Source organism: Mauremys mutica, chromosome 1 (genome assembly GCF_020497125.1).
Source record: "Mauremys mutica isolate MM-2020 ecotype Southern chromosome 1, ASM2049712v1, whole genome shotgun sequence".
Taxonomy (NCBI): Eukaryota; Metazoa; Chordata; order Testudines; family Geoemydidae; genus Mauremys; species Mauremys mutica.
The window spans coordinates 114,913,025-115,056,215 of NC_059072.1; the positions used below are offsets into that span (position 1 = coordinate 114,913,025).

A 143,191-nucleotide genomic window follows, 5' to 3' on the forward strand; every position below is an offset into this window, starting at 1 on the left:
AAGCCAGATATGTCTTTTGCCCCCACTACTCCCCTTGGAAGGCTGTTCCAGAATTTCACTCCTCTAATGGTTAGAAACCTTCGTCTAATTTCGAGTCTAAACTTCCTAGTGTCCAGTTTATATCCATTTGTTCTTGTGTCCACATTGCTACTAAGCTTAAATACCGTAATTCCTCTCCCTCCCTGATATTTATCCCTTTGAAATATTTATAGAGAGCAATCATATCTCCCCTCAGTCTTCTTTTGGTTAGGCTAAACAAGCCAAGCTCATTGAGTCTCCTTTCATAAGATAGGTTTTCCATTCTTCGGATCATCCTAGTAGCCCTTCTCTGTACCTGTTCCAGTTTGAATTCATCCTTCTTAAACATGGGAGACCAGAACTGCACACAGTATTCCAGATGAGGTTTCACCAGTGCCTTGCATAACGGTACTAACACCTCCTTATCTTTGCTGGAAATACCTCGTGAGGGATGCTGTGTGGAAAACCCTACAATGCATTCTCTTAAACAACATTTGCTGATCAACTTTCAGGTAATGATTAGTGAACAGCAAAAGGTTCAGAGCTCAGGCTGAGTTTAGATAAGTACACAGAAATGTGGGTACTTGTCTGCATGACCATCTCGGAGCTGTTTTTTTTTTTTTAAAGGCGGGGAGGGGGGATTGGAAATCTCATGAAAACTTCCTTTCTTGAACAAGTATTATGAGATTTCTGCTTCCATTAAGGAAGCACATAGTCAGTACTAAATGTGCTGGGTTTTCATTAATTTGTTTAAAAATATGTATATGAACCTCAAAAGAGACTGGAATTCAGTTCATGTTTGGGGTTGAAATTTGAGTGAAAGGCACTTGTTCGTTTGGGCCTGAACTTGCAAACCCTTATTTAGTTGTTGGGTTTAGTATGCAAGTGTCTGGGTTGCACTGGTGGCCTGTAATATACAGGACACCAGACACGGTGATTTGGGTGATCCCTTCTGGTTGTCCCCTTGATGTCAAAGGTGAGTAAAGGTTTGAGGGATCAGGCCTGTTATCTGAACTGGCTCATTCAGCCCTAGAAAAAAAACTAAACTGAAGATGAACCAAAGGTGCATGCTCTTTAATGTTTGGTGTGTTTGGTGTAATTGCTGAATTGGAGCTGTATCAGCATAAAGGTAAATAACCCAGTATGAACTGCATATAGGAAAATTGATATTGGTGGTGTAAGTACTAGCCAGCGGATGACTGTGGAAATTGTAGCTTTTTTCCATTCTGAATTCCATTACCTTTAACGACAGCTGATGTAAGTAGACTAAGGGTATGTCTACACAGCAACTAGACACCCGCAGCTAGCTCATGCCAGCCAACTTGGGCTCATGGGGCTTGGGCTGCGGGGCTGTTTCACTGTGTGTAGACTTATGGGCTTAGGTGGAGCCTGGGCTCTGGGACCCTGCAAGGTGGGAGGGTCCCAGAGCTTGGGGTCCAGCCTGAGTCTGGAAGTCTACACAGCAACGAAAGAACCACACTGCCTGAGCCCTGTGATCCCGAATTGGTTGGCGCGCGCCAGCCGTGGGTGTCTAGTTGCTGTGTAGACATACACCAAATGGCTCAGATGAATGTTCTGAGATGGAGAGCTTTTCACCACTACAATAGCTCATTGATTCAAATGCATTTGCAGATGAGTAGTGAACAAAAGCCATTACTATCTGAAGTCACTCTGGCCTATGTGAAGTAAGTTAGTAGTCTCTTAGTCAAGTTCCTGCTGGTCAAGTTTCCAGATTACAAAACCATTGGCACTACGCTAACAGAAATTCCAATAAGACTCCATTAGAACCTTTCAGCTTGCTTGAGTAGCCTCAAGAAAAAATAGCCCAACAGAGCTATTGCTCGGTCCCTTACTGGAAACAGTAGGACCCAGATGAAAAATTTTCCCCCAGAGTAATTACCATCTTAATTGGCAAAAGGTATTTTGCCCTGGAATGTAACAAAGAAAACAACATTCCTGTAAACAGTGGGCAAGGAGAGGCAAAATATTACACATCTGAGCCAGATTTTTCACCTGCTGTGAATCATTTGCAGCAGGCTGGGGATCTGGCCCAAACATCTCTTGCTAACTTACATAAGGTATCATTACAGGTAATGATTACTGAAGAATCAAAGCTTCCAGATATCCTTGGGAAGTACCAGGGGAACTGGTGGATTACAGATATCCTGCTGCCTCTTAGCAACACAGAACACTATAGAACTGACACTTGTTTAAAAAAAACCCCAAAGCTCTAATGGATCTTATTAGGTGTATGCTTCCTCATGTTTTCATTGAGGTACAGAAAGAACAGAGAGCATTCAGTTCCTCACACTTTGAAAATTTATGTATTAGGATTGGATTTAGAACAAATATTGATTGAGCTGACACAACAACAGGCAAGAGAGTCAGATTTTATATATATATATATATATATATATATATATATATATAATCTATATAGAGATATATATATATATATATATATATATATATATATATATATAGTTTAAATTCTTACTGGATTTTTAAAGAATATAAACACAAAAACGAATGGAACAAGAGAAAGTTTCAAGTGCAAGACTGAGATTCTAGAAGGTTGCATGATCTAAAAGAGAAGTCTCTGGACTGAAATTCAAGAGATCTAGGGTGAGACCCTTAGCTCCATTCCTGCAGCTTTATTCCAGTTAGAGGGCTAATGCAGTGCAAAGGGGCCTCAAAAGCCCTATATCACTGTATCCTACCAGGAAAAGATTATTCTGGTTCAGGGAAAAATTATCCTGGTGGATGACCGCCATAAGGCCTCCCTCTGAGGAGTCCCTCACAAGTCCTGCTGTGGAGAGCAGTTCAAGGTGGGGTTAAGGGTGGGAGGGGCACTTTGGGGTGGAGCCCAAATATGTGTTGTTGCTGAGTTTACAGGAAATGCTGAGGCCCATGGTATCCATAGGAGAGCCCTGAGTGACACCCCTCCTCCCCCCCGCGCCAGGGATGTGTAAGTTAGGCCTGGGGCCTGCAGACCACAAAGTAGCCTAGGTTTGGGTGGGCACAATGGTGGTTTAACCCCCCTCCCCAGCCATCTTCCCCTGGACTGAGAGTTCTGTGCTGCGCAATATCTCACCCTTGATTCTATTCCTGGTTCCAACACTGACCTGCTGTGTGACCTTGGGCGAGTCACTTCACCCATCATGCCTCTGTTCCACTTCCATCCCTTCTCTATCTAGTAGAGCTGGTCAAGAAATTTCAGATAAAAATAGCCTGTTTGCAAAAGTGAAAATCTTTTTTCAAAGTTTCCTGTTTCTTCTCCCTCCCCTTCTCTCTCCCCTGAAAACAAAATAGTTTTCAGGTTTCACCTCTTCTGATTCATCCCCTGTTTTTTAGTGGCAAAAAATTAAAGCAAAAAAAAGAGAGGACAAAAAAGGAAAGAAATGGAAGGGGAGGAGGAGAAATGCCTGAATATTTCAAATTAACAAAAACATTAAAAAAAATCCTTTTCCAGATCTGTGGAATGAAAGTTACTTCAACATTTCTGAATTTTTTGGTGAAAATCTGTAAAGCTCTGTTGCTTTGTCTGTTTAGACTGAAAGCTCTACAGAGCAAGGACTATCCTGTGTTTGTCCAGTGCCTAGCACTATGCAGCCCTGATCTGTGTGGGGGCCTCTAGATGTTAAGTTGAGGGTAATATAAATACATACCCTCTTTATCAACTGTCATTATAATAAGTGTGTTCGATAGCCTCTGTATAAAACATATACATGTATGCACATTATGGGCTGCATTATAACCCACTAACACTGTTGTAAATCTGGAGTAACTCTACTAAAGACAATGGAGTTCACCTTTAAGGAAACGATTGCCACTGTCACCAGTCTTGTCCATTTCTGTCAGGTGCTGAGTGCCTCATCCAAGATGCAGAGTGCCATCAGCTTCCAAGTTCAATGCAGCACTTTGCATACGGTCCTTAGTGTTTTGCACAGTCAAACCATATAGTGCAAGTTTTGAGTGTTTGACTAACCTCTGCCCAGTGACAGGAGGAATAGAGAAGGTTTCTTGAATGCTATTCCTGCAAACCTGAAAAAGAGCTAGTCACTAATGTGCATTTCCATACCTGTGCATGTAGTAGTAGTCATGCTTATAAGTGTGTGAGAATTAATGTTGGCATGGGACTTGATAATTTTAAAGTTATGACTTTAAATTTATTGAACAGATTTTCTTAAAGTGCTCTGACATCTAGCTCTGCAAAAAAATCTTGAATAAAATTGCTTCTTTAGTCTTGGGGTCTGAGCCCTTAAAGTGCAATACAATTTCAGAAAGTGTGTGCTTACCTAGCTGTTCACTTATATAGAATTATAATTTTAGACAGCATACTCCATATATAATTTTCAAATGAACTAACCTTTTCTGAGCAGGTGCTTCTTTAAACTACGCATGAGGTATCGTCCAAACTGAACTCCTGTTTAGGGTTTAACTTTGTTGCTAACTAAATAGCACCCCCAGTCCAAGCTTTTCTCCTGGCTGTTTTCAGAGTTGTCTTTGCAGGTCACCTTTCTGTCCCTGCCTCTGTTTCCCCCTTGCCTACAGCGACACTCTAGTCCCTCCTGATATCCTGGGTTGGAGCTGATAGGACTCATCTGCTAGAATGATTCGGTAGAAATAGCTGCATCTTTATGTAATGTTCTATCCCCTGGCATTGGGACGACAGCAGATGTGTCCCGCTTTCCTGTGTAGAGTCCTAGTAACTCCTACCATTGTACACATTGGTAAATCAAAACAATTTTTTGGTACTAGTCCTCACTTAGGAATATTTGTATGTCAAATTTCAAACTTCAGCCATTTTGGTCATAAAGTGCCGTTATAATTTTTTTAATATAAAAAGAAACAAAAATAAAAAGCATATTTTATAGACCATAAGGAAAGTTAAAATGGCTGATGGGATTTTACTCAAGTATACGGTAAAGTATAGGAACGAAGCAGTATGTCTTCAAAAAGTTTGGGAGCCCTCTAGTGGCTTCTGTAGAAGCAGCAAAGAATCCTGTGGCACCTTATAGACGAACAGACGTTTTGCAGCATGAGCTTTCGTGGGTGAATACCCACTTCTTCGGATGCAAGAAGTGGGTATTCTTGCATCCGAATAAGTGGGTATTCACCCACGAAAGCTCATGCTGCAAAACGTCTGTTCGTCTATAAGGTGCCACAGGATTCTTTGCTGCTTCTACAGAACCAGACTAACACGGCTACCCCTCTGATACTTGACACTAGTGGCTTCTGTTTCAGAAGCCACCCAAACTTTGCCAGAGCAGCAGTGTATATATGTACCTTCCATGTTCATAGATTCTAGGACTGGAAGGGACCTTGAGAGGTCATTGAGTCCAGTCCCCTGCCCTCATGGCAGGACCAAATACTGTCTAGACCAGGGGTCCCCAACCTTTTTAGGTCCAGGGACCGGTTTCGTTTGCCGGACCCTCCGCAGGCGTGCCTGCGGGAGGTCCAGCTGAGCTGCGGGACGAGCGCTCCCTCCGCAGTCGTGCCTGCGGGAGGTCCGCTGCTCCCGGGGCTCAGCTGGAGCTTCCGGGAGCAGCGGACCTCCCGCAGGCACGACTGCGGAGGGAGCGCTCGTCCCGCGGCTCAGCTGGACCTCCCGCAGGCATGCCTGCGGAAGCTCCACTGGGTCGGTTCGCGGCCCGGTTTCTAAGAGGCCGCGGACCGGTACCGGGCCGCGGACCGGGGGTTAGGGACCCCTGGTCTAGACCATCCCTGATAGACATTTATCTAACCTACTCTTAAATATCTCCAGAGATGGAGATTCCACAACCTCCTTAGGCAATTTATTCCAGTGTTTAACCACCCTGACAGTTAGGAACTTTTTCCTAATGTCCAACCTAAACCTCCCTTGCTGCAGTATAAGCCCATTGCTTCTTGTTCTATCCTTAGAGGCTAAGATGTGTAACGAGTTAATAAACACTATTATTTGAACCCAGCTGAGCCTGTGTTGTTCATTCATATCACACTTGTTCAACACATGTGGGTGAAGAATTTCAGTCCATGCACCTACAATGCTTAAGAAATGGGATCCCAGTCTCAGGCCTCTAGATGCTACCATAATACAAATAATTGATAACACTAACAATAAAAAGTGAACATTTCAGAAGTAATGAGCAAGTCAATGGAAATAGTCTGGCAATCATTAACACCACTTACACTGACAGATGCATACTATAACTTACGCTTTCCAGGTTTTGTTCATGTGTTCAACAGTTTGCACTGACTACTGAGTGTACGCATACTTTTCCCCACCCTCCCACATTGAAACTGCAGGGGAAATTTCATCAGGGAGAATATCCAAGTTGGAATTTGGTTAGAACAGCATGACAAACCTCTCTCTACTGTTGCAAAAAGTACATGATATTTAAATATCAAAAGGGATCAGGTGTTTTATTCTGAGTCTCATGCATAAATTGAAACATGAAGAAATGTGAAAAGTGTTTGAGGGCTCGTCAAAACATTCCTTTTATTGGACCTTCAAGAGTTATACACGGCAATGAAGTTATTTGGGAACTCAATTGAATACCTGTTTGACTATCGGCATAGGATAACTCCTCTTCTTTATGATGTGAGACAAGACCTTTTTCTCTTAGATGTTTGCTGTTGTATATTCTGTACATACCAAAAGCTAGATAGAGTAGTTCCATGCAAAAGGATGATAAAGGCACTACTACAGGATGTCAAGTATTCCTTTCACTAAATTCGAGTCAATATTTTTTCAAGTATCAGAAGGGTAGCCGTGTTAGTCTGTATCCACAATAAACAATGAGGAGTCCGGTGGCACCTTAAAGTCTAACAGATATATTTGGGCATAAACTTTTGTGGGCCATGCAGCTGAAGAAGTGGTTTTTTACCCAGGAAAGCTTATGCCCAAATAAATCTGTTAGTTTTTAAGGTGCCACTGGACTCCTCGTTGTTAATATTTGTTCAGAATTCTTATGCACTAGCATGGTGCTATTGCAGTTTGATCCTCAAATCTCTAGGGGGATGTTTACATTTCTTTCCCTTCCTCATTCCCTTTCTCTCCCCTCACACCTTTAAAAACCTCAGTCCCTTTTAAAATTTAAATACATTTCTGTTCACACTAGATTTTGTCCTTCTGAATACACAATTAAAATATAACTCTTCTGCTTTAAACTATGTCAGTATCACTTAACCACACAAGACAAGTTGAAGGTTAAGTTTAAATATTTTCATTCCTCTACGCTTGATGGAAATGATGAAATAATTGGATAGATACAAAAGTATTTCCATCACCCATGTTAAAATGTCAGCTTGATTTTTTTTAACATAAGGTTTATATGGCTAGTCAGATTTCATCTAGACCATAAAGTCTCTTTCTAAGGAATTATCATTTGGATAGATTTTTGAACCTCAAGATTCTGGCTGTGAATAGACAATAGCAATTCAGGTCTGGTGCTCAGAGATATGACTGCTGCTGCCACCCCTTCATTCTATTGGATCTTCAGATTTAAAATCCTATCTGTATTAACAGTTTCCTTTGTACCATAGCACAGTGAAGTATACACGTTGATTCCTTCCAAAGAAATCACATTCCCCATCAGTTATTTTAGTTAAAGCTCTATGAAATCTATTGCCTTTTAAAGGCAAAAAGTCATCGAGTGCTAGATGGGTTGGCGTCAACCCACTTTACCTTTTGAAAGCTAAAATACACAGCACTCAATTTTAAGCAGCCCTTTTAGATGCGGAGGGAAAAGGAGGCTTAAAGAACGTATTCTAGTCTCCCTGTGGATAGGAAATTCAGTTGGGAAAATTACACACAGGGGTTCCAACCAAAATTAGTTGTGATCCTCCGTTGACCCAAAGACTGGACCCAGCATTTGCACCAGCTTCAGGATGAATGTATTGTCATTGAAAGGTTCCCAACCACTTAGGACAGTGTTGATTCTGTTATTGATGAAGATCACTATTGTCTTCCTTTGAGACGGCAGGATGCCAGCTTTCTTCTACAAGTTATAGTTTCATACCTCTCTCAAGAAACCATCCCCGATTAAACAAACTTACCAGAATTACCATCTGTTTTAATTTAACATTATATTGCGGTGGCACCTAGAGGCTGACCAGGTTGAGGCCCTGTTGTGCTAGGCACTGTACAAACATTCACAACATTGTACAACACTAGGCACTGTACAAAGAAAAGTTCTTACAATCAATGATCTAGCCCCCATGGGGGGAAGTGGGTAAAAATTGAAGATGTGGTATTGGAGCAACTACAGTTCATCTCCATTCCATAGATTTCCTTGCTTCCTATCAAACTGTTTTCAGTTTAGACCTGGGATCAAGTTCACTGCTGGTGTAATTGAGCATAGCTCTATTGCAGACAATGGTCTTGTGTCTGTTTAGGCTAATGCTGAATTTTGCCCTTGCTGTATAATTTACAATGTAAAAGAAACCTGCAAAAAGGAAAGGATTGCACCCACACACCCCAAGCATGGAAGCCAGTCAGAACGTGTAATATTATCTTCCTGTAATATCTGTTCATGACAAATTTTCAATAAAATTCATACAGAAGAGAAAATAGATTATGTTGGATACCACAGTACATAGATATGACTCATTTGTGCTCATAGTACAAGCAGCCAAAGATAAGGGTAATGTTCAACTTTTTGTCTGAACTGTAGGCTTGTACGGAATTCAGCACAGTGAAACCCCAATTGTGGTTGTAGCCTCTGGGCACTGAGGAAATAACCACAACTCTTACTATTCTTCACTATTCAGATTGAAGCTTATGTTGGTGACTTTGGAGTAGATAGCAAAACCTTCCTTACTCCCGGATAGAATTACACACAAACTCAACAGAAAAAAATGTTTTTCAGTTTTCTGGCAGATTTAATCATTTGCTTGACCCAAAATAAACATCATGGCCCACAATGACATATAGAAGGGAAGAAAAGTGAGATATGCATCACAAAAGTGATAAAGAAGAACAATTAATGAAAAAGGAATTTAATTTCTGAAATACTTTGAGTTAAATAGACTAGAACAAGACATTCCTACCTTTGTATTTGCAAGTATACATACCCATACATACATCAAGAATATATACATACCCATACATATATCAAGAATATAGACACTTGTTCTGAGGACCACAGGGAGGTGAGAGAGAGACCAATTACAAGTCTCCAGGCGCAGATAAAAGGGATAAAAATAAGCGTGTTATCATGATAGGGTTCTATAATACACCAGCAAATGAAGAAGAGGAAGTGGATGAGGCATTTCTGGAACAAATAAAAGAACTATCTAAACCATAAGACTAGGTAATAATGGGTAGTAACTACTCAGACATCTATTGGAAAAATAATAAGGCAAAACAAAAAATGCCCAATAAATTCTTGGAATGTGCTGGGAGCAACTTTTTGTTTCAGAAAGTGGAGGAAGTAACCAGGAGGACAGCCATTTTGCACTTGGTTCTGACCCACAGGGAGAAATTGGTAGTGAATATGAAGGTGAAAGAAAATTTGGATGGAAATGGTCATGAAATGACAGATGACATGATTCTGAGGAAAGGAAGGACTAAGGGCAGCAAAGGACAATGGACTTCAGAAACGCAGACTTCAATAAACTTGGAGAACTAGTAGGTGAGGTACCATGGGAACAAAATCTAAGGGAAAAAGGAGTTGAGAAGAGCTGGCAGTTTCTTAAGGAGACAATATTGAAGGCACAACAGCAAACTGTCCCAATGCAAAGGGAAGATAGGCCAATATGGTTCCACCAGGAGCTCTTTAATTACATTAAAATCAAAAGGGAATTCAAGTGAAAACATGGATGAATTGCTAAGGAGGAGTGCAAAAGAATAGCATCAGCATGTAGGGACAAAATCAGAAAAGCTAAGGCACAAAATGAGTTACATCTATCCAGGGACATAAAATGTAGTAAGAAGAAGTACTTTAAATACATCAGGAGCAAGAGAAAGATGAAGGAAAAAGTAGGCCCTCTACTTAGCACTACCTGCCGATCTATCAATCTATCGGGGATCAATTTATCAATTTATCGCATCTAGTGTAGACACAATAAAATCGATCCCTGATTGCTCTGCCGTCGACTCCAGAACTCTATCGCGGCGAGAGGCGGAAGCGGAGTCGATGGGGGAGTGGCAGCGGTCAACTCACTGCCATCCTCATGGCCAGGTAAATCAATGTAAGGTACGCCGACTTCAGCTAAGGTACGCCCCCCACCCCCAGTGTAGATCTAGCCCAAGAAGGCTGAGGTGTTTAAAGCCTATTTTGCTTCAGCCTTCACTAAAAAGATTAGTGGGTTTAAGATACTCGACACACTGTTAACAACAAGGGGAAAGGTATGCAAGCCAAAATGGGGAAAGAACGGGTTAAAAATATTTAACTTGCAAGATGTATTAAGTCAACAGAGCTGGATGAAATTAATCCTAGGGTACTTAAGAAACTAGCGGAAGCAATCTCGGAATCATTAGCAATTATCTTTGAGAACGCCTGGTGGATGGGTGAGGTCCCAGAGGACTGGAGAAGGGAAAACAGAGGACTATCTTTAAAAAGGGGAACAAAGCAGACCTGGGAAATTATAGACCTGACAGCCTAATTTTGATACCTGGAAAGACACTGGAACAAATTATTAAACAATCAGTTTGTAAGCATCTAGAGGATAGTAGGATTATAAGGAATGGCCAGCATGGATTTGCCAGGAACAAATGTTAAGCCAACCTACTTTCTTTCTTTGACAGGGTTACTTGCCTGGTGGATAGAGGGGAAGCAGACATGATATATCATGAATTTAGCAAGGCTTTTGACCTAGTTCCATATAACATTCTCCTAAGCAAACTAGTGAAGTATGGTCTAAATGAAATTACTGTAAGATGGGTCGAACTCAAAGAGTATTTACAAATAATTTGCTGTCAGACTGGAAGTGCATATCAAGTGGAGTCCTGCAGAGGTCTGTCCTGGGGCTGGTACTATTCAATATTTTCATTAATGACTTGGATGTTGGAGTGGGGAGTATGTTTATGAAATACGAAGATGACACAAAGCTAGAAGGGGTTACTAGCACTTTGGAGGACAGGTTTAGAATTCAAACTTACCTTGAAAAATTGGAGAATTGGTCTGAAATCCTCACGCTGAAATTCAATAAAGATAAGTGCAAAGTACTTCACTTAGGAAGCAAAAATCAAATGCACAGCTACAAACTGGGGAATAACAGGGTAGGTGGTAGTAATGTTGAAAAGCATCTGGGGGTTATAGCAGATCATAAACTGAATGAGAGTCATCAATGTGATGCAGTTGCAAAAAATACTAATATCATTCTGGGGTGTGTGAACAGTAGTGTTGTATGTAAGATATAGAAGGTAATTCTCCTGCTCTACTTGGCACTGGTGAGGCCTCAATTGGAGTACAGTGTCCAGTTCTGGGTACCATGCTTCAGGAAAGATGTGGACAAATTGGAAAAAGTTAAAAGAAGAGCAACAAAAATGATATAAGAATTAGAAAACCTGACCTATGAGGAAAGGTTAGAAAACCTGGACATGTTTAGTCTTGAGAAAAGAAGTTAGGGGAACCTTAAGGGTTATCATAAAGAAAATGGTGATCAATTGTTCTCCGTGTCCACTGAAGGTAGGGCAAGAAAAATTGGGCTTAATCTGCCACAAGAGAGATTTAGGTTAGCTATTAGGAAAAACTTTCTAACTATAAAGGTTAGACATTTTTCACAGCCCTGAGCGATGTAGCTAGGTCAACCCAAGTTTTAGCTGAAGACCAGGTTCTAGGCAGGAAGACCTGCTTATTGTTTTACAGAGCTTGAAAGCACTGCTCTGGTAATTCAATCGTATTACACTATCATTGTGTCACTAGCACTGTTGCACTGCAGCTAAGGATCTGTTTGCACTTCATTAGGAAAGCCCATTTTCAGATATTTTACAACTGTTCGGGGCTGAAACTGGTCATTGTGTCCTTTATGAATCACAACATCTGGAGTCTTTGAGAGATGCTTAAAAACAAGATAATGACTATTTGTCATGACTATTAATCACAAAAGAGCAACACAATAATGAAAAATGGATTAAAGACTTAACCAGCATCTTTCACAATGTGCTGAGGAGCCCATGAAGTTCTTCCTCCGTCTATTAGAGTTATTCTTATTTTTCTTCCCCTTATGTCAGTTATATGAAATCTCTGCCAGCTGGCTCTTTCCCAGCTATGCTGTATGGGAATTCAAAGTCCCTCCCCTATCCCGCAGCATACATACAATTCCTTATTCATGGGCCATCAGTTAGATTAGTTTGTCTTCCAGCTATAGTCATGAGCGAGGAACCAATAGGGAAATTTTCTGTGCACATAATTATCACTAGAGGCCATCACAAGCCTCACTAAATAGCGAGGCAGGGATATGTGTAGTAATGCAATATATGAATTAACAAAGAGAAACCAGACGTAAGAGTGCAATCTGTGTCTGACACGAGCATACCGTTGATGCCTGTTGTAACGAAAGAAAATTTTCTTGAGTCTACATCAAATTCATGTCTCCAATAGCCTTTTAACTTTTTTAAAAAAATAAATATGCACTGGTATTTTAAAAAGTCTATTAAAATATTAAATCAAATATAATACATGGATGAGGATTAAGAAGTGGCATGAAATGTCCCTGCTTTTGGCTATTTAGGTTAGCGTAATAATATTGTATGAAAGCATTTTACATTTAATTACAAAATTGTGTTTATTGGCAAAGTTTGGACTCAGAATCACATCGGCACTTTCCCTAAATGGTACAGCAGAGGATGGAAAGTGGGGGAAATGTTCTGGTTCACATCCATCTGTAATAATCACACATTGAAGAAAATGATGTATGGGTTACAGTGAAGTTGGTGTTGGTGAAAGGTGCCAGACTGATAGGCTAGAGACTGAACTCCATGTATATCCTTAGCCATGAGTAGCAGAAGGGAATACTTCCCCCACACCACAATGTCTCAAACTTATATGGAGCTAGGATTTTTGAGAGACATTCATTATTCTAGGGTCACAGCACTCCCTGTGAGGGGATTATGCATTATACCTATTTTCTAGGGGGTGAAACTGAGGAACTGAAAGGTTGTGACTTGGCCAACCTATAAGTGTTATAATGTTTGCCCAATGTTCATACTCTGAATGTACACAGAATAAACTGGCTCTGCACCATAGCTACTTCATAATGTTCTTCATCCCCTACATACTGATGTCAGATGTATCCTAATAAATGAGGCTAGACAACATTGTCTTAAAATGGTAGTTCTTTAATACAGATAGAGCCCTTACACTGCAGTGCTGGTCTCTCCTAGTGTTGGCTTCTGGCAACACCCCTAAAAATACTTCTGCTTTCACTTTCACATTCTCCCTGAGTCTCCCCGAAACCACAACCACCCACAACCCAGTTAGTTCAGGAGCAGAAACAATTATTACAGTATCATCACTATTATTTGCTACCCCTCCTGAACACAAGAGTTAGGCTCAGCCAATATCAGGAGTGTGAAGAAACACTGTGTGAACTTGAACGGTAGTATGTGAAGAAACTGCACGCACACCATCTCATGTAATGTGCCCAAGTGCACCACAGGCAGTTGCATTGAAATTTCCACTGATAATCCAGATATTGGAAAATCTGAGCATCTTCCACTGATGTGAAAAAATTCACAGAGAACATTATACGTCACAGCAGAACTGCAAGCCGGACGAGGGGAAATGGAGGGGTTTTAACCTCTGTGACACATTATTTCACCGAGCTAACTTTTGCTGTAAGAAGCAAATCAGCAAAACCAACCAAGCCACCACTTTTCAGTCGCTTTCTGGTGGGTCTGGGCCAGATTTGCTTTCCCAAGCTTGTGCTGCTATGCTGATTTCCCCAATGGCACTCTACAATACATTCTGGGGCACAATATCCACTGGAGTTCCTGAATGAAGCCACATATGAGAAGAGGACACAAAGTCAGGTTCACATTAGGGACCAGAAATTTGCTGGGTGGCCCACAGTTCTTTCATCAAAAGTAGGGTGACCAGCCATGTGTGAGATTAAAAATACACACCACAGCAGCATATTCTAGCATGTATAATTTTTCAGCTCCAGTGCAGGTTATTTTAGTATTTACTGGAACACAGATCAGTGGGGTAACATTTTAAGTCTACTAATAACTAGAGATGGGCCTGAATCAGCACTCCTGACACATCCACATTTTTTTTTTCTGCAGTTGAGGTAGCTATCTAGCTATCTAGACAGGTGCCCGTCTATCTCCCTTTCTTAGGTTTTTATATTGTGTCTATCGTCATTTTGGTTTCTGAGTGCTGATACTATCTCTAATACCATTTATATGTGCATAGGTTAAGAAAAGGAAAAGGAAAATCAAATCTCATGCTTCAGACTTAAGCAGATCATCTCAGAAGTGTGGAAGAATTGGCCACCATCTTCCCAGACACAGCAACGCATAATTGGTTAGGTACATTATAAATAAATTTTATTTTCCTCTGAAGCATCAGCTAGTGGCACCTGGTAAAGGTAGGCTGCTGGACTTGAGCTAATCTAGTATGGTAAATCCTACATTACTCGGAAATATTATGGGTTGAATAAAACCAACCAGTTTCCTGTGTGTTTCTGCTGCTTTATTCCTTTGATTTGTTCTTTGTTTTCATAGTGTTTGCAGGGTACATAGCCAATCCTTATTGCCAAAACAAGGCTATATTTGCTTTGTGTCAAATAAAAGCAGCTAGAATGCTTCTAAAGATATATATAGACTCATAGACTCATAGACTTTAAGGTCAGAAGGGACCATTATGATCTTCTAGTCTGATCTGCACAACGCAGGCTACAGAATCTCATCCACCCACTCCTGTAACAAACCCCTGACCTATGTCTGAGCTATTGAAGTCCTCAACTTGTGGTTTAAAGACTTCAAGGTGCATAGAATCCTCTAGCAAGTGACCTGTGCCCTATGCTGCAGAGGAAGGTGAAAACCCCCCAGGGTCTCTGCCAATCTGCCCTGGAGGTAAATTCCTTCCCAACCCCAAATATGGCGATCAGCGAAACCCTGAGCATATATATATATATATTTAAAGATTTAGTTTTCTAAATACATCTATTGGAAGTGGACTAATCTAAGTGTCTTTTATCAATGAGGTATGCTGTACAATTAACTCCAGCTTTGCTTTACGCTCATCCTTTGTTCAAAAATAAAACCAATGTTGACACCTGCTATAGCACATGATCCACTGCATTTCATTCATAAACCACATTAATCATATAAGCTAACTGAGCTCTCAGGGAGTCTCAGAATTATTAGAAGTCCCAAAGAGCTGACAGGAAACACTTTCTCTCATTATTTCTCCCTCCTCCACATGGTGTCTCCTTTTCAACAAGTAACTATCTGTTGCAATTAGATATTAAGTTGCTTTATTTGCTGTGCAACCACAAAAATGGGGAAGAGATGTTTTGTAACATTTGGAAACTTGCCTAAGGGCCAGATTTTTAAAGGTATTTAGGACTCTAACTCCCCTTGGGAGTCAATGGGACTCAGGCTCCTAACCAAGTCACTTTTGAAAAATGGGACCTAGGCTCCTAAGTCACTTAAGGCCAGATTTTTAAAGGTATTAAGGTGCCTAACTCCCATGATTACCTTTAAAAATTTAGCCCTAAATGACATAGGAGCCTAAGTCCCATTTTCAGAAGTGACTTGGGCACTTGGGAGCCTTAGTCACATTGACTTCCAGTTTGGTTTAGGCTCTTAAGTGCCTAGATCAATTTGAAAATGGGACTTTGAAAATTTTACCTGTTATCTGCAAATATAAACATTTCTGACAGGAATTTCACTGGAGCATGTTAAAATAGTCTAGACCCTCCCCATATCAGAGACACAGGGCCCCCAGAATATGACACTGTCAGACCGTGACTAATAAAATAAATAGAACGTGGCATGCCTTACTATAGGTGTCCAGTAAGCAAGCAAATCACTTGACACAGAGAGAAGAGAATGTCTTTGGGAAGGTCGGGATGCATGCTCAGAGGTCTTAGGGCTGGGCAGGATCCCAAGCTGGGAAGTTTTCTGTTTGTTTATATTATCTTATTTTGCTTTCTTGTTGCAAACATTATCCCTGCAGAAAGGATCTTACTGACTGCAACTGTATTTTTTGGTGAGTCATTGCAACAGATTGCAGAGTCCATGTTACACAGGACGAACTTGCCAATCAAAGAGTCAAGGATATGTCTGATTCATGTCACAAAACAGTGCCCCCAGACTGATTGCTAAATGTACTTATATAATACTTAATATATATATATTGAAAGTAAACTGAGTTATTTAATTAGTTATTACTATAACCATGGCAAAATACCCACAGAATCAAAAGAGAATGTATGATGAACTCTTTTAGCACACCCCCAGAAGTTCTCTGCTCTATCAGACCACCTTGCAGATCAAACACCAACGGCTCATTATCAGACACCGCTAAACTAAAGGATTTTCTTCAGGGAGTAGGTTGGTAGATAGTAAGAACTGCTGGTAGTTGGTAGAACTAAGAACAGGCAAACATGAATACTTTGGCTTATTGCTAGATTATTTATTTTTTTACTGGCTGCAAGCTGCTGCATTCCCAGGCCATTAATCTATGTTCAAGAGTTAGAAATTAACACAATAATTTACTTACTAATTGGAGACAGCCTGTCTCTATATAGACAAACATTTGCTTTAGCTGGTGAGTCTCATTAAAAGTAGATCATGCACACCCACTAGTATTATAGCTCTTAAAGACTGTGTCTGGTTCGATGTAAACTTCTCTTGAACTCAGTTAGTGGAATGGACATTTAGAGACATTTCAAAGAGCACAGCTATAAAAAAAAATTGTTTTCAGTTCATAAGAACACTTGAACAGAAGAACATGAAGCACAGTATCACAGAATCATAGGACTGGGAGGGACCTCAAGAGGTCATCTAGTCTAGTCCCTTGCACTCATGGCAGGACTAAGTATTATCTAGACCATTCCTGACAGGTGTTTGTCTAACCTCTTAAAAATCCCCAATGATGTAGATTCTACAACCTCCCTAGGCAATTTATTCCAGTGCTTAACCACCCTGATGGGAAGATTTTCCTAATATCCAACCTAAACCTCCCTTTCTGCAGTTTAAGCCCATTGCTTCTTGTCCTATCCTTAGAAGTTAAGAACAACAATTTTACTCCCTCCTCCTTGTAACAACCTTTTATATACAGTACTTAAAAACTGTTATCATGTCCCCTCTAAGTCATCTCTTCTCCAGATTAAACACATTCATTTTTTTTCAATCTTCCCTCATAGGCCATGTTTTCTAGACCAGTGGTTCTCAAAGCCAGTCTGCCGCTCATTCAGGGGAAGCCTCTGGCGGGCCAGGCTGGTTTGTTTACCTGCCGTGTCCACAGGTCCGGCCAATCGTGGCTCCCACTGGCCACGGTTCGCCACTCCAGGCCAATGGGTGCTGCGGAAAATGGTGCGGGCCGAGGGATGTGCTAGCCGCCCTTCCCGCAGCCCCCATTGGCCTAGAGCAGCGAACCGCAGCCAGTGGGAGCCACGATCGGCTGGACTTGTGGACGCGTCAGGTAAACAAACCAGCCCAGCCTGCCAGGGGCTTTCCCTGAACAAGCGGCAGACTGGCTTTGAGAACCACTGTTCTAGACCTTTACTCATTTTTGTTGCTCTTCTCTGTACTTTCTCCAATTTGTCCACATCTTTCCTGAAATGTGGCATCCAGAATGGGACACAATACTCCAGTTGAGGCCCAATCAGTGTGGAGTAAAGTGGAAGAATTACTTCTTGTGTCTTGCTTACAACACTCCTGCTAATACATCCCAGAATGATGTTCGCTTTTTTTGCAACACTGTTGACTCATATTTAGCTTGTGGTCCACTATGACCCGCAGATCCCTTTCTGCAATGTTCCTTCCTAGGCAGTCATTTCCCATTTTGTGTGTGTGCAACTGATTTTTCCTTCCTAAGTGTAGTACTTTGCATTTGTCCTTATTGAATTTCATCCTATTTACTTCAGACCATTTCTCCAGTTTGTCCAGATCATTTTGAATTTTAATCCTACCCTCTAAAGCACTTGCAACCCCTCCCAGCTTGGTATAGTCTGCAAACTTTATAAGTGTACTCTCTATATCATTATCTAAATAACTGATGAAGATATTGAAGAGAATGTGGACCCAGAACTGATCCCTGCGGAACCCCACTTGTTATGCCCTTCCAGCATGACTGTGAACCACTGATAATTACTCTCTGGGAATGGTTTTCCAACCAGTTATGCACAAACCTTCTGGTAGCTCCATCTTGGTTGCATTTCCCTAGTTTGTTTATGAGAAGGTCATGTGAGACAGTATCAGAAGCCTTACTAAAGTCAAGATATACCACATCTACAGCTTACCCTGTCAAAGAAAGATATCAGGTTGCTTTGACGTGATTTGTTCTTGACAAATCCATGCTGACTGTTACTTATCACTTTATTATCTTCTAGATGTTTCCCAACTGATTGCTTAATTATTTGCTCCATTATCTTTCCGGGTACAGAAGTTAAGCTGACTGGTCTGTAATTCCCCAGATTGTCCTTATTTCCCATTTTATAGTTTGGGCACTATACATGCAGCACTGTATGAATATGATGAATAAGGGTGGTTAAATTAACAGATGCAACATATCCCCCTACTTTGGAAGTTCAAGGATCAAGCTTGGCTCTCTCTCTCTCTCTCTCTAGTGCCAAGAGCCTTTTTTCATTGCATCCAACGAGAGCTAATTCAGAACCTTTTTGTTCTGCTAATGATGTGTTCCACCAAGCTAAAGCCAGAAGCATTTATGCCTACTCTCTGCAATCAGGCAGGGTGGATTTAATGCCATCGCACCAAATTCAACCCTGAAATGACTTTGCTGAAGTCAGTAGACTTCCACCAGAGGTGAATGTGGCCTATGGAATGCAAATATAAAAAGGAAGTATCAGAGGGGTAGCCGTGTTAGTCTGGATCTGTAAAAGCAGCAAAGAATCCTATGGCACCTTATAGACTAACAGACGTTTTGCAGCATGAGCTTTCGTGGGTGAATACCCACTTCGTCGGATGGAAGTAGTGGAAATTTCCAGGGGCAGGTATATATATGCAAGCAAGAAGCAAGCTAGAGATAACGAGGTTAGATCAATCAGGGAGGATGAGGCCCTGTTCTAGCAGTTGAGGTGTGAAAACCAAGGGAGGAGAAACTGGTTCTGTAGTTGGCAAGCCATTCACAGTCTTTGTTTAATCCTGAGCTGATGGTGTCAAATTTGCAGAAACTGCTGGGCTTCAGTTCATCTGCAAATTTGACACCATCAGCTCAGGACTAAACAAAGACTGTGAATGGCTTGCCAGCTACAGAACCAGTTTCTCCTCCCTTGGTTTTCACACCTCAACTGCTAGAACAGGGCCTCATCCTCCCTGATTGAACTAACCTCGTTATCTCTAGCTTGCTTCTTGCTTGCATATATATATATACCTGCCCCTGGAAATTTCCACTACTTCCATCCGACGAAGTGGGTATTCACCCACGAAAGCTCATGCTGCAAAACGTCTGTTAGTCTATAAGGTGCCACAGGATTCTTTGCTGCTTTTATAAAAAGGAAGTTTTATAACTGCTTCTGTTGGCCTGCAAATTTACTAAACTATCCAAAACTTCCTTCAACAACTCTAAATTCAAAGAGATCATCTCACATGGGCCCCAGTCCTGCAACTGAACCTGCACAAGCAGACTGTTACACTTGATTGGAACCCCATTAAGGTGAAAGAAGCGCTATGTTGGTGCAAGGGTCTGCCTGCGAGGATTTGTTGCAGGATTGGGGTCTTGGACTTTTATTAAAGGATGTGTAATTCTACCTTAAACTGAGGCATATAAGGTCAAATTCATCCCTCATGTAACTCCACTTATGTCACTGCTGTTACCTCAGGGGTGAGCACAAGAAAACCCATGGCACCCACTACTAAGACTTATTTTGCTAGTTGTGCCGACAACACATTGTTCAGAACAGTGATGCACGGTTTTATGCACAGAAAGATTATAACCGTCTGTGTGCTAGTGTATTCCCAATTAGTAGGAGAAGTGATGAGCTCATAAAATCCCAAGTTGTGAGGCCCCGAATCAGTATTTACTCAGTCTATTAAAGTAAATGGGAGTGTTGCCAGACTACAGAGAGAAGAAAATTGAGGAAAGGCCTTGGGATTTTGACTACTAGCAGGATTTTGAGCAGGGGAGGGGTGCCGGGTGAATGCATAGAAGCCATCTGGTACCATTGAAAGAGTTTGCAATTTGTAACAAACAATACTTTTTTTGGTGGGGGGAATGGAAGGAATGGGGAAATAGATAGTAGAGATGGAATGTATTGTATTTCAAGTGATAACTTGACCTGTTTTTTTTATAGAGGGAATTGAGGTTTTTAGACAAGGATCTCTATGGTAAGAAAGAGCAAAGGCTAAGATAGGCTGATCCCTGGGAAGTGAAAAGCTACACTGGAGTGGAGCTCACTCTTGCAATGGATCCTTGGAGCCAGGGATTCAGGGAAGCAGCTCTGTGGCTGCTGCTCCTCCAAACCAGGGCTACCCAGAGGATTCAGGGGGCCTGGGGCAAAGCACTTTCGGGGACCCCTTCCATAAAAAAAAGTTGCAATATTATAGAATACTATATCCTCTCGGTGCCCGGGCAAATTGCCCCACTTGCCCCCCACCCCCACCCCGGGCGGCCTTGCTCCAAACAGGTGAACAAAGTTGGCGAAGGCTAGGAAGCTGGAGTGCCAGAGACTCCTGGGAGGTGTGGCCTTAAAGCCTGGGGCCAAGGATGGAATTAGGACTGTGTTCTGTTTGTTAACCTCTGTTATGAAATAAACCTCCTTGGCTGAGACTGGGTGTGGCAGTGCACGTTTTGGAGCTGGGCAGAAGTGATGGCCCTGGTGACAGGTGGATACAGACTCAGTGTTCACCAGCAGCAGGTAGGGGGTTCACCTCATGATGCCTTTTAAAGTGAACACAAATAGCTATTTAGAACCAAACCCCACCACCTTTCCAGGATTAACATGTTCATGATGATTTGGATGGTGCAATTTAAACATATGTGGTGTTTTTCGGTTTAAAGGGTTCTTTAAAACTAGGAAGGTTGACAAATTGTTCAGAATCGCCAATGTGTTACCAGCTAAAAGAATGGATACATCATAGTGTTATTCAGTTGGGTATTGTTTTGAAGGAAGTCTGATTATATTAAGGAAAACAAACCCTGGGATTTTGTAGCATCTTTACATCTGTCAAGGCGCCCTGCTCAGATGTTAAAATGGAACTATTGTACAACTGCTTTTAAGGACAAATTGAATTTGGAATTCAAAATGCTCTGTTTCTGCAATTTTCAAACACATGTGCTGCTTAAATTGAAAAGATCTTTCAGTTCCCTGATATGATTTAATGCAAGAAAGATGAAATCTTCCATAGCACAGGCCATGAAAATACAATCTGGTATGTGAACCACTAAAATGTACTAAGCCTTAAGAAAATAAAGCCAATTTAAAATCAGTCTTGAATGAGGTTTAACATTTATTGTTCCTTATAAAAATGATTGACAATTCTTTTCCAACCATGTAATTTTTTAAAAGAGCCACAGGAATTGTTTAGTCCAACCTCATTTATATGTTGAAGAAAAGCTTTGTGTGCTTTTATTATCATGGCAAGCATAGGAAAATCATAATCACTTATCTGATCATGACTTTATGCAGCACAGCTCCAGTCAGCACAGTTTTACCTGCATGTCACTTGTAGGTCACTAGTTCAAATACTGAAAGTCGTTACCACTTCCTGGCTGTTTAGTGCCCTATGTAAAATGAGCTGGCGGGTTCAGTCCTGCTTCTAACAGGCATTGTCATCAGAGCTGGTATTAATTGGGTTGGACAGGCTGTGGTGGATGAAATAACAATCTCAAAATATGAACTGAACTAAAGCCCAAATGTAGGCTATGAGCAGAGCCAGCTCCAGGGTTTTTGCCGCCTCAAGCGGCGGGAAGGAAAAAAAAAAAGCTGCAATCGGCGGCAGCTCCACCGCACAACTTTCGTCTTTGGCAGCAATTCTGCGGCAGGTCCTTCCCTCCCAAGAGGGACCGAGGGACCTGACGCTGAAGAGCCCGACGTGCTGCCCCTTCCCCTGGGTCGCCCCAAACACCTGCTTGCTGAGCTGGTGCCTGGAGCCGGCCCTGGCTGTGAGCCAGCAATGAGCTCCATTGATATGAATGGGGCCCTGTGGAAAATACTGGAGTATGTTTCTATGGAGCTTGTTTACAGGTTCAGAGCCTTAGAGGTTTGAAAAGGTTCTCATGAGAGCTGAAGTGTTTCCTGTCTGGCTGGGAGAATTGTAAGAACAATCTCCTCACACTATTCTGGTGGGGCTGATGTTCTGGCACCTCTAGTTCTGGTCTCAGCACAGCTCAGAGTGGAGGGACAAACAAAACAAATATGGAAAAATTAACTGGCCTTTTTCTTTTTAAACCCCAAGGTTCAGGCTGACGTCAAGTTGTAGGTGAAAAAGCAGGGTGCTGATTGTTTTAATACCTCTAAACCAGAGATGGTCCCAAAATGACATTCTAGTTCAGAACACTCATAAACCTTGGGACCCTTTGATCTATGAAACCATAGCCAAATTTTGCAAGAGGCCTGCTAGCTTTGCAGTTGTCTGAACCCAAAACCTCACATTTGAACAGCCGTGACCTTTGGAGATTCTCAGCCATGTCACCTATTCCTAATTTACTGTCCAGAAGACAACACAGTGGGGGAAAGGCAGAAGAGAGACCTTGAAAGATTTGGTTAAGCATAAGAAATAGCCACACTGAATGGAACCTCCCAGTGGTATTGATTTAATTTTCTAGTTTTCTATGCAAAATTCTGCTTTGATTTACATTTGTGTATACCAGAGTAAGTCTTGGTTTACTCTGGATTTATAGTGCTGCAAAAGAGTAGAATTTGTCCCTGTGATACACAAAATATAGGTTAAATATATGTAAAACTATTTGTTTTATATTATATTACATTTACATTACAAAGATTATGCATTTTCATAAGTGGCTAATGAGCAACTTAAGACACCTTTAAAGGAGACTGATTTTCCAGAAAGTGCTGTTGGTGAACAAGAGTTTAATCATGTAAAGATTAGAATTCTTAACAGCATTTCTTGTACTTGTGTACAATGGGGCTATAAGATCATTCAAAATGCTATTCTCATTTCTCTGAAGAGGGGCTGCTAAGCAGTGAATGAGGTAAACTGCATTTTGAAAGATCACTAAATAATATTCTCTCGTTTCACATAGATGGTAAACAACTTTTAAACTGTGACTAATTCAGCAAGTACTCCTTAAAGAGCTTGCTCTTAAAATCCCTACATGGTATCTTCAGAGAAATAATACAACTTTGATATTTTGATAACAGATAAGTCTCCTTTTTGTGTTCAGTGTGGTTTGCACTGTAATTTACAAATTCATAAATTCTTTATAAGACGACTTGTAATAATTTGTGCCATCAAAGCAGCATTGTGCCTTGTCAATTAAATGTTATGTTTCTGAACAGTTGACAGCAGCAGTGAGCAAATCTGAGTACAGGCACTTATTAAAAGGAAAAAATAAATGGGATAAAGTCATTCCCGGCATAAATCCATTTCAGAAATGGATTTAATCTAGAGATTAATTTGACTCAAAGTGTTTTTTCAGTTAAAGAAGGGGAATTGAATGCAATCCATGGTTGCATTGGAAAGAAAGAAAAGTAACTTGGAGGGTCTGATCTGCAATACTCCAATTTTCCATAAAGTGTTGTCTCATTATAGTCTCTCTGGCTCACATCTACCCTATAGCTTTACAGCAGCCTTTGATTTCCCAGTTCCCCTATGCCTTGTTCCCAGTGGAGATCTCTGCAGCACTCCAGTAGTAGGTCCTTTGTTTTTTCTTCATAATCTCCATATCAAAAGGGCACAGGAGCCTAGGAAGTGTCTCTGCTTTCCCATCCGTCTGATCTCTCCCTCAGACTTGTCCTAGAGCATCATAGTAGTACTTTACAGTGCTCCCCAGGCACCATCTTTTCCCTGCACTTTATCCCATAGTTTATATCTCTAATACAGCCTTCCAGGTGCTCTGCGTTTGCATTTCCCCAAAGTGCTCTGCTCCCAATCTCCAGGCATGCCTCCAAATTTAGTAGAGATGGATCTAAACCTAAACCATAATATGAACATCCCTCAGCATTTGGGAGGCAATTTGGAATCGACTGTGGAGCAAAATTTTGTACCTCAGGCCATGTGTTCTCAATAGGACTACTCATGTTGGGCCCCAAATAACAGTGGAATCTGGGTCTATAGAAGAACCTCTTCTGCTTTACTTTTCCCCTCTTTGCTTTTGTCTTTGTCTCAAATCCTTCCTGCAGAATTACAAGGGCCACCAGACTCTTTACCCTCTTCTTTGGGGTGTGGACAAGTATATGTCATTAGAGAAATGGGAGAGTAAGTAATTAGAGATGATGGCTTAGGGGTGGTAAAAATTTGTCTTTGTGCTTCAAATGAGGTCCACAATATGCCTTAGGTATACATGAAACAGCAGTGGCATAAAAATGAGAACATTAGCATGTATAAATGACCTTAATAAGCAGTCAATTTGATAGAGGATTTTTGTTCATTCAGTTCAAAACCATTAATGCTGGAAATATACATATATTCAGTGGAAAAAAATGTAGAATTTGTTAAGAAGCACTTATTCAACCCTTATTTGCCATTTTTAAGGCTTGGTTTGAGACACTTCTGAAAACTGCATTATTTGTCTCATTTTCAGTATTTAGGCTGAATGCTTGATGTGATTTAGCTGCTTCTTCTGACACTCTCATATTAATTACAAATGTTTTGTGCTGCCCTGGAAAGACAGATAGTGTGTCCCTATAATTTCTGCCCTAGGGATATGTTGGTTTTATTCTGCAGGTGAGCCATGGACCTGAATTTTCCTTTCCTCCCTGGAATTTTGGGGACAATCAGATCCTACTCCAGCTCTGAAGATCTCCGCTCTGGCCCATCTCGATTTAAAATGGAATTTTTGTTTGTAGTTCAGAGTCAGTGACTTGTTCCCTATGTTTCAGTCAGGGGATGGTGAAAAGTGTGGATAAAATAAATACTGAGCCAAACATCGAAGGGAGGTGGGGTGATGAAGGGATTTCATGCACCACACAAGGAAACAGATTTGGTGGCTCTGTGACTCGAGAGACCCACTAACCAACACACCAGGGGGTTTACTGAAACTCTAAGCTGAAGCTATGGATCAATTCTGCTGCTGCACCATAGCATAAGTGAGAGGATTCCTTTCCTCCAGGCCTCCACAGAATGCCTCTGTTTACTCACTTGTGTGCAGGTCCAACATTTGGCAGTATCATAGGACTGGAAGGGACCTTGAGAGGTCACCTAGTCCAGTCCCCTGCATTCATGGCAGGCCTAAGTATTATCTAGAACACAATAGTCTCTATAACCTATCTTTTGGAATATCACAATGTTGGAAATTAAGTCTTGAGTACTGCTGATTTTCATCCCTGTTCATCAGCCTTTTATGTTCAAGAAGAGGATGATAATCTTTAGTTGCTCTAGAGCTCACAATTTCTCAACAATCACACTATTGAACAAGGATGGTTAATGAGCACAAGATTGAATGGGAAACACCCAGGAAGGCACTTAGCACACCAAATACACAGCAAGTAAGAACTTTGATTCAGTTCCTCACAAAACAGCAGAAGGAAAATTTTAAAAGGGATTGAATAGCTAAATATTTCATCCCAAAAGTGCCTGCCTCAATTTTTTTTTTGAAGATTCACAGAGTAAAGGAATTAGAAATGAATGCAAATTACATAATGCATCCCTCCACCAAAGTATATTTTTCATCTACAATATCTTTGCTAGTTCTTTGTCAAGTTCATTATTATGAACTAGGGCTTCCCATATTTCACTTAGGAGACTGTTCCACAATTTACTAAGTATCAGGAAGTTTTTCTTGATATTCATGTGTGGCTCGTCTTTGCTTCACTTTATTCCATTACTCTTACCCTTACACCACCCTTGAACTACCTGACCACTTCCACTCCCTCCCTCCACTCTTTAAATACTTCTACAGTTTATAACAGATACCAAAGTGACTGGTTTGCTGTAGATTAGGTTGAGATAGAAATCATCCTACACATCAAGCAGATTTTTTGATTAATAAGACCAGGCTATCTTGATTCCTTATGGTCCTAAAGCATTACACCTTTCCAAGACTGTACATATGACAGAGCACTGCTGTTTCATTTCAGATTGAGTTTGGAAGCTACTCCAGCATAAATGCATTTTTATTAATCTCACATGAAATATAAGGGCTCATTAATAGTACAACTGTCCAAAGGACAATTCCCAACTTAACATCCTACTGCTGTTTACAACCTGTAGGTCTCAAACCCAGGCCTGGGGGGGTTATGGGTGCAGCCATATTCCAACCCTCCACTTGGGAGTCTGCTGCCAATGGCTTACTTGGGACCCAAGAAGCCCATGGCCAGTGTGAGGCTGTGCCCCTGAGATTCCATTGGTAGAGTCCCAGTGCATCTGATTGGCCCACTAGCCCTACTTAAGCCAGAGGCAGGAATAGCAAATTGTTTAAACAGCTGGGATCTATGTTATTTTGGGCTGGGTGCCTTCTGCTCCTGTGACTTTGATTTACTGGCATCCTGACACAGCTTGACCCTGAGCAGCTGACTTGTGGCTCCTGATTTGGCCTGACGCATGGTTCTGATCTCCAGTTTGTCTCTTGCTTCTGACTCTGATTCCTGACTTGTGTTTTTTATCTTCAGTTTGTCTCTTGTTTCTGATTTCCTGGTATCCTGACTCAGTGGATTCTTGGCTCCTGTCTTGTGGCTGGACTCTGGCTCTGACCACTAGGTATGGCTACCTCTGACCTGGCTGTGACAACAGCATAACTAGAATAAAAAATCTTCTAGAGACAGCATGCTCATGCAGTTGCACTAAATATACTCTACGGAACATCTACTACTTTTGGACATAACTGGATATCAGTTTCTTGTCAGATAGTCTCTCAACAACAAATGTGAATTGTCCATTAATGACTGATAGAGGAGAGTGTTTGCTTAAAGTACCTGTTGAAATCAATCATGTTTAGTTGTGGACAAGAATTTTCTCCCCTGAGAACCATGCTACAAAGCCTTGGAGCTTAACAGCTCTGAACAGTGGGAAAGTTCAGACCCAAACTCTTTGGTGTAGGCTTTTCCCTAAAATTATTCTATAGACTACCCAGGGGAGGTCTGTTTATAGCATGATTCTCAGATATAGGCCCCTCTCCACATTAGCCAATGAAACAATATTAACTAAACTTGTGATCTAAACATAGTGGTTACTAGAATGATTTCAAGTATTGAACAGAGAGAACATTTGAAAGATGAAGCCAATGCTACTCTGTTCCAGGAACATAGTGAGTTACGATGACACCTGTTTTCAGAGACCAATCAAGTGACCAAAAATAATGGATAGTTTACCAAGACTTCTAGTAAAGGTTGAGCAGAATGGGACTCAGTACATTTGGGGGTACTTTGGGATGGTCTGTTAAAACAGATGTTTGCCTTGTAGAGGCTTCAGTGTACATGATCATGAGTGAATTAGTGATTTGTTTGTAGAAAGCATTTCATAAGGGAAAGCATCCAGATGCTGTAGATGACACATCTAACTGAATTTAAAAAATGCCAATAGTTATGATGAAGGGAGATACAGGTCATATCTAAATCAAGTAATTCATAGTGGAGGGTCTCATAATCTCTTTGGGAATATACTTTACAATATGGCTTTTCATTATTTAATATAATTCAGTATCCTAACTGGATGAATATTAACACCATTCCTCATGCCTGGATAGAGAAGGGAGCAAATCTTGGTGACTGATGCTCAGAGAGAACACCCATATCACAAGTGATTTGCAGCAGCAGTTTCATAATTTCCTTATCTCTCATTGTTAAGTGAAAACACTGCACCTGCTTGGTGTTCTGTTAATAGGCATGGCCACACTGAGGCTCCTTGGACTAACTACCAGTTTTTGCAGTCTATTTATGTCAATGGTCTGAAGTTGGCAAGCAGGATGTAGGAATGTGCTGAAATGAGGTGATCAAAACTTAGCTGCAGGTGCCAAATATCAGACAGGAAAAGAGATGAGTGTTTTTTTAAATAAATATTTGAAATTCAAGTTGTTGCTTCAGATTTAAATATGCTTCTTATGGAATTGTAAGGAGCTGACCAATATATGGGTACCATTGTCCTTTACTGAATGGAATCAGAACTGCTGAGGTCTTAGGCCTGATGCAGACCTCAGCCAAAGGAGGTTCCTCATGAGTTTAGGTGCTAGGAGCAGGTATTCAAGCAGCTTAAAACAAGCAAGGGAGCTCTCCTTGCAACAGCCAAGGAGAAGGAGGTGTTGGGGAGCTGTTTGTCCAGGCCAGGAATTGAAGAGAAAGCTATGTGAGTGAGAGAGAGCTGCTTATCCAGGTCTGGGAGTGGAGGGGGAGCTCTTCACTGCTTTTAGAAGGAGCTCTACTCCCTTCCATTTTAATCCCTGCATAAGGACTTGTGGATTTGGAGAAGAAGGATCTAGGTTCTATCTCCATCTCCACTAAATTCAGAAAGGCCATGGTCTGGAATGGTGACTACTATGACGTTCTTATGAGGCCACAGATTCACTTCTTCAGTCCTTTAACTTGTGGTGAGGGAATTCTGTTCACCCAATCCAGCTTCTCCTTATGTGTTGTTATATATTTTCATATTTTACTTCAACAAAAGAGAGCTGGATGCTTAAATATTTCTAAATGTACCAATTAATGAAAAGAACTGCACAACCACAATGGATTTTGTTATGGACCACAGCACTCCTAAAACTTGTGAATATAATCAGCTGGTTTTCCTTAGAGTGGCCAGAACACAGGACTAGAACCAATTAACTCTTGGATTCTAACCTTGGCCTGATCGTTTGTCTCTTTACTCTGGTGCCTGGGCCAAGTCACCATCTCTCCACCTGTAAAACATGGATAATACTTATCTGAGAAGAATGTTGTGAGGATAAATCAGAGTTGCCAACTCTCATGAGTTTTTGAGGCTTTTGCAATGTTTGATGGTTTTCTTCACACCAGAGCTTCTAGACTCAAGTGACTTCATGAAAATATGTAAGCCTCTATTCTTCATGGTTGTCTGGAAACATGACCTGTGTATACCATATAGCCTTAAACCCCAAAAGACAAAAAGTACCCAACATTTATTGTTTTTTAAAAATCCCATGATTAGGTCAATCTCATGACTTTTAAGCCTAACTCATGATTTCTGAATGTTTGGAATAGTGATACATTGCTAATAGGTCATGGTTGGAATGTGCTATAGGTTAGTGGGCTCCTCCTGCCAGCTCTGGTAAAAGTCCCAATTTACTTTTTGCTTTCTGCTACCAGAAAGAGAACTCTGTGGCTTGTGATTGGCTAATGAGAGGAGATGGTGCTGCCAGAAAGAAAAATAACAGATCACAGGACTTCTTTGATAGGAGTCTCGTGGATAAGGGAGAAGTGGTGGATGTGGTATATCTAGACTTTAGTAAGGCATTTGATACGGTCTCACATGATATTCTTATCAATAAACTAGGCAAATACAACTTAGATGGGGCTACTATAAAGTGGGTGCATAACTGGCTGCATAACTGTACTCAGAGAGTAGTTATTAATGGTTCCCAATCCTGCTGGAAAGGTATAGCAAGTGGGGTTTCTCAGGGGTCTGTTTTGGGACCAGCTCTTTTCAATATCTTCATCAACAACTTAGATATTGGCATAGAAAGTACGCTTATTAAGTTTGTAGATGATACCAAACTGGGAGGGATTGCAACTGCTTTGGAGGATAGGGTCATAATTCAAAATGATCTGGACAAATTGGAGAAATGGTCTGAGGTAAACAGGATGAAGTTTAATAAAGACAAATGCAAAGTGCTCCACTTAGGAAGGAACAATCAGTTTCACACATACAGAATGGGAAGAGACTGTCTAGGAATGAGTACGGCAGAAAGGGATCTAGGGGTTATAGTGGACCACAAGCTAAATATGAATCAACAGTGTGATGCTGTTGCAAAAAAAGCAAACATGATTCTGGGATGCATTAACAGGTGTGTCGTGAGCAAGACACGAGAAGTCATTCTTCCGCTCTACTCTGCGCTGGTTAGGCCTCAACTGGAGTATTGTGTCCAGTTCTGGGCACCGCATTTCAAGAAGGATGTGGAGAAATTGGAGAGGGTCCAGAGAAGAGCAACAAGAATGATTAAAGGTCTAGAGAACATGACCTACGAAGGAAGGCTGAAAGAATTGGGTTTGTTTAGTTTGGGAAAGAGAAGACTGAGAGGGGACATGACAGCAGTTTTCAGGTATCTAAAAGGGTGTCATAAGGAGGAGGGAGAAAATGTGTTCATCTTAGCCTCTAAGGATAGAACAAGAAGCAATGGGCTTAAACTGCAGCAAGGGAGGTTAGGTAAATGTCTATCAGGGATGGTCCAGACAGTATTTGGTCCTGCCACGAGGGCAGGGGACTGGACTCGATGACCTCTCGAGGTCCCTTCCAGACCTAGAATCTTTGAATCTATAGTATTGTGGTGCTGCATCTTGTGTACTGCAGTAACTAGCAAGTGGGCCTCAGGATAAATGGCTTGGCCTATCCAGAAGTTTGGATGCGTATTCTGGACCTTGTCATGGTTGCTCCATCACTAGTCATTATTGTTAAGTGCCAGATTCCAGGCAATGATCCAGAAGTCAAAGGTTCACTAACCCATTACCAATCACCTTGAGTCACCCAAATTTGTTCCAATGAATACATTATTCTTATGCTTTTTATTCTATGGTATTTGCCCACCACCTGATGAGATAACTTTTCTGTAGTAAGATAAACCATTTAAAATAACCAAAATGCTATGGAAATGATATTGTTGAGAATGTTCTAAATTAAAATGATTTGTTTTTGTGTTAAGGAAATCCAATTGCTTTTTGTCATATTTAGAAACTGAATAGGCAATTGGCTAGGGTTCCTCTTTGCAGGCATTCACATGGCTCTTGAAAGAATTCCACTGCAAGATGATGCCCAGTCAGAAGACTCTGGTGCACTGAGAACCAATCCCCAGAGTGCAGACTGTCTACACAGAAATGTGTGTGCTGGGACTCCACCCCTAGTAGTGCAGGTGGTGGGAGAAGACAAATTGTACTTGGCTGGGACAAATGCCCTGTTGTGGGGATCTGGGGATGAGAGAGAGACAGGGAGAAGCCATGGGAAGGAACACTAGATAAGTCCCCATGTATTCTGAATCAAGCTAAGACCTTTGGTTTCTATGGCTCTCCAGTGCAACAAAAATGGAGATTTGGTGACCGCTTCAGTTAAGTTTAAAACTGGAGATCTTTACTGCATTAACATGAAAATGAATAATAATATCAGTTCAGTATTCTTTTTCTAGGTTAGTCTGGTGTTATGTAATTTGCTTCATGCTGTCACCATATTTTCTGGTTTTTAATGTGCTGCAAAATCATTTAACACACAGCCATGTAGTAGAGGTTTCCAGGAAAGGAAGTTGGTGATTTTCACATTTGGGTAAGAGACAAGTGTGTGTTGGAACCTGGGAAGGTTTTGTTTTGTTTGTTTGGGTTTTTTGGGGGTGGGGGAGTTTGGGATTGTGGGATAAGTATACGATATGGAATCTCTGCTGAAAAGATGAGCAGTGAAAAAATTAAGGGTGTATTTAAATAATCATCATTAGGCTTCTAAGTTACCATTTGAGATGAATAAGGCATTTAACTCCTCTCAGAGTTATTGGTTCAGGCTATCTGCAAACTCAGGCATTCAGTACTTCTTCAGTTTTGATGGTTCATGTTTGGATGTTCTTCTTGAAACTATAAAGGTAAAACTCACCTTTATCAATGAAATCTAAAGTTGTGTGGCCAGAAGTGGATTCTATGGAAAATTCCCTGCCCATGAAATAGTGAGTACATTGGACTCTGACAATAGACAGTGGCAACCAAAGGAAGAGAAATAAATGGAGATCTAGTCTATTGATTTTGGGTGTTGAGATGTTAACAAAATTATTTGTATAGTTTATTAGTACAGGTAGAGGCACCCCTACTTACAGATGTTCACAGACATATTTTCATGTAAATTTTCAGTAAACTTTAAGCAGTCACCTCTTCCAAAATGGCATGCTTGTTAACAAACAATACTTTGCTTAAGGTTTCACATTACTATTACAAACACTTTTCAGGGCTCTGGAATTAAAAAGCACGAGTAACGGTTGACTATTTTTTTTCAAAGTAAGTCCATGGATGTCTCTTGTAGAGAGCCCTGGCCGCACTCCCAGTCCCATCCATCGTTAAAGAGAAAAGTGGTTATGAAGTCATTTTGCTGTCGTTACTGAAATGAACTGGCTAGGTTTTTGATGAGGGTAACAAAGCTGGTTCTACGTCCAGCAGTGGCCTATGTGTATCTGGTATTGTAATACACCATTGAGATTGACTGCTTCTGTGTAGCAAATGCTCCCTACAGCTTTTGAACTACTGGAACTTTCCCTGATAACGTTAAAAATAAATAACCCCCCCCCCAAACTAAACACACACAAAAAGCCAAAATCCTCCAGACGGGGGGCGGAGGGGGGGAGGGACAAGGAAAGAACTGAGGATAATGGCATCTGAAAGTTACATCAAAGCTGTAGTCACCAAAATTAAAGTAGCAGCAACAGTGTATGGTTTTGTGATAGTGGGTTTTTGGTATAAAGTTCCTTTATTCTTAAACACTGTTCCAATTATTTTTTTATTATTTTTTGCAGCTATTTGGTATGCAAAAAGTCTACCCCAAAGCAAAGAGGAAGGTCAGTTTTTTCAATGAAGTATTTTAAATTAAAAGGCCAATTCATTAAAATAACCTACCCCTTTTTAAGAGTTATACACAACTAATGCCCATCCTCTACAAAAAACTGTGGTATACATTTTCTAAGTAAATTAAGAATTATTGTTTACATCTTCCTTGGAGGCATCAAGTATTGGCTATTACTGGAAGCAAACTGACAGATTAGATGGACCTTGAAACGTGGCTATTTATTCAGGCATATAATTATTTACTCATCGTAGTAGTATCTGACTTCCACCATGACAAATCTTATTGTGTCCCTGGTTCAAGAGAAGAGTCTAGCAAGTATTGTCTAGAACCTAGATGATCTAGATATATCATGCTTTTTGTGGGGGTTGCATACCCTGAAATGTCCATGATAGTCTTACATGTAGTAATGATATTGGTGATACAAAAATAACACTTAGAACTTTACATGCTCAAAGTGCTGTACAATCGTCGGGCCAGACAATTTGCGGGCATAAGGTGGCACCATTCCTTTGATGTCAACAGTCATAGAACCCCTGGGAGTTTAATTGTATTATGTCCACTTTACATTTGGGGGAAAAATTCACAGAGATTTTCAAAATTTTGCTCAAAGTCACACAAGCCCAGCTGTAGAACAGAGACTAGAACTCAGGAGTTCCTGTCGCCAACACTCTGCTCTGTCTTACAGACCACACTGCCTTATACCTATCATGGAATGTGTCTGAGCTCTGTAATTTGTTTGCTTTTCAGAAACATTCGTAAACAGAAAGAAATGCCACTGGAACTCTAGAGCCTCAGAGAGGATGAATTGGACGTGCAGACAGCATAAAAATGTGAATTCACTTTTGTAAACCAGTGGCAAAATTCTCCTCTCAGTTCTGCATGGTGGATGTTCTCAGCTCTAATGTTTTGTCCTACAACTGGCATGAATCAGTGGCAATCAGTGATCTCAATGCAAAATCCACATGTGCAGAGACAGGTAGCATAATATTAGTCAAGACCAATTGTGTTGACTTAGGAAAATAATTTTGCCTGGATTGCTGTGCTTGATGTAAATTCAAATCTTAAGCAATAGCGCCTGTTGAGGGTGTTAACAGGGGGAATACCACCTCCTCCCAGGTTTTTGCTCTTGCTCAAAGTTCTAAAGGCAGCAAAGGTGAGTGAGAGTCATGGCCCAACAACTTTTAAGCAGTGGTCTCATATTAAACCTGTGTGGAGCCTGTTCCTGTATGATGGAGCACAGGGGAGTCAGCTAAGAACTCGATTCCTGGTGGCACTGGCCCATGCGTTATGTGGGTAAGAGAGAGTGGAGACTCCCCAGCAGAGGAAGACTTGGGGTCCCTTGAGGGACAAGGTGGAGGCAGATGAGCAGGGACCAGAACAGTGCTAGGGAGACACTGGAGTTTGCCCAAGAAATATCTGAATTGGTCCCACTGTTCCGAAGAAGAATATATGAATGGATATGCTCTGGGGTGATAAAAGGTTAAGACAAATGTTAACCATGCCTCAAAAGATAATCAGGCTTTTATCTCTTCTGTACCTAGAGCCAAGTTCATATAGGTATTTCAGATTCTTTAGCCCAAGCCCAAAAAAGTGACCAGTCCAAAATGCCTATATAATGGTGCTTATTTAACGGAACTGAATTTGTCTGGAGTGTGCTTATGTTGGCTTCAATTATTGTACTGCCATGGGACTGCCAACTAATACTAACATGGTTGCAGTTTAATTTTTTTCCTTGGAAAAGCAGTAGATAAATTAGATGAGTTTACAATATGATATTGCAGCAAATGACTTTGCCTGAAGTAACACTTATTATACTCCTGAGTCTTTACTTACTGTGAGCAGAACTGTCCAGTGCATGCACTTGCAAGGGTATAGCTGAGCATATAATTACATCTCCATTCTCATAACACTTTGCAGTAGCTTCTGATCATGCCATCAAATCTTTCTTAGGCAATCACCCTCTTGAAATTCTGAAGTTAACATCAGAGAACTTTTCCAACTGTTAAGAGTTTTCCTGGAATCAACTAGTTCCAGTTGGACATTTCTTATAATCCAGATTCCCAACTGTCAGTAGCTATGTTTAAATGAGTTGTTTCAAATAGTGACACAGTTCACTTCATTATTTTACATCGGATTAAGCAGGGGATAAAACAGTTATTTAAATGGCTGATATTTACATGAGCCAGAATAAAATGTAGTGCTGGGCCAGAACCCAGTCTCAGAACAGAACATCCTCAAACTGGGGAAGGTCAGACTCAGATGTAAACTGAGCAGTTCAGCCCATCTCTGATTAAATTTCATCACATCACTTTAGGTTCTGTCCTGGGCACCTCTTAATGTGTCATTCCACAGAAAGGCATCTGCAGAATTTTTCCTTTTCAATCATTTTATGATCTGAAATACATGTTATTAGCTCCATTATACCTTGTTTAATGAGAATGCAAATTTGCTATTGCATTTTGCTAAGGTGTCAGCAGATTGCTCTAAAGTTTTTAAGACTCAGTTTTCCTCTGGCATTCTGTCATTGGTATCCAAGGATTCTGGAATATTATTATTGTCTCCCAGAAGAGCAAACATAACTCAGTCCCTTCCTATTATGCTTAAATCTATAAAACCTCTGTCTTTTCTTCCCGGGGAAATTGCCTCAGTTTTATTTTCCTGGAGCCTATTGATCCAGATTCCTTCTATTTAACTTTATCTAAACTTTATTTGCTACTTTCCCTTTGGCTATCATCCGTTTAAACTGGTTTTAGCTACTTTAGTCCTTTCACTCTTACTCTAAAGAGAGTAACCGTTGTCTAGCAGTTAGAGCAGGCGAAAAGGTCTTGTTCTTCTCCTGGTGAGGTAACTGTTTTTTGCTGTGAATGTGGGCAAGTCCTGTTCTGTGACTTAGTTTCTTTATTTTTAGCATAGGAACAATATTACATCCCTGTCTCACAGGGGTTGAGAGGTTTAATTCATTAATTCTAAAAATTTGAGACAGAAACCCTCTCCGTGGTCATCCAGCCCATCTCTCTGCCCCCACAAGATTCCTTCGTCTGGTCTAGTTTAAAGTGTCCCAAGTAATATTCTTCACCAACTAACCTACATCCCAATAATTCTCAGAGTCAGGTTGTTTTTTCATTATATTTCCCCCTCCTTCAACTGTAAAATGAGGAGACTGATACCGATGACCATTGTAAACAGTTTGAAATCTACTAATGAAAAGCACCATATAAGAGTTAGGTATTATTATTCCAACCCATGGTTCCTGTGCTATATACATAGTGACATCCTTAACTCCATATTAGGCCACTGGTTCAGTACTGTCTCAGGCCCCAAACGTACAATGTGCTCTACATAGGTGGACCTCTGTGTGTGCCTGGATGTCTACTGAATTTAATGGGGCCGCGCCCACATAGGAATCACTGCAGTGTTGAGAAGCAAAAAGTGCTCACTAGTGAATCACCAATGTCACCAGTTCTTCTAAAATTTGGCAGCACTGTTTCATGAAGACATGCTGCTTTGCTGCCACAGGGAAGATTTTCTCCTAGTTGAACTCTTGTTACAGGTGGTCTCCAAAGAACGAGTTTAGACATTTTACTATATACAGTTCTGTACTGTTGCTTTTACAGTGTATTCTATCTTTGGGTCCCAGTCCTGCTCCCACTGTCTTCCCATGGGAGCTGGCCTTTGGAAAGAACATTTGGAAGTAACACTTTCTTTAAGCTTTGAGATTTAATAGAATGGACAGCCAATCAAATTCCGGAATACTTGAAGGTCACAACACAAGAATGCAGCTGGAGCACACCACTACATTTTGGAGAGAGAACATTGTAGGAACCACCCAAAATGCTAATTGCTCTGATTCTCTCAAAGAGTATTTGTAAACAAAGCAAAACTAAACCAAACTATGAGAAAAGGTGTCTTTTCTTGAGAAGCTGATTGGGGCAAAAATGTAAACTGATGAACACAGTTTTTTATCCCTGTCATTTAAAGTAATTGATCTTGTTTTCCCAATACCCTTCAAACAGATTTTGAGTAACATTTTGGCAGTCAGGATAACTGGAATAAATGATTTGCCTTGCCCTGTCCTAGCTTATTCTTCTCTGTTTCAAGCCATAGAAAATAAAAAACTCTAGTGCCTCAGTAAATTTCTGGAGAGAGCATTTTGACACACACAGAGTTGCAAACTTTGTATCTTTTGTAAGACTGAGCTTTCTTCTTAAAGATATTCAGAATGTTAAGCTATTTCAGAGCTAGTTTTGCAACCATGGCAAAAGATATCTGTTGTGTATTTGGTTGTCATGGTTTTGTTGCTATGGCAACTGAGTTAGATTATTATGGGTTAGCTCAACCGGTTTCAACCGGCTGAGGAGCTCTCTGTAGATATGTAAATAAAATGGAGGTTTTGGTTAGCTGCCTGCTCTCTGGCCTCAAGTGATTGTTTCCTACACCGGCTGCCCCAAGGATATAACAATATCAAGGGCATGGCCAATGTTAACTATACATAAAAGAAGCAAAGGAAAATCACTGTGGTACCCTTTGTGACAGACCCAGGCCAGTGGGGTACAGGAGTCTGGTCCTATTTGGCATCCAGGAAGTGGGCGGGCAAAGCCCGCCCACCGCTAAAGGACTCCCCCCAGCCTAAGGGGAGGATCCACAGGTCTGGGACACCAACTAATTACGGGGGACAACAAATGAAAAAACAGGACTGGGAGTGAGGTCAGAGGGCCAAATGAAGGGAACCTGATGGGGACACCGAGCAGAGAACCCCGGACAACGCCCACTGCTCCTCGAAGGCGTCAAGGGAGCCAGTGGACGCCGCCCAGAGGAACTCTGCCCGGACGCGTGAACGGACGGAGGAGCGGAAATAGGCCCCACAGTCGCAGGAAATCCCGTCGACCAACCTCCTCTCCCTGGTTTTATAGATGGCCAGTTTGGCCAGGGCTAAGAGGAGGTTGACAAGGAGAGCCCGCGACTTCGTGGGGCCACGGATGGGGAGTGCATAGATAAACAAGTGAGGGGAAAAGTGCAACCAAAAACGCAATAGGAGATCCAAGAGGAGCCGGAACAGGGGCTGCAACCTGGCGCACTCTAAATAAACATGCGCCAGGGTCTCCTTCATGCCGCAAAAGGGGCAGGTGTTGGGGACAGGGGTAAACCGCGCCAAGTACACGCCCGTGCTCACGGCCCTGTGAAGGAGCCGCCAACTGACATCCCCAGCGGGCCTCGGGACTAGGGCAGAATACAGGCTGGCCCACCGGGGCTCCTCACCCTCGAGAGGTGGTACAGGAGTCTGGTAGAGGGCAAATATACTGGTCACTGGATGACCAGAGCAGGGGCTGCACTAGAGTAATCAGGAACCTGCTAGAACCAATTAAGGCAGACAGGCTGATTAGAACACCTGCAGCCAATCAAGGCAGGCTTATCAGGACACCTGGGTTTAAAAAGGAGCTCACTCCAGTTAGGTGGGGGGAACCAGAGGAGAGGAAGTGTGTGTGGGGGGAGCTGGAAGCAAGATGTGCAAGGAGCTGAGAGGGAGAGGGTGAGGGTGTGGGTGTGCTGTGCTGTGCTGCTGGAGGACTAAGGAGTACAAGCATTATCAGACACCAGGAGGAAGGTCCTGGGTGAGGGGAAAGAAAGTGTTTGGAGGAGGCCATGGGGAAGTAGCCCAGGGAGTTGTAGCTGTTATGCAGCTGTTACAAGAGGCACTATAGACAGCTGCGATCCACAGGGCCCTGGGCTGGAACCCGGAGTAGAAGGCGGGCCTGGGTTCCCCCCAAACCTCCCAACTCCTGATCAGACACAGGAGGAGTTGACCCACACTGTGGGGAAGATCACTGAGGTGAGCAAATCGACCAATAAGTGCAGGACCCACCAAGGTAGAGGAGGAACTTTGTCACACCTTTTAGTGACATTTTAGGGGTTGAATGTCAAAATAAATACTACTAATTTTACACCTGATGCTCTGAATCCAAACATCCCCCAAACTAGTACCAGAGTCTTGCATTTAATTAAAAATTAAAGAACTGAATGTGGATGGAGAGGGAAGAAATCTCTTATTCCCAGAGGTAAGGGCATTGGTGGGGAAAATTACGCTACCACGTACCAATCTCTACCTGTTCTGTGGCTACACAGTGGATGTCCACCCCTATGGCTCTCAGGATGACATATTTAATCAGAATTAAACGACACTTTGCAATGTACAATTTACATTCTTCATACAATGCACAATTAGCCCAGGAAACTTGTTGCCACTAGAGCTGGTCAGAAATTTTCCAATGAAACTGCCAGTGAGCAGGGAAACCTGATGCCCTAGTCATGCTGGGTTCACATGAACAACACCCTTAGTTCCTAGGAGGTGGTAAAGAGGATGAGAGTTATTAGCGAGTCAGTAGTCCTTGGGAGACGTCTGAATGATTCTTCTTGTGTTAGTTCTTCACGAGGTGAGCAGTGGCAGATTAGCCACTGGGCAACTGGGGCCTGTGCCCAGGGGCCCTGGCCAATTGGGGTGCCCTGGAAAAATGGGCACCCTCACACCCTGACCCACTCAACCTGCCCAGCATTCCAGCCAGGGAGAGGGGCCGGTGGCTTGCCCTGCTCCGCCCGCCCAGCACACCAGCCTGGGAGCGGGGGTTGTGGGGACTTGCCTCACTTCACCTGCCTGCCTGGCATTCCAGATGGGTAGTGGGGTTGGGAGGTGGGCAGGCAGAGTGGGGAAAGCCCTGCCCCCTGCCCCCTGTCCCCGCTTGGAGCACTGGGCGGGCAGAGCAGGGCAAGCCCCGGTACCCTGATTCCATTTCCCTGGTTGGAGTGCTGGGAGGGATGCTGGGGCGGGGGGGCACTTCCTCTGGCCCAGGGGCCCTACAAAATCCTAATCTGCCCCTGAAGGTTAGAAACACCCCTTCCTTCTCTGGTCTTTGCTATATATCATAAACAGGCTACACATATATCAGTTCAAACTGGCTGTTAACATAGGATACCACGTATGATCAGATACAAAATGAAATTCACAAATTGACACAGACATAGTTCCCAAACTGTCACTATATATACCCTCATGCTTCAGGTCATAAAACAACCTCTAACTATTGGGGACTAGGAAGAAACTTTTCGTAGGGTCAGACTATGTCATAACTACCTACTACAGAGTTTCTTGCACCTTCCACTGAAGCATCTGGTGTTAACCACTGCTGGTGAGAGCACACTGGACATTACAGACCACTAGTCTGGTCCACTATGGCAACTTCTAGGTTCCTCTGTTTATTTCTTTCTAGAACTGTCACTCTGCTATTTTTCTAAAACACTGCATATGACTTAAAATGAGTAATAGTGCAGAACAACTACTGGATCTACAGAGCACACCCAAACATGCACACAAAAGACATGTTAGATGACTGTCCCTTTGAGATCCATAGAGAAGGAATGTTCCTGTTATCCAGCTCCTAAAGTTATTGACTGGAAAGGGGTAAAAGGCCACGGGGCCTTCTCCTCAAAGACCTCCTGTGAGAGGTGAGATAGGCAGCAAGGGAATGGTTGGATCTTTGGGAGAGGGAGATGGAGTGGGGAGATCCATATATTAATTTTCCCATAACAATAAAAGGTTAAGATTTGAGTTCTGCATGAAGGGTCAAGTAGGACTGGGTAATCTTTTGTTTGAACCAGTTTGCCCAGTATTGATCCCTGTGCATTTATTCTCACATCTGTTTGGATGTTCACAGATGTTCCCCAGAGAGTCATGCAATCTGCTTCATTTACCTGAAACCTTCATCTACCAGTGAACCACTTTATCAGCTAGAGCTTGGCATTGCCAGTAATGTCATGCCATTCGAAAGCACACAATAATGTTCAGTTATTTTTTTAAAGGAAGAGAAATTGTGTTCCACTTAGCATTTTCACTTAGCTTGAATTGCTTTTTATTAGTTTGCCTTGGATGGTTAACTTTTCATTTCTGCTGCCAAGTCTATCTTGGTGTATTTTAATATAAGGTTGTTGTGTTTTTCCCCTCTTTTTCCCAAAAGACAAAGTGGATGACTCAGAGCTAACTGTGGGCTGCGGATTGAGCCATGAAACATTATGATGCTCTGAATTACGTTGACGGGGACATGGATACCATTTGATCCTTTCAGGGTAATGAGCTGTGCCTATTGGGCTGATAACAAAACTTGGGAAGCTGACCTTGCTTAGGGGCTGTACTGCCACTGAGTTCTACAGTACTTGTTAAATTGCTTTATGAATAAAACAGTAGAGCTTTTGACAGCTGAAGGCTTAAAGACATACTGTATTCCTTGCCACAGAGCATTTACATGAGTCATTCACTGACCCTGCTGTTCACTTTGAAGTGGAATAAACCTTTTCAAAGAAAACAAAAAGGACATTGTAATCAGTGCTATTTAAACCCAGTAGTAGGTAGCTGTTTCATGCTGGTTTACCTGCCCATAGCCCCACATCGCCTCAGCATGGTACCGTTTCATTTGTACAGACAGGTGATATTTAACCTTTTCTACACCATAGACCTTTTAAAATGAACATTAGATGAGATTTAAAACTGGCCCTTTCCCTCAGAATAAGGGTGTTAACCCCAGTTTAGCTCCAAAGCCCACCATGCAGTTTAAATGGGATATAGCAGCTGTTTGCAAATTTCTCAGGAGCAAGACCCTCTTGTGAACATCTACCAGTTTCCCCTCACCCTTTCTTCAGCAATTATAGTGCTTGGTTACAACAAGGAAAAGATAACTCTGCTTAATGCAATGAGAACATGCTGCTTGATTATATCCCAGTTTGGTTGTGGATCTGAGCTGTTTGTTTCCTTTCACTACTCATTGGACTATATGTCCATTCTCCTCAGAGCCTACCACTCCCACTGCTGTAACATCACCAGGTCACTTCCCAGTTTGCATCAGACCTCCTGCTACCCGCTCCGGTTTTACTCTCATCAGCAACATTGATCCTAGTTGAATCTATACCAAAGCAACACATGCTGGCGCTTAATGTAGACTGAGGTTTTGCGCTAGGTTGGCTAACGTCTCTGGAAACACTCCAAGAGCTCGACATGGGGTTACAGGAGGAAGTGCCACTGCTCAAAGACTGAGAAGGTTTGAGCCGTGTGACAGAAGAAGCTCTGCAGACCTTGGAAGTTCTCTGTGAAGCACAATGACAGGACAGTGGGTTATGATATTCTTCACTGGGCTTAGTGTCCACATTCCAAAAATCTTGGCACTATTGGTCATCGCTGGCAGTCTACACTAGGAAACCAAGGGCTAAACTTTCATCCCACTGAAGACTCTAGAAGAGCAAGAAGAGGCCACCCTGAAGACTGCAGATCTGAAGGGGATTAATGACCTTGAGAATCCCAGCCAGGAAACTTTCAAGATAAGGGGACTCCTAGGATCTATTGGTGCTTGGAAACACAAGGGGAGGTGTGAGAACCTCCAAAACTCAGCCTCGTGAACCTTTGAATGAATCTGCTCAGGTTTGCAGAGTCAGTAAATAAAGCAGGTACAGTTTAATCTGGTGTGAGTATATTACAAAAGTTTTGTACAGCTCTGGGTCTGAGCTCACATGATGTATTAGTGAAAAGTATATAGAGTCAGTAAATCCAGATGTGTGATGCTAATCAGGAAATAGAAGCCAACAGCCATACTGGATCAGACCAAAGGTCCATCTAGCACAGTATCATGTCTACCGACAGTGGCCAATGCCAAGTGCTTCAGAGGGAATGAACAGAACAGGTAATCACTAAGGGTATGTCTACACTACAAGAGTACTTCGATTCAACTTAAGTCGAATTTGTGGAATCGACCTTACGAAGTCGAATTTGTGTATCCACACTAAGGACACTAATTCGACTTTGTGAGTCCACACTAACGGGGCAAGCGTCGACTTTGGAGGCGGTGCACTGTGGGCAGCTATCCCACAGTTCCCGCAGTCCCCACTGCCCATTGGAATGCTGGGTAGAGCCCCCAATGCCTGCTGGGGGAAAAATGTGTCGAGGGTGCTTTTGGGTAACTGTCATCATTGAACCGCCACTCCTGCCCTTCCTCCCTGAAAGCGCCTGCGGGCAATCTGTTCGCGCACTTTTCTGGTCAGTGACAGCGCGGACGCCACAGCACTGCGAGCATGGAGCCCGCGGCAGTTATGGCCATTGTCAACTCCTCGCACCTTATCATCCACCTCTTCCACAGTCAGCTGCTGAGAAATTGGGCTACTTTTCAATGGTGCTGCAAGCACTGGTGGACCATAGGGGACGTTTTACCAACATCAACGTCAGGTGGCCGGGCAAGGTTCATGACGCGTGTGTTTTCAGGAACTCTGGTCTGTTTAGACGCCTGCAGGAAGGTACTTTCTTCCCGGACCACAAAATAACTGTTGGGGATGTGCAGATGCCTATAGTGATCCTCGGGAACCCAGCCTACCCGCTAATGCCCTGGCTCATGAAGCCCTATACAGGCGCCTTGGACAGTGACAAGGAACTCTTCAACTACCGGCTGAGCAAGTGCAGAATGGTGGTGGAGTGTGCTTTCGGACATCTCAAGGGGAGATGGTGAAGCTTACTGACTCGCTCGGATCTCAGCGAAACCAATATCCCCATTGTTATTGCAGCTTGCTGTGTGCTCCACAATCTCTGTGAGAGCAAGGGGGAGACCTTTATGGTGGGATGGGAGGTTGAGGCAAATCGCCTGGCTGCTGATTACGCTCAGCCTGACAGCCGTGCGATTACAAGAGCCCAGCGGGAAGCGCTGTGCATCCGGGAGGCTTTGAAAGCTAGGTTCCTCAGCGAGCAGCGTGACCTGTGACTGTTCAGTTTCTTTACAGAGAAGCTGAACCTGCCCCTGTTTCTTTACCCAGTTACTGTTGACTATCCTCTGCAGTTACATACCCCGTTCACCCCATTTCCCCCCTTTCAACACACGTGTAAAAATAAAATACATGTTCCATTGTTACTTAACAAAGGTTTCTTTATTAATGACTTTGCGTTAAAGGGTTGAAACTGGGACGCAGACTGTGCTGGGTAGGGTGTGCGGTGATGTAAAGACCGCCTCTAAACTCGAGGAATGACAGGCTCCTGCTCCTAGAGCGGTCCGCAGTGCCGGACTGGTTGTTTCAACGGAGCCTGCCATCCCTCCTTTTTGGGACTCTGTGTGCGGGGGCTATGTGACCTTGTTGCAGAGGAGGACGGATACAGATTCCCCTGCTGCGTGGCTCTGTGGTCCAGGACAAGGACCGCTGCATAAGATCTGTAACCGCCCTCCCCCGCTACAAAGTCACGTACCCCCCAACCACACAGAACCTGGAACCCACCTCCCATACCGACCAGGGTGCCTACTGACTGCACTGTGTGTGTGACCTGCTGCTGATCCTGCCCCCGTGTCTGTACCCTGGTAAAGGTGACTGTCCTATGCAATTACCAACCCCCTTCCCCACCCCCCCCTTCAAACACAGTCTTCTGTAAAAAAACATGACGGAAACAGTAATTAACAGCAAAGGATTTTTAATAATTAACTAGACAGTTAGGGGATGAAACTGGGATTGGGGCTTGGGTGAGTCAGGAAGGGAAGGACTTCTCAAAATTTAGGGAATGAGAGCTTTTGGGTACTTGAGCACTCTGCTGGGGTGCAGTGACAGTTTTCACGGCCCCTGGCGCCCCTCCTTCTGGTTATTTTGGGTGACGGGGGGTATGGGACTTTGTGGCGGGAGAGGGCGGTTGCAGATACACTGCAGGGGGGCTCTGTCCTCCTGCCTGCGGTCCTGCAGAACATCCACAAGGCGCCAGAGCGTGTCCGTTTGCTCCCTCATTAGTCCAAGCAGCATTTGAGTCGCCTGCTTGTCTTCCTCACGCCACCTCTCCTCCCGTTCGCTGTGTGAGCGCTGATACAGAGAGAGGGTCTCCCTCCACTGGCTCTGCTGGGCCGCCTCGGCTCGGGAGCAGCCCATAAGTTCAGCGAACATCTCGTTCCCGTGTCTTTTTCTTTCGCCGCCTAATCTGCGCCAGCCTCTGTGAGGGGGATGCTGTGGCAGGTCTGGAGACAGTCGAAGCTGTGTGATGGGAAAAAGGGAGTGAATTCCTTGCAAAGATACATTTTTGCGAAGAATGAACACAGTCTAGTCTGTGTCTGTGAACAAGACCATGCACAGCACCTATCTCGTGTGCACTCCTGCTGCAGGCTATCCGGAAAGCATAAACTCTGCCCCTGTTGCACCCCCTCGCAGTCTCCCCCGACCCTTGGAATTCTGGGTTGAGATCCCAGTGCCTGATGGGGCAAAAATCATTGTAGCGGGTGGTTCTGGGTAAATGTCGTCAGTCATTCCTTCCTCCGGGAAAGCAACGGCAGACAATCATTTCATGCCCGTTTTCCCTGGATTACCCTGGCAGACGCCATAGTGTGGCAACCATGGAGCCTGTTTTGCCTTTTGTCACTGTCACCGTATGTGTACTAGATGCCGCGGACAGAGGCGATTCAGCAGCGCTAAACAACAGCATTCATTTGCTTTTGCATGACAGCAGAGATGGTTAGCGGCCGTTCTGTACCGTGTACCATGCCATTGTAAATTGGCAATGATATGACGGTTACCAGTCCTACTGCACTATACCTTCTGCTGCTGTCATAGGTGCCCCTGGCCGAGATCAGATGGGGGCGCAAAAGACAAAACTGGGAATTACTCCCCGAGTCAATGCCTCCTTTATGGTATCTAAAAATAGAATCAGTCCTGCCTAGAATATGGGGCAAGTGTACTAGGGTTCTGGTGTATCAGAGAACTAGAGAGTACAGCCGCTTCATGTCAGATCATGCAGGAATGATGAGCTGCATGCCATTCACAGGGGGTGCTCCTGCAACAACCTCACCTGTAGCTTCCCTCCTCCCCCAGCCTTCCTGGGCTACCGTTGCAGTGTCCCCACATTTGTGTGCTGAAGTAATAAAGAATGCAGGAATAAGAAACAGTGACTTGTTAGTGAAATGAAATGAGGGGAAGGCAGCCTCCAGCTGCTATGATAGTCCAGACAGGACATTAAGCTGTGTCGGGGAGAGGAGCCCAGCATCCTGCTGCTATGATAGTCCAGGCAGTACAGAATCTTTTCTTTACACATGAAGGGCGGGGGCTGATGGAGCTCAGCCCCCTGTTGCTATGATGAAGATGGTTAGCAGGCCGTCTACTTATGGGCTGATGACGAGGACGGATAACAGTCCTACTGCACTACACCATCTGCCACAAGGCTGATGATGAGGATAGGAGCGCAGTCCTACAGCACTACACCATCTGCCACAAGGCTGATGATGATGACGACGGCTATCAGTCGTATTGTACCGTCAGCCACCCATGAGGCGGGGGGGGGGAGAGGATGCTACAGTACAGTCCCACAGCATCGCGTCTACCAGCAGCATTCAGTACACATAGGGTGACATTTAAAAGAGTCAAGAGACGATTTTTTCCCCTTTTCCTTCTAGGGGTGGAGGGTGGGGGTACATTGATGAGCTATGCCCTGAACCACCGCGGACAATGTGTTTGACCCTACAGGTATTGGGAGCTCAGCCAAGAATACAAATGCTTTTCGGAGACTGCAGGAACTGTGGGATAGCTTGCGTGCTCAGTCCCCCCTCCCTCCCTCCATGAGCGTCCATTTGATTCTTTGGCTTTCCGTTACGCTTGTCACGCAGTAGCGTGCTGAGTCTCTGCTATGCCGTCTGTCTGGAGATTTTTTAAAAATACTTTGGACCAGGTGTAACATTACAGTAATTCCCCTAATTAGATGCAGGAGTCGCTGAGCGAGATCACCCTGAGGAGGGTCACTGAAGGAGATAGAGAGCGCATGCTGCGTGAAAGCCAGCACAAACCAGGGGCCTATGCTGCCATGCTCGTGGAGGCAATGCTCCCAGAATACCTCATGAAAGCCTGGCGCGGAAAAGTGTGCTACCATGGAGCACCCAATAAGGCAGCTCTCCCCAGGAACCTCCTGCGGAGGCTTTTCGATTTCCTCCAGGAGAGCTTCGTGGAGATCTTCCAGGAGGATTTCTGTTCTATCCCCATATATATAGTGTTATATCCTTGGGGCAGCCGGTGTAGGAAACAATCACTTGAGGCCAGAGAGCAGGCAGCTAACCAAAACCTCCATTTTATTTACATATCTACAGAGAGCTCCTCAGCCGGTTGAAACCGGTTGAGCTAACCCATAATAATCTAACTCAGTTGCCATAGCAACAAAACCATGACAACCAAATACACAACATATTCCTCCCCCCCTAATAAGAACATCCCCTAAATAAAACACACACTAGACTAGAGAAGGAGGGTAGACTGCCTCCATTCCCGGCTAAACCCTGGGGATTATTTTGCCCCATAACCATGGGTTCGCCCTAGCTAAAGATCCAGCCGATGAGGAGGCCTTCTGTCTCTAGGTGGATTACGGCGAACTACTGGTGTTATTGCACCCGAAAGCACTAGGGGCTCAGGGTCCGCAGCACGAACAGGTGAGGAGGTGGTATCAGGAAACAATCACTTGAGGCCAGAGAGCAGGCAGCTAACCAAAACCTCCATTTTATTTACATATCTACAGAGAGCTCCTCAGCCGGTTGAAACCGGTTGAGCTAACCCATAATAATCTAACTCAGTTGCCATAGCAACAAAACCATGACAACCAAATACACAACATATTCCTCCCCCCCTAATAAGAACATCCCCTAAATAAAACACACACTAGACTAGAGAAGGAGGGTAGACTGCCTCCATTCCCGGCTAAACCCTGGGGATTATTTTGCCCCATAACCATGGGTTCGCCCTAGCTAAAGATCCAGCCGATGAGGAGGCCTTCTGTCTCTAGGTGGATTACGGCGAACTACTGGTGTTATTGCACCCGAAAGCACTAGGGGCTCAGGGTCCGCAGCACGAACAGGTGAGGAGGTGGTATCAGCTCGTGCTGGGCAAAGGGGTATCTCAGCCGCCGGCAGTAATGGAGGAGAACAGTCAGAAACAGGTGACTCGTGATTCGATCCCTCACCAGAAGAGGTGAAGTCAGACCCCTCAACTGCAGATGGGTCCTGAGGACTGGCATGACCTGGCAACAGCTGATCTACATGTCGCCGCCAGGTAAGATTCTCTGCAGTCCGGACTGTGTAGGAAACAGGTCCTGTTTGAGTGATGACTGTGGCCGGAACCCATTTAGCTCTGGAAGTATAATTCCGAGCCAAAACTGGCTGTCCCGGGCTAAAGGTTCGGTCTTTTGCTCTGGGTGCCCGTCTGATGACTTGATATTGCTGCTGATGTTGCACAATTTGTCGGGGTTCAGAAGGTTTCAGCAGATCAAAGCAAGTGCGCAGCTGTCGTCCCATCATTAGAAAGGTCGGAGACGCGTGGGTCGTAGCATGAGGTGTGTTTCTGTAGGAAAGTAAAAAGGTATCCAGACGCTTTTGAATGGAGTGTTGTCCCCTTGCTGATTTCAAAGCGTTTTTCATTGTCTGCACAAATCTTTCAGCTAATCCGTTGGTGGACGGATGATATGGTGCTGACGTGATGTGGTGTATCCCATTTGCTTTCATAAAATTTTGAAACTCCTGAGAAACGAACTGCGGTCCGTTGTCGCTCACAAGTTGTTCTGGCAGACCAAAACGACTAAAGAGTCCTCGTAGTTTTTGGATAGTACTCTCTGCAGAAGTGGACTGCATTATAGAGACTTCTGGCCATTTAGAATGGGCATCTATTGCCACCAAGAACATGCTTCCTTCAAGGGGGCCAGCAAAGTCAACGTGAATACGTTGCCACGGGTTTTCAGGCCAGTCCCATGGGTGTAGGGGTGCCCACTGGGGTGCATTCCTCACACCCTGACATGACATACAAGCTTTTGCCTTCTCTTCAATAGCGCTGTCCAGTCCAGGCCACCAAAAATAGCTTCGTGCAATTTCCTTCATGCGCACTATTCCACAGTGACCGGAATGTAGCTGTTCTAACATCTGTGATCTCAGTGGTGGTGGAATAATGACACGTCTCCCCCACAACAAACAACCAGATTGGACCGATAACTCCGTCCGCTTGGACAGGTAGGGAACAAGGTCGGATGAGACCGGAGAGGTTTGTCGAGATGTTCCATGCATCACCAGGTCCATAACGTGGGACAATACTGGGTCAACGCGAGTTGCCTTCTTTATCTGAGTAGCAGTGATGGGTGTATTCTCTACCTGTTCAAAGTAGAAGATTTCCTTGTGGGCACTATCTTGGTGTTTGACCGGCAAAGGCAACCTTGAGAGGCCATCTGCATTGCCATGTAGAGTGGATTTCCGATATTTGATTTCATATGTGTGTGCTGAAAGTAACAATGCCCAACGTTGCATACGACTAGCAGCTAATGGGGGAATGCCTGTGTAGGGTCCAAAAATTGATGTCAGAGGTCGATGGTCTGTGAGAAGAGTAAATTTTCGCCCAAACAGGTACTGATGAAACTTCCGAATTCCAAAAACAATTCCTAATGCCTCACGTTCGATTTGGGCGTAGTTAGTTTCTGCTTTGCTTAGAGTGCGTGAAGCAAAAGCAATAGGTCTCTCTTCTCCTGAAGGCATAATATGTGACACGACTGCTCCCACTCCATAAGGGGAGGCATCGCAGGCCAATTGCAGTGGTAAGGATGGATCAAAGTGCGTTAGAACTTCAGAATTTAGCAATGCATCCTTAGCTTTGTTAAACGCAACATCACAGGCTTCAGTCCACTTCCAGGCCTTGTTCTGCCCAAGGAGCTCATGAAGTGGTTTTAGCAGTGTGGCTAACTGTGAGATGAACTTTCCATAATAGTTCAGGAGTCCTAGAAACGAGCGCAGCTGGCTTACATTTCGAGGTGGGGGAGCCTCCACAATAGCTTTAACTTTTGCAGGGGCCTTATGAAGACCTGCAGAATCAATGATGTGTCCCAAATATTCAACAGAGGGCTTGAAGAATTCACACTTGTCTTTGCGAACTCGTAGGCCATACTCTTCCAGTCTTTGTAGGGTAGCCTCTAAATTCTTTAAGTGATCCTCTTCATTTCTTCCAGTGACCAGGATATCATCCAGATAGCACTGAACTCCTGACAAGCCACACAAGATCTGGTCCATAGCCCTCTGGAACAGGGCGGGAGCAGATGTTATTCCGAAGGGTAGACGACAGTATCGATAAAGCCCCTTATGAGTCACAATAGTCAACAGCTCTTGGGACTTTTCATCGACGTGCATCTGTAAATATGCTTGACTCAGATCAATCTTACTGAACTTTTGTCCCCCAGCCAGGCCTGCGAAGAGGTCATCGATGCGGGGAAGCGGGTATTGCTCTGCACACAACACTGGGTTGACAGTGACTTTAAAATCACCGCAAATCCGGAGAGAGCCATCTTTCTTCACGATTGGAACGATAGGAGTGGCCCATGAGCTATGGGTAACTGGTATTAGGACTCCATTGGTGACCAGGCGCTCCAGGTCTGCTTCAACTTTTGGCCTGATGGCATATGGCACAGTTCGGGCTTTCAGATATTTTGGTGGACTGCCAGGTTTAATGTTCAATGTCACAGTGATTCCCTTCATACTTCCCAAATCATCTCCAAAAACAGCAGCATGTTTCCTTAGTATAGGGGTTAGACTGGTTTCTTCTTTAGTCATCCGGTGCACTTCTGCCCAGTTCAGTTGAATCTTCCCAAGCCAAGACCTACCCATTAAGGCTGGGTAGTTACCTCTCACCACAAACAGTGGCAATTTAGCCACCTGTCCATTGAGCTCCACCTTAACATCAATAGTGCCCAGCATAGGCACAGCTTCTCCCGTATACGTCTTCAGAACAGTTTTTGTTGCCTTAAGCGGAAGATGCTGTAGCTTTTCTTTATACACAGTCTCGGAGATCAGTGAGACGGCTGCACCGGTGTCCAGTTCCATGCGTATACGTTTGCCATCCAATAACGGGGTTACCCAGTATTCATGTGAGCCCATTGCCAAAGACAAAACATGCAGTGGCACTTCCTCTTGCGATGAGGTGTCACCTTGATCATCCTGGGTCTGCTCTAGGGTATGCAGGGTTCCTCTTTTTGTCGGCCAGACCACAGGCCTCTTTTTCTTTTGTTTACAGGCACACTCAATGTGTCCCTTTTTGCCACAGTGTCGACACACCAGGTCCTTACACCAGCATTCTGATGCCTGGTGACCCGGCTTACCACAGCGGTAACATTCTTGACTCTGCACAGTTTTGTGGGTCGGTTCTTGTGACACTTTTTGCACCCTAGAGGGTGCACCGATGTATTGTGCCTCCCTTGTAGCCAGTTCCATGGAGACAGCAATATCAACAGCCTTCTGTAAGGTAAGCTGAGCCTCTGTCAGTAGGCGCTTCCGTATAGCTTCACTGTACAGGCCACACACTAACCTGTCACGCAGGGCATCATGTAACATTTCTTTAAATTCACAGTGTTCTGCTAGCTTTTTTAAAATGGCTACAAATTGTACAACTGTTTCATCTTCCTTTTGGTCTCTTTTGTGGAACCTATATCTTTCAGCAATTACCAGTGGTTTTGGGGAGAAATGAGACCCCAGGATTTCCACAATGTCACTGTAAGATTTAGTCTCAGGCTTAACAGGGTGTAGTAAGCTGCGTAGCAGAGAGTAGGTTTTAGCCCCTACAACAGTTAAGAATATTGGCACCTTCTTCGCTTCTGTAATGTCATTTGCAATACCAAAAAGCTCAAAACGCTCAGTATACACATGCCACTGCTCTGTATTCTCATCAAAAGGCTCCAGGGGCCTGGTCAGAGTAGCCATGATTTTTAGTTTCACTTTCACAGTCAGTGCAAACAAGCAGCTTTTTTGTTTGTTTGTTCTTTACCTTAACTTCTACTTCCTTCTGTTACTGGAGCAGCACCGGAATCCCATCCTCATCGCCAGCATTGTATCCTTGGGGCAGCCGGTGTAGGAAACAATCACTTGAGGCCAGAGAGCAGGCAGCTAACCAAAACCTCCATTTTATTTACATATCTACAGAGAGCTCCTCAGCCGGTTGAAACCGGTTGAGCTAACCCATAATAATCTAACTCAGTTGCCATAGCAACAAAACCATGACAACCAAATACACAACATATAGACCTCCTTTTCACATAGTTCAGATTCCTGTTACATTAATAATAAAAGTTTACATGTTTAAAGCACTTACCAACTGATCCTTCCCCTGATTCAGGGTCCGGGGTAACTGCTGGGGAGGGTTGGTAGGGGATCTCCGTGAGGGTGATGAAGAGATCCTGGCTGTCGGGGAAACCAGCGTTGTAAGCGCTGTCGACTGCCTCATCCTCCTCATCTCCTTCCTCATCTTCCCCGTCCGTGAACATCACCGAGGAACTGGCCATCGACACTATCCCATCGTCGGAGTCCACGGTCACTGGTGGGGCAGTTGTGGCAGACCCACCGAGAATGGCATGCAGTGCCTCGTAGAAGCAGCATGTCTGGGGCTGGGCTCCGGAGCGTCCGTTTGCCGCTTTGGTCTTCTGGTAGCCTTGTCTCAGGACCTTGATTTTCACGTGGCACTGCGTTACATCCCAGCTGTATCCTCTGTCTCTCATGGCTTTGGAGACCTTCTCGTAGGTCTTTGAATTCCGTTTTTTGGAGCGCAGCTCCGAAAGCACAGACTCCTCGCCCCACACACCTATCAGATCCACGACTTCCCGGTCAGTCCATGCTGGGGCCCTCTTTCTATTCAGAGATTGCATGGACTCCTTTGCTGGAGAGCTCTGCATCGCTGCCAGTGCTGCTGAGCTCGCCCCGATGTCCAAACAGGAAATGAGATTCAAACTGGCCAGACAGGAAAAGGAATTCAAATTTTCCCGGGGCTTTTCATGTGTGGCTGGTCAGAACATCCAAGCTCGGACTGTTGTCCAGAGCGTCAACAGAGTGGTGTAATGTGGGATAGCTCCTGGAGCTACTAAGGTCGATTTCCGTCCACACCTAGCCTAATTCGACATAGCCATGTCGAATTTGGCGCTACTCCCCTCGTCGGGGAGGAGTACAGAATTCGAACTAAAGAGCCCTCTAGGTCGAACTAATTAGCTTCGTGGTGTGGACGGGTGCACGGTTAAGTCGAATTAATGCTGCTAAATTCGACATAAACTCCTAGTGTAGACCAGGCCTAAGTGATCATCTGTGAGCACAGCAGCTATGTTCTATGGACACAATAAAATAACCAACCAACAGTGAGAGACTTGTCATTGCGGGACACCAGGAGCTAGAGCTAGTCTACATAATTCACTTTCTCAAGAGATAACTATGACTATCAGCCTCCCCATATTCAGCAGTAAATGTAAAACTCATTCCTTTGACTTCTCTCTCCCTCTCTCACATAAACACAGACAAAACTATAAACTAATTAAGCAAATTCTCCAAGAGGCTTAGAGGGAAAAAGGAGAAAAGAGATATTGTTACTGTTGTTTGTGTGTGTGAAATGTTTGGGAGCTGCTCAGACTACTCCTGGAGGAATTCTGTGCCACTGCGGACGCACAAAATTCATGTGTCCTGCAGCATTTTTTCCCTGCAGAAAATACATTCTCCCCAAGTAGTGCTGCAGTTCTGCCTTTCGCCCACCAGAGGCTGCTGTGGCACCAGAACAGCCGGCAGCATGAACACAGCCGGCTGATCTAGCACCACAGCGGTCTCTGGTGGGAAAAAGGCGGAACTGCAGCACTTCTGGGCAGAATGTATTTTCTGTGGGTAAAAAAAAAATAATGGTGTGTGTGCACAGTGACACAGAATTCCCCCAGGAGAAGATCATCCCAGCACCCAGCTTATGGAGCCAGGTTAGGACAGAGTAGGGCACACAGGGCGTGTGTGTCACAGACTGGGGTTCAGAATGGCTAGTGGAGGGGATAGACTGGGGCACAGGCTCAGGAGCTGCTGGGGTAACAGTGTTTGAGCCAGGGGCTCAATGCAAGTGGGGGTGCAAGGCCACATGGGGATGGGAGGGTCCTGCAGGGACACATGGGGATGGGGGGAGAGTGGTAGATGTGCCTCATTGAATGGGAGAGGCTTGGGGTCAGCCAGGTAATATAAGGAGATATATCAATTTCCTAGAGCTGGAAGGGACCTTGAAAGGTCATATGAGCCCAGCCCCCTGCCTTCACTAGGCAGGACCAATTTTTGGCACAGATCCCTAAGTGGCCCCTCAAGGATTGAGCTTACAACCCTGGGTTTAGTAGGCCAATGCTCAAACCACTGAGCTATCCCTCCCCCTCTGCATAGGATGGTCCCCAACTCTCTAACAGTCTCCCCCCCTCCCCCCTCCCAAAAAAAACCTGTTCCATACTTCTCCCACCCACACATAACAACCTTCTAAGTTCCCTCCAGGCTCCTTCCCTCTCCCTCAGCTCCTCTGTTACTCCTGACTCCCCCAAGCTTTTGCACTGCTTCTGACAGGTGCAGGACATACAGTTCTGTATTGTAATTTAAATGAATTACTCTAAGTTCTGTATTAATATGCCTCATAAGGAATCTATTTGTAACCCCCCCCCCAAAAAAACAACAACCCCAGAATCTCTTTTTTGGTCTGTATTGTTACAGACATACTTAATGATAGATATTTTGAAATAAATTACCAACCTAATTGAAACTGGCATGATTATATTGTGTTATTTTGACAAATAAAAGATGCAGAATTTTAAAATATTGTGCACAGAATTTTTAATTTTTTGGCACAGAATTCCCCCAGGATTTGGCACAGAATTCCCCCAGGACAGGGCCGGCTCCAGAGCCCAGCGGGGCAAGCACCTGCCTGGGGCGGCCCTTTCCCGGGGGGGCGGCAGGCTGGGCCGGCGGACCTGCCGCAGTCATGCCTGCGGGAGGTCCACCGGAGCCCCGGGAGCAGCGGACCTGCCGCAGGCATGACTGCGGAGGGGACGCTCGGCCGGCGGCTCCAGTGGACCTCCCGCAGGCATGACTGCGGACGGTTCGCTGGTCCCGCGGCTTGGCTGGACCTCCCGCAGGCATGACTGCGGCAGCTCAACCGGAGCCGCCGGACCTGCGAACCGCCCGCAGCTGCGGGAGGTCCAGCCGAGCCGCGCGACCAGTGGACCCTCTGCAGTCATGCCCGTGGGAGGTCCGCTGCTCCCGCGGCTCGGGGGCGCCTCCCGGGCATGACTGCTTGGGGCGGCCAAAAACCTAGAGCCGCCCCTGCCCCAGGACCAGACACTACAGTATCAGACACTACAGCAACGGGGAATGTATAGAATAGATAGATAGAACTTCACTCTAGTGGAGTCAAACTAAGGATGAATTTGGCTATGAGCTTTTGTATTGGTTTTTGTTGTGTAGGAGAGTCTTCTTTTTTGAACTCGGAAGATAGAAGAACACTAGTGGAGGAAGCAGTCCTCTGTAAATCACAGACTGTTGCATAAAAAGGTCATTCAACAGACAGCATAGCAGAGGCTCTGCTTTGTTATTACCCAGAAAAGTCAGTAAGTGAAAATAAATACAGGCACATCTCCAAAGGCTAAGGCAATCATATATGATGTATACAGTGTAGTTACAAATAAACTGATTGTCATTGGATCTGAAATGAAGGCTAAACTTTGGCCCTTTTTACATTTCTAGTTGGATATTTTGATTTTGTAATTGGTGACTCATCTCACCCTTACTTCAATAATGCTACGTTTGTGCACAATGTGTTTATTGAAGCCATTGATTATAATCCTGGCATTTAAAAAGCCAGATTTAAATCAATCTGTCATAAGAATTAAGGCTGAATTACTTACCAGCATCATCTAGGGAATGTCAGACAACCAAATCAATTTCAAGTGCAGGATATTTCCACTGTCCGATAGATGTTACATTTTTGTAGTATCATGTGGAATTTTTTTTTAAAACCACATTGTTTTTGGAAAAAACAATTACATTTAAAAGTAACAAAGGATGTTGATGCCTTGTGGTTGAAACCTCCGCTCTGTGTTTGTCCTTTGCGAGGGATCTGGAAGTCTCAGGGGAACAAGATTTCCAAGATTTTCTAGTTTCAGCTGGGCCAGAAATACCATAAGATCTGCCTTTTATAATAATGTATATTGGTACTAAAGATCGACCTCAAATATGGGGGTTTAATTCAGACCCATCTCCCACTGATATTTTTGCTTCTAGTCAAAGGGTATGTCTACACTAAAGAGACTATAGTAGCATAGCTACTTCACCATAGCTATAACGACACAAACCTATAGTGTAGATGCAACCTACAGCAACAGAAGGGGTTTTTCCATCAGATTAGGAACACCACCTCCCCAAACGACAGCAGGTAGGTCGACGGAAGCAGTCTTTCATTGACAGAGCTGTGTCTACACTGGGGGTTATGTTGGCATAGCTACATCAGTCAGGGATGTGGATTTTTCACATCCCAGGACCGACATAGCAATATGGAACTAACTTTTAAGTGTAGATCAGTCCAAAATGATGAAGTGCAGGGGTAAAACCTCCCCATAGTTTTGGGTTCAGCTGCAATTTCACGCAAAAATTTATTTCTGTCTTTACCTTATCTGAACCTGTTCACCCAGACCTAGTTTCAGCCTCCAGGGACAAGATGGATTAAATGAATCTGTGGCTTTATACACAGTAAAAAATTAGGGTCCACTCTCTTAATAGGCCCAACCCTTACTGGCCTCATCCATTATGGCCCTGCCTACATCCACTCCTTGTTCAGGGCTGGGAGGCACAGCAGCCCCACATGGCCATTTGCTGTAGGAGATATGGGTCTCAGCAGCTCCAGAGGATGTAGGGGACACAGCAGCTTGGCAGGACCCTTGTCCCTGAGATAAGCAGATATACTTTTGTATGTGAGGTGTTAGATGTACAGGGCTCAGTTTAGCCCTCCTGGAATCAAGTGCAAAACCCACTGAACTCAATGGGAGTTATGTCCACTTTATTATGTATTAGTGTTAACTAGAGGTGCCAAGCTCACAATACAGCAGATGGCTATGCCACACAGATAGGGGAGCACAGGGAAACATGATCCTGGGACACTGAAAAACCCACAGAGGGAGCTTGATTTTCATCACAGAAGAGTTTTAAACCTCCCTTCCAGTGTCTCCCACTTAGTTTCCCACTGTCTTCATTAGGGTCAGGATGTCACCCTGGGTCTCCTCACTACTATTAACCTGATGTCCTTTAGAGTTTCTGCCACATTCCCCAGCTGCCTGTTAGTAGGGTGACCATATTTCCCAAAGAGAAAACAGGACAGCCCCAGCCGCTCACCTGATATGTATTCCCCACCCTCCGTGAGGCTGTTGCCTGTGGCTGGAGCCCTGCCGGGTCGGCCCCTCAGGAGGCTGTTGGTGGGTTGCTGGAATCCTGCCACCCCCCCATGCTGGAACGCTGCCAGTGCCTCACTTCCCCAGCTCTGTGTCTCCTGTTGCAGGGGGCTGGCATCTCTGCTCACGCCTCCCCCCCGCCACATTCCTCCGCACCCGCCTTTTTGACAGAAGTGGGGATTTGTCCCATTTGCTCTTGCTAACTGATCAAGCCACCCAGAGCAAATGGGACAAATGACTCCTTTTGGAAAAAAAAAAGTTGGAATGGCAGGGACAGGGCTTAAAAAAGGGACTGTCCTGGCCAAAATGGGACATATGGTCACCCTACTTAGGCCTGAAGTTTCTCACCCAAAACCTTTTCCTGCTCTGAGGAAGAAGAAGTCTCTCTCCAGCTCCTCCCAGCAAGTTAGGCAGGCTCAATGGAAACTGTGTAATAACACTTTCTAGCCATAGTAGATTACCCAGCAAGACTGGGCAGCTGACTTCATCCTGGAGATGTTGCTGGGGGTGACAACAGCCATGGTGTCTGTCAGGGGAATAGAGTGGAAAAATTCTCTCCCATTCACTCAGCAATGGGCCTTTCCCCTGCTGAAGCTTGCTAAAAAGAGATGAGCACAAATGCCCAGAGCCCTGGGTCTCTTATGGATTTCTTCTGCTTCCTCCAAAATCGCTCATTCGACTCTTCCCCAGTGTACCAGCTTCCCCAGTGTGATTCACCAGGGGATACTGCTATGGGTATCTGGTCTTGCCCAAAATGGTCACCACCAGGGGCAGCCCTCAATTAGGAGTACTATGTCCTCTCCGTACTGTCACTGCTGTGTGTTGTGGCTGATGTACCGTGGGATGCAATCCCACCTGTTGCTCATTGTTTTTTTTAAAATAGGTATAAAGGGGCGGGGCAGGGGTCCTCTGAGACTGATGGCAGTGGGTGTTAGGTAGGGAGAGGAAGAATTCTGAGCCTGGAGGGATGGGTGATGGTTATTCTGCATCTGGGAGTGTTGAATGGGAGAGATTTCAGAGCTGAAGGGGTGTTTTTGAGCTGTGGAGTGGTTAAGTTGAAGGAGGGGATAGATGGGGGGTGGGCTGAGGGTATTCTCAAGTAGCTGGGGATTGGGTTGTGGGGAGCTGAGGGACCTGGGGATTTTCTGAGTTTGGAGGACTGTTTGGACAAGGTTGAGTGCAGGAGAGAATGGAGTCAATTGGCAAGTGAGGGCATATGAGCCCTCAAACGATGTCTGAAAGAGATGGATCCAGTGAGTTTCGTTGTGTATCATTGAACTGTGCTGTTTTTCTTTGAGGTGCAAGGAGGAGCTGGTAAACAGGCTTTTAGTTAGCTTTCCTATGCAATGAAATTACACACTAGCTTCCAGCCTGCAGTTTAATGTTTGGCAGCTGGGCTATTAAAAGTTTTCAGAGCTGTAAGAATAGAGTATCAAGACTTATTTGCAACGTACATTGGAGGATTTGTAAGGTACTGGTTTAAATTATGAGTGTAGGGCTAACTTTTGAGGCCTCACTTGGCCTCTTTCCTTAGAGTTTGGAGCTGTGAGCTGTTGTTCTAGGATCCTGTAATTAATAGCAAATGTTTGCAAAGTGCTAAATGTTGTTGCTAAGGTGCTCCTTCAGGCTGAGCTGTGTGGGGAATGGCACGACGCTAATTTAGACCCATTTTTAAAATGTTTTCCTAAGCTACAAATATGGGTTGTTTGTAGCCAATGCAGCACACTCTGACTTTTTGAATTGACAGGAGGGATAAATACATTCCATCTGTATGACTCAACATGAGCAGGAGCTATGCTCCTACCCTTTGAAAGTGTTTTTCAGTCAATAAACCAAAAGATAGGAGACAGGATTCCGTGGTAGCACTTTCAATGGCATGTTAAGTGACTTACCCACAGTCACACAGCCTCAGATGCCTTAGTTTACTTCCCATTAAAATGGGAATAGCAGCTATATATATATTTCTTTTGACTTGAATATCAAAAGGCTCCTGATTTGACAGGTAACTATGGACTAAGGATCACTACAGTACAAAGCAAATGAATGTAGCATTATATACATGGGTGCTTTCATAAGACATATGAAGCTATAACAAAGAGATTACCAGATACTTCTGAAACTATACAATCATGGAGTTCCCCAAAAAACTGCAATAAAATTAAAGGCTGAGAAAAAACTATTCACTTCTGAGCCAATGGGGAAGCAGGGATTTGCATATAACAGCTGATTGGCGCAAAGGTGAGAGCCACCACCGAACTCAGCTGCAGACAATCATAATGTAGTCATTTGCATACATGATTTGATTGGGCAACATCGTTTCTTATGCCAGGATTTACATCTGTGAAGGTAAACAATAGAAATGCCATGTTTTGTCACATGACTATCTTTAGCCAATGATAAGGTGGAATTTTCTTGTCTATTACAAGGTGTAATTATCTTGTAGGTTTTGAGGGTCAGGTTTTGAAATAGTCAGATAACAGATGCTTGACTGGAGTTAAAGTATCCCTTGAATGGTGTTAAAGTATCCCTTGAATGAGAATGGTGTAAAATGCACAAAATGTTATCTTACATGACTTCAGAGGGTGAAGAATAAGACTAATGGAATAATTTGTACACCTGTAGACCATCCCGCCAATGATGAAAACAAACACAGTATCACCCACTGGCAGGTAATCAGAGCGGCTGCTGCTTCAGTGAAGCTGGGAAGTGGTTGTTATTGGAGGAAGCATTGAGTTATGGTTGGGACACTGGAATGGGACTCAGGAGACAGGCATTCATTTTCCAGTTCTACCAGAGATATCCGAGATGACGCTGGGCAAGTCGCTTTATCTCTTTGTGCCTCATTTGCTAGTTTTCTGCTTGAATGTTCTGTCCTTTTCTCCGTCTCTCTCGTCTGATCTAATTAGAATGTTAGGGAGTGCCTCTCACTAGGTGTTTGTGGAACACCTGGCACAATGGGGCCATGCTATTGGTTGGGGGCTGGTGGGGTACAAAGGACGGTGTAGTGCATAGGGCACTACACTGGGACTCAAGAGACTCTGGCTTAATTTCAAACTCAGCTACCGGCTTTCTGTGAGACTTTGGGTAGGTCATATAATCTACCTTGTGCCTCAGTTTCCGATCTGTAAAATGGGGGTAGTATTTCCCTATCTCATTGGGGTATTGTTACGTTAAAATCCATGAAAGATTGTGAGGTGATCAGCATATCTGCATTTCTAGATAGATAAGGGCTGTAATACAAATAATCATAAAAGTGAGGAGTATTTTAACTTCTTTGAATAGTTTTGTATCCCACATGGACTGATTATTGAATTAATCTTGCTGAGTGAGAAGACTAGAGACCACTACAAGGGGGTGGCAGTCTGTATCCAGTGTGAATCCCAAGCTGCCAATCACCTGGTTGTGGCATGAACCGTCGCATCAACTGGCTTCAAGTTTAAAAATTGCCTTGCGTGATGATCGTTCACTTAATTAGGAGTTAGTTAGGTGAGTCCAGGCATTAACTTTAATGGAGTTACTCCAGATTGTCAATGGGAATTTGGCCCTATACATAGTTTTTAGGAGGTAGTTAGGTGAATGGTCCTTGGCTAGTGGTGGTCATAATTTTTCATCCGCTTAGGCCTTGGATGATGTGCACCAGGACATGCAAGGCTGCTGTGCTCCATCTTGAATAGGAGCAGAGAGTACAGGAGGGTCTACGTCTGAAATTCCATGTGCACCTGCTACCTTCTTCTTGATTGCAGGGAGAAAAAAGGATGAGAAATAGGTGTGTGTGAGAAGAAACAGGCTTATGAGAGACTCCCAACATGTAAATGAAACATTATATACTCTCCTCTTTGAATTACTCCTACTTAGGAAGAGCAGAAAGTCAGTGGCTATGCAGCAGTGCTTTCATTAAGGCAGGATCAGATTCCCTTGCATTCCCTGTCCTTCTCATCATCTTGTAGCTTGTGCTCACATGCACAACATTCCCCCACATGCACTGGTCAGGATCAAGCACTTAATAGGTTCTTACAGTGCATAAGGGATTGGACTAAGAACTATCACAGAATTTTCTGCTCACTCAGTTAAATTGCATCCTCAGAAAACCAAGCAAAAGTAAAAGTATGTGTGCAACCCAATTTCATTAGGCAAGAAAGAGAGTATGGGTGCCATGCTGGAGGCTGTTCCATGCTTACAAACTGGGCTTCTATTTCTAATCATTTTACAAACAACCTGAAGTGCTGAACCTAACTATAGAAAATCCCAGTTGCACAGATCCCTCAGACTGATTCCTGGTACCAAGGCCCTCCCCTTGCCCTCCTCAGTGGAATTACATCAGACTTAAATTAGGATGTGAAATGGGAGGATGTCACACATTCCATCAGAGCAACTTACAGAGTAAAACTCTCTTTCATGTGTATGAGAGACAGAGAGACACATAGAGAGAGAACAAGGAGGGGCATTAACTTTAATGGAGTTACTCCAGATTGTCAATGGGAATTTGGCCCCATACATAGTTTTTAGGCTTTGATCAGTCTGTGAGATTCTCTATCCTTGTGTGTTATCTGAGGTTTCCATTAAAACCCTAACTTAACACTGTCATATCTTTCTGTTGACTTTCAGTTATAATTGACTGCACCATGTCCTCTAAGACGACCAAACTAGACGTTGCTTCCTCAGAGAACTGGGAACAGAAGAAGCAGGTGGGTACATCCTGTAGGAATATGAGGTTCAGCAGGTAGGATACTGGTTTGCATTACTAAGCACCAACCAACAGGTAATTCAGGCCACCCCTACACCGAAGTGTCAAGAAATGTGCTTAGTGACTGTTGAAATGAGTCCAGAACTGAATGAATGTGAATACTAAATTCTCCATTCTGTGCCAAGAAAGACAGTGGACCAGGTCCTAAGCTAGTGTAAATTGGCTTGTCTATCACTGGAGGAGTGCTGATTTATACCAGTTGAGGGTCTCACATTAGGTTTATAAGTAGCATCAGGACTGGTACTTTTCAGCCCTTCTCATCCATGCCTGTGTCATATGTCAAGGCCAAGACTGACATAGCAAAATTATCTGTATCTAACAATTGTTCAGCAAATTCAAAGGTGGTTTCTGGAAGTCCAGCTGACATAAGTCTATTCTAAATAGCCATTCCACTGTTCAGTGATTTCTTCTGTTCCATTTTTCCATACACAAAGACCAAAGCAATGTTTGTTTTTAGTCTGTCTGACTTTGATTTTTGATTAAGGAAAACAGCAAAGAACATGTATAAAAAGCCTGATTCTCCACACTTGTACACAAGTTTTATGTTACTGGTGTGAAGTAATATTGGCATAAAACTGCATCCTAACTGAAAAACAAAATAGCAGCTGTCTCAGAGCCCCCAAAGTGAGCAAGAAGGGGTGGATTTTGAAGGTGCAGTGCACAGCAAATAGAATGACATCTCCTGTTAGTTACTAAATTAGTCACACTAGATTAGATTAGAAACGGTCTAGACTAAGACTAGAAACAGTGATAACTAAAAACAATGAGGAGTCCTTGTGGCACCTTAGAGACTAACACATTTATTTAGGCATAAGCTTTCGTGGGCCAAAACCCACTTTATCGGATGGATGCAGTGGAAAATACAGGAGCAGGTATAAATACATGAAAGGATGGGAGTTGCCTTTCCAAGTCTCGTTAGACTGACCTTACACTTGGGAAGGCAACTCCTATTCTTTCATGTATTTATATCTGCTCCTGTATTTTCCACTCCATGCAGCTGAGGAAGTGGGTTCTAGCCCACGAAAGCTTATGCCCAAATAAATTTGTTAGTCTCTAAGGTGTCACAAGGACGCCTCGTTGTTTTTGCTGATACAGACTAACACAGCTGCTACTCTGAAACCTGTCATAACTAAGTATTCCACCCCCTCCTTAAAGGGCAAGGGGTAAAATAATCTTTTGATTTTGGTTCATCCTAATTTTCTGTTTAAAGATTTCAAAGACAGAACTAGTAGAAGTTGTACCTGGACTCAAATTGCTGTAAACCTCCCTCCTCCACCTCCAAACCCCAATGTCTTCTCAGTGTCTGCACCTACAGGACTTACTGCTCAGAAATGTGAAGTAGGACTAGATGTTTGATTTTATTAGACTTTTCAAATTACCTAGTTTAAAAAGACGTATTGATGCAGCCCATGGATTCTGATTTTCTTTGAGGAGATGATAGGATTTCATTTCCTCTACAACTCCAGATCCACAACCACTATACATGGTGTAGCTCCATTGACTTCAGTGAAGTGCTGCCATTTAAACTAGCTCTGGAGCTGGTCCTAAATCTTTGGAAAGCCAGATAGATCAATCAGAGTTTTGAGTTTGCTCCTTAACCTGCCAGTGAATCTTTGCTGATGTGACTTTTCCTGTTTTGCCTCAGTGTAACGTCTTGAAGAAACCGAGTGGCCTACCCTTTGTTAGCACTGTCTGTCACTTGGTTTCAACTAAATATACTTCCATCAAAAAGAGACATTTGTACAACAAATCTTTGTGTACTGGAGAAGAGAAAGGAGTGAAGACCATTAATGAAGTTGCGGTCAGCAGTGTACAGCCAGTTCTGAATACCCTGGAACCTCAACGTAAGTAACCCAGGATAGAGAAGCTTTTCTCAATGGGAAGGGAAAGTGTAACTCAAACTAAAATTCTGTGGGAAATTCTTCAGTCCTGACTGTCACACATAGGTAGTGTGCAATTTCACAGCAACTTCTGTGCCTAAAACCAGCTGGAAAATTGGCCTCCTGTCTCCACTTCTGATATGGCTGATCTGAGAACTAGGACACGTAAACATAAGCCAGTCTATTCCGACTCACACTGAAAGAGAGTTAAGAAACTAATTCAATTTACCTCTCTATAGCTGCAACAGTAAACTGCAAGGGTCTAGAGTCAGTGGAGGAGAAGCTGCCGATACTTTGTCAGACCGCTGATCAGGTAATTATCTTTTATTCAACTAGAGACTCCTTAAAGGGGAAGGCTATGATCTGATCTATTAGCAAGAGTGACTAGAGCTGTGGTGGCAGCTGAATGCCTTGCTGGAGAGGTGTGGATAGTTGTAGCCTATTTTGCAAGAATGTATCTGATCAAAAATGGGTATTTGTGGATTTCACTAGACAATAACAGGCAGTCTGTGCAGTTTCAATTCAAACACTGGAGGGAATTTTGGGGCAGTGGACAAACACACATTTTCTGATGGCTGCAAACTAGGAAAGGGGAGATAAAATTGGATGACACAAGCCCCGTTTCATAGATGTTCCAGGACAACATTATGTTGAAATGTCTCCTGTATGGAAGTTTAAGCTCACAACAAGTGGAAGGTGATGTCTCTTCATCAACTGATATTTACCCTATTTTGAGATGAGATCTTAGGTCAAAGCATTGAAAACTGGAGCTGCCGTTGTTCAGCAGCTTTGAAAATTACTCCCACCTTATTAGATACCCTCATTATGAATTTAGCAGCCTGGCTGTGGGCACCCGAGTCTGAAAACTTTGTCCAATATCTTTTTTTTTTAGTATAAAACCAACTTTCCTCTATTTTATCTTCAGCTTGCTTCAGATGTAAAGGACTTCATGAGGTTTCCCAAAGGGAAGGGGGAAAATGATGCAGTGATCATAGGAGCGGTCGGCCTGACCAAAGAAGCCATCCAGACCAATATGGAGACCCCCAAATCAGCAGTGATTAATGGTATGAGTACAGTCATGGGATGAAAAGTATGTAGGGCTGGCTGGGAAACAAGAATTCTGATTTACAACAGAATTGGAGGATTTGAAATTAGTTTTTGTCCCACAGTGGAATGAAAATGAGACCTTTAAAAATTTTTCATTAAAAAACATGAGCAAGTCCCATCCTAAAATAGCCTGGTAATTAGGGTACTAGTTGGGCATATGGGAGACCCAAGTTCAAGTCCCTGCTCTGCCTGATTTGGAGCAGGGAGCTATTGGCTGTTCTGGGTGGGGTTCTGTCAATTCCATCCTGGAGCTGAGAAACCTTCATGATGAAAGTTTCATCCAAATCACTACACTTCTGTGAATAGTTTTGGTTTTGATGAATCTGTGTTTTCCAATATAAAAACATTCTGCTGAAAAATTCCTGACCAGCTTTAGTCATATGGCCAAGAATGAAGTTTAAGCCGTGCTGGAGACAGCTGAAGAGCTAGCACATCCCTACCTCCCCACGGCTGGTGAAGTGGGTAAGAACTTGTGTGGGTCACACCCAGGTTGAGAATTTCAAAGGAGCCTAAGGGAGTTCAGTCTTCTGCTTCTACTGATTTCCAGTAAAAGTTGAGTACCTACATCTCATAGGTTCTTTTGAAAATTCCAGTCCTGGTGTCAATATTTTTGCCATAGCTCCAAAATAAAATGGGGGCATCCCAAAGTTCCACTCTTTTTATTACCTTGGACTTTCCTTCTATTTGGAGTTGGCTGATATAATAACAAGACAGTAAATGGATAAAGGGCCCCTTGCATTGATAAAACCAAATAATTAACAGGACTCCCACTTGAACTAGCTTTAAGCCATGAGCTACTCCTTCATTCTAGTCCTTGCTTTCATCCATTCACACACTGTGGTGTAAAAGGAAGACAAATATCAGACTGACAGAAGAGAGTGAGTTTAAAATATGTCCCAGGCATCCTGTGAAGTGAGACTAGGCCACCCTGCGATGACATATGTTAAGCTGTTATGTAACATTTGTTTTCCTGAAGATTGCTCAGTAAAATGCCCACATCTGGGAGAGCAAGATCCAAAGCCACAAAACTATGACTGGTGCTGAGTGTGTTTACATCCTGGAGCACATGCTGTCACTTGGGGGGTGTTAATGCTTCATGGATAGGGGAAATGTAAGTGTGTGGCCAATGGTTATGTTCCTTACCAAAGGGTAAATGCTATTAAATGGGGAGGAGATACTTTACGAACCACCGACCTTTCTAGAAAAGCACTGGCTAATTTCAGAGGAAAAGTGGTTACACACGCTGGATCTGGGTTTAATTCCCAGCTCTGCCACAAATTCCTGTAGGGCCTCAGACTAGTCATTTAAGTTCTTTGTGCTTCCGTTCTCCATTTGTAAAATAGGGATAATATTTTCTTCCACCCATTGTTTGTTTAGATTATAAATTCTTAGGGGAAGAGACCGTCTTCTGCTTCTGCCTAGCACAACAAGACCTGAGTCAGTTGGGGACTTCAGGCACTGCCATAATACAAATAACCCAATTTCTCATTAAAACAATTCCATCACTAGATTGGTGGCAAACAGTGGTAATAGTAGTGCTGTTGCCAAAGGGCCAGCCTTTTAAAGGTATTGAGGCACCTAAAGATGCAGATAGGGATCTAGTGAGATGTTCAAAATGCAAGGTGCCTATCTCTATCAATGGGAATTATGTGCCTAGGAACTTTTTGAAAATCCCACCAGGTGCCTATTTACCTTTCTGTGTTCCTAAATACTTTTGAAAATCTGACCCTTAGTATCTAAGATGCAGGTAGAACATGTGCTGCGAAGGTTTTCTAAAAGCTCTGCTCTAGGAATTATTATGGGGACAGGGCCGGCTCTACCATTTTTGCCATTTTTACCATTTTTGCTGCCCCAAGCAAAAAAAAAAAAGCCGCTTGGATTGCCGCCCCAAGAATGGATGGAATGCCGCTGCCCATAAACCTTTGCCGCCCCAGGAACGTGCTTACTCTGTTGGTGCCTGTGTGGGGAAGTTCTATAGCCTGCGTTATACAGGAGGTCAGACTAGATGACCACAGTGGGCCTTTCTGGCCTTATAATCTATGAATCTATGAGTCAGGCTTTCAAATTAAGATTTGGGGAAGCTGTGGTCCATTCTGACATTATCGCCTTTCATTTGGCAGAATAACCTTATTCTCTTGTTTCTTTCAGTTAAACCTACAGTTTTTGCAGAAAGGCATGGAATGGCTTCTGCCCAGCGGCAGCAAGATTATGACAGTTACTGGGTGTGTTTGGGCTCCATGATGACCAAATTCCAGCAATGTGCTTACCAGCATTCCCAGAGCAAGGTGAGGGATGCCGGCCAAAGGCTCTGGGAGGCTCTTCAAACTAGTTCCCTGGTAGGAACAAAGTTCTTCTTTCCCCTTCATCCTTATCCCAGGGATGTTCTGGGCAGAACCACAATATAACTAATCTTCTTTGAGTGGCCTCTGCATATTCCCACTCTTGAGATGTACCCAGTGCTGAATTTGTAATGAAAGTGGTGCTGGGGCTCAAGCAATTAAGTGCTGGTGATCAAGATTTTTTTTACTTTCATAACTGATACGGCAAGCCCAGAAGTGCCGGGGCTATGAATGGCCAAACCTAAAGGTGCCGGGGCTCAGCCCTGGCAAGCCCTGACACAAATTAAGCTCTGAATGTACCTGTGGCACAGCCAAGATCAATGGAACTTTTTAATGCCATTGGAACACTACCTTACACCCTTCTCTTGGGATTCCAAATGTTTGCGGGGCAGAGCAATAAAAGTGGTGTGGAGCACCAACTGTCACAGTTCCTTCCAGCCATGTTGGCAGACGGAACGGGAACCTCACCTGGTCCATGGACCCAGTTTTGTCAGAATGTATCATCCCGTGCCTTCTTCATTAGGATTAGTGTTAGTTAGCGTCTTCACTTAGACAGTTTTTACTTATCTTTTTCAGGTTTGGCGGTTTCATTGTTGTTCTTTGTCCCAGTAGCTTTTTTTTTCTTTAGCAATCCAGTCTTTATGAGAGTCAAAGATTACAAGACCTCTTATTTATCTAGGCCTATTCCAGACCGTATATAGCAGTGATACTCAGACTGAGGCTCGCAAGCCGCAAGTGTCTCTTTAATGTGTCTCTTGTGGCTCTTGGCAGCACGGGATATTAAAACACTGTGATTTAATTATTAACCAATCTAAGTTATTTACCAATCAGGATGCTTTTCCTATGTTATTAACCAATTAAGTTATCAACTTGCACTAAGTTATTAACTGATTTACTGTGTGAGTAATATATATATATATATATATATATATATATATATATATATATAAAACTAAATGTAATATAGTACTATAGTAAATGAAACAATGAATTCACATGACTGGGTAATGTTGATCTCTAATATGGCACTGAACGCTGAGTATCACTGGTATATAGCTTCAACAGAAGCTCCTCAATGATCAGGGGGAACCATACCAAACAGGGCTGGATTGGCATGGAAAACATCAAAGAGGGCGGGAACAATGGTTCTGTGTTGGGGAACAGTTTTAGGATCAAACAGTGTAGTTGTAGACATTTCCCATTTCAAGAGATATTTCTAAAAATTGTACCTTCACACTATTAATTTGCTTCTTGCAGTTGCTGAAATATTGCATCATTGCCTTGATTAATACAATCACCCAACCCCTGAAGACCATCTACCAGATCCTACTGGTTATTATTGAACACTTTCCCGTCAACTTTCAGGACAAGATGCAACAAGTTTCCCATACCACAGAAGTGCTCCATGCTTCAGTCTCCACTCTTGATTCCTTCCAAGATCTGTCTAGACAAATCCTCTCCCAAATATGGGAGAAAGTGACCAAGGAGGAGGAACATATGAATGAGCTGCTGGAGTATGTGGTGTACAGTACACCTCTCTGTTGGTTTGTGGGACCCTTCAATGCTTTAAGAGGTAGAACATAAGCAGACTCCACAGAAACTGCAGAATATGGATAAGAAGGCGCACATAACAAGTGACACTGCAGAAGTTTGGAAACTGTTACAGGACAGGACTTCTTGGTGGAGCTAATTTATTTGTAGAACTGTCAAGTTTGTCAAACGAAAGCTTTGATCTTTGTGAACTCAGCTCTGAGATTAGAGCTGAGTCTCAGAATAGCCTGGAAGTAAGTAAATAAATCGGGTTCTTTGAAAGTCCCTTTGGAATCATTTAAATACAGGCTGCGGGAGGGGAAAGGAACTATAAAAAGTCTGACCTTGAGCAAGATTTTTTGGTTACATGTGTGGCAAACAGAATCAATTTAAAACAGGGAGGTTAATAGAAGATTAGGAATTTTAGCAGATAGCAAACAGAACGTGCCATTGCATAGTCCTTGACATAAGAACATAAAAACAGCCATCCTGGGTCAGACCAAAGGTCCATCTAGCCCAGTGTCCTGTCTTCCGACAGTGGCCAATGCCAGGTGCCCCCGAGGGAACGAACAGAACAGGTAATCACCAAGTGATCCATGCCCTGTCGCCCATTCCCAGCTTCTGGCAAACAGAGGCTAGGGACACCGTCCCTGTCCATCCTGGCTAATAGTCAGTGATGGACCTATCCTCCATGAACTTATCTTGTTCTTTTTTGAACCCTGTTGTAGTTTCAATTCTGTTAAAGTTCCAGTTGTCTTCTCTTGTGAGTAGAAAGCTCTGTAAGGGCAGCATTGAGATTTGCCCTAAATAGCCAGGTAGGACAGGAGGAGTGACTGAGTAAGGAATCACTGTTCTGTGGCTGATGGCATATCAGGCTCCGCGGGGCTGCTACTGCCTTCCCCAGTGCAGGTGGGAAGAGAGTGGGCAGACCAGACAGAAGAATATATAGACCTTCACTATATGTCCTGGGACACTTGCACAATATAGGCCTGCTTCTCCACTGCTCTGCACCTTGTGTAGTCATTTGACCCTGTACCCAGTGGGTGTGAAATGCTGCCACATCAGAATGGTCGTGTAACCCAGCCTAACACAGTGGGGTGTTTTGTCCCCACCCCAGTAGCCAGGCCACCTAAAGAGGTGTATGAGTTTGCTAAGGAATCTGGATTCTTCAGCACAGGTAACAGAGGCTCAGTTTGACACAGGATGAAGAATCCTCACTAGAGCTGGGTAAAATATTTTTTAATCATAAATTTGCGAAAAAATGCATTTTTCAGAACACAGAAGTTATTTGCAAATTCAAGTAAAAAATGGGGGAAAGAAATAGAAAAAGTCAAAACAGTTTGTTTTGGTCATTTCAAAATGAAATGTTTTGACTTTTCATTTCAAATAGTTTCATTTTGAACATCTGGAAATGAAACACTTGATTTTTTTTTCATTCTGAAATGGTGTTTCCTTTCAAAATTTAGCTAGATTGTAAAAAAGGGAGGGAGTAAAAAGCACCCAAAACCTACATGAAATGAAAAACTGAAAAAAATCATTTAGGGTCAAGTGAATTGTTTTGTTTGGCTTGAAACACATTTGCTCATTTATTCCATTTCGATGAGGAAAAACTGAAAAATAAAATGAGTTTTGATTTGAACTGATTGTTTTTAATTTTATTTTTTGTTCAGCCTCTGAAATGAAAAATTCATTATTTGCTCAGTCCTGGTCCGCACAAAAATATTTTAATGTAGCATGACAATGTTAAGAGGAAAAGGTGGCAGCATCTCAATCTAGTTGCCCATTTGGGATAAACATTTAGAAGGGAAGGGGACAGTGTAACACTGACAAAGCCCAGTTGGCAGGATTGAACTGGGGATCTCTGGAGCTTAGTGCATGAGCCTCTACTGCATGAGCGAAAAGCCAACTGGGTATTAGCTGAGGCTGTAGACCAGACTCCTTAATTGCTCTCACTTGAAGTGGTCTCGGTGCCACGTGCTGAGCCAGAACACCAAACCCAGAAAATGTGTGGGTTACAATAGCACTAACATAAAAAGACTACAAGGGTGGGAATCAAGATGGATTCCGCACTGGTTAGGGTATCAAACTTAAACTAAAGAATCTCAGTTGCTTCTGGTTTATCCATGACTCTTTTGCTGCCCCAACAACTGCAGCAGAACCTCACACCTCTTCAAAAATATCACAAGTAATGCCACGAAGTGGTTTGTGCCACAAGGCTGTACTGTACCATGAGCAAGAAGGAATCCAATGGGAAATTGTATTTTCATGCGATCATGCTCATTGTACAAATGTTTACAATTTCCTTGATATTTATCTGTATTGAAGGCATAGAAACTGTCAATGGAGAGGAGAGGCCTTTTCCTTAAGCATTACAAAATGCAGCCAGAAAGAACATTTGAGAAATGCAGCTTCATATGTTTAGAATGAACAGTAAAATACTTCCAAATTCAGTTACTTGGAAAACTTTGTGCCTTGCAAGTTATATGATAAAGCGGCCTCATTCTGGGAGAACCCCAAAACAGTCAGGGTGCATCAGAGGTCCCGTCCAGACTTACATTTCTGTGTCTCTTGCATTCTCTGGAGTGGCTGGTCTTCAAGTGCTAATGGAGCTAAACTCTATCAATATAAAGTAACAACAGATTATGGAAAAAAAACCTTGAAAACATGAAAAGAGCAAAAACGGATGCACAGGCATCTGCCTGCCTCTGCAGAGAGCCTGACACAGGAGCTCAGAGAGGCGTGAACTGCCCCATTCATCAAAGTGGGGTAACTCCGATGCCAAGTGATGGTAATATACGTCTAGATTTTTAACTATTTCACTGCTGATCAAAGTAAGCAAGAAAAGAGAGGGAGAATTGGAGATCTGCCTGGGGTGGTATCTGATTTTCATGGTGAGAGTGGATGTCTTTAGGGAACTATTCACACTCCCATGGCCAATATCTGACCCTTGGGGCTAAAAGACCAGATGCCACCAATCCCACAGAGCCCAGCTAGGCATTTACCTGTTGAACTCCTGGGAAGGTGGGTGGGCGCACACCAAGAACAGCAAGGGCAAAGTGGGGGATAAAGAGTTACCTCCCTTGGTATGGATGCTGCTTCTCCCTCTGCAGGAGGCTGGGGGCAGACACAGGCAGACATCACTGTCTCAGTTCTATTCAGTGGATAATCTCAAGCTTTTCTTTGCAGCCATGTGAGGTAGAAACATTTATTTTTAAATGAAAGCTGAGATTGATATAATCACATGACTGGGATCCAGGCATGTGGCTATTGTGCCTCCATCTTAATCTGGCCATATCCAGTGGTGTAGCTGAACCTTACAGAGAGCCCAAAGGGGAACCCGGCAGAGCATGTGTGCTCATGTTCTTTACACCTGCACAATCTGATTGTGGGCAGGACTTGGGACAGTACCACCACCTTTTTTCCAGTTCAATCCAATTCCAATTCAAACTCTGAGGGAGAACAAGGAAGGGGTGACAAAAGAATAAAGACTCTTTTCTCCCACCCTTCCCTGAAACAGAAAGTGGCACACGTTCCCTTTTTTCTGAAAGGGGGATGAAGGTGGAGAAGGGCAAGTTCTTCCAGTTACCCTGCCTAACTCTTGTTCCCCAACAAAATGCTTCACTATCTATCTAAGGTATTTCTATAGCCCTGATTGTCAGAGTATCTGAGCATCTTACAAAACTTCTATGAAGCATGGAAGCCATAGTATTCCCACTGTACAGAGGGGAAACTGAGGCATAAAAAGGCATCAGGAGGCCTTGTACAAGGTCACACAGGAAGTCTGTGGTAGAGCATAAAATTGAACCCAGCTCAAATCCTAGGCTAGTATTCTAACCACTGGAAAAAACTACCTGTCTCCAATATGCCACTCCTTGTTCCAATGTGCCAGTTTTTTACTTTGAAACTATGGCCAACATGCAGGTGAAGCAGACACATTGCTATCTGCAACCTTACTGCCAGAGATGGTCTATATTTGGCTGATTTTTTATTTGTTTGGGGTTTTTTATGTTTTGGGTTTTTTTTAGATTTTTCATAAAATGAAAAGTTCCATTTCAATTTTTTACCCTTTTCTCTACCTTTTAAAAAAACCACTTTTCTCTCTCTTTTCCCATTGGAAAGGGCAATGAAAGTCAATGGCTTTTTAAGTCACACAGGTGTTTTTGAAAATGTTACCCATCCTAACTAGCAACTGTTTCTAGGCAGGTTGTGGATTCAAAGTGAGTTCAGCTCGATGACAGCAAAGACCCAGTGCAGTTAATTGGAATCACATTTGGGGAATAATTCACTCCCAATCTTTCCAGTCCCCAAAGGATTTGCATTCTCCTATTGGTTAGCAAAGTCTTCTTTTCACTGATTACCTGAACTGTCAGTCCTGAGTATTTCACTCCCTTCCCTCACAATTACATCACCAGGGGTGTATAAAATCTGACCAGGTGGGGAGTGAAATAAAGCAGTGTCTGGAGTACTGAGAAAGGTCAGTGGGTCATTCCTTGAAGGAGTGGGACTTGTTGGTGAGGCTTTTTAGTTTAATTTTAATTGTTTATATAGTTCCTTGGTCAGGGCTGTGCACTTATGTGACTAAGAAAGGTTTGTATGTGTAAATGTCTTTATTAAGAAGCTGTGGGTAGGACAGGGGTTGGGAAGATGGGTCTGGGAAACTTAATGCTCCCTGGCCTTAAGCCTCTTAACTGATGAGACAGGATCCCACTCTTACCCACCCCCTGTAGTTAAAGCTATTAAATGGCCTTTAGTAGTAGTGACACCTACTGCCTTTAATAGATTCTCCAAAAAAACCAAAGACTTTCAAACACTCTATGCCATGAGAAGGAATCCTGCTTGCTTTCTTCTCTAGCTGTAGCAGAACTGAAATATTTCTTGTTTTAAAAAAGGAGTGACCATGTATTTAGCTCACTATTCCTCTAAATATTCCTTGCTAATCTGATGAGGGCCCTGTCATTTCTTCTAGTCCCTCTCTGGAGTAGAACACCACTCTTGTCTTTAGGGTGCTATAACTTTTCCTTAAGAAACTTAACCTGTAACTTCAGGCCTTTCTTCTTGCCCTTTTCAGGTATATCTGATCATACCATGGCTTCTAATGGAAAAGACACAACTATGGCATCCCCAGAGCATGGGGAGGAAGAGCAACAGGTAGGTGCTCCCTCTTAAGCATTGCTGGTTCAACATGTGAATATGAAAGATGGCTGGCTGTTATCTAGTAGCAGGCTTCACATATGCACATCTCGGAGTCTAGAGATTTGTGCAGTTGCTCTTCCAGATGCTGCAAAATAGCCTGGTTTATAATGAGATTTTAAAAATTCTTCTTGCCTTAGTTAACTTTGTGATCCAGTTTCAGTACTAACTTCAAAAGCAGCTGTTGGGCCTCTTCAGATTTTTGCATTAAGCAATCCTTTGATTGGGGCCAACACATCAAGGGTGTAACCACTTGAAAAAGTAAAGGTTCAGCCCCAGTGTAGAACGTTGCCTCCCTGACTCACTGTTCTGTCCCTTGCCTCACTAGACTGTCTTGAGGAGGGTGGCCAGTCTACCTTTAGTCAACTCTGCCTATGATCTGGCTGCCACTGCCTATGCTTCCACCAAGGAGAGCCATCCCTATGTGAGGTCCATCTGTGACATGGCAGAGAAGGGAGTGACCTCCATAACCAATGCTGCAGTTAGCAGTGCACAGCCAGTTGTAACTAAACTTGAACCTGAGGGTGAGTAAAGCATCTATGCAGACCTTTCTATTTAGCCCATGCATGTAAGCTAACATCTGCTAGAGGCTAACAAAGGGCTTTGCTTACACTAATTACTATTGCTGAACCTGCCCTCACCTTCACTGTAGCCAGGAGGTGAGATTAGTGCTAAGCTCCTTTCCCTTTAAGAAGCAACACCCTTTGAAAGGTACCTAATTGCAAAATGAGGAGATCTCCTCATTCTGCAACCAGAGAGCCTCAAAATCTAGGCTGTCACCAACAGAAGTTGGTCCAACAAAATATTACCTCACTCATCTTGTCTAATATCTCTGGACCAACATGGCTACAACAACACTGCAAACCAATTACAACTGCTAAACTTTTCTTAACTAGCTGCTTATCAGGCAATAGCTCAACAGCAATGGCTGTTCCCTAACTTGCTTCCTTCATGAGAACAGTTAGTTGGACTTATCGCAGCCAAGGCATTGCAAAAACTTCTTGGTGCCTTCCAGAGGGATGTTAAATGTTTGATCAAAAAGCTTCAGAGCTGTAAGACTATGGAGTGAGATCATTGCACTTTATTCAGAACATAAAAACCTCTCACTTGGTGAGGGAGCCTGGAAAGTAATGCCTAGACTGCTTGGGTAAGAGAATTCTGCAGTATGTATAGATGGGATGAGAAAGTGTTCAGTTATGACTAGCATCTATCTTAATTCAGTTGCCCAATTAGGATGCGTGGGAGGAAGCATGGAACTATGAACTATTGAAGGGGACACTATTTTTTCATGGAAAATCTTTACAAAAGAGTTCATCTCTTTTTGGGAGAGGGAGGGAACCACCTTACATGGGGAAGGAAGGGGGAAATGTGCAGCCCCTACAAACCAGGACAATTGCTGCCTGAACATATTGAAGAACTGAAGCTCTCATTACAGATGTGAGCCAGAGGCTGTAAATCTTACAATAGCAAAACTGACCAATTAAGAAACTGAACTTTGGTTTTTTCTATAGTGACAACAGCAGATGAGTGTGTTTCTGAAGTTCCTGACAAAGTGGAGGAGAATCTACCAATCCTTCAACAGACTGCTGATGAGGTAACTGTCACCACCCTCTCACTAGACAAAACATCATGCCTTTCAGAAAGGCATGCCAATAATGGGATGCTTCCTCCAGCAGAGGAACACTCCATACTAAAAGTGGTCAAGAGGCAGGAGCTAGGGTCTAAATATAACTCTGGTCTGATGCTTAACAGCAAGATGCAGTTCTTCCCCTGAAGATGTGACCTATGGGGCAGAGCAGGTGGTAATCTCCTCCCCAACCTCAATCTCTGGGTAAACGTGGTGGCATGGCCCTGAATTACTGTACAATATCTTGCTTGATCACTCTTCTCTAGGCTACATCTGAAACGCAGGAGTTGGCCTCTTCCAGACTGACAGATGTCAAGGAGACCATGATCAGAATGGTAGATATGACCAAAGAGGCTGTGCAGGACAGTATGAAGACCACTAAATCAATGGTCACTGACAGCATGAGCACAGTTGTGGAATCAAGAATGGGCCAACTGGCCATAAGTGGAATGGAAGCAGTGCTGGAGAGATCTGAAGAGCTCTTGGATCACTATCTTCCCATGACAGATGCTGAACTAGGTCAGAACACATGAATGACAGGCCTATTATGCCTAAAAGTTTAGGGTAATCCTGCCTTTGGGCCAAACTTCTTTCAATGCTTCTCAATCTTATCTGTCACCAAATGCAGGCTCATTCTACAGCCTTTTCATAGCTGAGACTGAGGGTTAACTTTAGTTGGTGGGCATGTAAAATGATTTGAGCAAGAAGAGGGGACAGGGTGGTACTAGAAGGAATGATGGGCATGACTATTCATTAGAAGCCAGTCATTATCAAAGTATGCAAAATCCTTAGTAATGCTGTGTGGCATGTGGGTTTTTGTTTTAAGGCTGAAGCTACCTCTGTGGTACTTGATAGGTGCTAAGACAGATGCTTGTTACAAGGCTGCTTAAGATTTAGCAGATCAGTATGGCTTGTACTCCTTTACCAGTCTCTTAACCTGAGGGTGAACAACCTGAACTCTCTTCCCTGTAGCTGAACTTGCTGAATCTGTGGAAGGGGCTGAAGTGTCTTCAGCACAACCACAAGAACATCGGAGTTACTTCGTGCGTTTAGGGTCCTTGTCGACCAAACTTCGCCAACGTGCCTACCAGTATTCCCTAAACAAGATGAGACATACCAGTCAAAGCATCAGAGAGGCTCTTTCCCAGCTTCATCAAACCATGGGACTGGTAGGAACTCAACTATCTCTCAAAACTGATGCCCTTCAGAGCAGGGAACACTCTAACCACACCTGTATAGAATGTGATACAATGAGGCTTAGACTTCATTCATAGTTGTGTTTATGTAACTAGACCCTTCAACTCTTCATGCATTGAGCATACCACACTGTGGGGTGAAGACATGTCAAACAGTGGAACTAAATTGATGTGCAAATGTCTCATCTAAATATGCTTAATCCACTTCTAGATTGAATACCTTAAGCAAGGTGTCTCTCTCCAAGAAGTCCAGGAGAAGTTCCATCACATATGGTTGAGCTGGAATAAGGAGCAGCCAAAAAGCAGTGAAATGAAGGATTTGGCAAAACCAGAGGTATGTACATTTGGGTGTGCATGGGAGGGGGGGGTGCGGGGGGGGGGGGTTGGTGTCACTTCTGGTCTGAAGTTAGCCACCCTGCAAGGCCAAGAATAATTGCATCTGTGGATAAGTAGCTCAAACTCAGGTGACTTTAGTTTTATTACAAAAAGTTGTTCTGTTTTGAGCGTAATGAGTGGCTTCCTAGTTTAGACATCCCTAAAGTGATGTCACCCCAGCAAGGTCTGTGCCCAAGAAGCATAGTTGCTTTAGATTCATGCTTACTACTTTTTAAACCTCTGCCCAGCCTGAAAACTGATTGTAGATCATGGGTTTGCAACCTGTGACATGCCTGTTAACTTGGCTTAGGACAGAATAGAGCTAAGCCATCTTACATGGCTTATTGCCTCTGTTAGCCTCCATTGTCACAAGTGGCTTCTCTTAGGGAAGGCACAACTTGGCCTCTTTATGTATCCTGAAAGATCATGGCAGACCTTGTTGGTGCCCATGGTCTTTCCATCAGACGTCAACTGCCATTAGTACCTTGCAGCATAACTTGCTGCCTTACAACATCACCTGTGGCAGTAGCAAGTTTGATCCTTACTGTGTTTTGAACATTAGAATTAAGCTTCTGTTTCTCCAACAGATGGAGTCTGAGACTTTGGCTATGTCCCGCAGCATTATCCAGCAGCTGCAGGATGCCTGCCAGATGCTAGTATCCAGCATTCAAGGTCTCCCCACCAACTTTCAGGATAAGGTGAAACAGGTGTATCACAACATTGAAGAGCTTCATGCATCCTTCTCCACTGCCCATTCCTTCCAGGATCTCTCCAGCAGCCTCCTAACCCAGAGCCAGGAGATGGTGACCAAGGCCCAGGAACATGTAGATGAGCTGATGGCATACGTGATGAAGAATACTCCTCTGTCTTGGGTTGTGGGACCATTCATCCCATCTGGTAAGGTGTCTGCAGACTCCATCGAACCACAAAACCAAGAAAATGAGGCTGAGGAAGCCTCCAAGTCTAAGGAGGACCTGTGACCTAGAAACCTGAAACTTCAACTTCTAAGGAAGAAGGCAAATTCATTTAGTCTTCCTTCTGACTTCGTGTGTACTGTCATACTTCAGGAAAGACACCAGTGGCTAGTACTAATATGCACTGTGCCTAAATCTCTACTAATTTCTGGAGGTGTTGTGTGACTGCTATAATGTAGATCACTTCTCAGCTCAGATACTACTTGTTTGTGCTATCACTGTCTTCAAAATAAAATGCCACTGCATTTGAATGAAGGTCTAATCTGCTCTTTCTAAGAGGTGATTTCCAGTTCTATAGTAGACATATGCACCTGCAATTAGTCATGCTATATGTAGCCTTGTTTGCCAGTAGCAGCAACCATTGGCATCAGTGTGTAGACACTTAAAAGCCTGGGGAACTTACCCCATATACTGTACAAATTAAGGCTCTAGATTTGGTTCTAAGTAGTTCTAGATCAACCACTCACACCTGGAAACATGCTTTAGTTTCTGGTTAAACGTAGAACAGAAACATTACTTTTGTTGCTCTCATGGCTGTGGTAGAATTGCACTTTGCTTTTCAGAAGTTGCTCCCCAAAATCCCAACAGTGCAGTTGGCTAAAATTCCTACCACTGTCTAGCCAACCTGGGCTAGACACTACCTGGGTTGCTCAGTCCTGGCCCCTGCCACAGGAGAAAACAGGCCTGGGATTCCTTTGCCCATCTCAAAATAGGGCTGTCCCTAGAGGGGTTCTAGTGCATAAATGTCAGTCTATAAAATATTAGTTATTCTGGTGGGTGGATGTGCTAGTGTGTATGTAATCTCAACCACCTATAAAATCACTGAGTCTGTAGCAAGGCTGCATATTTCCACACTTCACAGCTGGAAATGTGAAAGGTGGTAGATGCAATCTTCACCCTTAGGAAAGCAGGCCCTTTAAATCCACATCAGGGTGACAAGTATCAGAGGTAGCAGTGTTTGGTTTTTTTGTGGGTACAGGCTGTCTGGTACCTTAAAGGCAACATTTATTTGGGCATAAGCTTTTGTGGGTGAAGGACCACTTCAGATGCTTCCTCAACCCTTTTTTGTCATCAAAATGTGAGTAATTCAGCTTTTCCCACAGCCTCAGACTTACCTGTCAAAGGCATCAATCACTTGCTTTGTATTTTCCATACAAATCAGACACTAAAATAAGAGCTTCTGAATTTCAAAAGATGGTACAGTGCCCATAATACAGAGGATATGGGTTCTGTTTAGGGCACCACATACCCTAGGAAAGCAAAAACATTAGGGCCCTTGTGCTTAAAGGTATTTAGGCATTGCTCCACTCTGCATTGCAGGACCTCCCTGAGACAACTTTCATTTACAAGTGATATGAGCAATTAGTGCTCATATCACAAGTCTCATTGTCAATGAGTGACATTGCTGTCACATGGGTCTTGCAGAGCAGGGTTTTAAAAACTTTTAAAAATAAAACTGGGCTGCTCAGATTAAAGCACTTCATTCAGAAACCCAGGCCAAGCTTGAGTGTTTGATAGCTTATTACCACCTATGTCCTAAGTTATTCCTAGCACTGCTACTCCCTAAGGCATTTCTATGCTTTGTGCCTCTGTAAAAGGGCCACTTGTATAATGGGGATAGATTCTCTGGAATCATGCAGTAGTTTGAAATGTTTATATTCAGTAACTAGCACAAGGGGCCCAGTTGCAGCAGGGTAGCACACAAGCCTCAACTGCAACTATTACAGCTGTGATCATTCTAATGTGCAGAAGTGCTAAAGTTAGCACAATGTAGCTGTACCTAAAGTCAATGGGAGAGAAGCTGTTCCAGATGCATTTTTCTAAGCCACTCCTTCTACAGAAGGAAAACTGATCTAGTGGTTCTGGAATACCTACCTTCTATAAAAGCCACTGTGAATGCCTTGCCTACACTAGAAAGGGAGCTGCAGCTTATTCCAGCAAAAGTTTGTTGCCAGTATCATTTATGACTTCAGCAAATGAAATAACTGCAATTAACCAGCCCTACTTAACTCAACTAAATCATGATTAACAGTGCAATTAAGCACAATTTTTTTTTTAAACAATAGAATACCAATTAAATATTTTTGGATGTCCTACATTTTCAAATAGATTTCTATTACAATACAATCTGTAGAGTGCTCACTTTATGTATATTTTTTACAAATAGTGGACTGTAAAAAAATAAATGGTATTTTTTCAATTCACCTACAAGTACTGTACTACAATCTCTAGCAGGAAAGTGCAACCTAGAAATGTACTCTTTTTTTGGGGGGGGTTGGGGTTACATAACTCTTCTCAAACATGACATATAGGCTCTAAAGTTTTACATTTTTAATCAGTCCTACTTCTTATTCTGCCAATTGGTAAGACAGACAAGTTTGTTTACATTTACAGGATATGCTGCTGCTTATTTACAATGTCACCTGAAAGTGAGAACAGGTGTTCACATGGCACTTTTGTAGCTGGTGTTGCAAGGCATTTATGTTCCAGATATGCTAAACATTCATAAGCCCCTTCATGCTTCAGCCACCATTGCAGAGGATATGCTTTTATGCTGATGATGGTTGTTAAAAAAAAATAATGCATTAGTTAAATTTGTGACTGAACTTCTTGTGGGAGGACTATATCTTCAGCTCCATTTTACCCATTCTGACATATATTTCACAATGTTAGCAGTCTCAGAGGATGACCCAGCACGTTTGTTTTAAGAACACTTTCACTGCAGATTTGACAAAATGCAAAGAGGGTACCAATGTGAGATTTCTAAAAATAGCTACTGCACTTAACCCAAGGTTTAAGAATCAGAAGTGCCTTCCAAAATCTTAGAGCAACAAGGTGGCATGCAAGCTTTCAGACATCTTAAAAGAGCAACACTCAGATGTGGAAACTACAGAACCCAAACCACCAAAAAGGAAAATCAACCTTCTCCTGGTGGCATCTGACTCAGATGATGAAAATGAACAAATGTCCATCCACTCTGCTTTGGATAGTTATTGAGCAGAACCTGTCATCAGCATGGATGCATGTCCTATGGAAGATGAAAGGACATATGAATTTTTAGTGCATCTGGGACATAAATAGCTTGCAATGTCAGCTACAATAGTGCCATGCAAATGCCACCTCTCACTTTTAGATGACAAACAAGAAGCAGCCAGCATTATCTCCCGCAAATTGTATCCAAGTTTGTTTGTCTGAGTGATTGGCTGAAGTAGGACTGAGCAGACTTGTAGGACAAAGTTTTACATTGTTTTATTTTCAATGCAGTTATTTTTTGTGCATAATTCTACATTTGTAAATTCAACTGTTGTGATAAAGAGGCTGTACTACAGTACTTGTATGAGGTGAATTGAAAAATACTATTTTTGTTCTTTACAGTGCAAATATTTGTAATAAAAATATAGTGAGTACTATACACTTTGTATTCTCTGTTGTAATTGAAATCAATATATTTGAAAAGGTAGAAAACATCAAAAAATATGTCCTGGGACACTTGCACAATACAGGCCTGCTTCTCCACTGCTTTGCATCTTGTGTAGTCATTTGCCCTGTGCCCAGTGGGTGTGAAATACTACCACATCAGAATGGTCGTGTAACCCAGCCTAACACAGTGGGGTGTTTTGTCCCCACCCCAGTAGCCAGGCCACCTAAAGAGGTGTATGAGTTTGCTAAGGAACCTGGATTCTTCAGCACAGGTAACAGAAGCTCAGTTTGACACAGGATGAAGAATCCTCGCTAGAGCTGGGTAAAATATTTTTAATCATAAATTTGCCAAAAAATGCTTTTCTCAGAACACAAGTTATTTGCAAATTCAAGTAAAAAATGGGGGAAAGAGATTGAAAAAGTCAAAACAGTTTTTTTTGGTCATTTCAGAATGAAATGTTTTGACTTTTCATTTCAAATAGTTTCATGTTGAACATCTGGAAATGAAACATTTGATTTTTTTTTTCATTTTGAAATGGTGTTTCCTTTCAAAATTTAGCTAGATTGTAAAAAAGGGAGGGGGTAAAAAGCACGCAAAACCTACATGAAATGAAAAACTGAAAAAAAAATAATTTGGGGTCAAGTGAATTTTCATTTAGCTTGAGACACATTTGCTCATTTATTCAATTTCAATGAGGAAAAACTGAAAAATAAAATGAGTTTTGATTTGAACTGATTGTTTTTAATTTTACTTTTTGTTCAGCCCCGGAAATGAAAAATTCATTATTTGCTCAGTCCTGGTCCGCACGAAAATATTTTAATGTTGCATGACAATGTTAAGAGGAAAAGGTGGCAGAATCTCAGTCTAGTTGCCCACTTGGGATAAACATTTAGAAGGGAAGGGGACAGTGTAACACTGACAAAGCCCAGTTGGCAGGATTGAACTGGGGGTCTCTGGAGCTTAGTGCATGAGCCTCTACTGCATGAGATAAAAGCCAACTGGGTATTAGCCGAGACTGTAGAGCAGACTCCTTAATTGCTTTCTCTTGAAGTGGTCTCGGTGCCATGCGCTGAGCCAGAACACCACACCCAGAAGATGTGTGGGTTACAATAGCACTAACATAAAAAGACTACAAGGGTGGGAATTAAGATGGATTTGGCACTGGTTAGGGTATCAAAATTAAACTAAAGAATCTCAGTTGCTTCTGGTTTATCCATGACTCTTTTGCTGCCCCAACTAACTGCACCAGAACCTCCCACCTCTTCAAACATATCACAAGTAATGCCACAAAGCCTGACACAGGAGCTCAGAGAGGCGTGAACTGCCCCATTCATCAAAGTGGGATAACTCTGATGCCAAGTGATGGTGATATACATGTCTAGAATTTCACTATTTCACTGCTGATCAAAGTAAGCAAGAAAAGAGAGGGAGCATTGCAGATCTGCATAATCTACTTGGGGTGGCATCTCATTTTCATGGTGAGAGTGGATGTCATTAGGGAACTAGTCACATTCCCATGGCCAATATCTGACCCTTGGGGCTAAAAGACCAGATGCCACCAATCTCACAGAGCCCAGCTAGGCATTTACCTGTTGAAATCCTAGGAAGGTGGGTGGGCGCACACCAAGAACAGCAAGGGCAAAGTGGGGGATAAAGAGTTACCTCCCTTGTTATGGATGCTGCTTCTCCCTCTGCAGGAGGCTGGGGGCAGACACAGGCAGACATCACTGTCTCAGTTCTATTCAGTGGATAATCTCAAGCTTTTCTTTGCAGCCATCTTAATCTGGCCATATCCAGTGGTGTAGCTGAACCTTACAGAGAGCCCAAAGGGGAACCCAGCAGAGCATGTGTGCTCATGTTCTTTACACCTGCACAATCTGCTATAAGCAGCATCTCATATAGGCAGAGCTTGGATTGTGGGCAGGACTTGGGACAGTACCACCACCTTTTTTCCAGTTCAATCCAATTCCAATTCAAACTCTGAGGGAGAACAAGGAAGGGGTGACAAAAGAATAAAGACTCTTTTCTCCCACCCTTCCCTGAAACAGAAAGTGGCACACGTTCCCTTTTTTCTGAAAGGGGGATGAAGGTGGAGAAGGGCAAGTTCTTCCAGTTACCCTACCTAACTCTTGTTCCCCAACAAAATGCTTCACTATCTATCTAAGGTATTTCTATAGCCCTGATTGTCAGAGTATCTGAGCACCTCACAAAACTTCTATGAAGCATGGAAGCCATATTATCCCCACTGTACAGAGGGGAAACTGAGGCATCAAAAGGCTAAGTGACTTGTACAAGGTCACACAGGAAGTCCGTGGTAGAGCATAAAATTGAACCCAGCTCAAATCCTAGGCTAGTATTCTAACCACTGGAAAAAACTACCTGTCTCCAATATGCCACTCCTTGTTCCAATGTGCCAGTTTTTTACTTTGAAACTATGGCCAACATGCAGGTGAAGCAGACACATTGCTATCTGCAACCTTACCGCCATAGATGGTCTATATTTGGCTGATTTTTTATTTGTTTGGGGTTTTTTATGTTGGTTTTTTTTTTAGATTTTTCATAAAATGAAAAGTTCCATTTCAATTTTTTACCCTTTTCTCTACCTTTTAAAAAAAAACCCACTTTTCTCTCCCTTTTCCCATTGGAAAGGGCAATGAAAGTCAATGGCTTTTTAAGTCACACAGGTCTTTTTGAAAATGTTACCCATCCTAACTAGCAACTGTTTCTAGGCAGGTTGTGGATTCAAAGTGAGTTCAGCTGGATGACAGCAAAGACCCAGTGCAGTTAATTGGAATCACATTTGGGGAATAACTCACTCCCAAACTTTCCAGTCCCCAAAGGATTTGCATTCTCCTATTGGTTAGCAGAGCCTTCTTTTCACTGATTACCTGAACTGTCAGTCCTGAGTATTTCACGCCCTTCCCTCACAATTACATCACCAGGGGTGTATAAAATCTGACCAGGTGGGGAGTGAAGTAAAGCAGTGTCTGGAGTCTTTGAAGGAGTGGGACTTGTTGCTGAGGTTTTGTTTTAATTGTTTATATGGTTCCTTGGTCAGGGCTTTGTACTTCTGTGACTAAGAAATGTTTGTATGTGTAAATGTCTGTAGTAAGAAGCTGTGGGTAGGACAGGGGTTGGGAAGTTGGGTCTGGGAAACTTAATGCTCCCTGGCTTTAAGCCTCTTAGCTGGTGAGATAGGATCCCATTCTTACCCCCCCCACCCCCCCATAGTTAGAAGTATTAAATGGCCTTTAGTAGTAGTGACACCTACTGTCTTTAATAGAATCTCATGGTACAGAGTGGTTGAAAAATCTTCTCCTTTTTGAGAAGGAATCCTCCTGTTTGCTTTCTCCTTAGCTGTAGCAGAACTGAAATATTTCTTGCTTACAAAAAAGCAGTGTCAATGTATTTAGCTCACTAGTCCTCTATATATTCCTTCCTAATCTGATGAGGGCCCTGCCATTTTTTCTAGTCCCTCTCTGGAGTAGAACACCACCCTTGTCTTTAGGGTGCTGTAACTTTTTTCCTTAAGAAACTCAGCTTGTATTTTCAGGCCTTTCTTCTTGCCCTTTTCAGGTAGATCTGATCATACCATGGCTTCTAATGGAAAAGACACAACTATGGCATCCCCAGAGCATGGGGAGGAAGAGCAACAGGTAGGTGCTCCCTCTTAAGCATTGCTGGTTCAACATGTGAATATGAAAGATGGCTGGCTGTTATCTGGTAGCAGGCTTCACATATACCACATCTCAGTGTCTAGAGATTTGTGCAGTTGCTCTTCCAGAGGCTGCAAAATAGCCTGGTTTATGAGATTTAAGAATTCTTCTTGCCTTAGTTAACTTTGTGATCCAGTTTCAGTACTAACTTCAAAAGCAGCTGTTGGGCCTCTTCAGATTTTTGACCATTAAGCAATCCTTTGATTGGGGCCAACACATCAAGGGTGTAACCACTTGAAAAAGTAAAGGTTCAGCCCCAGTGTAGAACGTTGCCTCCCTGACTCACTGTTCTGTCCCTTGCCTCACTAGAATGTCTTGAGGAGGGTGGCCAGTCTACCTTTAGTCAACTCTGCCTATGATCTGGCTGCCACTGCCTATGCTTCCACCAAGGAGAGCCATCCCTATGTGAGGTCCATCTGTGACATGGCAGAGAAGGGAGTGACCTCCATAACCAATGCTGTAGTTAGCAGTGCACAGCCAGTTGTAACTAAACTTGAACCTGAGGGTGAGTAAAGCATCTATGCAGACCTTTCTATTTATATGGTACAGTGTCTCAAAAGTAGACTCTTAACACCCTGTCAGGAAGCTTTCATCTCTAAAACTCAGGTCCATGAAGATCAGTACTCCTTCAGTACTGGAGGAGAAGCTGGCAGTGGGGGTGGTGGTCCTATATAGGAATAATACAGTAGCCCATGCATGTAAGCTAACATCTGCTAGAGGCTAACAAAGGGCTTTGCTTACACTAATTACTATTGCTGAGCCTGCCCTCACCTTCACTGTAGCCAGGAGGTGAGATTAGTGCTAAGCTCTTTCCCTTTAAGAAGCAACACCCTTTGAAAGGTACCTAATTGCAAAATGAGGTCTCCTCATTCTGCAACCAGAGAGCCTCAAAATCTAGGCTCACCAACAGAAGTTGGTCTAACAAAAGATTACCTCACTCATCTTGTCTAATCTCTCTGGACCAACATGGCTACAACAACACTGCAAACAGACTACAACTGCTAAACTTTTCTTAACTAGCTGCTTATCAGGCAATAGCTCAACAGCAATGGCTGCTCCCTGACTTGCTTCCTTCATGAGAACAGTTAGTTGGACTTATTGCAGCCAAGGCATTGCAAAAACTTCTTGGTGCCTTCCAGAGGGATGTTAAATGTTTGATCAAAAAGCTTCAGAGCTGTAAGACTATGGAGTGAGATCATTGCACTTTATTCAGAACATAAAAACCTTTTTACTTGGTGAGGGAGCCTGGAAAGTAATGCCTAGACTGCTTGGGTAAGAGAATTCTGCAGTATGTATAGATGGGATGAGAAAGTGTTCAGTTATGACTAGCATCTATCTTAATTCAGTTGCCCAGTTAGGATGCATGGGAGGAAGCATGGAACTATGAACTATTGAAGGGGACACTATTGTAAAAATTTTCCATGAGAGAGAGTTCATAAGTTGCGGGAGAGGGAGGGAACCACCTTACATGGGGAAGGAAGGGGGAAATGTGCAGCCCCTACAACCCAGAACAATTGCTGCCTGAACATATTGGAGAACTGAAGCTTTCATTACAGATGTGAACCAGAGTATGTAAATATTACAATAGCAAAACTGACCAATTAAGAAACTGAACTCTGCTTTTTCTATAGTGACAACAGCAGAGGAGGGTGTCTCTGAAGTACCTGACAAAGTGGAGGAGAATCTACCAATTCAACAGACTGCTGATGAGGTAACTTTCACCACGCTCTCACTAGACAAAACATCATGCCTTTCTGAAAGGGATGCCAATAATGGGATGCTTCCTCCAGCAGAGGTACACTCCATACTAAAAGTGGTCAAGAGTCAGGAGCTAGGGTCTAAATATAACTCTGGTCTGATGCTTAACAGCAAGATGCAGTTCTTCCCCTGAAGATGTGACCTATGGGGCAGAGCAGGTGGTAATCCCCTCCCCAACCTCAATCTCTGGGTAAATGTGATGGTATGGCCCTGAATTACTGTAAAATATCTTGCTTGATCACTCTTCTCTAGGCTACATCTGAAACACAGGAGTTGGCCTCTTCCAGACTGACAGATGTCAAGGAGTCCGTGATCAGAATGGTAGATATGACCAAAGAGGCTGTGCAGGACAGTATGAAGACCACCAAATCAGTGGTCACTGACAGCATGAGCACAGTTGTGGAATCAAGAATGGGCCAACTGGCCATAAGTGGAATGGAAGCTGTGCTGGAGAAATCTGAAGAGCTCTTGGATCACTATCTTCCCATGACAGATGATGAACTAGGTCAGAACACATGAATGACAGGTCCACTATCACTAAAAGTTTAGGGTAATCCTCCCTTTGAGAAGCCTAGAGAGAAATTTGGCCCAATCTTATCTGTCAGCAAATGCAGGCTCATTCTACAGCCTTTTCATATCTTAACCCTCGTCTCAGCTTTCAGTTGGTGGGCATGTAAAATGATCTGAGCAAGAAGTGGGGACAGGGGGGCACTAGAAAGAATGATCAGCATGACTATTCATTAGAAGTCAGGCATTAGTAAAGTAAGCAAAATTATTAGTAATGCTGTGTGGCATGTGGGTTTTTGCTTTAAGGCTGAAGCTACCTCTATGGTACTTGATAGGTGTTAAGACCAACACTTGTTACAAGGGAGCTTAAGATTTAGCAGATCAGTATGGCTTGTACTCCTTTACCAGTCTCTTAACCTGAGGGTGAACAACCTGAACTCTCTTCCCTGTAGCTGAACTTGCTGAATCTGTGGAAGGGGCTGAAGTGTCTTCAGCACAACCACAAGTGCATCGGAGTTACTTCGTGCGTTTAGGTTCCCTGTCAACCAAACTTCGCCAATGTGCCTACCACTATTCCATAAACAAGATGAGACATACCAGTCAAAGCATCAGAGAGGCTCTTTCCCAGCTTCATCAAACCATGGGACTGGTAGGAACTCAACTATCTCTCAAAACTGATGCCCTTCAGGGCGGGGAACACTCTAACCACACCTGTGTAGAATGTGATACAATGAGGCTTAGACCTCATTCCTAGTTGTGTTATGTAACTAGACCCTTCTCCTCTTGATGCATTGAGCATACCACACTGTGGGGTGAAGGCATGTTGAACAGTGGAACTAAATAATTGATGTGCACATCTCATCTCTTAATATGCTTAATCCACTTCTAGATTGAATACCTTAAGCAAGGTGTATCTCTCCAAGAAGTCCAGGAGCAGTTCCATCACATATGGCTGAGCTGGAATAGAGAGCAGCCAAAAAGCAGTGAAATGAAGGATTTGGCAAAACCAGAGGTATGTACATTTGGGTGTGCATGGGAGGGGGGGGGCGAATTGGTGTCAGCTCTGGTCTGAAGTTAGCCACCCTGCAAGGCCAAGAATAATTGCATCTTCGGATAAGTAGCTCAAACTCAGGTGACTTCAGTTTTATTACATAAAGTTGTTCCCTTTTTGAGCATAATGAGTGGCTTCCTAGCTTAGACATCCCTAAAGTGATGTCACACCAGCAAGGTCTGTGCCCAAGAAGCATAGTCACTTTCGATTCATGCTTACTACTTTTGAAACCTCTGCCCAGCCTGAACTGATTGTAGATCATGGGTTTGCAGCCAGTGACACCTGCTAACTTGGCTTAGCTCTATTGTGACCTATCTTACATGGCTTATGGCCTCTGTTAGAAGCTGCTTGTGACAATGGAGGTTCTTAAAGAGGCCAAGTTGTGCCTTCTTTATCCTGAAAGATCATGGCAGACCTTGTTGGTGCCAATGGTCTTGCAATCAGTGGTCTGATGGAAACATAACTTGCTGCCTTACAGCATCACCTGAGGCAGAGGCAGTGTCAGTAGCAAGTTTGATCCTTATTGTGTTTTGAACATTAGAATTAAGCTTCTGTTTCTCCAACAGATGGAGTCTCAGACTCTGGCTATGTCCCGCAGCATTATCCAGCAGCTGCAGGATGCCTGCCAGATGCTAGTATCCAGCATTCAAGGTCTCCCCACCAACTTTCAGGATAAGGTGAAACAGGTGTATCGCAACATCGAAGAGCTTCATGCATCCTTCTCCACTGCCCATTCCTTCCAGGATCTCTCCAGCAGCCTCCTAACCCAGAGCCAGGAGATGGTGACCAAGGCCCAGGAACATGTAGATGAGCTGATGGCATACGTGATGAAGAATACTCCTCTGTCTTGGGTTGTGGGACCGTTCATTCCATCTGGTAAGGTGTCTGCAGACTCCCTCGAACCACAAAACCAAGAAAATGAGGCTGAGGAAGCCTCCAAGTCTAAGGAGGACCTGTGACCTAGAAATCTGAAACTTCAACTTCTAAGGAAGAAGGCAAATTCATTTAGTCTTCCTTCTGACTTTGTGTACTGTCATACTTCAGGAAAGACACCAGTGGCTAGTACTAGTATGCACTGTGCCTAAATCTCTGCTAATTTCTGGAGGTGTTGTGTGACTGCTATAATGTAGATCATGTCTCAGCTCAGATACTACTTGTTTGTGCTATCACTGTCTTCAAAATAAAATGCCACTGCATTTGAATGAAGGTCTAATCTGCTCTTTCTAAGAGGTGATTTCCAGGTCTATAGTAGACATCTGTGCCTGCAGTTAGTCATGCTATATGTAGCCTTGTTTGCCAGTAGCAGCAACCATTGGCATTAGTGTGTAGACACTTAAAAGCCTGGGCAGCTTACCCCATATACTATAGAAATTAAGGCTTTAGATTTGGTTCTAAGTAGTTCTAGATACGAACATGCTTTAGTTTCTGGTTAAACTTGAAACAGAGACATTACTTTTGTTGCTCTCATGGCTGTGGTAGAATTGCACTTGGGATTTCAGGTAGCCACTTCTGAAAAGCACACAGTGCAGTTGGTTAAAATTCCTACCACTGTCTAGCCAACCTGGGCTAGACACTACCTGGGTTGCTCTCTCCTGGGGCAGGGGCCAGGACTGAACAGGCCTGGGATTCCTTTGCCCATCTCAAAATAGGGCTGTCCCTAGAGGGGCTCTGAGACATAAATGTCACAGCCTATGAAATATTGGTTATTCTGGTGGGTGGATGTGCTAGTGTATAATTTCAACCACCTATAAAATCACTTGGGGTCTGAATCAAGGCTGCAAGTTTCGTTGCTTTACATCTGGAAATGTAAAAGGCTATACATGCAATCTTCACCCTTAGGAAAGCAGGCCCTTTAAATCCATATCATAGGGTGACAAGTATCAGGGGTAGCAGTAGTTGGTTTTTTGAGAGTACAGCTGGAGTCTGGTGGTACCTTAAAGGTAACAGATTTACTTGGGCATAAGCCCTTGTGGGTAAAGGACATCTGAAATGGTCCTTTACCCACAAAAGCTTATGCCCAAATCCATTGCATTTATGGTACCACCAGGTTCCTCAACCCTTGTTATCAAAAAGTTAATAACTCAGCTTTTCCCACAGCCTCAGACCTACCTGTCAAATAGGAAAGGCATCAATCACTGCTTTGAAATTAAAAAGCAAACCATACAGATTAAAATAAGAGCTTTTGAATTTCAAATGAAGGTGGTAAAGTGCCCATAATACAGAGGATATGGGTTCTATTTAGTGCACCACATACCTTTAAGCACAAGGGCCCCCAATGTTTTGCTTTCTAGGGTATTTAGGCATTGCTCCACTCAGCATTGCAGGACCTCCCGAGACAACTTTCATTTACAAGTGATATAAGCACTAAGTGCTGAAGCTCTCATTGAAAATGAGACTTGCAGTGCAGTCACATGAGTCTTGCAGAGCAGTGTTTTTAAAACTTTATCGGTCAGAGCAGCCCAGTTGTATTTTTAAAGTGCCAAACTTGAGGGTGCTATGATAGGTGGTAAACAAGCTATGTCCTAGATACTAGGCTCTTCTCAGCCCTGCTACTCTCGAGTCACTTCTATGCTTTGTGCCTCTGTAAAAGGGCTACATGCTACCACTTGTAAAATGGGGATAACAGTTTCTGTAATCATGCAGTATACTGAAATCTACTAGTATTCAGTAACTAGCACAAGGGGGCCCAGTTGCAGCAGGGTAGTGCACACAAGCCTCAACAGCAACTATTACAGCTGTGAATTTCCTAATGTGCTAAAGTTTGCACAATGTAGCTGTACTCAATCAATGGGAGAGAAGCTGTTCCAGATGCATTTTTCTAAGCCCACTCCTTCTACACTAGATCAGTTTTCCCTCTGGTTCTGCAATACCTACTGTCTATAAAAGCCACTGTGAAGGCCTTGCCTACACTAGAAAGGGAGATGCAGCTTATTCCAGCAAAAGTTTGTTGCCAGTATCATTTATGACTTCAGCAAATGAAATAAGTAGGGCTGTTAATTGCAGTTAACTCAACTAAATCATGATTAACAGTGCAATTAAGCACAATTTTTTTAAACAATAGAATACCAATTAAATATTTTTGGATGTCCTACATTTTCAAATAGATTTCTATTACAATACAATCTGTACAGTGTTCACTTTATATATTTCTTACAAATATTTGGACTGTAAAAAGAAATAGTATTTTTGAATTCACCTACAAGTACTGTAGTACAATCTCTTATCAGGAAAGTGCAACTTACAAATGTAGACTTTTTTTGTTACATAACTGCTCTCAAAAACAAAATCTAAAACTTTAGAGCCTACAAGTCCACTCAGACCTACTTCTTAGTCTGCTAATTGGTAAGACAAGTTTGTTTACATTTACAGGATATGCTGCTGCCTGCTTCTTATTTACAATGTCACCTGAAAGTGAGAACAGGTGTTCACATGGCACTTTTGTAGCTAGTGTTGAAAGGTATTTATGTTACAGATATGCTAAACATTCATATGTCCCTTCATGCTTTGGCCACCATTGCAGAAGATATACTTTCATGCTGATGATGGTTGTTAAATTATGTATTGAATTTGTGACTGAATTCCTTGGGAGAGAACTCTAGATCTTCAGCTCTCTCATCCACGTTCTGCCATATATTTCCTGTTCGTCTCAGATGATGACCCAGCACATTTGATTTAAGAACACTTTCACTACAGATTTGACAGAATGCAAAGAAGGTACCAATGTGAGATTTCTAAAAATAGCTACAGCACTTAACCCAAGGTTTAAGAATCAGAAGTGCCTTCCAAAATCTTAGAGGGATGAGGTGGGGTGCACGCTTTCAGAAATCTTAAAAGAGCAACACTCAAATGCAGAAACTACAGAACCCAAACTACCAAAAAGGAAAATCAACCTTCTGCTGGTGGCATCTGACTCAGATGATGGAAAATGAACATGCGTTCATCCACTCTGCTTTGGATAGTTATTGAGCAGAACCTGTCATCAGCATGGATGCATGTCCTATGGAAGATGAAGGGACATATAAATTTTTAGTGCATCTGGGACATAAATAGCTTGCAATGTCAGTTATAATAGGGCCATGCAAATGCCCCCTCTCACTTTTAGGTGACAAACAAGAAGCAGCCAGCATTATCTCCTGCAAATTGTATCCAAGTTTGTTTGTCTGAGCGATTGGCTGAAGTAGGACTGAGCAGACTTGTAGGACAAAGTTTTACATAGCTTTATTTTCAATGCAGTTATTTTTTTTGTACATAATTCTACATTTGTAAATTCAACTGTCATGATAAAGAGATTGCACTACAGTACTTGTATGAGGTGAACTGAAAAATACTATTTTTGTTCTTTACAGTGCAAATATTTGTAATAAAAATATAGTGAGAAGTATTCTCTGTTGTAATTGAAATCAATATATTTGAAAATGTAGGAAACATCCAAAAATATGTCCTGGGACACTTGCACCATACAGGCCTGCTTCTCCACTGCTCTGCACCTTGTGTAGTCATTTGCCCCTGTACACAGTGGGTGTGAAATGCTGCCACATTAGAATGCTTGTGTAACCCAGCCTAACACAGTGGGGCGTTTTGTCCCCCACCCCAGTAGCCAGGCCACCTAAAGAGGTGTATGAGTTTGCTAAGGAACCTGGATTCTTCAGCACAGGTAACAGAAGCTCAGTTTGACACAGGATGAAGAATCCTCGCAAGAGCTGGGGAAAATATTTTTTAATCATAAATTTGCCAAAAAATGCTTTTTTCACAACACAAGTCATTTGCAAATTCAAGTAAAAAATGGGGGAAAGAAATTGAAAAAGTCAAAACAGTTTGTTTTGGTCATTTGAGAATTAAATGAAAAATCAAAACATTTCTTCCATTTTGATGAGGAAAAACTGAAAAATAAAATGAGTTTTGATTTGAACTGATTGGTTTTCATTTTATTTTTTGTTCAGCCCCGAAATGAAAAATTCATTATTTGCTCAGTCCTGGTCTGCATGCAAATATTTTAATGTTGCATGACAATGTTCAGTGGGAAAGGTGGCAGAATCTCAATCTAGTTGCCCACTTGGGATAAACATTTAAAAGGGAAGGGGATAGTGTAATGCTGACAAAGCCCAGTCGGCAGGATTGAACTGGGGATCTCAGGAGCTTAGTGCATGAGCCTCTACTGCATGAGATAAAAGCCAACTAGCTATTAGCTGAGGCTGTAGACCAGACTCCTTAATTGTGCTCTCTTGAAGTGGTCTCAGTGCCACACGCTGAGCCAGAACACCACACCCAGAAAATGTGTGGGTTACAATAGCACTAACATAAAAAGACTACAAGAGTGGGAATTAAGATGGATTTGGCACTGGTTAGGGTATCAAAATTAAACTAAAGAATCTCAGTTGCTTCTGATTTATCCATGACTCTTTTGCTGCCCCAACTAACTGCACCAGAACCTCCCACCCCTTCAAAAATATCACAAGTAATGCCACGAAATGGTTTGTGCCACAAGACTGTACAGTACAGTGAGCAAGAAGGAATCCAATGGGAAATTGCATTTTCATGTGATCATGCTCATTGTACAAATGTTTACAATTTCCTTAATATTTATCTTTATTGAAGGCATAGAAACTGTCAGTAGAGAGGAGAGGCCTTTTCCTTAAGCATTACAAAATGCAGCCAGAAAGAACATGTGAGAAATGCAGCTTCATATGTTTAGAATGAACAGTAAAATATTTCCAAATTCAGTTACTTGGAAAGCTTTGTGCCTTGTGAGTTATATGCTAAAGCGGCAAAACCCCAAAACAGTCAGGGTGCATCAGAGGTCCCCTTGAGACTTACATTTCTGTGTCTCTTGCATTCTCTGGAGTGGCTGGTCTTCAAGTGCTAATGGAGCTAAGCTCTATCAATATAATGTGAGAACAGATTATGGAAAAAACCTTGAAAACATGAAAAGAGCAGAAACGGACACACAGGTATTTGCCTGCCTCTGCAGAGAGCCTGACACAGGAGCTCAGAGAGGCATGAACTGCCCCATACATCAAAATGGGGTAACTCCGATGCCAAGTGATGGTGATATACAGGTCTAGATTTTTAACTATTTCACTGCTGATCAAAGTAAGCAAGAAAAGAGAGGGAGGATTGGAGATCTGCCCGGGGTGGCATCTCATTTTCATGGTGAGAGTGGATGTTTTGAGGGAACTATTCACACTCCCATGGCCAATATCTGACCCTTGGGACTAAAAGACCAGATGCCACCAGTCCCACAGAGCCCAGCTAGGCATTTACCTGTTGAAATCCTGGGAAGGTGGGTGGGCGCACACCAAGAACAGCGGGGGCCAAGTGGGGGGTAAAGAGTTACCTCCCTTGGTATGGATGCTGCTTCTCCCTCTGCAGGAGGCTGGGGGCAGACACAGGCAGACATCACTGTCTGAGTTCTATTCAGTGGATAATCTCAAGCTTTTCTTTGCAGCCATGTGAGGTAGAAACATTTATTTTTAAATGAAAGCTGAGATTGACATAATCACATGACTGGGATCCAGGCATGTGGCTATTGTGCCTCCATCTTAATCTGGCCATATCCAGTGGTGTAGCTGAACCTTACAGAGAGCCCAAAGGGGAACCCGGCAGAGCATGTGTGCTCATGTTCTTTACACCTGCACAATCTGCTATAAGCAGCATCTCATATAGGCAGAGCTTGGATTGTGGGCAGGACTTGGGACAGTACCACCACCTTTTTTCCAGTTCAATCCAATTCCAATTCAAACTCTGAGGGAGAACAAGGAAGGGGTGACAAAAGAATAAAGACTCTTTTCTCCCACCCTTCCCTGAAACAGAAAGTGGCACAAGTTCCCTTTTTTCTGAAAGGGGGATGAAGGTGGAGAAGGGCAAGTTCTTCCAGTTACCCTGCCTAACTCTTGTTCCCCAACAAAATGCTTCACTATCTATCTAAGGTATTTCTATAGCCCTGATTGTCAGAGTATCTGAGCATCTTACAAAACTTCTATGAAGCATGGAAGCCATATTATCCCCACTGTACAGAGGGAAAACTGAGGCATCAAGAGGCCTTGTACAAGGTCACACAGGAAGTCCGTGGTAGAGCATAAAATTGAACCCAGCTCAAATCCTAGGCTAGTATTCTAACCACTGGAAAAAAACTACCTGTCTCCAATATGCCACTCCTTGTTCCAATGTGCCAGTTTTTTACTTTGAAACTATGGCCAACATGCAGGTGAAGCAGACACATTGCTATCTGTAACCTTACCGCCAGAGATGGTCTATATTTGGCTGATTTTTTATTTGTTTGGGGTTTTTTATGTTGGTTTTTTTTTAGATTTTTCATAAAATAAAAAGTTCCATTTCAATTTTTTACCCTTTTCTCTACCTTTTAAAAAAAAACCCACTTTTCTCTCCCTTTTCCCATTGGAAAGGGCAATGAAAGTCAATGGCTTTTTAAGTCACACAGGTCTTTTTGAAAATGTTACCCATCCTAACTAGCAACTGTTTCTAGGTAGGCTGTGGATTCAAAGAGAGTTCAGCTGGATGACAGCAAAGACCCAGTGCAGTTAATTGGAATCACATTTGGGGAATAACTCACTCCCAATCTTTGCAGTCCCCAAAGGATTTGCATTCTCCTATTGGTTAGCAAAGCCTTCTTTTCACTGATTACCTGAACTGTCAGTCCTGAGTATTTCACGCCCTTCCCTCATAATTACAACACCAGGGGTGTATAAAATCTGACCAGGTGAGGAGTGAAGTAAAGCAGTGTCTGGCGTACTGAGAAAGGTCAGTGGGTTAGTCTTTGAAGGAGTAGGACTTGTTGCTGAGGTTTTGTTTTAATTGTTTATATGGTTCCTTGGTCATGGCTTTGTACTTCTGTGACTAAGACATGTTTGTATGTGTAAATGTCTGTAGTAAGAAGCTGTGGGTAGGACAGGGGTTTGGAAGTTGGGTCTGGGGAACTTAATGCTCCCTGGCTTTAAGCCTCTTAGCTGGTGAGATAGGATCCCATTCTTCTTTCTCCCACCCCACCCCCCATAGTTAAAACTATTAAATGGCCTTTAGTAGTAGTGACACCTACTGCCTTTAATAGAATCTCATGGCACAGAGTGGTTGAAAAATCTTCTCCTTTTTGAGAAGGAATCCTCCTGTTTGCTTTTCTCCTTAGCTGTAGCAGAACTGAAATATTTCTTGCTTTTAAAAAAGCAGTGACAATGTATTTAGGAATATTTAGAGGACTAGTGAGATAATCTGATGAGGGCCCTGCCATTTCTTTTATTCCCTCTCTGGAGTAGAACACCACTCTTGTCTTTAGGGTGCTGTAACTTTTCCTTAAGAAACTCAGCTTGTATCTTCAGGCCTTTCTTCTTGCCCTTTTCAGGTAGATCTGATCATACCATGGCTTCTAATGGAAAAGACACAACTATGGCATCCCCAGAGCATGGGGAGGAAGAGCAACAGGTAGGTGCTCCCTCTTAAGCATTGCTAGTTCAACATGTGAATATGAAAGATGATTGGCTGTTACCTGGTAGCGGGCTTCACATATACACATCTCATTGTCTAGAGATTTGTGCAGTTGCTCTTCCAGAGGCTGCAAAATAGCCTGGTTTATAATGAGACTAAATTCTTCTTCCCTTAGTTAACTTTGTGATCCAGTTTCAGTACTAACTTCAAAAGCAGCTGTTGGGCCTCTTCAGATTTTTGACCATTAAGTAATCCTTTGATTGGGGCCAATACATCAAGGGTGTAACCACTTGAAAAAGTAAAGGTTCAGCCCCAGTGTAGAACGTTGCCTCCCTGACTCACTGTTCTGTCCCTTGCCTCACTAGAATGTCTTGAGGAGGGTGGCCAGTCTACCTTTAGTCAACTCTGCCTATGATCTGGCTGCCACTGCCTATGCTTCCACCAAGGAGAGCCATCCCTATGTGAGGTCCATCTGTGACATGGCAGAGAAGGGAGTGACCTCCATAACCAATGCTGCAGTTAGCAGTGCACAGCCAGTTGTAACTAAACTTGAACCTGAGGGTGAGTAAAGCATCTATGCAGACCTTTCTATTTATATGGTACAGTTTCTCAACAGTAGGCTCTAACACCCTGTCGGGAAGCTTTCATCTCTAAAACTCAGGTCCATGAAGATCAGTACTCCTTCAGTACTGGAGGAGAAGCTGGCAGTGGGGGTGGTGGTCCTATATAGGAATATACAGTAGCCCATGCATGTAAGCTAACATCTGCTAGAGGCTAACAAAGGGCTTTGCTTACACTAATTACTATTGCTGAGCCTGCCCTCACCTTCACTGTAGCCAGGAGGTGAGATTAGTGCTAAGCTCTTTCCCTTTAAGAAGCAACACCCTTTGAAAGGTACCTAATTGCAAAATGAGGTTTCCTCATTCTGCAACCAGAGAGCCTCAAAATCTAGGCTGTCACCAACAGAAGTTGGTCTAACAAAAGATTACCTCACTCATCTTGTCTAATCTCTCTGGACCAACATGGCTACAACAACACTGCAAACAGACTACAACTGCTAAACTTTTCTTAACTAGCTGCTTATCAGGCAATAGCTCAACAGCAATGGCTGTTCCCTGACTTGCTTCCTTCATGAGAACAGTTAGTTGGACTTAATGCAGCCAAGGCATTGCAAAAACTTCTTGGTGCCTTCCAGAGGGATGTTAAATGTTTGATCAAAAAGCTTCAGAGCTGTAAGACTATGGAGTGAGATCATTGCACTTTATTCAGAACATAAAAACCTTTTTACTTGGAGAGGGAGCCTGGAAAGTAATGCCTAGACTGCTTGGGTAAGAGAATTCTGCAGTATGTATAGATGGGATGAGAAAGTGTTCAGTTATGACTAGCATCTATCTTAATTCAGTTGCCCAGTTAGGATGCATGGGAGGAAGCATGGAACTATGAACTATTGAAGGGGACACTATTGTAAAAATTTTCCATGAGAGAGAGTTCATAAGTTGCAGGAGAGGGAGGGAACCACCTTACATGGGGAAGGAAGGGGGAAATGTGCAGCCCCTACAACCCAGAACAATTGCTGCCTGAACATATTGGAGAACTGAAGCTCTCATTACAGATGTGAGCCAGAGTCTGTAAATATTACAATAGCAAAACTGACCAATTAAGAAACTGAACTCTGCTTTTTCTATAGTGACAACAGCAGAGGAGGGTGTCTCTGAAGTACCTGACAAAGTGGAGGAGAATCTACCAATTCAACAGACTGCTGATGAGGTAACTTTCACTACCCCCTCACTAGACAAAACATCATGCCTTTCTGAAAGGGATGCCAATAATGGGATGCTTCCTCCAGCAGAGGTACACTCCATACTAAAAGTGGTCAAGAGGCAGGAGCTGGGGTCTAAATATAACTCTGGTCTGATGCTTAACAGCAAGATGCAGTTCTTCCCCTGAAGATGTGACCTATGGGGCAGAGCAGGTGGTAATCCCCTCCCCAACCTCAATCTCTGGGTAAATGTGATGGTATGGCCCTGAATTACTGTACAATATCTTGCTTGATCACTCTTCTGTAGGCTACATCTGAAACACAGGAGTTGGCCTCTTCCAGACTGATAGATGTCAAGGAGACCATGATCAGAATGGTAGATATGACCAAAGAGGCTGTGCAGGACAGTATGAAGACCACCAAATCAGTGGTCACTGACAGCATGAGCACAGTTGTGGAATCAAGAATGGGCCAACTGGCCATAAGTGGAATGGAAGCAGTGCTGGAGAAATCTGAAGAGCTCTTGGATCACTATCTTCCCATGACAGATGATGAACTAGGTCAGAACACATGAATGACGGGTCCACTATCACTAAAAGTTTAGGGTAATCCTCCCTTTGGGCCAAATTTCTCTCTAGGCTTAATCTTATCTGTCAGCAAATGCAGGCTCATTCTACAGCCTTTTCATATCTTAACCCTCAGTCTCAGCTTTCAGTTGGTGGGCATGTAAAATGATCTGAGCAAGAAGTGGGGACAGGGGGGCACTAGAAAGAATGATGGGCATGATTATTCATTAGAAGTCAGGCATTAGTAAAGTAAGCAAAATTATTAGTAATGCTGTGTGGCATGTGGGTTTTTGTGTTAAGGCTGAAGCTACCTCTATGGTACTTGATAGGTGTTAAGACCAACACTTGTTACAAGGGAGCTTAAGATTTAGCAGATAAGTATGGCTTGTACTCCTTTACCAATCTCTTAACCTGATGGTGAACAACCTGAACTCTCTTTCCTGTAGCTAAACTTGCTGAATCTGTGGAAGGGGCTGAAGTGTCTTCAGCACAACCACAAGTGCATCGGAGTTACTTTGTGCGTTTAGGTTCCCTGTCGACCAAACTTCGCCAACGTGCCTACCACTATTCCCTAAACAAGATGAGACATACCAGTCAAAGCATCAGAGAGGCTCTTTCCCAGCTTCATCAAACCATGGGACTGGTAGGAACTCGACTATCTCTCAAAACTGATGCCCTTCAGGGCGGGCAACACTCTAACCACACCTGTATAGAATGTGATACAATGAGGCTTAGACCTCATTCATAGTTGTGTTATGTAACTAGACCCTTCTCCTCTTGATGCATTGAGCATACCACACTGTGGGGTGAAGGCATGTCAAACAGTAGAACTAAATAATTGATGTGCAAATGTCTCATCTCTTAATATGCTTAATCCATTTCTAGATTGAATACCTTAAGCAAGGTGTCTCTCTCCAAGAAGTCCAGGAGCAGTTCCATCACATATGGCTGAGCTGGAATAAGGAGCAGCCAAAAAGCAGTGAAATGAAGGATTTGGCAAAACCAGAGGTATGTACATTGGGTGTGTGCATTGGGGGTGGTGGTGTCAGCTCTGGTCTGAAGTTAGCCATCCTGCAAGGCCAAGAATAATTGCATCTTTGGATAAGTAGCTCAAACTGAGGTGATTTTAGTCTTACTACATAAAGTTGTTCCCTTTTTGAGCATAATGAGTGGCTTCCTAGCTTAGACATCCCTAAAGTGATGTGTCACCAGCAAGGTCTGTGCCCAAGAAGCATAGTTGCTTTAGATTCATGCTTACTACTTTTGAAACCTCTGCCCAGCCTGAAAACTGATTGTAGATCATGGGATTGCAGCCAGTGACACACCTGCTAACTTGGCTTAGCTCTATTGTGACCTATCTTACATGGCTTATGGCCTCTGTTAGAAGTCACTTGTGACAATGGAGGCTCTTAAAGAAGGCACAACTTGGCATCTTTATCCTGAAAGATCATGGCAGACCTTGTTGGTGCCCATGGTCTTGCAATCAGTGGTCTGATGGAAGCATAACTTGCTGCCTAACAGCATCACCTGAGGCAGTCACAAGTTTGATCCTTATTGTGTTTTGAACATTAGAATTAAGCTTCTATTTCTCCAACAGATGGAGTCTGAGACTTTGGCTATGTCCCGCAGCATTATCCAGCAGCTGCAGGATGCCTGCCAGATGCTAGTATCCAGCATTCAAGGTCTCCCCACCAACTTTCACGATAAGGTTAAACAGGTGTATCGCAACATCGAAGAGCTTCATGCATCCTTCTCCACTGCCCATTCCTTCCAGGATCTCTCCAGCAGCCTCCTAACCCAGAGCCAGGAGATGGTGACCAAGGCCCAGGAATATGTAGATGAGCTGATGGCATACGTGATGGAGAATACTCCTCTGTCTTGGGTTGTGGGACCATTCATCCCATCTGGTAAGGTGTCTGCAGACTCCCTTGAACTGCAAAACCAAGAAAATGAGGCTGAGGAAGCCTCCAAGTCTAAGGAGGACCTGTGACCTAGAAACCTGAAACTTCAACTTCTAAGGAAGAAGGCAAATTCATTTAGTCTTCCTTCTGACTTTGTGTGTACTGTCATACTTCAGGAAAGACACCAGTGGCTAGTACTAGTATGCACTGTACCTAAATCTCTACTAATTTCTGGAGGTGTTGTGTGACTGCTATAATGTAGATAATGTCTCGGCTCAGCTCAGATAATACTTGTTTGTGCTATCATTGTCTTCAAAATAAAATGTCATTGCATTTGAATGAAGGTCTAATCTGCTCTTTCTAAGAGGTGATTTCCAGTTCTAGAGTAGACATCTGTGCCTGCAATTAGTCATGCTATATGTAGCCTTGTTTGCAATAGCAGCAACCACTGGCATTACTGTTTACACACTTAAAAGCCTGGGCCGTTTACCCTGTATACCATAGTACCAAATCTAGAGCCTTAATTTGTAAGTTCTAGATCAACTACTGATATGTAACCAGAAACTAAAGCATGTTTAAACTTAGAACAGAAACAAGTTTTGTTGCTCTCATGGCTGTGGTAGAATTGCACTTGGGATTTCAGGTAGCCACTTCTGAAAAGCACACAGTGCAGTTGGTTAAAATTCCTACCACTGTCTAGCCAACCTGGGCTAGACACTACCTGGGTTGCTCAGTCCTGGCCCCTACCCCAGGAGAGAACAGGCCTGGGATTCTTTTGCCCATCTCAAAATAGGGCTGTCCCTAGAGGGGCTCTGGGACAAATGTCACAGCCTATGAAATATTTGTTCTGGTGGGTGGATGTGCTAGTGTGTAATCTCAACCACCTATAAAATCACTTGAGGTCTGAATCAAGGCTGCATACTTCACAGCTGGAAATGTGAAAGGTTGTAGATGCAATCTTCACCCTTAGGAAAGCAGGCCCTTTAAATCCACATCATAGTGACAAGTGTCTAGTTTTCTGTGGGTACAGGCTGTCTGGTACCTTAAAGGCAACATTTATTTGGGCATAAGCACACTTTTAAACAATAGAATACCAATTAAATATTTTTGGATGTCCTACATTTTCAAATAGAAATCTATTACAATACAATCTGTACAGTGCTCACTTTATATATATATATATATTTTTTTTACAAATAGTGGACTGTAAAAAGAGAAGTGGTTTTTTCAATTCACCTACAACTACTGCACTACCTCTATCAGGAAAGGGCAATGTAGAAATGTAGACTTTTTTGGGGGGGTTACATAACTCTTCTCAAAAACAAAATGTAAAACTTTAGAGCCTACATGTCCACTCGGTCCTACTTCTTGTGCCCATTGGTAAGATAGACAAGTTTGTTTACCTTTACAGGAGATGCTGCTGCTTATTTACAGTGTCAACAGGTGTTCACATGGCACTTTTGTAGCTGGTGTTGCAAGGCATTTATGTTCCCAATATGATAAACATTCATATGCCTCTTCATGCTTCTACCACCGTTGCAGAGGATATGCTTTCATGCTGCTGATTGTTAAAAAATAATGCATTACTTAAATTTGTGACTGAACTCTTTGGGAGAGAACTCTATATCTTCAGCTCTATTTTACCCATTCCGCCATATTTCCTGTTAGCAGTCTCAGATGACCCAGCATGTTTGTTTTAAGAACACTTTCACTGCAGATTGGTACCACCTTTGCATTTTGTCAAATGTGATATTTCTAAAACTAGCTACAGCACTTGACCCAAGGTTTAAGAATCAGAAGTGCCTTCCAAAATCTTAGAGGGATGAGGTGGGGTGCACGCTTTCAGAAATCTTAAGAGCAACACTCAGATGTGGAAACTACAGAACCCAAACCACCAAAAAGGAAAATCAACCTTCTGCTGGTGGCATCTGACTAGGATGATGAAAATGAACATGCATTCATCCACTCTGCTTTGGATAGTTATTGAGCAGAACCTGTCATCAGCATGGATGCATGTCCTATGGAAGATGAAGTGACATATTAATTTAAGTGCATCTGGGACATAAATAGCTTGCAATGCCAGCTACAATAGTGCCATGCAAATGCCCACTCTCACTTTTAGGTGACAAACAAGAAGCAGCCAGCATTATCTCCCACAAATTGTATCCAAGTTTGTTTGTCTGAGTGATTGGCTGAAGTAGGACTGAGCGGACTTGTAGGACAAAGTTTTACATAGCTTTATTTTCAATGCAGTTATTTTTTGTACATAATTCTACATTTGTAAAGTCAACTGTCATGATAAAGAGGTTGTACTAGAGTACTTGTATGAGGTGAATTGAAAAATACTATTTTTGTTCTTTACAGTGCAAGTATTTGTAATAAAAATATAGTGAGTACTATACACTTTGTATTCTCTGTTGTAATTGAAATCAATATATTTGAAAAGGTAGAAAACATCAAAAAATGTCCTGGGACACTTGCACAATACAAGCCTGCTTCTCCACTGCTTTGCACCTTGTGTAGTCATTTACCCCTGTGCCCAGTGGGTGTGAAATGCTACCACATCAGAATGGTCCTGTAACCCAGCCTAACACAGTGGGGTGTTTTGTCCCCACCCCAGTAGCCAGGCCACCTAAAGAGGTGTATGAGTTTGCTAAGGAACCTGGATTCTTCAGCACAGGTAACAGAGGCTCAGTTTGACACAGGATGAAGAATCCTCACTGGAGCTGGGTAAAATATTTTTTAATCATAAATTTGCCAAAAATGCTTTTTTTCAGAACACAAGTTATTTGCAAATTCAAGTAAAAAATGAGGGAAAGAGATTGGAAAAAGTCAAAACAGTTTGTTTTAGTCATTTCAGAATGAAATGTTTTGACATTTCATTTCAAATAGTTTCATGTTGAACATCTGGAAATGAAACACTTGATTTTTTTTCATTCTGAAATGGTGTTTCCTTTCAAAATTTAGCTAGATTTTAGAAAAGGGAGGGAGTAAAAAGCACCCAAAACCTACATGAAATGAAAAACTGAAAAAAAAAAAAATCACTTAGGGTCAAGTGAATTGTTTTGTTTGGCTTGAAACACGTTTGCTCATTTATTCCATTTTGATGAGGAAAAACTGAAAAATAAAATGAGTTTTGATTTGAACTGATTGTTTTTAATTTTACTTTTTGTTCTGCCCCTGAAATGAAAAATTCATTATTTGCTCAGTCCTGGTCTGCATGCAAATATTTTAATGTAGCATGACAATGTTAAGAGGAAAAGGTGGCAGCATCTCAGAATCTCAATCTAGTTGCTCATTTGGCATAAACATTTAAAAGGGAAGGGGACAGTGTAACGCTGACAAAGCCCAGTTGGCAGGATTGAACTGGGGATCTCTGGAGCTTAGTGCATGAGCCTCTACTGCATGAGCTAAAAGCCAACTGGGTATTAGCTGAGGCTGTAGACCAGACTCCTTAATTGCTCTCTCTTGAAGTGGTCTCAGTGCCACATGCTGAGCCAGAACACCACACCCAGAAGATGTGTGGGTTACAATAGCACTAACATAAAAAGACTACAAGGGTGGGAATTAAGATGGATTTGGCACTGGTTAGGATATCAAAATTAAACTAAAAAATCTCAGTTGCTTCTGATTTATCCATGACTCTTTTGCTGCCCCAACTAACTGCACCAGAACCTCCCACCCCTTCAAAAATATCACAAGTAATGCCACGAAGTGGTTTGTGCCACAAGGCTGTACTGTACCGTGAGCAAGGAGGAATCGAATGGGAAGTTGTATTTTCATGCAATCATGCTCAATGTACAAATGTTTACAATTTCCTTGATATTTATCTGTATTGAAGGCATAGAAACTGTCAATGGAGAGGAGAGGCCTTTTCCTTAAGCATTACAAAATGCAGCCAGAAAGAACATTTGAGAAATGCAGCTTCATATGTTTAGAATGAACAGTAAAATACTTCCAGATTCAGTTACTTGGAAAACTTTGTGCCTTGCAAGGTATATGATAAAGCAGCAAAACCCCAAAACAGTCAGGGTGCATCAGAGGTCCCCTTGAGACTTACATTTCTGTGTCTCTTGCATTCTCTGGAGTGGCTGGTCTTCAAGTGCTAATGGAGCTAAGCTCTATCAATATAAAGTAACAACAGAGTATGGAAAAAAAACCTTGAAAACATGAAAAGAGCAGAAACGGACACACAGGTATTTGCCTGCCTCTGCAGAGAGCCTGACGCAGGAGCTCAGAGAGGCGTGAACTGCCCCATTCATCAAAGTGGGGTAACTCCGATGCCAAGTGATGGTGATATACATGTCTAGATTTTTAACTATTTCACCGCTGATCAAAGTAAGCAAGAAAAGAGAGGGAGGATTGGAGATCTGCCTGGGGTGGCATCTCATTTTCGTGGTGAGAGTGGATGTCTTTAGGGAACTATTCACACTCCCATGGCCAATATCTGACCCTTGGGACTAAAAGACCAGATGCCACCAATCCCACAGAGCCCAGCTAGGCATTTATCTGTTGAAATCCTGGGAAGGTGGGTGGGCGCACACCAAGAACAGCGAGGGCCAAGTGGAGGGTAAAGAGTTACCTCCCTTGGTATGGATGCTGCTTCTCCCTCTGCAGGAGGCTGGGGGCAGACACAGGCAGACATCACTGTCTGAGTTCTATTCAGTGGATAATCTCAAGCTTTTCTTTGCAGCCATGTGAGGTAGAAACATTTATTTTTAAATGAAAGCTGAGATTGACATCATCACATGACTGGGATCCAGCCATGTGGCTATTGTGCCTCCATCTTAATCTGGCCATATCCAGTGGTGTAGCTGAACCTTACAGAGAGCCCAAAGGGGAACCCGGCAGAGCATGTGTGCTCAAGTTCTTTACACCTGCACAATCTGCTATAAGCAGCATCTCATATAGGCAGAGCTTGGATTGTGGGCAGGACTTGGGACAGTACCACCACCTTTTTTCCAGTTCAATCCAATTCCAATTCAAACTCTGAGGGAGAACAAGGAAGGGGTGACAAAAGAATAAAGACTCTTTTCTCCCACCCTTCCCTGAAACAGAAAGTGGCACACGTTCCCTTTTTTCTGAAAGGGGGATGAAGGTGGAGAAGGGCAAGTTCTTCCAGTTACCCTGCCTAACTCTTGTTCCCCAACAAAATGCTTCACTATCTATCTAAGGTATTTCTATAGCCCTGATTGTCAGAGTATCTGAGCACCTCACAAAGCTTCTATGAAGCATGGAAGCCATATTATTCCCACTGTACAGATGGGAAACTGAGGCATCAAGAGGCCTTGTACAAGGTCACACAGGAAGTCTGTGGTAGAGCATAAAATTGAACCCAGCTCAAATCCTAGGCTAGTATTCTAACCACTGGAAAAAAACTACCTGTCTCCAATATGCCACTCCTTGTTCCAATGGCCAACATGCAGGTGAAGCAGACACATTGCTATCTGTAACCTTACCGCCAGAGATGGTCTATATTTGGCTGATTTTTTATTTGTTTGGGGTTTTTTATGTTTTTTTTTTTAGGTTTTTCATAAAATGAAAAGTTCCATTTCAATTTTTTACCCTTTTCTCTACCTTTTTAAAAAAAACCCACTTTTCTCTCCCTTTTCCCATTGGAAAGGGCAATGAAAGTCAATGGCTTTTTAAGTCACACAGGTCTTTTTGAAAATGTTACCCATCCTAACTAGCAACTGTTTCTAGGCAGGTTGTGGATTCAAAGTGAGTTCAGCTGGATGACAGCAAAGACCCAGTGCAGATAATTGGAATCACATTTGGGGAATAACTCACTCCCAATCTTTGCAGTCCCCAAAGGATTTGCATTCTCCTATTGGTTAGCAAAGCCTTCTTTTCACTGATTACCTGAACTGTCAGTCCTGAGTATTTCACGCCCTTCCCTCATAATTACATCACCAGGGGTGTATAAAATCTGACCAGGTGAGGAGTGAAGTAAAGCAGTGTCTGGAGTACTGAGAAAGGTCAGTGGGTTAGTCCTTCAAGGAGTGGGACTTGTTGCTGAGGTTTTGTTTTAATTGTTTATATGGTTCCTTGGTCATGGCTTTGTACTTCTGTGACTAAGACATGTTTGTATGTGTAAATGTCTGTAGTAAGAAGCTGTGGGCAGGGGTTGGGAAGTTGGGTCTGGGAAACTTAATACTCCCTGGCCTTAAGTCTCTTAGCTGATGAGACAGGATCCCATTCTCTTTCCTTTCCTGTCCCCTGTAGTTAAAACTATTAAATGGCCTTTAGTAGTAGTGACACCTACTGCCTTTAATAGACTCTCCAAAAAAACCAAAGACTTTCAAACACTCTATGCCATGAGAAGGAATCCTGCTTGCTTTTTCCTTAACTATAGCAGAACTGAAATATTTCTTGCTTTTAAAAAAGCAGTGACAATGTATTTAGCTCACTAGTCTTCTAAATATTCATAATCTGATGAGGGCCCTGCCATTTCTTCTACTCCCGCTTTGGAGTAGAACACCACTCTTGTCTTTAGGGTGCTGTAACTCTTCCTTAAGAAACACAACTTGTAACTTCAGGCCTTTCTTCTTGCCCTTTTCAGGTATCTGATTCTACCATGGCTTCTAATGGAAAAGATACAACTATGGCATCCCCAGAGCATGGGGAGGAAGAGCAACAGGTAAATCCCTCTTAAGCATTGCTGGTTCAACATGTGAATATGAAAGATGGCTGGCTGTTATCTGGTAGCAGGCTTCACATATGCACATCTCGGTGTCTAGAGATTTGTGCAGTTGCTCTTCCAGAGGCTGCAAAATAGCCTGGTTTATGAGATTTAAGAATTCTTCTTGCCTTAGTAAACCTTGTGATCCAGTTTCAGTACTAACTTCAAAAGCAGCTGTTGGGCCTCTTCAGATTTTTGACCATTAAGCAATCCTTTGATTGGGGCCAACACATCAAGGGTGTAACCACTTGAAAAAGTAAAGGTTCAGCCCCAGTGTAGAACATTGCCTCCCTGACTCACTGTTCTGTCCCTTGTCTCACTAGAATGTCTTGAAGAGGGTGGCCAGTCTACCTTTAGTCAACTCTGCCTATGATCTGGCTGCCACTGCCTATGCTTCCACCAAGGAGAGCCATCCCTATGTGAGGTCCATCTGTGACATGGCAGAGAAGGGAGTGACCTCCATAACCAATGCTGCAGTTAGCAGTGTACAGCCAGTTGTAACTAAACTTGAACCTGAGGGTGAGTAAAGCATATATGCAGACCTTTCTATTTATATGGTACAGTTTCTCAAAAGTAGGCTCTTAACACCCTGTCGGGAAGCTTCCATCTCTAAAACTCAGGTCCATGAAAATCAGTACTCCTTCAGTACTGGAGGAGAAGCTGGCAGTGGGGGTGGTGGTCCAATATAGGAATAATACAGTAGCCCATGCATGTAAGCTAACATCTGCTAGAGGCTAACAAAGGGCTTTGCTTATACTAATTAGTATTGCTGAGCCTGCCCTCACCTTCAGTGTAGCCAGGAGGTGAGATTAGTGCTAAGCTCTTTCCCTTTAAGAAGCAACACCCTTTGAAAGGTACCTAACTGCAAAATGAGATCTCCTCATTCTGTAACTAGAGCGGCTCAAAATCTAGGCTGTCACCAATAGAAGTTGGTCCAACAAAATATTACCTCACTACCTTGTCTAATATCTCTAGACCAACATGGCTACAACAACACTGCAAACCAATTACAACTGCTAAACTTTTCTTAACTACCTTCTTATCAAGCAATAGCTCCACAGCAATGGCTGTTCCCTGACTTGCTTCCTTCATGAAAACAGTTAGTTGGACTTATTGCAGCCAAGGCATTGCAAAAACTTCTTGGTGCCTTCCAGAGGGATGTTAAACGTTTGATCAAAAAGCTTCAGAGCTGTAAGACTATGGAGTGAGATCATTGCACTTTATTCAGAACATAAAAACCCCTCACTTGGTGAGGGAGCCTGGAAAGTAATGCCTAGACTGCTTGGGTAAGAGAATTCTGCAGTATGTATAGATGGGATGAGAAAGTGTTCAGATGCTAGTCATAACTACTTAATTCAGTTGCCCAATTAGGATGCGTGGGAGGAAGCATGGAACTATGAACTATTGAAGGGGACACTATTTTTTCATGGAAAATCTTTACAAAAGAGTTCATCTCTTTTGGGGAGAGGGAGGGAACCACCTTACATGGGGAAGGAAGGGGGAAATGTGCAGCCCCTACAACCCAGAACAATTGCTGCCTGTCCATATTGGAGAACTGAAGCTCTCATTACAGATGTGAGCCAGAGTCTGTAAATATTACAATAGCAAAACTGACCAATTAAGAAACTGAACTCTGCTTTTTCTATAGGGACAACAGAGGGTGTTTCTGAAGTACCTGACAAAGTGGAGGAGAATCTACCAATCCTTCAACAGACTGCTGATGAGGTAACTTTCACCACGCTCTCACTAGACAAAACATCATGCCTTTCTGAAAGGGATGCCAATAATGGGATGCTTCCTCCAGCAGAGGTACACTCCATACTAAAAGTGGTCAAGAGGCAGGAGCTAGGGTCTAAATATAACTCTGGTCTGATGCTTAACAGCAAGATGCAGTTCTTCCCCTGAAGATTTGACCTATGGGGTAGAGCAGGTGGTAATCCCCTCCCCCAACCTCAATCTCTGGGTAAATGTGGTGGTATGGCCCTGAATTACTGTACAATACCTTGCTTGATCACTCTTCTCTAGGCTACATCTGAAACACAGGAGTTGGCCTCTTCCAGACTGACAGATGTCAAGGAGACCATGATCAGAATGGTAGATATGACCAAAGAGGCTGTGCAGGACAGTATGAAGACCACCAAATCAGTGGTCACTGACAGCATGAGCACAGTTGTGGAATCAAGAATGGGCCAACTGGCCATAAGTGGAATGGAAGCAGTGCTGGAGAAATCTGAAGAGCTCTTGGATCACTATCTTCCCATGACAGATGCTGAACTAGGTCAGAACACATGAATGACAGGTCTACTATCACTAAAAGTTTAGGGGAATCCTCCCTTTAGGCCAAACTTCTCTCAAGGCTTCTCAATCTTATCTGTCACCAAATGCAGGCTCATTCTACAGCCTTTTCATAGCTGAGACTGAGGGTTAAGATTTTAGTTGGTGGGCATGTAAAATGATTTGAGCAAGAAGTGGGGACAGGGTGGTACTAGAAGGAATGATGGGCATGACGATTCATTAGAAGCCAGTCATTATCAAAATATGCAAAATCTTAGTAATGCTGTGTGGCATGTGGGTTTTTGTTTTAAGGCTGAAGCTACCTCTGTGGTACTTGATAGGTGCTAAGACAAATGCTTGTTACAAGGCTGCTTAAGATTTAGCAGATCAGTATGGCTTGTACTCCTTTACCAGTCTCTTAACCTGAGGGTGAACAACCTGAACTCTCTTCCCTGTAGCTGAACTGGCTGAATCTGTGGAAGGGGCTGAAGTGGTTGTGCTGAAGACACAAGAGCATCGGAGTTACTTCGTGCGTTTAGGTTCCCTGTCAACCAAACTTCGCCAGCGTGCCTACCACTATTCCCTAAACAAGATGAGACATACTAGTCAAAGCATCAGAGAGGCTCTTTCCCAGCTTCATCAAACCATGGGACTGGTAGGAACTCAACTATCTCTCAAAACTGATGCCCTTCAGGGTGGGGAACACTCTAACCACACCTGTGTAGAATGTGATACAATGAGGGTTAGACCTCATTCATAGTTGTGTTATGTAACTAGACCCTTCTCCTCTTGATGCATTGAGCATACCACACTGTGGGGTGAAGGCATGTCAAACAGTGGAACTAAATAATTGATGTGCAAATGTCTCATCTCTTAATATGCTTAATCCATTTCTAGATTGAATACCTTAAGCAAGGTGTGTCTCTCCAAGAAGTCCAGGAGCAGTTCCATCACATATGGCTGAGCTGGAATAAGGAGCAGCCAAAAAGCAGTGAAATGAAGGATTTGGCAAAACCAGAGGTATGTACATTTGGGTGTGTGCATGGAGGGGCGGGGGTGGTGTCACTTCTGGTCTGAAGTTAGCCACCCTGCAAGGCCAAGAATAATTGCATCTTTGGATAAGTAGCTCAAACTCAGGTGACTTTAGTTTTATTACAAAAAATTGTTCCCTTTTGAGTATGAGTGGTTTCCTTTCTTAGACATCCCTAAAGTGATGTCATACCAGCAAGGTCTGTGCCCAAGAAGCATAGCTGCTTTAGATTCATGCTTACTACTTTTTAAACCTCTGCCCAGCCTGAACTGATTGTAGATCATGGGTTTGGAGCCAGTGACATGCCTGTTAGCTCTATTCTGACCTAAGCCAAGTTAAGCCATTTTACATGGCTTATTGCCTCTGTTAGCCTCCGTTGTCACAAGTGGCTTCTCTTAGAGGCCAAGTTGTGCCTTCCCTTTCTTGATCCTGAAAGATCATGGCACACCCATTGCAGACCTTGTTGGTGCCCATGGTCTTTCCATCAGACTGCTGTGATTGCAGCATAACTTGCTGCCTAACAGCATCACCTGAGGCAGTCACAAGTTTGATCCTTATTGTGGTTTGAACATTAGAATTAAGCTTCTATTTCTCCAACAGATGGAGTCTGAGACTTTGGCTATGTCCCGCAGCATTATCCAGCAGCTGCAGGATGCCTGCCAGATGCTAGTATCCAGCATTCAAGGTCTCCCCACCAACTTTCAGGATAAGGTGAAACAGGTGTATCGCAACATCGAAGAGCTTCATGCATCCTTCTCCACTGCCCATTCCTTCCAGGATCTCTCCAGCAGCCTCCTAACCCAGAGCCAGGAGATGGTGACCAAGGCCCAGGAATATGTAGATGAGCTGATGGCATACGTGATGGAGAATACTCCTCTGTCTTGGGTTGTGGGACCATTCATCCCATCTGGTAAGGTGTCTGCAGACTCCATCGAACCACAAAACCAAGAAAATGAGGCTGAGGAAGCCTCCAAGTCTAAGGAGGATCTGTGACCTGGAGGACCTGAAACTTCAACTTCTAAGGAAGAAGGCAAATTCATTTAGTCTTCCTTCTGACTTTGTGTGTACTGTCATACTTCAGGAAAGACACCTGTGGCTAGTACTAGTATGCACTGTGCCTAAATCTCTACTAATTTCTGGAGGTGTTGTGTGACTGCTATAATGTAGATAATGTCTCGGCTCAGCTCAGATAATACTTGTTTGTGCTATCATTGTCTTCAAAATAAAATGTCATTGCATTTGAATGCAGGTCTAATCTGCTCTTTCTAAGAGGTGATTTCCTGGTCTATAGTAGACATAGCATGACTAATTGCAGGTGCATATATGTAGCCCTGTTTGCCATAGCAGCAACCACTGGCATTACTGTCTACACACTTAAAAGCCTGGGAAGCTTACCCTATATACCATAGAACCAAGCCTTAATTTCTAAATTCTAAATTGACTACTCGCCTCTAAACATGCTTTAGTTTCTGGTTAAACTTGGAACAGAGACATTACTTTTGTTGCTCTCATGGCTGTGGTAGATTTGCACTTGGGATTTCAGGCAGCCACTTCTGAAAAGCAAACAGTGCAGTTGCTTAAAATTCCTACCACTGTTTAGCCAACCTGGGCTAGACACTACCTGGGTTGCTCAGTCCTGGCCCCTGCCCCAGAAGAGAACAGGCCTGGGATTCCTTTGCCCATCTCAAAATAGGGCTGTCCCTAGAGGGGTTCTAGGGCATAAATTTCAGTCTATAAAATATTGGTTATTCTGGTGGGTGGATGTGCTAGTGTGTATGTAATCTCAACCACCTATAACATCACTGAGTCTGTATCAAGGCTGTATATTTCCACACTTCACAGCTGGAAATGTGAAAGGTGGTAGATGCAATCTTCACCCTTAGGAAAGCAGGCTCTTTAAATCCACATCATAGAGTGACAAGTGTGTCTAGTTTTTTGTGGGTACAGGCTGTCTGGTACCTTAAAGCCAACATTTATTTGGGCATAAGCTTTTGTGGGTAAAGGACCATTTCAGATGCATCCTCAACCCTTTTTGTCAAAGGGTGAGTCAGCTTTTCCCACAGCCTCAGACTACCTGTCAAATAAGAAAGGCATCAATCACTTGCTTCTTATTTTCCATACACTAAAATAAGAGCTTTTGAATTTCAAAAGAAGAAGGTACAGTGCCCATAATACAGAGGATATGGGTTATGTTTAGGGTACCACATACCCTAGGAAAGCAAAAACATTAGGGCCCTTGTGCTTAAAGGTGTTTAGGCATTGCTCCATGCTGCATTGCAGGACCTCCCTGAGACAAGTGCTGATATCACTTGTGATATCAGCACTAACTTTCATTTACAAGTTTCATTTTCAGTGAGTGACATTGCTGTCACATGAGTCTTGCAGCCGAGTGTTTTTAAAAACAAAACTGGGCTGCTCTGAACTAGTGCTTTAATCTGAAACACAGGCCAAGCTTGAGTGTTAGCTTATTAACCTGGTATTCCTAGCCCTGCTACTCCCTAAGGCATTTCTATGCTTTGTGCCTCTGTAAAAGGGCCACTTCTATAATGGGGATAGTGTCTCTGGAATCATGCAGTAGTTTGAAATGTTTATATTCAGTAACTAGCACAAGGGGGCCCAGTTGCAGCAGGGTAGCACACGAGCCTCAACTGCAACTATTACAGCTGTGATCATCCTAATGTGCAGAAGTGCTAAAGTTTGCACAATGTAGCTGTACCCAAAGTCAATGGGAGAGAAGCTGTTCCAGATGCATTTTTCTAAGCCACTCTTTCTACAGAGAGAACTGATCTAGTGGTTCGGGAATACCTACCTTCTATAAAAGCCACTGTGAAGGCCTTGCCTACACTAGAAAGGGAGCTGCAGCTTATTCCAGCAAAAGTTTGTTGCCAGTATCATTTATGACTTCAGCAAATGAAATAAGTAAGGCTGTCAATGGCAGTTAACTCACACAATTAACTGAACTAAATCATGATTAACAGTGCAATTAAGCACATTTTTAAACAATAGAATACCAATTAAATATTTTTGGATGTCCTACATTTTCAAATAGATTTCTATTACAATACAATCTGTATAGTGCTCACTTTATATATATTTTTTTACAAATAGTGGACTGTAAAAAGATAAATAGTATTTTTCAATTCACCCACAAGTACTGTGCTACAATCTCTATCAGGAAAGTGCAATGTAGACTTTTTTTGGGGGGCGGGGGGGGGGTTACATAACTGTTCTCAAAAACAAAATGTAAAACTTTAGAGCCTACATGTGCACTTGGTCCTACTTCTTATTCTGCCAATTGGTAAGACAGACAAGTTTGTTTACACTTACAGGATATGCTGCTGCCTGCTGCTTATTTACAATGTCACCTGAAAGTGAGAACAGGTGTTCACATGGCATTTTTGTAGCTGGTGTTGCAAGGTATTTTTGTTCCAGATATGCTAAACATTCATATGCACCTTCATGCTTCAGCCACCATTGCAGAGGATATGCTTTCATGCTGATGATGGTTGTTAAAAAATAATGCATTAGTTAAATTTGTGACTGAACTCCTTGGGGGAGGACTATATCTTCAGCTCTGTTTTATCCACATTCTGCCATATATTTCATGATGTTAGCAGTCTTAGATGATGACCCAGCACGTTTGTTTTAAGAACACTTTCACTGCAGATTTGACAAAATGCAAAGAAGGTACCAATGTGAGATTTCTAAAACTAGCTACAGCACTTGACCCCAAGGTTTAAGATTCAGAAGTGCCTTCCAAAATCTTAGAGGGATGAGGTGGGGTGCACGCTTTCAGAAATCTTATAAGAGCAACACTCAAATGCGGAAACTACAGAACCCAAACCACCAAAAAGGAAAATCAACCTTCTGCTGGTGGCATCTGACTAGGATGATGAAAATGAACATGCATTCATCCACTCTGCTTTGGATAGTTATTGAGCAGAACCTGTCATCAGCATGGATGCATGTCCTATGGAAGATGAAGGGACATATTAATTTAAGTGCATCTGGGACATAAATAGCTTGCAATGCCAGCTACAATAGTGCCATGCAAATGCCCACTCTCACTTTTAGGTGACAAACAAGAAACAGCCAGCATTATCTCCCACAAATTGTATCCAAATTTGTTTGTCTGAGCGATTGGCTGAAGTATGACTGAGCGGACTTGTAGGATAAAGTTTTACATTGTTTTATTTTCAATGCAGTTATTTTTTGTGCATAATTCTACATTTGTAAGTTCAACTGTCATGATAAAGAGGTTGCACTACAGTACTTGTATGAGGTGAATTGAAAAATACTATTTTTGTTCTTTACAGTGCAAATATTTGTAATAAAAATATAGTGAGTACTATACACTTTGTATTCTCTGTTGTAATTGAAATCAATATATTTGAAAATGTAGAAAACATCCAAAAATATTTAAATAAATTGTATTCCATTATTGTTTAACACAATTGCTATAATTTTTTTTAATCACACAATTAATCGTGATTCATTTTTTTTTAATCGCTTGACAGCCCTAGAAGTAAGCTATATTTGCAAAGGGCTTTCTTCCCTAGTATATATGCATCTATACAGGGTGCATTTGAGGGTAAAGCATTCCTAATTGACAGTTATGCCAGCAAAAGGCAGACTAGACAAGATATTTATTAACCTTGCAGAATTCCTTATGTATACATAAATGACCTTTAATAACTCCTTAACTATTATCCCAAGATACCTACCTCTCTCTTTCCTGAAAAGTTACCAGTTCTTCCCCAACCTTCTATGAGAGAAGGAAGGAGAAAAAAATAACTAGAAAAAGTTTGAGTTTAGGTTGGACCCATGTAACCTAATGCATATTAGTTAAGTGATCTAAACTCAGCTATTTTCCTAGGGCAGACCCAGGACAATATCTTTAACATATTAGCTGGTCAATTTCTAGCCTAGGCTCCTGTATCTATATTAAGAAAAAAAGATGGCTTTAGCTACCATGGTGTAGCTAAGTCTGAAGTAAATTCAAAACTTTCCCTAGTTAAGGCAAACCCTACAGAGTGTTTCACAGTTTCAGCCAAGATGTTTGGGAATTATGATAAACCAAATCAAAAAGGTAAATTTTCAAGAAGTGAAAACATCTCTTGTTATATGCAGAGCTCCTAAATACCATCTCCAGTTTGCCTCAAACTTTTCAGACAAATTCAGCCCTGGCATAAGAAAAATGTCATAGAGCTTGGTTTGTTTCTGGTAAATTTAGGGTTAAGACTTTGTGCAACAGAGAACAAATATTTGCAGGACATGGGTCTTAGGCAAAAAGGTGCAAAACAGGCTGATTATGGAAGGACAGCATCTCTAGCTATTAAACTGCATTAACACTACTACAAATAATTAGTATAATTACAATATAGTATTCTAAAACTTGTGAGAGACTTTAAATGATCCATACCAATCAGCTGGGAAACCACACACCACTCCTCCTTTAGTGTCTAGTCTTTGTTAGCAAGGAAAAAAACAGCTTCTTCTAATTAGCAATAGTTGCTAGTCAGGGTGTGGCATCCTAGAAGAGTCCAGTTGAATGAAAGAATAGTGCCAGTCAAAGAAATAGATAGGCTACCTCATACGTTATTTTAATTAACTATCTTTCTCTTTCAGGTCTCCAAGATTTTGGAGTAACTTTTTGTGGTGAGACTGACTTTGGGGGTTGGTAAGTATGTTTCTCTTTTCCCTTTCTCCCCCCCACCCCCACCCTATCCCTGTGTTAGCTTTCTTTAGAGAGAGCATTTTATATCAAATATTTTGATCTCCTAATCTAAAGTACAGTACTCACTGTTTATTTTAGGCAATACAGTTTCAGATTTCTCATATTTCTATATTCCATAATTAAAGGGGTTATGATGTTTGAGTTTTCATAACAAGAAATTGTTGAATTTCTTCCATTTTAGTATATATCTGTGTTCTGGGGTGCTTCTTATATTATTGTTCTTGGCGGGGTCGGTTGTAAGTTAACTTTCTCTCTGAATGTTGTGTGAAATCTTTGTCTTGCTACAGGTCTGAAGTGAAATGGGAAGATCTAAAACTAGCTCAGATTACAGCTATTGCTAATATCAAAAGATACAGGAGAAAAATGGTTATTGCCATGTGTTGCTTTGCTATTTTTATGTCTACTGTAATTGTATTGGGACTGCCTGGGTGTGGCCTCTAACTACGTGGCTTGAACAGGGAGTTGAAATGAAGGTGGATTTTATTGGTTTGTCTGTCTGTCCACTAATCCCAATCCTGGACTCTATCAAGCCTGCCTCACAACCTTTAATAGCTGGTTGTTGTTTCTTGTGTATTTAAAAAACACATTCGGATATGATGTATCTCCCCTTTTTATTCTTTTGTCTGCTTTAGATCCTAGTTGTAGTAGCTTCTTGTAAGAAGGGTACAGTTGGGACTTACTTTCTATCACTGCATTTCATAGAAAGTATGTAATGTTCTTGTGCTGCAGTGTTTTGTTTGTGTGGTGCTGGGTTACTGTTTACTCTGCCATTTGGACCTACAATAATTTTTCTTGCTTTTCAGTTTCATCTGACTAGAACACATCTTCAAAAGCCAAATAAGAAATCAAAGCAGGTAGGTGCCTTCAGTAGAAATTTAGTCTTCTGCAAGTAAATTACTGATCTTAACTCTTGGGTGTTAGCCACCCTTTGATTGTTGTACTCAGTATCATTACTCTCTAGAAACCAGTCACATTATACAGTCCTTGTTGTTGCTGTAGTGGCTTCAGAAAAATCTAGAGCTGGTCAGAGAATGACAGTTCAGTCTCACGAAAACTTTTGAGGTTTCAGTATTTGTTTTTGTCCTACATTAGAATGAAAACAAAACTTTTTGGAATGCTTTTGCAAAATAGAATTGTGTTAAAAATGTGTCTTACGATCAGAAAGCTCTTTTTTTTCCTCTCTCTCTCTCTCTCTCCCTGGTCAGAAGTGACCAGGGAGCCCTGGATATGAGGCCTTCCCATCAGAAACTTTGTTGAAACTGCTAAGTTTCTGTGGAATGTTCTGGCTTTGACTAAATAGCATATCGAGGTGAAATTACAGTTAGTTGAAAATGTTCCCATCAGCTCTAGAAAAAAACATGAAAGGCTGGTAATTGTAGATGTTGAAGCACAATGCTACTCCCAGATGTTATTACGACTCAGTCAACCACATTTTATTAATGATAATAGTCATTTTTGATGAGGGGCAGTTCCTGGAAGAGCTATGTGTCCAATCTGAGCTGAATGACCCTCTAGCTTTCAAAGTGGAAGATCCTAACTATTAAGGGAACCTGGAAAGAGAACTGGGGAGAGGGAATGATCTTATGCCCCCCTCTTTTTTTCTGCTTTATAATACTTGGAAACAACATGAAAGGACCTTTTTTTTTTTTTTTTTTTTTTTTTTTTTTTTTTTTTGGATCTCTCCAAAAGCATCATCTTGGTTGGCGATCTTTTGAAATTTTAACCCTTCTCTCATTGAGATTCTAATTTTCACACAGAGACAGTAAACTGGACAGCTGAGGGAAAGAGATGTTTAGTCATACTATTAACCTTTCTTAACACCTTTCTGAGTCTGACACATCATACAAGTTGTGGGAAAAGATAGTTATTTTAAAAGATTTAATTCTCCCAATTCAAGGAAGATGTGGAAGTGCACAAGGCCCATTTTCTAAGCACCCCTCTCCTCCTAAGTACTCCAGAAAACCTAGGGAAATTTAGTCTAATATTTCTAAGATTAAAAACATGCAGAATTACTCTTCTGCCTCCTCCCCTGCAGTGATACTGGGGAGATACAGGCAAGAAGAATAACAAAGCTGTTTAAGCCTTCTTTGGAAACATGATAAGGAAGCAAAAAGGCACACTCAATTTTTAATAAATGCCTCTTGCAAGTCACATCAAACTAGCAATATAAGTACTCTTACCTTGGCTACTAGACCTCATAGCTAAATAGATCCCTGCAGTGGATACCTAGACTCCTGAAGTAACTTGATTTAATTTGAGTCTTCAGCCCACAGAGACTTCTATTGTCAATATCCACAACAGCTCCAGAGGGACTGATTTCCTGGAAACATAGGTGATTCAATCTCCACAGTGACCGTCCTTCCTCCAAGTCAATGACATGATGCTTCTTTTTGTAGGATGTATTCAGCAAGGTCCTTGGTCAGCTCTTAGTCCATGCTGACCATAGCCTGGGTTCCATGCTTCCACCTCTGAAAAAGAGCACCACTGAAACATCACATTTGCCCATGATTCTGCCATCAGTGATATACCCCCAGTTATGACTACACTTGAACCTCAAGGTGAGTAAATCATGGGATGAAGTTGGATTTCTGTACTTTATTTCAGAGGTGACATGCAACTAGAATGTACTGCTTTCTATGTGGAAAACTGACTGTTGTGTGACCTTAGGCAAGTTACTTCACATCTCTGTCTTGCTTCCCTCCCCACCCTCCTATAAAATGGAGGCAATGATATGTGAATTCCTTTGTAAATTAGTTTGAGATTTACAGATGAATAGCACTGTGAGCTTACTATTACCTTCCCTCACACTCTAGTCAGAACAGAGCTTTAAAGTTGCAGTTATAACTCCTGAGATCACAGCAGGATTTGCAAGTGTGGGATGGAAGAGAAAGTGGATTGAGTGTCATCTAGAGTTTCATGAACTGGATATTGTAATATTTGGCGCAGATGGGAAGGGGGCTGGAGGTACATTTTAGAAGAATGGATAAAAATGTGTTGCTTGCAACATGACTTCATGGAAATGTCTGCAGAGCAAAAGTGTCAACATGTTGCTCTTCCTCATTTTGTCTGATGCAATTGTAATATGGCCTTGAAAAGAGCCTATCAGAAATTATGATAAGGCTGATATTGTAGGGTCCTGTGACTCAAACATCTCAATAATTTGTTTATGGTGGGTTTTTGTGTCTGTGTTTGGTTTCAAGTCCAATTGAAACACAGTTTAAGGAAATCAAATTCACAGGAATAGGTGGGTTTTTTTTTCTGAAATTAAAAATGAGGCAGAAATAAAGGCACAATGCAGGGAAGAGGCACACAGAGAGAAAGTGTAAGTGAAAAACTGTAACCAGCTAATTACTCGTGAATCTTTGACCACCATCCCTCCTCTCTGCTCACTATTTCACCAAGTCTTCTGAGACTTGTTTGAACATTCCAAACTTAGGGGTGGTTGATGGGTTTTAAAACAAGAAAAGGAAAAAAGAAAAATTGCTTGCCACTAAAACATTTCCTCTTTCTCTAACTTCCAAAAATGTGGAGCTTCTGTCTCCCAAAATTACTCTGTCTGAGGCCATATTCACCTCGCTATGTCCATCCTTAAAAGTCAGATCTCTCAGCCCTCTAGGATGAGAATTTTAGAGAATTTAAAAGAGGCGATTCCCAGCTGTTAATAGGGAAGGCACTTTGCTTCTAGCCCTGGAAAGTCTTGATGACTGAAGGTATAAAGGATCTGGAGAGGCACTTCTATGTAGAGAGTTATTTGAAGTCACTTTTTGGACTTGTTGAGACAGAGGCTTTGTGTGTGGCAAGCCAGGTGTAAATCTCGAACACACTAACTGGCTGTGTGGACCCTGCTTTGGTGCAGTAAAATGTACCTAGTATGCAATGACAATACTACTCTTTGAAAGAGGAGCAGATCAGTGTGCACTGGAAAACATTTAGTACACGGCAGCAAGGTCCATATGGCCAGTTAGTGTGCAGCACTCTAATGTGCTGTAGATTTACATCCTGGTTTGCCATGCGTTCATTCTCTTTGAAGGAACTATAAAGGATTTGCCTTGAGAGCCCTGTATCATAAAACTGTATTCCCAGCCCATCCTCACAATTCCCCTTGATTACAGCTGGAGTTGTGGGTGCCCAGCATTTATGAAAAATCAGGCACGTGGTAATGAAGGCACCTACCGTTAGAGAGAGAGAGAGAGAGAGAGAGTGGCCCCTGTAATTCTTTTAAAAACATTTACATTCCCTCACACACTTTCTGTAACTCAGGGTAATGTTCCCACCTCCTGGGGAGACCCTTCACATCACACCATGTAGTATGTGTAGGGACTGACTCCTTTTTTTTTTATATAGTGATTTTTATTACATCTTAATTTTCAAAAACACCTTGTACCAACTGTCATGGTTCTTGAGGTAATTGCACCTCTGATCCCTTCATGATCTCCTTGAAGGCACCCTATATAGGTTTCAGACCTCCAGCCATTGTCTTTCTTGGGGGGGAGTCCCATGACACTCTCCCTCTAGACTGGGGATTTAAGCTGCAATTCTTTCTGCCCTTTGGTTTGGTTTTATATCCAATTGAAATACAGTTTAAAGAAATTGAATTCATGGGAATAGCAAGCCTCACTTTGGTTCAACACCTGCAGCCTTGTTCTCTCACGGGCCATGACAGGGTTAACCAGTGACCATCCAGCCTTCACAAAGCAAGGTATTTGTTCATAATAAAAGCATTACAGAGAAGACTTCTTAAACAGTGAACAGTTTACATGTCAAGTTTGGCTTATCAGGCAGCCATCCATCTTCCACATGGATCGGAACAAAGTACTTCAGATCCTTTCCATAGGGTCTATCTCTCTTGTGGTTGCTGTGTGAGTTCATGGGTAAATCGGAGTGACCCACTCTTCCTAAATCAGGGTGGTTGCTTTGTACAGATTTTTGATTCCTTGTTTGCCAGGCTTCTTCAACCAGGTCATACCATACAACTAAGCAGTTTCCCCCAAGAGAGGTGAGGCTTACCGGCTTGGTCATTTGTATTAATTATCTCTTAGTGACTTTACTTCCTGCAGGAAAGTCCAGTAACTACTCCCTAGTTCAGACCGATACAAATATCACTTTTTAAATTGATACAGTGCTCTCTGAACATTCCATGATTCTATTGCTCAGTTCATAGGTTGACAACTCCTGATAGTTCATTCATGTTTATGTGGTGACTTCCCCTGGCACTGCATTGCTTGTCCTGTTCAAGAAAGAAATTAACTCCATTGCAACCAGAGAGTAACACAACAAATTGAGAAGGGACCGAGTCACATTTTTAATGGAAAAAAAAGTATCCCAGTTCCATACACCCACCTCATGCTCTTAGTATATTGTATGCATTAAAGATACGTATCTGTTAGAACTTCTCTTTACACTTTCAGCTAGTACCTGTACTTCCAATAGACCCAGGTGAAATGGAATGTCTTAATATGGCTTCTGAAGGGATATTGCTGTGGTGTATTCTTGGTTCAGAGCGAGAAGCATGGTTAAGTCTTGGCACCGTCAGCATCTTGGAATGCTGTTTTGGAAGAATAATCATTCTTGTGTGTTAGGTCAGAGCCATGAAAGCGACGGGGAGAAAGCTGGACCATCACAGACGAGCAGCAATGCACATGCTAGTAAACCTGGGCTTTCAGTGGCAGCTCATGCTTTGTCCAGCCATCCTGAGAGTGGGAGCAACAAAGTGAATATTAAACATAGCAGCCAGGATGATGAAATCTCAATCCTGGATTTCTCTGACCTTAAAGGGGAGCATGAAGGAAGTATAATTCCTGTATTTGGCCTGGAGGACAGAGAGAAACCAGAAGATACTGCTTGTAACAGGTTTGCTGCAGGACCAAGTCTTTGTGATGTACCTACTGGGAAGAGCAACCTCAAAGAAGGAGATGACCCCCCAGCAGCGGCACCAGGGGGGCAGGCTTCTCCAAGCCATCAAGCTCAGGAGGAGACGACAAAACTTCAGTTTACAGAAAGTGAGAGGGTCACATCTGCAACAAGTAAGAGAGTACTGGAGTTCTTAAAAACCAGCCATCAGGAAGACTCTGAGGCCATACAGAGCATGGAAACACAACTGAGGGGCATGGGGGGTAGCCTCAGCTATCATCCATAAACAGCTGGAAGCAATAGTTAATCTCCTCAGCCAGCCTCCAAGGCCTGTCCCTGCACAGCCAGATAGCTCCTTCTCTGCCACACCCTGTGTAGAAAAGGTAGATGCTTCTACATACACTGGTGACAACTGCATGTGATCCAGAGAGTTAGTTGCTCTTTGGAGTCATAAGAGATGGCTCCTGCCTGGTGTAGCTCTCACTTGCAGAGAGTGGCAATGGAACAAGCCTTGTTATCAGTCACCATGGCTAGGGAGGGAAGAAGAGAGCATGTGGGGCTTAATCTACATATGGTATCTTGTATCTCTTATTATGCTCTACATGTTTTATTGGTCAAGATTTTAAAGAATAACAATCCTATGGGATAGTACTAAATAACACACGAGGGAAAGCAGCCATATGAGGCATTGTTTGACTAGGATTTTAGAATCTCCACCTGTTCTCTCTCTATTTGATACAAAATGTGATTTCTGGAGATTTTTGAAAATGTATCCTAACAATTAAACTTTGCTATTTATATGAGGCTGTTCATGTGGCTGGTTCAGTTAATCTCAAGTTCTCTTTGGATAAGTCTGTGCCAGGTTGATTTGTCATCTTGGTCTGATGACTATAGGTCATTTTTCCTCTTGGATTTATGGTTTCACTGTGATTTATCAGCAAGAGAGGATGATCCACCATTTGCAGTAACTGTACACGATATATCAATGGTACCTTTCTCCTGATTGCATTTTAGGTGCCCGAATCTCCATTTTCATAGAGGGAAATGCACTTTCTGAATCTTGCTTGACCACAGAAGGTACTCTGCCACTGTTAGCGGAAACCATTAGCCTTTCCTTTCTCAAAAGGAGTTGCTGCATTTTGTGAACTGTGAGCCAGTCAAGTGGCAGCTGCAGGAAGGGGCTCCTTTTGTACAATTTGGCTTGGACTGGATAGTGGAAGAGGGCCTAAGTTTATTATGGATGTGAAAAGTGTGTGTGTGTAAACAATATATTCATACCCTACTATTTGAGGCCATCAGGTGGTCCTGTACAGGAAGACTTTGGGGAGGGATCGGGGAAGAGGATGTGTTGAGTGGGAAAGGATTGTGTGAGGACAGAAGACTACATGTCTTGGGTGGGGAGACCCTCCATAGGTTTCAATAACCTTCATGAGCATCCTTCCTTTGTCACTGCATTTATGGTGCAGCTAATTTACAGCATGCTTGGCTGTGTTTTAGGCAGTGGCTTGCATACTGATTGATCTACCAGCATTTTGAAAAAAAAATCAATATTTGGCATTCACTGCCCTAAGTGGCATTGTGTATGCCTTGGTATGTGGCTGCACCTGAAATAAAACTTGCAGGCCAAAAAGAAACCAACTTCCTGCATTCAGCATTATATTGTTACACAGCTCCATTGCAGATCCAACCCTTCAAATATTCTTTTTAAATCCAGGAACCAATTGACATACCCATGGGAGCCAAAGGATTTGAAAACCAATAGCTTTCTGTAAAGCTATTTTACAATTTCACCATATTAGCCCAGTAAGTCATTAAAGAAAAATCTTTAACTGAGCTAATTTTTATCTTTTGTCATAACTACCAGCCTATACAATTTAAGGGCCTAATTGAGTTTTGACTGAAGTCAGGCTTCTGCTATTGACTTTAGTAAGAGAAAGGGAAGATATGAGAATTGAAGAGTGTAGCAACCAAATCTGGTCAAAATTCAGAATTTCCATTTTGTGGGAAAATTTGACACTACAAATCTTGTTCCCGATTGGTAATGAAAACACTTTTTAAATTTTCATTGTGGGAGTTTTTCAAAGAGAACTTTAAAAAAAAAAAGTACACCAAAATTTTCTAGATTCTTTTTTTTTCAATTTAAAAAAAAATTCCAAATCCATTGTTTCAAAAATTTTACAAATCTTTCTCAAGACTTTTTTTTTTTTTCTGAATACTCTTCAATTCTTCAAAATCCTTCCTGAATTGTGGACAGGAGAACTGAACAAGGAATTCCAGTGCTAGTTCTGCCAAGGCTAAACAGAGGTAATAACCTCTCTTCTACTTAAGATTCACCTGTTTATACATCCAAGGATTGCACTAGCCCTTTTGGCCACAGTGTCTCACTAGGATATAATGTTCTGCTGATTATCCATTATGCTCTCCTAGTCATTTTTACAGTTGGTGCTTACCACAATAGTTCCCTATCTTGGAAATATGATGTACATTCTTTGTTCTTAAATGTTATAGGTAAATAGTTATCAATTGGTCATGTCAAAATGGTAAGCTGGGTGCAAGCAAATAGTATCCAGGCAATCAAGATCACTCCGCATCAGTAACCCTCTTCATTATTTATGCTCCTCCAGTCTTTAGAATCTGCAAACTCTTGCAGTAATGACTTGGGGCTTTATTCAAAGGAATTTAGGGCATTGGAATGCTGAGCATTTGCAATGTTCAACTTTTAGAGGCCTACACAATCACAGGAACACCATTGCAATCTACAAAGAGGGGCACCAGAACAGGGTGGGCCAGGAGGTCATGGCCTCATCGCTTTTTACTGGCTGTAGGGGCGAGCAAGGGGTGAGGAGGCAAAGAGGAGTGAGTGGGTGATGGGGTCTCAGGGGAAGGGATGGAATGAGGGTGGGGGCTCAGAGGGAAGGGGCAGCATGGGGCGCGGGACTATAGTTCAGGTGCCAATAGCCCCCACACACTTTTAGGCTTTGTGGACAGGAGTAGCAGAAGCTTCCTAAGTTAAGCATCTAGGCTCCCTATGCAATGAAGGGGGAGAGCTAAGCACCTTAGAATTCAGTTCATAGGAGCCAGTGCATTAGGTGGGGAGCCACCTAAGTTAGTCAAATAGGAGATGCTGGTAACAGGGGTATGTGTCGTAAGCCACATCCCTCTGATAGAGAGAAATGCCTATCTCTGCTAGTGGTGCACGACTGAGTGCCCCTGTCCTGGAATCAGGTGGCTCAGATAGCTGAGTTGTTTCTAGTGATTGGAGCTGGGAGACTGGACGCTGTATGATTTACCCCCAACTCTGCCAGCTGGGTGCCCTACTTGCCAGGCTCCAGAGTCATTCTCTCTCTCTCTGCCCCACTGACTCTAAGTATTTATCCACAGTAGAACAGCTTCAGCTAGTCACACTTGATACATCAATGGCACGACCAAGGACTAATTATTTGTCCTAATTTGCTGAAATTTCCCAGCCTCTCCTTATTTTTTTCCCTTCCCACTGTACACTCAATAAAATTCCTACCACTCTTTCTAGCACAGGTACGCTACACACGATATGACAGGAGTGTCTGTCTGACTCATGTCTATAGAGAAACATTAATAAAGACTTCATAGGGCTGTGTCTCATAAAACAAATGTTTCCAAGGCCAGCATTCGAGGAGCTCTCTTCTACAGATGATCATGTAACATTTCACGTTACTTTTATATTGTATGTATTATCAAAATGTGTTAACTACTTATGCTAAACAATTTGTTCCACCTTGTATTTAGCTGTGACACTGAGTACGTTTCCCAGAGCTGAAGCAGAGCTCTCTAGCTCGAAAGCTTGTTTCTCCCACCACCAAAAGCTGCTCCAATAAAAGATAGTACCTCACCCACCTTGTCTTTCAGTGGCACTTAGCCCCACAGTTCCACACTATAGTACTCTTGAACACCTTGTAAATCACTTGGATGCTCTAGCAAGGTTGCATGCTTCAGCACTCATGCACAGGAAATACCAAAGCAGAGGCTGCCCATTCAATTCTAACCCTTGTGCCTAGCAGGCATTCGAAAACTATCACTTTGTATTGCATACTAAGTAATATAGCTCTTCCACAACCTCTGGTCTACCTGTCAAACACTCTTCCTATCACTCAGGTGAAATATACACAGTAACCATTATTGTGTAACATTACAACAAACAAATGTAACATAACTCTTTGACTTGCAAATGCAATTGGCATATAGCTCTTTTCATAGTTTGCTTCCTTATGCTCCTCAATTGTACTTCAGAAGCAGCCATCAGATTTTAAAGCGGAAGAAATAAATTGTATGATATATGGGTAATGATTAAATACACAGGTAAGAAATCTAAAGATAAACTAGACGTTTCTGTGAAAATAGTTAAAACATAAATATACATGACCGGAAAAAGTTGCAACTCTGTCAGGTTTAGAGAGAGGAGGGATAAATGCTATGTGATCATGTATGTAAGGCTGTACCATACTGCATCCATGTAAAGAAGATGCAGTTAAATCTGTAAATGTGAGCTTAATTTTGTCATGGCCTGATTCTCAAGTGCACTCTTTACATTCTTATTGTGACTTTGCAAATATAGCCCATATTGTGTGCATTAATACACTGCCAACTCCAAGAAACCAAGCCTTCCAAAGAAAGCTGCACTTCAAGCTGAAAACCAAGACAAAACTCAGAGGGGTACCTGGAAGAGTTGAGCAGGGTGAAGGAGTGTCATCCCAGGGATAAGATAGGACACTGCACTATAATTCAGAGATCTGAATTGCTATTCCTAGTCCTGGCACTAACTCATTATGTGACTCAGGGCAAGTTATTCCAATGCTCTGTGCCTCCATTTCCCAGCTGTATAATAGGAATGATGACACTTATGAAGTACTTTGAGAGCTCTCGCTGTGCGTATGCTCAGTAACTAACACAATGGGGCTCAGTCTCATGTGCGGCCACTAGGTGCTACTGGGCTGTAAACTTCCCAGCAGGAGAACAATCGCTACAGGAGTTTGTACAATGTAACTCTGCTCCATAAAAATCCCACATGCCAAAAACTGTGCCAGATGCAACTCCTATACTTGGAGGAAATGATCTAGCTGTTCTTAAATTCCTAGTTTCTGTAATAATCAACAAGAAAATGTAGGAACCCCGCAGAATTTCTCATGTATGCATGAATTGCCTTTAATAACTCCCCTGGCCATAAGAAAAAATAATCAGTTACCAATGATCCCCTCCACAACACACACGCCACCTTGCAAAAGAAGAGAGGAGAATAAATGTCATGACTAGGTAAAGAGATTGAGTTTAGGGTTGGACCTACCTGACCTGACACATGCTGACCTAATCTTAATTTTAGATGGATGAGTTCAAGCCTAGTCTCCTGCATCTATACTAAAAATAAAGATTGGCTTGTATTAGGCAAGCCTAAACTAAATACAACCGCTTTCCCTAGCGAAGGCAAATCCCATGGAGTGTTTTGGCCAAGATGTTTTGGAATTTGAGCCATGTCAAAAAGATACATTTTTAAGAAGTAAAATCATCTCCTCTTGGTATATGCAGAGCTCCCAAATACCTTCCCTAATTTGTCTCAAACATCTGAAAAAAACTCTACCCTGGCATAAGAGAAATGTCATACAACTCGGTTTATTTCTGGTAAATTTAGTTCAAAGACTTGTGCACATTCTTAACTCTTCACAAGGGAGGACCTTAATGAAGGACAAGTATTTGCAGGACCAGGGCCTTAGGCAATGGGTTTCAAAACAGACTGATTATGGAAGGCTAGCTTTAACCTTAACTAGGGTGAGACTAAGGTCTCTTGCTAATAAATTGCATTAGCACCCTCCTACAAATAATTAGTATGATTAAAATGTATTCTCTTTAGAACTTGTGAGAGACTAATGCCCCTTTTAAATAACCCAAAGCAAATCAGCTGGGAAGCCACGCAGTGCTGCTGCTTCAGTGTCTATTCCTTGTTAGCAAGAAAAACAACTTCTCCTAATTAGCAATGGTTGCTAGGCAGAGCGTGGCAGCCAGGGAGATTCCAAATGAATGGGAGGCTGCTGCTAATCCCAGAAAAAAATAGTTAATTAAAATAACATGGGATAAGTTAGCCTCTTCTTTCTCAGTCTGCTAAGCTACCCATTCTCCATTAAACTTAGCAGAGTGCTTCTTTCTTATTGTTTCACTGCTGGCATACTAGTATTATCACGTGTTTGTATAGACTGTGGGTATGTCTACACTACGAAATTAGGTCGATTTTATAGACGTCGATTTTTTTAGAAATCAGTTTTATACAGTTGATTGTGTGTGTTCCCACTAAGCACATTAAGTCAGAGGAGTGTGTCCACAGTACCGAGGCTAGCATCGCCTTTCGGAGTGTTGCACTGTGGGTAGCTATCCCACAGTTCCTGCAGTATCTGCCACCCATTGGAATTCTGGGTTGAGCTCCAAATGCCTGATGGGGTAAAAACATTGTCGCGGGTGGTTTTGGGTCAGCTCCTTCCCCCCACCCCGTGAAAGCAATGGCAAACAATAGTTTCTCACCTTTCTTCCTGGGTTACCCGTGCAGATGACATACCTCGGCAAGCATGGAGCCCACTCAGCTCACCGTCACCATACGTCTCCTGGGTGCTGCTGGCAGACGCGGTACTGCAGTGCTACACAGCAGCAGCTCCTTGCTTCGTGGCAGCAGATGGTGCAGTACGACTGCTAGCCGTCTTCATCGTCTCCTGAGTGCTCCTGGCTGACCTCGGTGAGGTCGGTCAGGGGGCGCCTGGACATAAATGGGAGTGACTCCAGGTCATTCTCTTCTTTAAGTTTCGTCTCATGGAGATTCAGTCCTGCCTGGAATATCATGCGAGCTGGAGGCTTCTGCCTCAGGCTGCTCTCCCAGCTGGCAGCACCGCGCGGTCGCACCTACCCCTTGCTCCCATGGCTCATGAGGCCTGGACAGTAGTAAGCAGCAGTACAACTATAGGCTGAGCAGGTGCAGAATGGCGGTAGAATGTGCCTTTGGACGTTTAAAAGCTTGCTGGCTCTGTTTGCTGACTAGGCTGTTTGCAATTAGAAGAACACAGTAAGGCACGCTGCACATCACAGAGGCTTTGAAAACCGGTTTCATGACTGGCCGCTTCAGTGTGGCAGTTGTGTGTGTTTCTCCTTGATGCAAACCTGCCCCCTTTGTTGATTTTAATTCTCTGTAAACCAACCCTGCAAGCCATGTTGCCAGTCACCCCTCCCTCCTTGAGAGCAATGGCAGTTATGAGCACTGTAAACACCACACACATGATCCTGCAGTATTTGCAGCACCAGAAACTTCAAAAGCAGGCAAAGAGGCAACAGCAGCGCGATGACAAAAGTGATGAGGACACGGACACAGACTTCTCTCAAATCATGGGGCCTGGCAATTTGGACATCATGGTGTTAATGGGGCAGGTTCATGCCGTGGAACTCTGATTCTGGGCCCAGGAAACAAGCACAGTCTGGTGGGACCGCATAGTGTGGCAGGTCTGGGATGATTCCCAGTGGCTGCGAAACTTTCGCATGCATAAGGGCACTTTCATGGAACTTTGTGACTTGCTTTCCTCTGCCCTGAAGCACAAGAATACCAAGATGAGAGCAGCCCTCACAGTTGAAAAGTGAGTGGCGATAGCCCTCTGGAAGCTTGCAACGCCAGACAGCTACTGGTCAGTTGAGAATCAATTTGGAGTGGCTAAATCTACCATAGGGGCTGATGTGATCCAAGTAGCCAATGCGATCACTGACCTGCTGCTATCAAGGATAGTGACTCTGGAAAATGTGCAGGTCACAGTGGATGGCTTTGCTGCAATGGGATTCCCTAACTGTGGTGGGGCAATAGACGGAACACATATCCCTATCTTGGGACCGGAGCACCAAAGCAGCCAGTACATAAACCGCAAGGGGTACTTTTCAATGGTGCTGCAAGCACTGGTGGATCACAAGGGACATTTCATCAACATCAATGTGGGATGGGCAGGAAAGGTACATGACGCTCACATCTTTAGGAACTCTGGTCTGTGTGAACGGCTGCAGCAAGGGACTTACTTTCTAGACCAGAAAATAACTGTTGGGGATGTTGAAATGCCTATAGTTATCCTTGGGGACTCAGCCTACCCCTTAATGTCATGGCTCATGAAGCCATACACAGGCACCGTGGACAGTAGTCAGGAGCTGTTCAACTATAGGCTGAGCAAGTGCAGAATGGTGGTAGAATGTGCATTTGGATGTTTAAAAGCTCGCTGGAGCAGTTTACTGCCTCAGTTAGACCTCAGCGAAACCAATATTCCCATCACTATTACTGCTTGCTGTGTGCTCCACAATATCTGTGAGAGTAAGGGGGAGACATTCATAGCGGAGTGGGTGGTTGAGGCCAATCGCCTGGCCACTGATTACGCACAGCCAGACACCAGGGCGATTAGAAGAGCACTGCAGGGCATGCTGCGCATCAGAGAAGCTTTGAAAACCAGTTTCATGACTGGCCAGGCTACGGTGTGAAAATTCTGTTTGTTTCTCCTTGATGAAAACCAGCCCCCTTGGTTCACTCTACTTCCCTGTAAGCCAACTGCCCTCCCCTCCCCCCTTTGATCTTGCCACTTGCAGAGGCAATAAAGTCATGTGGTTTCAAATTCATGCATTCTTTATTAATTCATCGCACAAGTGGGGGAGGATGACTGCCAAGGTAGCCCAGGAGGTGTGGGGGAGGAGGGAAGCACTGGGTGGGGTAGGGGAGGAGGGAAGGACAAGGCCACACTGCACTTCAAAACTTATTGAATATCAGCTTTCTGTTGCTTGGGCAGTCCTGTGGGGTGGAGCGGTTGGGTGCCCGGAGGCCCCCCTACCACATTCTTGGGCATCTGGGTGAGGAGGCTATGGAACTTGGGGAGGAGGGCAATTGGTTACACAGGGGCTGCAGTGGTGGTCTGTGCTCCTGCTGCCTTTCCTGCACCTCAACCATACGCCGGAGCATATCAGTTTGATCCTCCAGTAGCCTCAGCATTGCTTCCTGCCTCCTCTCATCACGCTGATGCCACCTATCATCTTGATCCCACCACCTCTCCTCTCACTCCCGCCACCTCTCCTCTCGCACGTCCCTTCTGTCCTCGCGTTCATTTTGTGCTTTCCTGCACTCTGACATTGTCTGCCTTCATGCATTCTGCTGGGCTCTTTCAGCATGGGAGGACTGCATGAGCTCAGAGAACATTCCATCGCGAGTGCGGGTTTTTTTCACCTTCTAATCTTCGCTAGCCCCTGGGATGGAGATGATAGGGGGAGCGTTGCAACATTTGCAGCTGCGGGAGGAAAAAAAGGGAGAATAGTATTTAAAAAGACACATTTTAGAGAACAATGGGTAGACTCTTTCACAGTGAACCAAGCTGTTAACATTACATAGCACGTGTGCTTTCTTTACAAGGTCGCATTTTGCCTCTTATATTAGGGGCCTGCTGGTTTGGTGTGAGAGATCACACATGCAAGGCCGGCGAGCAACAGAATTTGGCTTACAGGCAGATATGGTAAGCCACAGTCTTTTGGCTTCTTTAAGCTTCATAACATGTGGGAATGGTTTCAAACAGCAGCGCCCTCATTTCCCATACCAAGCACCCATTGGTTGGCCATTTAAAAGGCCAGGCTGCGGTTTTTGGGTAAACGTGCAGCACAAACCCAACTAAACACCCCCCACCCCCACACACACACAATTCTCTGGGAAGATCGCTTCACCCCACCCACAACCGCGTGGCTTACAGCAGGGATGATTTCTGTTCAGCTACAGGCAAACAGCCCAGCAGGAACAGCCACCTCTGAATGTCCCTTTAATAAAATTCCTGTATTTCAACCAGGTGACCATGAAAGATATCACTCTCCTGAGGATAACAGAGAGAGATAAAGAACGGATGTTGCTTGAATGCCAGCAATCACTGGGACCATACGCTGCCATGCTTTGTTATGCAATGGTTCCAGACTATGTGCTACTGGCCTGGTGTGATAAAGTGTCTACCATGGAGGACGGAATAAGGTTGCCGTCCCCAGAAACCTTTTGCAAAGGCTTTGGAAGAGATCCCTGGTGGATTTCTGCTCCATCCCCATAGACGTTAACAGACTTTTCCAGTAGCTGTACTGGCCGCGAATGCATCCCAAGTCTTCAGGGCAAATTAATCATTAAACATACTTGCTTTTAAACCATGGATTATATTTACAAAGGTACACTCACCAGAGGTCCCTTCTCCGCCTTCAAGGTCCGGGAGCCCACCCTGAGTGGGTTGGGAGGGTACTGGCTCCAGGCTCATAAACAGTTCCTGGCTATCATGTAAAGCTTGCTTGCTGTGCACTGTCTTCAACCTCCTCCTCCTCCTCATCCCCAAAATCCGCATCCCTGTTGTGTGAGAATCCATTGACGGAGTCCACGCACAGGGTGGGGTAGTTGTAGGGGCACCCCCTAGAATGGCATGCAGCTCATCATAAAAGTGGTGTGTCTGGGGCTCTGACCCAGAGCGGCTGTTTGCCAGTCTGGTTCTTTGGTAGGCTTGCCTGAGCTCCTTAAGTTTCACACGGCACTGCTGCGGGTCCCTGTTATAGCCTCTGTCCTGGAGATTTTTTCAAATATTTGGGCATTTCGTCTTTTGGAATGGAGTTCTGATATCACGGATTCCTCTCCCCATACAGCGATCAGATCCACTACCTCCCATTTGGTCCATCCTGGAGCTCTGTTGTGATTCTGGGACGCCATGGTCACCTCTGCTGATGAGATCTGCATGGTCACCTCTGAGCTCACCATGCTGGCCAAACAGGAAATGAAATTCAAAAGTTCCCGGGGCTTTTCCTGTCTACCTGGCCAGTGCATCTGAGTTGAGAGTGCTATCCAGAGCAGTCACAATGGAGCACTCTGGGATAGCTCCCGGAGGACAATACTGTCGAATTGCATCCACACTACCCCAAATTTGACCCAGAAAGGTCGATTTCAGCGCTAATCCCCTCGATGAGGAGGAGTACAGAAATCGATTTTAAGAGCCCTTTAAGTCAACAAAAATTACTTCATCGTGTGGACGGGTGCAGGGTTAAATTAATCTAACACTGCTAAATTCGATCTAAACTCATAATGTAGACCAGGGATAAGAGGGGGAGTCACTTTTATAGTACAGATTTGGTGAGCTTAAACAGGCAGCTTTATGGTAAAAGTGTTGGTGGTAAATAGATTCTTCTTTAGCATCCTCCCACTCTTACCTTCCTTTACATAAGATATTCAGTTATTCTCCTAATCTTCCATTGGCTCCTAACCATCTCTTTTAGGTAACTTATTTTCAGATCTCTTGCATTACTGCATTCTGTAATTAAAGGGGTTGTGATATTCTAGTTGTTATAACAAGCATAAGTTGAATAGTTTCCATGTGTGTGCACGTGTCATATATATGAGAATGTTCTAGGGTGCTGCTTATTTAATGTTTTCTTTTCAGAGGAGTGAGATGTAAGTTAGCCTTTCCTGGGACCATTGCCTGAAACTGTTGTTATCCTACATGTCTGAAGTGAAATGGGAAAATCTAAAACTAGCTCAGATCATGGCTATAGATAATGGCAAAAGCTAGAGGGGATACATGGTTATTGGGGTTACTTTTCTATTTTTATGTCTACTGTAGTTGTATTCAAAGTGCTATCTGAACCTACATCTATTTGTCTTGTTTTTCAGTTTCATCTGATTTCAGCATGTCTTCCCAGCCAAAGGGAAAAAAAACAACAAAGCAGGTAGGTGCCTTCAGTAAGAGTTTAGGCTTCTGTAAGAGGGATACTGATGTCTTAAGTGTCTGCTAACAGGTGTATTGTTGTACTTAGTATAATTTGTCTAATAAGAATGATTTCTAGACACTCGTCATTACTGTAGTCTGACTAAATGTTGAGAAGCTGGTACTTGTAGATGTGAATGAAGAGCAATGATTGAGCCCTAATAAAATCTAGGGCTGGCAGTCACGCTTATGAATAGCATTATTCAATTCTGAGGAGGGGTAGCTCCTGGAAGACCTGAAATTGCTCTTTGATCTGAATGATTCTGTGCTGGTTGTATGACCTGACTCTTGGAGAAACCTGCAAGAAGTGAAACATGAGTACTGCTGTCCATGTGGGAAAATTCTTGAGGTCCAATGTATAGTCTTAAAGGTCTGAGATATGGCTATTACCCTCACTAATGAAGAGGAGAGAGTACTGTTGTGTGTGTCTTGCTGGGGAATGACATAGCTTAATTGGTTCTTGAGGGTGGAAGCATGTCATCTAGGCTACTCAGGGAATAATAACTAGGATGAAGTAGGAAACAGAGGCTTGGAATTTACTTTCCTGTTGAGGTTTTGTTAAGTAAAAAAATCTCTGAACTCAAAGTAACCTGACTTTTGTCACAATGACATGGAGAAGCTGAGATAGTATAGTCTATACTATACAGAGAAATTTTGTGTAGGGTGCATCAGCCAGAAGCCCTACAAAAAGTCTTATCAAGAGGCAAAGCTGTAGAGTAAACAAGAATAATCATGGGAGAGGCTTTGGATTGGAACTTGGGAGACGGGGATTCTATTCCCAGTCCTGAGTGCTGAAGTGATTTACCCAAGGTTACTACCCTCTTTGTGTCTCTTCCCTCCCCCTCCTTTTGTAAAATGTGATACTTGCCTGCCTCTGCAAACTGTTTTGAGATCTACAGATGAAAAATACTCACAGCTCAATGTTACCTTCCTTTTACCTTTAGTCAGAACAGAGCTTTAAAGTCTATTTTATAACCCTGAGATCACAGCAGGATAGTGGATAAAAACTTTGTAAATGTGGAGGTGGGATAAGTATTTTTGCTTCATTAAAGGAATATTGCAATATTTGGCTCAGATTGGAAGAGATGAGATGGTGTTGCCTGCAATGCTATTTCCTGGAAGCATCTTCAGAGCAGAAGTGTCAACATGTTGTTGGTCTTAGTTTTGTCAGCTTATTCTTAATTTGTCCTTGAACAGATCCTAGCAGGAATTTGTGATAAGGCTGATATTATTGGATCTTGTGAACTAGAACATCTGCAACTTTAAATGAGCATGTTCCCTGATTGATCAGCAACGTAACAGTGAAACAATGTTGACCGGGATGACTTTAAGTGAGGAGTTACTGTACACATTTGCTGTTTGGATCTAGTAGTTCTGCAATACAAGTAGGCTTGGGAGAATTCAATTTTTTGTAAAATTTTTGATGGTTATACCTATCTTTATGCATTTTTAAAAACTTATCTGTTTAAATTCTAAGCTATGCAAACTCATGGGATTTAAACATTTTACATGATTTTACTTAATTTTTCACACTTGTGGGAAATTATTGTGGGGGTCAGACAAGGGAGGGATCAGACAGTTATGTAATGGCAGATGTTGAGATTCAAAGGTAAAGCTTTATACTGTTAAAACACAAATTGTCAGCAAGACATGTCAAAGGATACAAAGTAAATATCTTCAAAACAAGCTCCAATAAGTTTTCAACCAGCTTTTTTCTATCTGTAAATTTTGATTATCAATGGAAATATTTGTTGTTGGTTTGTGTGTGTGTGTGTTGAAATTGATAGTTACTGACACTTGCTAATAAAAATCTAATCCTTCCAAGTCTGAATGAGACAGGGAGGCCCACTGCAGGCTCCCAAACTATTTAAAGGGATACTACCCAATTCCTGTGCATTCTACTATGGGCTTATTATGTGTCTGCAGTCTACTGTGGTTTTAGATCTTTTGGCTGATTGAAATACAGGGTCTAGATTTTTTTTTGAATGAGTATTTTTAAACTGGGTATTCTGACCTCTGTATGATGAGAAGATCACTTGAAAAAGGATATTCACAGCTTCCTGATGGAGAATGCACTCTTCTTCCAGCCCTAGAAAGCCTTAATGACTACTTATAAAACTGTAGAGGCTTTTTATTTGGGTGTGTTTGTAGCAATGCTATCTTAGGTCACTTTGTTTCTTGTGATGTGACCTACCTATACAGGCCTCAAAATGTTTTCCCAATCCACCTGCCAGATTTGCTACCCCATCTCATACAGATGACCTTTTGAAATTTACCATGAAGTATGCAAAAGTGAAAATTGTATCTTTATATGTAGTGGGGGGTTTTATTACACCTAAAACGTACTAAAACACTTAGCAGCCATCTAATTTTTGTAGTATGTATTGGAATAAATGTACAGGGAAACTACGTTAGAAGTTCTCTTTACACCTTCAGCTAGTATCTTACTTCCAATATACTCAGGTGTCACATTCCATGGTGCAATCCAGACCAGTGAGGGGTTGTTACCACCTGTTGTTGTTCCCATTGGGCCACTCACAGTCTATCAGCATGCAGGTCACACCCTGAGTGTCTGTGTATAGCTGCAGCTCTGACTCCAGCAACCTGTCAGCAACACTCCAGTCACACTCCAGCTTCCACCAGCCTTGGTTACTAGTTGCAGGGTGGCCCCAACACACTGCCAATCCCAAATTTCCACCAAATGTGTCTTCTGCACTGCCCAGCCCTCTCCTGGACATTTGAGATATTAGAGCTCTATTGCCCCTGTAATGGGTCAATTATTCAACAATTTGCTACTTTAATTGGAGTTACCAAATAGTTCAGTTCAAACACAACACTGGCTTCATTTTAATTAAAAAATAAAATGTTTATTTAGCTACAAAGAGATTTTAAGTGAGTGCAAGCATTAAAGTCAGAAATGGTTACAAGAGAAATAAATATAAAACACTTTCTAGTATCTAAAACTTAGCAAACTAGACTTAGTTCAAGGTAAAATCCTCATTGCAGTTTGTCAGCAATGTTGACCAAATTCCCAGATGTCTTTTGCCCCAAAGTCAAAGGACTGGTTCCTTTGTCCTTTTAGGTGAGGAAGGGACAGGAGGGGCAGAGAGTCTCAAGAACCCTGTTTACTACTTACTTGTAAATTGAGGAAAACACACATTCCTTTGTTTAGACTGGATCTATTTAATACCTCTTGCCTAGTCAGGGCTCTGTGTGTTTTTGGACATGTGCTCACATCATCATTTGGGAATTCATAACTTTACATATAATGTTACTACTAAATAAAAACTAGACTAAATCAGGCATGTTTCTGCTGGGAGTAATTTGTTCAGGTTTGAAACTTCCACTAGTTAATGTCTGAACCCAATTTTAGATACTGTTCATAATCATATCACTTTCCATATGACTTCTTTGAGTCAAATATCAATTTCAGCTTGATAAAGAAATTATTTTTAAAACAGCTTATCTAGCTTGAAGCTAGATATTAATTCACTGTAGAAATGACCTGTTTCAGTCTGAGATATGGGGTAAAATTCCTAACAGTGACTTCGCAATCTGCAGGTTAAATCTCCATTGGAAGTCCATTGCATTTAGGCACCATTGACAATTGCAGCCTGGATTCTTTTTCAGTTAGGGATTTTTATCTCACAGGTACTTGGTTGTCTGAAACTTGCCATTTGTATGAGGGAAAGGGGAAGCTCACTGCACTCTGTCATGTTTAGGAGACATGAAACAAAACCATGAAAGAGAAATCGCTAGAGTAAATGTAATCAAGTAAAATATATACATTGCTTAGAGGGAAGGAAGGACTGCTGAGTGCTTTTCAGTGCCTGAATACTTCAATACTACTTTCTTCAATGACCCAAGTAAGCTAAATTTATTGTAAGAGGGAACATGTTAACTGATTCACATCATCATGGTGTAGTTAAAAAAACCCAAACAACTATTTGATTGCATCAAATGACCAGTGCAGTGGTGTCTCTTGCTACAACTAAATTAGTTTTGCTAAACAAATGTCTTTATAGGCAAGACAATTTAATGTGGATAGAAAGAGAACCTGCTAAAGAACATATTAGTAGGCAGCCAGAAAAAATAATCCTAAAATTGTTTTTAGATTAACCTTTAGCAATATATGTCAATAAAAGAGTTGGTATTTGGTGTAATATGTTCTCTGCAAACTGTGTGCTCATTTTCCCTGAGTCTCTTCACAGGATTTGCTACTGTACAGTTAAGCTGCCTGCTTTCTTTGCACATGTTGTCCTCCTTAGGGGCTTTGGAATGCAGTGGGTTTCTGCTCATGGCATTTTTGACTTAATTCTCCCATTTATGGGGCGTGGTGTTGGTGCACAGGAGGGTGGCAGGAGGAGAGAAAATATCTGGACCTTTCCTAACCTTAAAATAGGAGGAGGATGGGCCCGATAATATCCTAGAGGGAGCAGCAGCATTGACACGATAAACCTAAGCCCTGTGGAATATGGGGAAGTGCAGCCTACCCTACAGTCAGCCCTCTCAATCAGCCAGCATCCAGATGTGGAACTCAGTGTGTGATAAAGAGCCAAAATTGGGGGGGTGGCATGCAAAACTTATGTGGGAAATTTAAAATGATGTGGGCTTCCTACCTTTATTCTGAACTCTTTCCATGAGCTTCAGCTTAGTGATTTGTTGTCTCTGTTGTAAATCTATTAGTGAGGATGATGCCAAGTTAGGGTGGAACACGAATAACTTGTGGAGAGATATGTGGTAGCTTAGCACCATCCAAGAGGATGACTGAAAGGGGTGTTTGTGCTCTTGGGGAGGAGGGCAGATGTGCACAGTTTTCTTAAATTCCAATTTTGAAAATACAGAGGATTGAAAAATGAATAAGAAACAAAAATTAAGAAGAGGCTGAGGGTGTCGGATAATACACTACCCAGGTTGCTATTTGTGTCTTCACAACCTTGGACCTGGATGGGTTGTCTGAGTGTGCTGTACCCTTGTGTAAAGGTACAGTTAGCTGGAGAGAGAGTGCCAAGTTTCTTTGGTTTCTAGGAGTTCAGTCTGTCCACGTGTTCTATGAAGGAGATCCAGTTGTTCCTATTTAATATATATGTTTTTCCATAACTAGCATATTCCCTCATTCTCATTAGCTAGGGTATGATACCTGGTGATACTGTTGCTCTCTCACCCTTCGCCCTGCAGTCTATGGGTTTGTATAATAAATGAGCACTTAGCAGCAGCTGGAAAATAAATTCTTTCCACATCGTGTTATGTTGTAAAATTAACATCTGGTAAAACTAAAGAGAGGTTGTGGGATCACAGTCAGGTGATGGCTGAAACCAGGAAAGAGCCAAATCTTCCAAAATCCCAATTTTGGGGGAATCCCCATCAAATGTGAATGAATGAGCTGGTTTCACTACATTCTCAAGCTCAGTCAGAAATAGGCCCACAAATACTCTGGCCTTTTAAATGGTGTAAGGATAAATTACTACTGGCTATTCCTACAGAAGATGACTAAAGCTGAGGAAGGAAGACAAAAGGAGAAGGGCCCAGGACATCTCCTTTTCTCCCACAGGGACGTGGCCAAGAGTAAGGGCTTGTCTACACTAGCAAGTTTCTGCGCAGTAAAGCAGCTTTTTTGTGCTCAAACTGCAAACGTGTACACACTGCCAAGCCACTTTGTGCGCAGAAACTCCTCAGCTGCAGCACTGCAAAAAACCCACCTCGATGAGAGTCGTAAGGCTATTTGCGCAGCCGTTCCAGGGCTCTATTGCCAGTGCAGATACTTGATTGCTTTCTGCACTGTAATTGGCCTCCGGAGCTGTCCCATAATGACTCAAGTGACCACTCTGCTCACTGTTCTGAACTTGGCTGCCCTGGAGACATATGCCCCTCCCCTTTCAAAGCACCATTTCTGACAGCTGTTGTGTGCTGTGCTGATCTGCTCTGGGACACAAAGCAAACCATTAATGTGGAATGCTCATGCTCTTGAACACAGAGGCAGGTGTGTGTGTGTGTGTGTGTGTGTGTGTGTGTGTGTGAAAGAGAGAGAGAGTGATTGCTGTGCAGAGAGCCCAGGGAGGGAGGTGGGGGTTGATGTCAGGGTTTCCCCTTTTCCAGGACTGGCTGCTTTCTGCCGCTGTCTGAATTTACAAGACAGCAAGCTGACACTCCTTTGGTCCCCCCAAACACACTGTCTTCCCTCCTCCATAACACACACACACTCTCCCTGTCGCACTCTCCCCCAACACCCTTCAGTTGAAAAGCAGATGGCAATGTAGTAGGATGCCCATGGAACAATCCTGCCCCATGAGGCATTGCAAACCCTTCCCAAAGCACCCTGTGGCCAGTTGCACCGTGGGATAGCTACCACAATGCACTGCTGTCTTTGCCATTGCAAGTCCTGCTAATGTGGATGAGCTCAAGCATCACAAGGAGCACAGTGTGGACATGGAACAGCGGTTTAATTCCAGCGTTTTAATAAAAAGATATAACTTGTGGTGCAGAAAATTGATAGTGTAGACATATACCCTAAGTTATTCCCTTTTCCAGTCAAAGGTAGGGGAGGCAAAAGGATCTGGAGGTGGTTCTTCCTGCTTTCAGGTTAGCCAAGGATCACTGTGGCCGAATGACATGTGACCCCAGAGTGAGGTTACTTGAACAGATTGAGGTTCTTCTTAGCCAACTAGAAAGAGGTAGGAGTCTTTCCTGACTTAAGTTGTTGTTGCTGCTGTGGATAACAGCATGTTTCTTATAGATCCTAGCATTTTTCTTCTAGGAATCAGTGAGGCATTTACTCTGTTCCAAGTTTTTTATCTGTTACACTCTGGAAATGCGATTTTTGCCCAAAGTTAACACTTTATTGTTCTTTATCCGTTTTAGATGGAGTCTTCCAAATTACTAAGCATTTTTAAAATCTGCAGTGAAACCCTTAGATCCATTTTATGTGCACTATAAAATTGCCACCTAACACATTGTTAGATAGGACAACAGTTAGTTAATATTGGTACGAGGAACACCATTCCTCAATGTATAAGTTTAATAGTGGACATTTTCTATGTGTTAAAGTTTTGTTTTTGTGGCACTTTTTGTAGTAGCATCTGGCTGATAACATTTTTCCTATCGAGCAAGTCAAATGCTTTCCTTCCCCTTTCCCTCAGCCAAGTTCTGAAGCAGGTGCCAACCCTTAAACACATGAGCCGTCCCATCAAAGTCAATGGGCTGACTCATGCTTACAATTAAAGCCTTTGCTGAATTGGGGCTACTAACAGGATGTGGTTTCCCAAACCATCTTGTCATATCTGGTTATTTTTCTTAGTATAAATTCTTTGGGGCAGGGTCTGTTCAGTTCTTGTAGAGTGCTAAGCACATTATTGGTGCTTAACAACAGCAGTTGCTTTTCCTGCTGCACCACTCTCTACCAGTCTTTCTCAGTATAAATTAAATCAATTAAGACTCCATTAAACCCACTTACTGACCTGTATTTCTACCCACTGTGACATGCCCTGCAGTGCAATCTGGCCTGTGAAACTCACGTACCCCCTTTAACTCTCCTGCCCAGGCTGTCACCTACACTGCTCTGCTAGTGAACAGCAAACCCCGCCAGGCTCTGTTCCCTCAGCCATCCGTGTGCAGAGGCAGACCCAGCTAAATTGCACGAATACCCTCCCAAGCCACACATCAACTACTACATATAGGGAAACCCCAGCAAATTTCCCCAGCCAGAGCCTTGCACCCCAGAAATGTGTGTCTTACACTGCTCAAGACCTTCTTGATCAATGCAAGGTCATTAAGGAATTCACCACGCCTTCAAAGGGTACTGGACGTGCCCCAGCCTCTGTCATCTGAGCAGATTCCCCCAAGCACTTTCGAAAAACTCACTGGTTTATATTAAACATCAAAATAAGTTTATTACTGGAGAAAGATAATCACTTAAAATCTAAGTGGTATTGGCATAGAAGGTTAGAATTGGTTACAAAAGGAAACAAAATAGCAAAACTACAAACTAAATCCTAACTTTTACCGGGCTAATAATTCTAAAAGCAAGAGGATTTCTTTCATACAACGGCAGTTCACGCTAACTGGATCGCCTTCCAGTTAGGCCCAGCCCCTCCCAAAGTCCTAATGGAGATCTTTGTTTTCCAGGCCATCTTGCTTCCTTGTGCAGATATGGGGGTGGAGAGGTATAGGGGTGAGGCAGGCCCTGTGGTGATGTCACTGTCCCTCATTTAAACTTTTCTCCAGGTGCTGGAAAAATCCGTGCTATGTCATGGGATTAGGCACACTCCATGCCGTAAGTGAGCTGCTGACTGTCCTTTATTATGAATTGCAAATTTTTGCTTGCACCTTTTTTCTATGTGAGGTTTGGCATGTAAGGCCTCTGTGTGTACAGTTCCTTTGTCCTCTCTGAGGAGCTCATCTGTGGGCATTTCCTAGAGTCACAATATGTTTCAGTGACAAACGTATGAAGTTATGAGATTTTGCTATATACTTTCATAGGCCTTGTCTACACTACAAGACTATTTCGAATCCACTTAAGTCGAATTTGTGGATTCGACCTTACGAAGTCGAATTTGTGTATCCACAGTAAA

At 42.9% G+C, this 143,191-nt stretch overlaps 5 protein-coding genes across 16 annotated transcripts; all 5 read left to right on the forward strand.

Annotated features, from left to right (window-relative positions):
• The first annotated feature begins 59,556 nt into the window (after positions 1 to 59,556).
• LOC123351753 (perilipin-3-like) lies at positions 59,557 to 69,061 on the forward strand. Of its 9 annotated transcripts, XM_044991386.1 has the most exons (9): positions 59,557 to 59,857; positions 60,471 to 60,674; positions 60,932 to 60,996; positions 61,794 to 61,873; positions 63,578 to 63,776; positions 64,052 to 64,125; positions 64,738 to 64,876; positions 67,068 to 67,255; positions 68,516 to 69,061. In XM_044991386.1, exons 4-9 carry the CDS (start codon positions 61,811 to 61,813, stop codon positions 68,840 to 68,842), a joined length of 990 nt encoding a protein of 329 aa, XP_044847321.1. In that variant the 5' UTR covers positions 59,557 to 59,857; positions 60,471 to 60,674; positions 60,932 to 60,996; positions 61,794 to 61,810; the 3' UTR covers positions 68,843 to 69,061. The 9 variants fall into 9 exon arrangements, with proteins under 9 accessions (XP_044847321.1, XP_044847307.1, XP_044847315.1 ...); XM_044991372.1 differs by lacking the exon at positions 60,932 to 60,996; XM_044991380.1 differs by lacking the exon at positions 60,932 to 60,996 and having other exon boundaries at positions 60,515 to 60,674.
• Positions 69,062 to 73,128: 4,067 nt separating this feature from the next.
• On the forward strand, positions 73,129 to 78,405 carry LOC123352333 (perilipin-3-like). 2 transcript variants are annotated; one of them, XM_044992240.1, is made up of 8 exons: positions 73,129 to 73,262; positions 73,857 to 73,936; positions 74,307 to 74,502; positions 75,490 to 75,572; positions 75,872 to 76,124; positions 76,578 to 76,774; positions 77,013 to 77,135; positions 77,764 to 78,405. In XM_044992240.1, the coding sequence occupies exons 2-8, from the start codon at positions 73,874 to 73,876 to the stop codon at positions 78,154 to 78,156; spliced, it is 1,308 nt and encodes a 435-aa protein (XP_044848175.1). In that variant the 5' UTR covers positions 73,129 to 73,262; positions 73,857 to 73,873; the 3' UTR covers positions 78,157 to 78,405. The 2 variants fall into 2 exon arrangements, with proteins under 2 accessions (XP_044848175.1, XP_044848186.1); XM_044992251.1 differs by having other exon boundaries at positions 77,941 to 78,405.
• LOC123352345 (perilipin-3-like) lies at positions 73,250 to 89,802 on the forward strand. Of its 2 annotated transcripts, none has more exons than XM_044992298.1 (8): positions 73,250 to 73,296; positions 85,148 to 85,227; positions 85,597 to 85,792; positions 86,919 to 86,998; positions 87,298 to 87,550; positions 88,005 to 88,201; positions 88,442 to 88,564; positions 89,170 to 89,802. In XM_044992298.1, exons 2-8 carry the CDS (start codon positions 85,165 to 85,167, stop codon positions 89,560 to 89,562), a joined length of 1,305 nt encoding a protein of 434 aa, XP_044848233.1. In that variant the 5' UTR covers positions 73,250 to 73,296; positions 85,148 to 85,164; the 3' UTR covers positions 89,563 to 89,802. The 2 variants fall into 2 exon arrangements, with proteins under 2 accessions (XP_044848233.1, XP_044848223.1); XM_044992288.1 differs by lacking the exon at positions 73,250 to 73,296 and adding an exon at positions 84,480 to 84,593.
• Positions 89,803 to 96,280: 6,478 nt separating this feature from the next.
• On the forward strand, positions 96,281 to 101,369 carry LOC123352337 (perilipin-3-like). 2 transcript variants are annotated; one of them, XM_044992267.1, is made up of 8 exons: positions 96,281 to 96,361; positions 96,957 to 97,036; positions 97,405 to 97,600; positions 98,727 to 98,806; positions 99,106 to 99,358; positions 99,811 to 100,007; positions 100,250 to 100,372; positions 100,962 to 101,369. In XM_044992267.1, exons 2-8 carry the CDS (start codon positions 96,974 to 96,976, stop codon positions 101,352 to 101,354), a joined length of 1,305 nt encoding a protein of 434 aa, XP_044848202.1. In that variant the 5' UTR covers positions 96,281 to 96,361; positions 96,957 to 96,973; the 3' UTR covers positions 101,355 to 101,369. The 2 variants fall into 2 exon arrangements, with proteins under 2 accessions (XP_044848202.1, XP_044848212.1); XM_044992277.1 differs by having other exon boundaries at positions 96,349 to 96,395.
• A 6,458-nt stretch (positions 101,370 to 107,827) lies between these two features.
• On the forward strand, positions 107,828 to 112,446 carry LOC123352352 (perilipin-3-like). Its single transcript, XM_044992312.1, has 7 exons — positions 107,828 to 107,905; positions 108,271 to 108,466; positions 109,596 to 109,672; positions 109,973 to 110,225; positions 110,680 to 110,876; positions 111,119 to 111,241; positions 111,852 to 112,446. Exons 1-7 carry the CDS (start codon positions 107,843 to 107,845, stop codon positions 112,242 to 112,244), a joined length of 1,302 nt encoding a protein of 433 aa, XP_044848247.1. The 5' UTR covers positions 107,828 to 107,842; the 3' UTR covers positions 112,245 to 112,446.
• Positions 112,447 to 143,191: the final 30,745 nt, after the last annotated feature.

What these genes read in the sequence shown, in the direction of transcription:
- LOC123351753 (XM_044991357.1), top strand. An exon ending in ACTGGGAACAGAAGAAGCAG is followed by an intron (nt 61,874 to 63,577) that starts GTGGGTACATCC and finishes GTTTTGCCTCAG; the next exon opens with TGTAACGTCTTGAAGAAACC. An exon ending in TTTGTCAGACCGCTGATCAG is followed by an intron (nt 64,126 to 64,737) that starts GTAATTATCTTT and finishes TTTTATCTTCAG; the next exon opens with CTTGCTTCAGATGTAAAGGA.
- LOC123352333 (XM_044992240.1), top strand. Translation starts at nt 73,874, where the DNA reads ATGGCTTCTAATGGAAAAGACACAACTATGGCATCCCCAGAGCATGGG. An exon ending in TTCAACAGACTGCTGATGAG is followed by an intron (nt 75,573 to 75,871) that starts GTAACTGTCACC and finishes ACTCTTCTCTAG; the next exon opens with GCTACATCTGAAACGCAGGA. An exon ending in AGGATTTGGCAAAACCAGAG is followed by an intron (nt 77,136 to 77,763) that starts GTATGTACATTT and finishes TTTCTCCAACAG; the next exon opens with ATGGAGTCTGAGACTTTGGC.
- LOC123352345 (XM_044992298.1), top strand. Translation starts at nt 85,165, where the DNA reads ATGGCTTCTAATGGAAAAGACACAACTATGGCATCCCCAGAGCATGGG. An exon ending in TTCAACAGACTGCTGATGAG is followed by an intron (nt 86,999 to 87,297) that starts GTAACTTTCACC and finishes ACTCTTCTCTAG; the next exon opens with GCTACATCTGAAACACAGGA. An exon ending in TTCATCAAACCATGGGACTG is followed by an intron (nt 88,202 to 88,441) that starts GTAGGAACTCAA and finishes ATCCACTTCTAG; the next exon opens with ATTGAATACCTTAAGCAAGG.
- LOC123352337 (XM_044992267.1), top strand. Translation starts at nt 96,974, where the DNA reads ATGGCTTCTAATGGAAAAGACACAACTATGGCATCCCCAGAGCATGGG. An exon ending in AACTAAACTTGAACCTGAGG is followed by an intron (nt 97,601 to 98,726) that starts GTGAGTAAAGCA and finishes CTTTTTCTATAG; the next exon opens with TGACAACAGCAGAGGAGGGT. An exon ending in AGGATTTGGCAAAACCAGAG is followed by an intron (nt 100,373 to 100,961) that starts GTATGTACATTG and finishes TTTCTCCAACAG; the next exon opens with ATGGAGTCTGAGACTTTGGC.
- LOC123352352 (XM_044992312.1), top strand. Translation starts at nt 107,843, where the DNA reads ATGGCTTCTAATGGAAAAGATACAACTATGGCATCCCCAGAGCATGGG. An exon ending in ATGGGGAGGAAGAGCAACAG is followed by an intron (nt 107,906 to 108,270) that starts GTAAATCCCTCT and finishes TTGTCTCACTAG; the next exon opens with AATGTCTTGAAGAGGGTGGC. An exon ending in AGGATTTGGCAAAACCAGAG is followed by an intron (nt 111,242 to 111,851) that starts GTATGTACATTT and finishes TTTCTCCAACAG; the next exon opens with ATGGAGTCTGAGACTTTGGC.